The 137,735-nt window shown below is 39.8% G+C and overlaps 1 protein-coding gene and 1 pseudogene across 2 annotated transcripts; one reads left to right on the top strand and one right to left on the bottom strand.

The window, feature by feature from the left end:
* Positions 1-28,591: 28,591 nt before the first annotated feature.
* Positions 28,592-112,838, bottom strand: RSPO3 (R-spondin 3). The gene is made up of 5 exons (XM_079781372.1): positions 112,166-112,838; positions 78,736-78,927; positions 77,028-77,174; positions 71,543-71,740; positions 28,592-29,809 (listed from the first exon to the last, which is right to left on the bottom strand). The coding sequence occupies exons 1-5, from the start codon at positions 112,260-112,262 to the stop codon at positions 29,622-29,624; spliced, it is 822 nt and encodes a 273-aa protein (XP_079637498.1). The 5' UTR covers positions 112,263-112,838; the 3' UTR covers positions 28,592-29,621.
* LOC307105365 (ferritin light chain-like) lies at positions 89,566-92,559 on the top strand (annotated as a pseudogene). Its single transcript has 3 exons — positions 89,566-89,641; positions 90,459-90,612; positions 92,042-92,559. The product of its transcript is annotated as a ferritin light chain-like (transcript).
* Positions 112,839-137,735: the final 24,897 nt, after the last annotated feature.

The raw sequence follows: 137,735 nt of genomic DNA, 5'->3' as shown, positions 1-137,735 counted from the left end.
ATTCAGAAGAGAGGCCTTGTATGTCTTCATTGCCTAATGTTCATACTACATAATCATGTAGTTGGTAGCAATAAAAGTCTTAAATAAAATAACTTTTCATAAAAATAAAAATGACTAGAATCACAAAACAGATACCATGGAATCAATTTAAAAATATAGTCCCAAGACTCAACTATTTTACTGTGGAGACCTTTTAAGCTTTCAATAAATAAAAACTCTCCATGTTATATATAATGTTTCATGGTCCAGAAAATGATGACCAGTTATTTAATTATACATTTAGAAGCCCCACAAGAATAAATTGTAAAATTCTCAGAACTAGAAAAAACTTAAATCAAATATTTAGATACAAAATAAATGTACAAAAATAAAATGTTATTTTTTATCAAACTATTTAAAATATTATTTGATTAATATTTTTAAAAATTTGAGTTAATAACAACTTAATTTAAAATTCAAATGTCAAATAAAAATCTGAAAGGATGTTGTTGGAGATGGACAAATTATTCTTAAATGTACCCAAATATGCAGGACTGCTAGCAAACAACAATACAATGTTTGATGAAGAAAGAATAGGCTCTTAGCAAGAAAGGTTATATTTCAAACAATTTTGGGGAAAAGTTGGTTACCTGGAGAAAAGAATATATTTCATCTGCTTCTTATACTATAAAGCAAAGATTGCAAACTGGCCACCCTGTACCATAATTGGGCCACAAATATATACTGGTATGGGAGTGGGGTGGGGAGTGGGGGGCAATGGGAAGATATGTACACATGTAATACCTTAATTTAAAAAAATGGAAAAAAAGAAATTGTTTTTCACAATTGAAATATTAAATAATTCATCTGCAAAACAAAAATAAAAATCAGAATATTTTTTAATCAAAATATAAATGTTAAAAAAAAGCGTGAGGAAAAAAGTAACTCGGAAGATAGAGCAACACTGGACCCACGTTCCCAGATGGCAGAGTTTGGCATGAGCAGAGGAGTGGTGGCCCCCTGGTGCTCTGCAGTTTGGCACAGTTCTTTCTACCTCCTGCTTTGTGCCAGCTTGCCTCACGCATTTATGTGAACAGCTCTACTCCTGTAGCCATTTGAGATTAAAAACTCCAGATGGATCATGAGTTAGATAGAAAAGATAAAACCATGAAATAAATGAGAAGAGAACATGGTTGGATACTTAACTGGTTCTTATTAATTGGCCGAAAGCAATTGACCTTGAGCACGTCTTAGGTTATTTTTATTAATCAACTAGAGGCTTGGTACATGAAATTCATGCATGGTGGTGGGGGGGAGGGTCCCCTCAGCCCAGCCTACACTCTCTCCAATCTGGGACCCCTCGGGGGATGTCCGACTGCTGGTTTAGGCCTGATCCCAGGGTTCGGGCCTAAACCGGCAGTCGGACATCCCTCTCACAATCCGGAACTGCTGGCTCCTAACTGCTTACCTGCCTGCCTGCCTGATTGCCCCTAACTGCCCCCTGCTGCTGGGCTGGTTTCCCCCACCTGCCCCTCCTGATGGTCTGGTCGCCCCTCACTGCCCCCCTCTACTGGCCTGGTCGTCCCACACAGCCTGCTGTTCAGTCGTTTGGTTGTCCCTCACTAACCCCCCTGCTGGCCTGGTTGCCCCATGCAGCCTGCTATTTGGTCGTTACTGTGAGGATGTCCTGACCAATTTGCATATTACCCTTTTATTAGTATAGATAGTAGCTTCTAATAGCTAGAGGTGGGTGAGGATTAACAAATTCTCACAACCTCTCCATCAGATTATAAAGAAAGCAATACTCAGACCAAATTCTTCTACACATGCAGCCATTTATCAAGTTTTCATTGCAAAGTAGGAAAAATATATCATTAGGGATCAAGTCTTAGTGCCATCCTTAAGCAAACAAGATAACAGGCTCCTTAAATTCTTGTATACTGCATAGCCGGCATGGCTCAGTGGTTGAACATCAACCGATGAACCAGGTCACAGTTCGATTCCCAGTCAGGGTACATGCCCAGGTTGTGGGCTCATGCAGGAGGCAGCCAATCAATGACTCTCTCTAATCATTGATTTTTTTTCTCTCTCTCCCTCTCCCTTTCTCTCTGAAATCAATAAAAATATATTTTAAAAAATTCATGTATTTTTTAAAAACATATTTTATTGATTTTTTACAGAGAGGAAGGGAGAGGGATAGAGAGTTAGAAACATCGATCAGCTGCCTCTTGCACACCCCCCACTGGGGATGTGCCCGCAACCAAGGTACATGCCTTTGACCTGAACCGAACCTGGGACCCTTGAGTCCGCAGGCCGAGGCTCTATCCACCGAGCCAAACCGGTTTCAGCTTCATGTATTGTTTAAGCAAGGATACAAAGGTTCTGAATTTTTTTATTTGATGGACACACCTCAAATGCCATTCATTTTTACCAGTAAGAACCCATCTCACCAACAAAGACCCTTTCTACTATTCATATTTTAATTAGCAGAAGTCCTGGTGGTGATCAGAGATAAATTAGCCAATGTGCTCCTCATCCTTGGAGTGTGGCCTTTCTGATTAATACTAACTGATGCCCTGTGGATGGGAAATCCTCATTAGGACAAATGACCACATAGCATGCACTGCTTAAGCCGAATAGCATATATATATAACAGCACACTGTTTATGCCAAAGTCCTTTAAAGTGAATTAGAGACACCATAATACTGGTCATTTTCAGGGAAGTACTTCCTAGGCATAAAAGAAATGGAAGGAATGACAGAGGAAAGGGACAATGTTTGATGCCATAAAAATAGCAAGCTTCTGTACACAAAAATACCTTAAAGTAAAGGGGAACGAAACACTGTTGAAAGTATTAGTAGCGACTATTTCTTAAGCAAAATATATACCATGTTTATTACATATCTACACAAATACATCAATGTTCACATTTATATGTTGTATATGTGTGTGTTTCTGTTTTCCTCTTTGTCTTCTTTCATGTTACCTCATTATGCAATGATGGCGACATGGATTTTCACCAAAGGTGTAGGGTACATATGCTTGCTCTGGATTAAGCAGTTTCTTTCATCCTAACATCTTCATCTTGCTTCTATCCTATGTTGTTGCAGCTCACTCCCTTGAGTGTTACTCTGCTGGCCACAGACCCTGTCACCACTGAGGAAACTCCATCCTGATCTTAGGCAAAGAAAAGTCTCCTGCAGTCCAAATGACTGGGGATTTTGTTTTGTGGTCGAAGAGGGCAGGCTGGTTTTTGTGTGTTTTGTTTTCCGCTTTTGCCATGCACTTGTTATCCACCACTCACTTAGAGGTATCTTTCTCGACATGGGAGGATTTCGCCACCACTGTCATAGATCCTGGAGGCTCCTGAAAATAGCTCGTCTTTCCTCGTTATTGCTGCTGTTGCATTGCGCAGAGCCAACAGAGATTCAGGACAGCGGCCACAGGCAGGAGTACTTCCAGAATAATGTCTTGGTGTCAGCGTGATGCCTCCATCCGCAGAGACTGCAGAAGACCCTTCCTCTCCCAGACAGAGGCCCACCTCACTTCCTCCGGTGGCACCAACCACTTCCTAGAATGATAAATCTTGAGGTATCCTTTCTCTTATATATTAAAAAAAAAAAAAAAATCATGGTCTTGCACCAAGGTTCAACTGGCAATCACAATGTTGTTCTTCATTGGTACATTTCCCAAAACCTGGGCTATTCAGTCGTGCAGTGGACATCTGTTGTTTGTGCCTGCCAAAAGGCCATTTCCTTTCCTTTTGAAATGCAGCCCTGAACTTATATTGGGAAAACTACTCCTTCACAGCCATGCAACTATCCATCACGATGTCTCCATTTCCCCTGGCCGAGGGATAGGCATGCGGCCCGAGCCACGCCGATCAGATGTTTTCCTCTCCTTGGAATCTGAAGCGCATGTGGAATGCGGAGAAAGGTGGGAAAAGCAGCTGGAGCCGATCCATCCCATCTGGCTGTGCCGATCCGTTTGTTTCCGTTCTCCCCATAGATACTCTGGGTACTCTTCCAAGACTGACTTTGTCTCAGATTCTTCAGTCCTCCAATATAGTCCGCTGTGCTTGTTAGACGGGGTTGACTTTTTGTTTCTTGCGCCTAAAGAATCCTAGGTGATACAAGTCCTACTCCTGACTGCATTTTTAGGTAAATATGCTTTTTCTCCAAATTTCCTGTTGCCCGGTTGTATCTATCTACCATCTACCGGGCTAGAATCCTAAGTTGATTTTACCAACAGCATTTACCCTTTCGGTCTACTTTTCTCTTGAGAGGCTGGATCTATCCACACGATGGGGCTATGATCAGATCACCCCTGGGATGTGGTTATTGAGGTCAAGTGACCGTCGTGACTCATTTTGAAATGATAGTACTTTCATCTTTGCTTTGTATTGCCTCGAATCAAAAGCACTCTGAGTCTCTGAGGCAAAGAGAAGCAAATGAGTGAAAGTGATGCGGAGGTTCTCCTTCCCCCTTTGGTTGCCACCTGGTAGGAATAAATAGGCTGATGCAGATAGAATCAGGGCTGATTATATCTCAGGTTTCTGAGTTCTGGGGTCATAAATTGAATTTATTTTTGGAGAAGATACTCCCTTGTTTTGTGTTAGACTTCTTTAAAATGCCTCTTTTTAAAAATATATTTTTATTGATTGCAGAGAGGAAGAGAGAGGGAGAAAGAGCTAGAAAGATCAATGATGAGAGAGAATCATTTATTGGCTGCCTTCTGTACGCCCCCTACTAGGGATCAAGCCCGCAACCCGGGACCCTTCAGTCCGCAGGCCAAAGCTCTATCCTCTAAGCCAAAGCAGCTAGGGCAAATGCCTCTTTAATCATACAGATATAAGGCAAAACTTTCTAAAATCCTTATAATTTTCTAAGTGGTAAGAACACCAGGGGCATTTTGTATTCTAATAGATGGTGTTTGATGCCTGTTCCCAACACAGAGTTTCTAAATCACTTGGAAGTGTCTGGGTTGTAGCACTGTATTTTATTCTAATGAGGTAACTCTGGGCGGGCTCCTAGATGTTTTGGTTCTGCTTGCCAGACTTTAAGAACTACTGCTTTAAATATTTGGTAAACTCGTTTATAAAATCTGATGTGTCAAGTTGTTTCATTTTTTTTAATTTTTAAAATTGATTTCAGGTAAAGACATTCTAAAACAACAACAAGAACAACAACAAACATAATAACAACTACTGATTCATAGTCCTCCTAAGTATTTATACAAATATTCCAAAATAACTTTAGCAAATTGAACCCCCAAATATGTTAAATGGCTAAAATATCATAACCAAGTGGCATTTTATCCTAAGAATATATGGCTGGTTTACAGAAAATAAATCCATGTGTTCAGTATATTACGAGCGAAGACAGAAAAAAACACATTGAAAACTTACCTAAATAAACACAGAAAAAAAGCACATGACAAAAATCTGACATCTATTTCTGATGAAAATGCTCAGCAAAGAAAGAACACAAGAATACTCCCTCCACCTGGAAAAGGAAATCTATAAAAACCTACAGCTGACATACTTGATGGTGAAAGAGCAAATGAGTGCCCAATGAGGTCAGGAACAAGAACTAGATGTGGCTCTGCCTGAATCCACATTGGGAGGAAGGGCTTCATCATGACAGAGTTGCTGCCTTCTGGAGTGCAGTTGCTGTTTGGCTTGAATGATTTGGCAGATAAATTACAGTTACAAATTCTTTGATACTCCTCCTAGCAGGAGGTGTGGTCTATTTGCCCTCTCTTTGAATCTGGGCTGGCACAAGGCTGTTTTGAGTACTAGGACGTCATGAAAGAGACTATGGCCCTTCTAGACTTTTTTTTTTTTTTTATGAGATTAACATCTTCTGCTCTGGTCTTCTGAAGCTGTAAGCCACAAAGTAGGAAGTCAGACTACACTGCTGGAGAGACCACATGGAAGGATACCTGAGGATACCTGGAGGAGAGACAGAGGGGTCCAGCTGAGCCCAGACTGCCAGTCGACTGTGGCAAAGTGTCATTCACAAGAGTGAAGACACCTTAGATCTTCCAGCCCAGGCCACACACCAGGCAAAAACCAGTGAGTCAGTACCCTGTGGAACAAAACACTAGCCCAGCTGACTATGTCCACATTTCTAGAAGACTCACAAAATGATGACATATAATAACATGGTCATTGTCTTAAGACTTTCTGTTTTGGAGTCGTTCTTACACAGCAGTAAATAATAGAAACAGATATTCTGAATCTTGGACTTGATTTTTTCTTATAGGATAGTTCTTGTCAGTTTCCCTCCTCGCTCTATTCCTGAAGGTGGATAGGTCCCTTCACATCACACCACTCCTGCCACATTTAAAGACCTGACTGCCTGAATTCCAGTTTCTGGTCTCCTTTAGCTGACCCCCTGCACCCCCATGCCTCTTGAGTCTACTTATGTATATGTCCATCCTTTCCTGCCTTGGTTTGTGCATTGGTCAGTCTTTATACAGTTTGCGTGTTTTTTTGTGGTTTTTTTTTTTGTGTATGGATCTCTTTCTGTAATTGTGATACAATATGAGTCTATGTCAGTTTTCCATTACTTCTGTGGGATGTTTCTGCTGATATCTTTCTGCCAATCCTTTATCTTTATATGGTACAGTTTTTGCGTGTTTAATTAACTTCCCATCTTCCCTTTCTTTTTTTTTTAAATAAAATATTTTTATTGATTTTAGAGAGGAAAGGAGAGGGAGAGAGAGATAGAAACATCCATGATGAGAGAGAATCACGGATCGGCTGCCTCCTGCATGCCCCCTACTGGGGATCAAGCCCGCAACCCCGGGCATGTGCCCTTGACCGGGAATCAAACCCAGGACCCTTCAGTCTGCAGGCCAACGCTCTATCATCCACTGAGCCAATCCGGCCAGGGCTCCCATCTTCCCTTTTGACATCTGGTTGTTATGTCCCTTGTGTCGTGACAACAAAATTTATATCTAACTTAGCTTTTTTATTTTTTTATTTATTTTTAGAATAGTAACTATAGCATATTTGTGCCTTAATTTAAACTTATTTTCCTTATATTATGGTTGTACTTACAAGTTAGCACAAGCAATAATGACATAAGAAAGAGAAAAAGAGCCAGGCCAGCATGGCTCAATGGTTGACATTGACCTATGAAATCTGGAGGTCATGGTTTGATTCCTGGTCAGGGCACATGCCCAGGTTGTGGGCTTGATCCTCAGTGTGTGGCGTGCAGAAGGCAGCCTATCAATGATTTTCTCTCATCAGTGATGTTTCTATCTCTGTCTCCCTCTCCATTCCTCTCTGAAATAAATACAAATATATTTTTTTTAAAAAAAAGAAAGAGAAAAGGAGTCATTCCTAGGTTAATCCATATCACAGGTTTATTAATTTTTTTTAGGTCAACAAGACTTCTAATGAGGCAGTAATAACTAATTTCTTCTGTGTTGACATAATCCAGGCCACCATGAAGCAATGGGAGTTAAAAGAGGGGCCATCTCTTACATTCCTTATTTCAGGGGTGCTAAATGGATTCTTAAACCCACTGTGAGGCCCAGCAAACCCTTCCCCTGACTTGTTCCTAAGGCACAGAAAAGATTAAGCAATGAGGTAGTCGAGTTTCTACTTAGGTGCCACAGTCTCTCTTTCTGAGCCTCCTTTTGCCCCCTCAGGGACTCCTGTGAATTTACTGCCTTTTTGGTTATCTCGGCCAAAAGACAAGGAAACCAATACTGAGTTAATTATGTTCATTGTAACCTCTATGATGCTCTGTGTGAAAATTTTAAATTAGATACATCTTCAACTGCTGTAGTCAGTGTTGAATAGAACACGTCATACATGATGTTCATGTGTTAGTCAATATGAAAGTTGTTGTTACCCAAATCAGCGATAACTCTTCCTTGACATTTGTGGAATATAATACCAATGCTCTCTGAGAATCTCCTTCCTTCTTTCCTCCCTCCCTTCCTTCCTTCCTTCCTTCCTTCCTTCCTTCCTTCCTTCCTTCCTTCCTTCCTTCCTTCCTTTCCTTCTAACTTCATAACTCCCTTCCTAAATTTCTTTCCATCCATCCATCCATCCATCCATCCATCCATCCATCCATCCATCCAAGAAAGAAACAGATAGGGAGGGAGGGAGGAAAGGAGAGAGAGAGAAATAGAGAAAGACTGAGTGAGAGAGAAAGAGTCAGAGACAGAGAGAATTTCAAGGTTAAGAAGTAAAGCAGACTGAAAGTATTTTATGGAACAAATTAGAGGCATCAACTCTCTATAGAAATCAACTGATAGTGAAATTTGAGTATGCAGATATGAAAAAAAAAAAGCTCTGAAAATAGTAATGAGGGCTTTTAAATAAGAGAGACACAGATCCCAATGCAGGTGGCCTGATAAAACTATCACAGTCATAAAAGAGAATATAAGAGGATTCCAGACGGCAGCAGTACTGCTACAGCATATCCTCACCTACACTGACTAAAGGGATCTCATAAGCTTCTTAGTGAAAAAAGAACTAATAATTGATTTTATCACCCCACTATATTAGTATATCAGCACCCAATATATGTATGAATTCAGTTGTGATAAGTATATGAGTACGTGAGTGTGCATATATATGTATGGATAAACTGCAAGAGATTTTTATGGAAAGAGGTATGGCTGGCCAGGACAGAGTACCGCAAGGACCTTAATTTTGTTTTTAACAAGTACCCATAGCCACAAAAATAAAAAAATGAAAAATAAATAAAAAAAGCACAACAAAACCCCAAATCAAACAAAGGAACACTTTATTGTTTTCTGGGGCTGGCTCCAAATTCCTATGGAGAACTCCAGCAGGCTGGCCTAGCCTTGACCATACACCAATTCTTTTGACTGAGCTACTTAAGCCTAAGAGGCATAGGACCAAAGTTCAGTGGAAAGCCTACTTGCTTTCTTTGCTTCTACTCCAAAGTTGAAATCTAAATTCTGAATGTCAGCACTCTCTGAGACAAGGAAAGCACAACATCTAGCTACAAACGGTGGGAGAAAGCACAGAAACCGAAGGAAGTGTTTGGCCCCAGGCATAGGGCAGAGCTGGTTGGATTCCCTTCCCCTGTGTTTTTTCGGGTTGGCTGGGAGAGGAGCTCCAGGGAGCTCCCTTGGCTCCCCTCATGCAGCTGGGTGGAAGGACTAGCCAGGGTTATGCAACACACACCAGATAAAAGCCTCGCTCCGTTAGACGAGGCCAGAAATATAAAGTGTCTGAAAATTGTTTTCTCTCTATAAAACTAAACAAAACGAACCTCTTCTCTTAATCAAGAACATCCTTTGTTCCCACAAGAAATGAAAAAGTCCCTTAAATGGAGTTTAGTCTCCTATTAGTTCGGAAGAATTTTTAAGTTTCTAAACTATGTTCGGAAACATTTGTTTTCTCCTTGCCTCTTATTCTGCTGTTGGATCTGGTGTTCAGGACTTCCAGAGCTTTAGTGTGTCCGCTCCAGGTCTAGCAGGCCTCTGTGGAGTGGATTTGCTCAGCAGCTTCCCTCCTTCTTCTTCAGGTTCAGCTCCTATGCATCCCTATTGGTATCCATCTGGTTCAGTTGGGGGCTGACAATGCTTAGTTCATGGATCGAAATATTCTCCAAACTGGGCAAACCAGAGTCCCTTTGCAGAAACTGAATCTCTTTCTATCACCTCTCTGGTCAGAAACCTTCAAGTGAGTAGTAGGGAAGAATTCCACATATTCACTATATTGGGAATCTAAGAAAATAAAGCTGACTCCCACTAACTCCCCGAAATAGAGGTGAAAAGTAGAGAGAATGTGGTGAAAATGTTACCATATTTAGAAGATACCTTCAGTGTCTGGTTTATCCCTTAAGCTAGTTCAATGCCCATTCTTCCAAAGTCTTGGTTATTTGGTAATTTTATAAGTTCTGAGCATTAGACAAACATCTTACCAATAAAACATCTTTTCTCATTGCTTCAGCTAGTTCAAGGGGAGCGCTTCTGTTACATATATCTGATAGTGTTCTGACTAATAAACCAAAACTCACATTTATTCTCTCTCTCTCTCTGCGTGCGTGTGTGTGTGTGTGTGTGTGTGTGTGTGTGTGTGTGTGTGTTTTACATTTAAAATGGGCTATACCAGTTCTAATTGGGGCTTCCACTTCAGATTCTATATTGGTAAGTCTCATTGTTGGGGATGACCCTTTGTCTAGAATAGGATAGCTTGAGAGGCTTAGAACAAAACTGGCCAAAAGTTGTGGATTTGGCCTACTCCATTCAAACTTCCCTCCTGGCTTTCACCACATGGCAGAGACTGCTAGTTGCTTATTTCAGTTTCCATTCTCTTTCTCTTCCCTGTAATGGAAAACTTGGGTTTTAGTTGGAAATATGGCTGCTTGGAAAAAAAGGCTTCATTATCTAATCTTCCTTGCAGGAAGATAGGGCCATGTGACTAAGTTCTGGTAAATGAGATGAATGGCATGCAAGCAGAAGGTTTTGTTTTGTTTTTATAGTTTCCTTACAGACCAGTTGGCATATGCTCTTTGCCCTGGTTCCTTTAAACTTCCTCCTTCTTAGCTGGTTGTAATGTAATCCAGTTGGGACTTGACCAGTTCTCTTGGACTGTGAGGTGGAAGTCATGAGTTGAGGTTGATGGACCCTGGATCTATGACATTGTAGAACTCCCTACAAGCTCTGGAAAACGTATTTTCAGGCTTCCCCCACCCCCACATAAGACAAAAATATTAGACTAGATTTGTTCCTTTTTATTGTGTGTAGAACTTAAGGTAGGTTTATGAAAGAGACTTGGGTTCTAAGGTTAACACATTTATGTTTATGTGTGGTAAAAACTACCAAATTCTCATTTCATGAATGGGTTTAGTTATTCTCAACAAACATTAATCTTTTAATATTATTATTAAGTGTGATTTTCTAAAAATGCCATCTGAATAATGTCACTACCTTGTTAAAAGCCTTTTGATCTCTGAAAACTCTTACCATAATTAGCAAAAATTGTATTTTCTTATTTATTTGGTGATCTCGTTTGTTTATTTCATTTTCTCAGGACTAACAGTAAGTTCTATAAGGCTAAAACCATGCCTATCTTATCATGTCACCAGTGCCTAACATTGTGGATAGCATATAGTAGCCAGTCAAAAAATATTTGTTAAATAAATGGCAGATTTGAGAAATCCTTGAGGTAATACTGTCTATAATGTACTTAGACTAAATTGATTATTATAGTCAAGATTCTGGTGTGTAAAAATGATGAAATCAAGTAAAACTTTCTATAAAATCTTGTTTTATTTATAGGGAGTGGGTATCATGTTATGCTACATGCAACAGGCAGAATTCTAAGATAACCCCCAAGATCCATGACCTTTTATAACCTCCACCCCATGCCTGTGGGTGAAACTACTAATATGGCAGCTATCACTTAGATTAGGTTACTAACCAGTTGGCTAATCTCAAACTGGAGATTATCCTCAATGAGCTTGACCTAATTGGGTGAGCTCTTAAAAGAGATAAGAAGCATCAAAGATACACTCTTTCTGCTTCGCAAAAAACAAACATCGATGTTGAGAACTGACTATGGGAGCCACATGTCAAGAAACAGCAGATGGCTTCTGGTCACGAGTCAAAAGCCAGAAAGAAAACAGGTAACTCAGTCATACAACTGTCAGAGCTGAATTCTTTCAACAATGTGAATAAGCTTAAAAGAGAACCCTGAACTCCAAATGAGAACAACATTATGACCAGCATCTTGATCGTAGGTTTGTGAAACTCTGAGAAGAGGATCCAGTGCAGCCAAGTCCAGACTCTTACCCAGTGAGAATTTGAGATAATAAATTTGTGTTATTTTAAGCCTCCAGCCTCCAGGATGTGACAATATTGTTATACAGCAATAGAAAACTAGTACACATACTTCCACATATATTATTTTAGTCTTTAATAATACATAGATTTATGTTTTCTTCCATTGTTTACAGGTAATAAAACTGATCCCAGAGAGGTTAAACAACTTGCCAATGCTTACCTACCTAGTAAGTTTTGGAAAGGCTATATTGGAGGTGGGTATACTACATCATGTGTAAAAGTGATGGAGTAGACTGAGAACTGAGGCTGCAAAAAAAAAAAAATCTCCATAAAGTGGTGTGATTGCCTCTACCCAGGTGACAGTATTGACTGAATACCTGAATTCTAATCAAAGTATAATAATCTAACCTAAATCTTTTTAACTTATAATGGCTTAAAGATAAACTATTTCAGCTCGGTTGGTGCTTTTTAGGTAACTTATTTGTATTCTTAGCATTCTAGTCCTGTTTTCATTATTTTATTGGACATATTCTTATTGAAATCTCTCTTAAATGCTGTATGTTAAGAGATATAGTAGGAAGAAAGAAAGAAGGGAAGGATAGAAGGAAGGAAGGAAGGAAGATAGAAAGAAAGGAAGGAGGGAAAGAAGAAAAAAAGAAAGAAGGAAGGAAAAGAGGACTAAATAGGAGGGAAGGAGAGGTAGAGCGAGAAAGTGTAAGAAAGTAAAGATGAAAGGAAGAAAAAATAAGATAAAGAAGAAAAGAAAGACAAAAACTACAAAATGATGCTTTGCAACTGAGGAAACTATGACTCAGAGAGATTAAATATCTTGCCCAAAGTCACTCAGTTTACGAGATAGTATGCGTAATTCCCAAGTCTTCTGGCTTTCAAATTTATGTTCTTTTTTTTTTAGTCTCACATAAATATTTAATTCTCTTCATCCTAGGACTTTCTATTTTTATATCCGTGTATATATATTGCTCAGGCAAATCACGAGGCAAATATCTATTCCACCTACTCACAATGAAAAGACTCACCAGTGCTCCTCTGTTACCAATTAAACTTTGTAGCAGAGTTTGCATTGCTAATAAAAGAGGTTGATTAAGATAAGATATGATGGATTTAAATGAGCTTTAATCCACACATGCTCCAGAAATCACACTTTAACTTCAAAATAAAACCAAAGCCTTGAAAATTTAAAGGGCCAAAGAGGCACCAAGGATAAATGTAATTTTAGAAAGGAGAAAAGAATAACAAAGTAGAAGGTAATAGAAGGAGAGAGAGAAAGAGAGAGAGAAGGGGAAGAGGAGGAAGGAAAAAAGGAGGGTTTTAAAACAAAATTAAAGAAAAATAGATTTTAAAAATAAATCTTAAAGTCCACTCTGGTATTTATATCATATTTTGCAATTCTTAAACAGTTCCTGTTTGTGACTCATTTATTATGAAGTTTGGATTGTACTATTTTTTAGACCATATGGAATAGCAGAGTATCTAGAACACACTGATCCATCCAACTTGTCATTATTCTATTTTGACATTTGAAATGTGATTGCTTGGTTCAGATTATTTTTTCCTCCAGAGATCAAGATATTTTTTTCAAAGCCTTGATACACAGGAGTGGGCAAAAGTAGGTTTACATTTGTGAGTACATGAAACAAAATTTATTCTTGTATTATTTATTAATTATTATATTATTTTATATGACAACTGCAAACCTACTTTTGTCCACCCTTGTGTAATAACAGTTATTGTTCATTGAGGAGAAAGGTTATATTTGAAGACAAAGAATAAACACTAAGACCTTACTATAGTCTTACCCATCACAGTTAATGGCCACTCCATCCTTTTAGTTGCTCAGACCAAAAAAATATTAGAGTCATCCTTAACTCCTTTGTCTCTTTTACGCCTTACTTATAACCTATAATCATATCTGGTGACTTCATTTTCATAATAATTCCAGGACCTGACCTTCTCGCACCAGCTCCTCTGCTACCAGCCTATTCTCAGCTTCTTCCTTTGCTCTTTGTCCCCTGAAGTCTACTCTCAACCTAGAAGCTAAAGTGATTTTGTGCAAATATTATCAGATCATGGCACTTAACTGCTCAGACTTTCCAGTTGGATCCCCATTTTTCCCAGAATGAAATCCCAAATTCACTCATGTTACCTCCCTGAAATCTCTGTCCATTCATTTAAAATTTCTGACTGTCATCCCATCTTCCTCTAGAATGAAGAAGCTTCACAAGTATGGGGATCCCGTGTATGTGTGTGTTTCTGTATTATTCATGGATTTCCCCTGACTACCTAGAATAATTCTAGGCACAGAAGAAATACGTGCTAAATATTTGTTGAAGGAATAAATGAATGATTATTGATTTAAGCCTCCTCTGAGGAGTACAGTATTAACAGTTATCTAAACTCTTATTAACGATGGTTGATTTAAAATTTTCTACTGATGTTTGGGTATTATTTAACTATCCCAATAAACAAGTTATCATAGCCCAAAGATGAGCTGGAATAAGGCCATCTGAAGATATATAATTAATTGTGTACTGTTGAAATGTAGCAGGCACAAAGAAAAATATCTGTAAGAAATGAAGCTGGAGGAGCAGACAGAGACCAGACGACGAATTCTTTTATATGCTCTGCTAAGAAGTTTGAGTTTTATCCTGGAAGGAGTATAGTATGGTCATTGAGGTTCAAGGGATTTTGAGCTCATCAAGGGAAAAGATATGGCCACGAGAGGTAGTAACACACAGCAAGCTTTAGTGGGCAGTAGTGGGCAGTGCTTGGAGAGGATAGCATGAGAGAGAAAGTTCCTCAGTATGAGACTGTCCAGAGGCTTGTGGGCAAAGAAGCCCATATGTACTTATTTACATAGTAAGTTTTTTAAATAAATGGTAATTGTTACTATTTTTTTTTTTGAAGCAATAGAGAACACTGGGGACTGGGTTTTAAATTGGGAGGATACCTGGCAGCAGTGCGGATAATAAATATGGCTCCAATGAATTTTGGCAGACACAATGAAGAAATTCTTGTAGAAAACCACAAGGAAAGCCAAGTGTACGGCAGTGAACATGGAATAATAATAACAACAACAAAACAACGAATTTAAGAAATATTAAGGCAAAAAACTATCAGGACTTACTCACTGGATAAATGTGAATGAAGGTTGAATGCAATTTCTGACTTGAAAAAAAAAAAAAAAACATGGATGGGGACCGGTAGTTTGCCAAGATAGGAAAAAACAGGAGACAGGAAATATAAAGGTAGGAGGAAGATGGTGAGTTCAATTTGTAGCATAATAAATTTGAAATGCTATACAACATTCAGGTCAAGAAGTTTTATTTGTTTGTTTTCCTTGAATTATCTATTAGCTACAAGGATCTGGAGTGGGAGATCCAGGGTTGAAGATTTACATGTTGGAATATTAAGGTTAAGTGGTAGTTAAAATCCTATAAGTGAATGATACTTTCTCTCTGGAAGATAAAGGAGGAAAATCAAGAGTTGCTGATATCATAACAATCATAAGGAAAAGAATTTCAAGAGGGAAAATGATAAATCACATCATGAGTAGTAGAGAGGTCCTGTAAGGTAATGACTGAAACAAGTCTGCTGTTTTTAGCAACTAGAAAGACATTTGTAACATTGGCTTTAATGGTGGTAAACAAGCACAGTGGTTCAGAATGTCCTAGGAAATAGGACAGTGAAATTAAGTACTTAATTGCTTTTTGAAGAAACATGGCTCTAAGAGGAAAAGCAAAAATAAAATGATCACTAGGAGATAAAGAGACAAGATGGAAGATGCTGAAAGAGAAAGAGAAGGTAAAGATACAGAAGAGAGCAGATACACTCAATTTAAGTAAGGTTTCCAAAGAAATGGTCATATGTGATTAAAAAACAACAACAACAACACAGATGGATGGATTAACATTTGAAATTCAGAAGGACACCACTTAGCTAAAATAGGAAGAGAAGGAGCAAGGCTGGCTCTAACTATATTTTTATATATAATTGTGTTGTGGGGAGAGACAGGAAATGGAGATCATTCTCCCATAATGGTCTGTGTATTCTCTCTAAAGTAGAATTAATTTTCTGAGAGTGATGGAGAAAATCAGGGTGGTGAAAGTCTGAAAATATTATTGTGGGGAATGAAAGAGGAAGTGGACTAGGCATAGTTAGAAGTTTTACTGTGTAGTGTTAATAGCTCAACTGATGTGGGAGACCATGAATTTGTAGTGGCATCAATCCATGTGGTTGTGGCATTTGTTTTCAGCTGTGCTTGGCAGCCAGATACGAGACTGGAAAAGACTCTCCTGGTTGATCCAGGGCTAGATTTTTGCTGATTAGGTGCAGAAGAAGGATAAAGGGAAAGGGCGCTCATGTTTATGGCAAAATAGTTATTTAAGTAATAAATCATGAAGTGTAGGTGGACTAAGTTCACAATAATTATTTAGTGCATACTCTTAGTAAAGAGAAATGCTATGTGTTTTATGTAATTTATTTATTCCTCACATCACATATGGTCTACATTTCATTTAAAAATGAGGAAAATGGCCCTAACCAGTTTGGCTCAGTGGATAGAGCATCGGCCTGTGGACTGAAGGGTCCCAGGTTCGATTCGGGTCAAGGGCATGTACCTTGGTTGCGGGCACATCCCTAGTAGGGGGTGTGCAGGAGGCAGCTGATTGATGTTTCTAACTTTCCATCTCTCTCCCTTCCTCTCTATAAAAAAATCAATAAAGCGTATTTTTTTAAAATGAGGAAAATGAAGCTCAGCTGAATAATTTAATGAAATCAGGAAGAGGATGAGAGATTAACATAAATCAAAGGCTCAAGAATTAGAGTTCTTAATGAGATTGAAGAACATTGTTTGTATACCTACAGGTAGAAGGAGAAGAAAATTAAGGAGATTTAACAGAAAATTTAGAAAGTCACTATAGAGTGTGGTGATCCAGAAATTATAAGTCCAGACCTGGAAGAATTCTGGATGTTGTATGGTTCAGGGTGTCCATATAGAGATACATAGACAATGAGGTTGGAATATTGGAAATACTGTCTGCACAGACTTGGCAGTTATCCAAGATGTAGTAGAAATAATGGTGAAAATCTGACCTTATGCTTGACCTGCTCAAGTCTCTGAGAAGCATTCAGGGAGTAAGTAGGGAGTCAGAAAGCATTCGGCAGTGGCATGTAAGGATCAAGCATGACGATGCTAGATATCTGAATTTTAAGAAGTTAAGGTTTAAAAACAGTGATAGAGAATCTCATTCTTTTGGGTCTTCTTCCTTTGTGCACCTTCCTCTTATCCTTCATCATCCACCCCAAATTGTATTATTTCCTTGTTTAATCTGTGTCGCTTATAAGTCTGAATTGTCCACTCCTAACTTTCATCTCTCCCTTCCCCATACCTAGAATCCAACATATTACCAAACCCTTTGTAAATTGAGCTCTCCATTTCCTTGCTTTAGCTGAAATTTAAATAATTCTCTCAAAGACAGGGGTGGACTGGAGAGGGTCACCGGTGTTTGATTAGACAAACAGATCTTCCCGCCTCCTGTGCAAATTCCACCTCATGGTCTGGGCCTCACTGGCCTCACATTTCCCCACAGAGCTCAGAGGTGAACTTGAGGGAACTTGAGTAAACTGAAGAAATTCTAGCCCAGGCATCAGACACCCAGATTAGCTTGTTCCCAAGGCCTGACCTTGAGGTGGAAGTGGCAGCTGTCCGGGGAAGACAAGCTGTCCCCAGCACCATTGCTTCATTCACTCCTTTAGGCATCTGATCAGACCCGGCTCCTATTAAGCTCGTGGTTGACTAAAACACCTCTAAGAATTGATTCCCCCACCCCCATGCCAGTGGCTATTAATTCCCTTGTTTTTTGTAGTTTGTTGTACTTTAATGCTTTCTTATCTTATTGATTTTGTCATTTTGGTCCTAGCCTATTGTTCTCATCCAAAGTATCAGTTATTTCTCTCAGCACTGTCTTATTTTTTCAAACTTAGATAAGCATGCTTTCTTTAGCTTCTTCTAAGCTATTGAGATGAAGTAACAGTAAAGAATGAAGGACAAAGGCTTTGGTGCCCTATTCTAGAACCTGCAGTTTGGCATAGATCATTTTATCAACTTTTCTTATCTGGGGTTGCTCAGCTAGATTTGTAGCCTCTTCTGTCAATCTTATTCATGAAAATATCCAGAGAAACTCTGTCAACCCCTTTGTTAAATTCAAGATATAGGCCGTGGTTGAGCGTGGTCCTATGAACCAGGAGATCACGGTTTGATTCCCAGTCAGGGCACATGCCCGGGTTGCAGGCTCAATCCCCACTAGGGGGAGTGCAGGAGGCAGCTGTTCTCATCCCTGATGTTTCTACCTCTTTCTCCCTTCCTCTCTCTGAAATCAATGAAAACATTTAAAAAATTTCAAAATATAGTTCATGAAGTTTTCCTACATTATTACTTAAAAAAAAAAAACAACCTGTAAAAACAAGCTCCCAAACCAAAGAAACATGGCAGGAAAGTGCAATTTGTTAGGTCTAGAGCTGGGGTGATTCCAGGTGCTTGTATAGTCTCCTCGGATGGTCAAGTCTGGGCTTCTTGCTTCTACGTCAATAGTTTCCTATTAGTTTTAGAATTTTGTCAGATAGAAATGCACAACTTTATTGTAGTCTTCAGAATCTGCATTTGCTCCTCAGGGCAGGTTCTGTTATTTAGGCCAAAAAAACCCACCCAAATATTTTGAAAATAAAATAATTCTTAAAAATGAACAGTTTTGAGAAGCAGTAAAACATAATTGATGGCTTTTAGAAAAAGATGTACAATCGATATAAGAAAATTGGTTAATTTTCTGATCCTTTTATATCAGATTTTATGATTTAGAATTTGGCTGGAAAGCAAGTATTTCTCCTTTTTTATTATGAAGAAACTGTGGAAATACATGATTTTTACTGGTTTTCTGAGATTCTATCAGGCAGAAAGCTAGCATTCTAAGTTTATCACTAGATCTATACTGTAGGCATTACATTATGCCTCTGGCTTTATCTTTTTTTAAAAAAAATATATTTTATTGATTTTTACAGAGAGGAAGGGAGAGGGATAGAGAGTTAGAAACATCATTCAGCTGCCTCCTGCACACCCCCCCACCAGGGATGTGCCTGCAACCAAGGTACATGCCCTTGACCGGAATCGAACCTGGGACCCCTCAGTCCGCAGGCCGATGTTCTATCCACTGAGCCAAACCAGCGTCAGTGCCTTTGGCTTTAGATATCAAATAAGGTAATGGAGACTATTTAGCCCTATTTTTACTAAATATGCTAAGCACAAGATGCTTCCTATCAGCAACTGAACACATTAATAAAACATCTGATTTTTAATTGAATAGCTGATCCTGTGCCAATATGTGAAAGGCAGTTACAAATTGCCACATAATATAAAAGGTTTCATCAAACAGGATTGCATATAGTGGACTGTGGCTGCATGTATTTGAAAAAAGGAAAGCAAATATGAAGCCAAAATTTATGCTTCATATAAAATATACTAAGTAATTTTTTAGGTCTAAGCTTTTCTTAGTGAAAATTTTTTACGAAGTTGTGATAAGTTGACTTGAACAGCTTTTCTTCTTGTCAATGATTCAAACACAATTTAATTGAGAAGAGATAACATATCTTTAATTGATAATATTGTTATTCTCTAAATTAAATGTATGCTTTATATATTTTATTATACTTTATATTTTACAGTATTTTACATAGAAAAAACTCTTTTTAATTTCATTTGTAACTCGTTTATCAAGTAGCATACAAAAACATAGAAATAATATACAGGCAATATTTCCTAAAAGTTGAGGAATTGTGATAGATTTTAAGGAGGGCAGTAATATAGATTAATTTTGGATGGAAAAACAGAATAAATTGCATTTGTATAGAAGAAATTACCAAATGCATTTTTATAGAAGAAAAGACAGTCAAATAAAGAAGGCAAAATAATTATCTTGCTGAGAATCATGAAGTGCTATGGAGATTCGAGAGAGAGTGGAAGGTTTTTTTTGTGAGAAACAGGTTATAATGGAAACACGGTTTAAATTGCTATTTGTCTACCATGCTTAACACCAAATATTTAGTTGCCCTTTTAGTTTCATTATATGTTAGCATAATTCCACTCCTTGTGTGTTAAGCTGGAGATTACGGTGCTCTGGTCTAATCTCTTCCTCATAAAGATGACCCAAGCAGAGCATACCTTGACCCTGTGTGGTTCTCTTTCTCATCCACTAAGAGAAGAAGCTTCTCTATGGTGTTACTATGTTTGCATTACCCACATTCTGCATCTGCAACCCCCTACCTCCCCCTCTAGTCTCAACACACTGAGATCCTCCTCGCAATGAGCAATAACAATTAAATGCAATTTATATATATAAAAGCCTAAGCAACAAAATGACCAAATGACCGAATGACTGGTCTACCGGTCACTATGACACACACTGACCACCAGGGGGCAGGCGCTCAATGCAGGAGCTGCCCCCTGGTGGTCAATGCACTCCCACAGCCAACCTCCCACAGCCTGGGCCAGCCAACCTCCCATAGCCCCTCCCCCGGCTGGCCCCTTATCGGCCCCAATTGGGACTGGGTGAGACGGCCCTAAAGGCCCCGATCGTCGGCCAGGCCAAGGGACCCCACCCATGCACGAATTCATGCACCGGGCCTCTAGTAATTACTATAATATTCCCTTACACGGGAAGTGTTGCACAATTCCTAGTACATTGCATTAGAGAGTTTAATTTTCCAAGGCAAAACGAAGGCAATTTATCGTCTACCAGTATTAATAATAATTAGAGCTAAATAAGAACTGTTTTTATATCTAGATGAAGTGGCTTAGTAACAGTGTGTATTCTCCTACTTTCAAATACTTAGAAAACAAGAGCATTAAAACAATAAAAGTAGCCAATTTGTGAAAAGACATTATGTACAGTCTTATATTCTTTGGGATTTTAAAGTAAAAATCAGAACATCTTTGGTTTGTGTTTGGTTAATAACGGAAAGCATTTCCTAAATTTAAAAAAACAAAATGCCTACTTTATTAACGGAACTAAAAAAAGTTAGCACTCTCTCTCATCCCACCCCATCCAAAGCTTTGCCTCCAGATGTTATTTCGTATTTATTTTGCAATGTTTATTATGACAGTCGAGCTGTTTATGTTTTAAAGATACATTGGTCAGTTTATTTATAGAGAGACAGCTTCTTGAAATGAAGACAATTTACTTTGGGCGTGTGGGTTAAAGCGGCACAGCGCTGCAAAGGGTGGGCCTGGTTTCCTCCAGCGAGTTCTCTGTCATTTCTTTCATTATGAGGACCTTGTTTTTCTTTGTTTTCTCTTTCTTTTTCTTCTAATCCTGTAAGGTTTTACAGGATTTACCCTGTGAGGAAGAGCTGAGCTCCTGGAGCTGTTAATCTGATAAGGAATGAAGAAACAAGGCAGAATGGGGGACTGAGCCCGGGTGCATTTGCTTACAAAATCTGGAGCCTGTGGATGGGATGAGATGCTCACAAGGCCCCCAAGATAGAGAGTACTTGGTTTTGTTCTGAGAGAATCGCTGGTACTTCTCAAACCAGGCTTAGTCCTGGCTAGGGGACCAGGGACTGTGGGGCACAGTAGGGCTCGATGAAGGTTCTGGAAGCCATGGGTACTGAAAGATTCTGTGATCCCTTTCCTTCACGTGTTACAAAGTAAAACCGTATTAAACTGTAAAGCCAGGATGAGAAAGTTCACACAGTTCTCAGTCTCCTCACTGTGACTACTTCAATGCCACTTTAGTAACATGGAATAGCATTTTTTGTTTCCAAAATTATTTTGGAATATAATGATCCCCGCCCCTTCCCACCCCCAAATAACTTGTTTGACCTTACCTCTGCTTTCTCGAGTCCCCTCAGAAGGTGCTGTGTCTTTCTAGGGGGACACCCAGCACTGAGTTTGGGGGAGCGCAGGCAGTGGAGGGAGCATTGCACAATAGAAGCAGGGAGTGAGCGAGCAGGGAAGGCTGAGGAAGCCCCGAGGACAGCTTTGCACTAGGCGGTGGGGCGTCCTTAGAAACGTCCTTAGAAACGCACTGCCTTCCTTTGAAGCCTCTTTTTGCAATTTAGAATATCTGAGGGATTCCACTTTTAATTATCTTCTCCTACTTTAGTGTTATTTTTCTCTCCACACTTAAAGAAGCAACCTGGGACTCAATTTGCTTTCTTAAGTATTCTTCTCAATTCACTTTACTAGTAATGATTGAGTGTTGCACAGTGTTTCAAGTAACTAACACAAGAGCAAACAGGACAAAATGTTCCCTTTCTTTGAGGAGCTGAAATCATTAGACCTGGCTACATCTCCAACTGAAATGCTACTCAAAGGTATATATATTTTTTCAGTCCTGTGAAGCACTGCTTGGGTAGTAGGTCAAACCCTTAATTTTCCTACTTAGTTCAGTAGTCCAGTCATGATTGTTTTTAGAAATACAGACTTTTTTCCCCCCCTCAAACTGATAATCAAATCACTGTATGTCTTTACAAAGTTAGACTTCTGTATTTTCTCATTTTCGGTTACTTTTGGTATTAAAACATAAAATTATATAACTACAAAAGCAATAAGTGTTCTTACCATTTTTACAGAGTAGAAAACCTACCATTTTCTACGGGTGCCACAGTTAGCTCAGCAATCATTATAATGAACGCAAAGCCTTTAACCTCTACCTAGAGACGTTATAGACAATTTTAGGGAAAACATTCACATAGCCTATACATACGAAAATACTAAGTCTAATTGGGTAGGTTACTGACACACGGTTGCTAATCAGCGATACAATAAGAATGGCAGAATCTTTGGTTTGATTATTTGTTTACTTAAATGATAGCTCATTAATGGATGATGCTATTGTCTCAATGTATCCCCTCAACATTGGACATGTTGAAAACCTAATGTCCAATCTGGTGGTGGAGGAGGATGGGACCTTTGGGAGGTACTTAGGCCGTGAAGATGGAGTCCTCAGAGTTGGGAGTAGCGCACGCACAAAAGGGGCTCCAGGGAGCTTCCTAGCCCCTTCCACCCGTGTGGACCCAGTGAGCAGGTGCCATCAGTGAAGTAGAAAGTGAGCCCTCACTAGACACCACATGTACCAGCACCTTGATCTTAATCTTCCAGCTTCCAGCGTGCCACCTATGAGCTACCCAGTCTCTGGTATTTTATTCTCACAGCCCCAAATGGACTCAAATAGATAGGAAGTTCTTCTACTGATTGGTTTCATAGACATTTCCCAAAGGGACTACATCAAACCTGAAACAAGTGATGATTTTCTATAGTAATTTACCTTCAAGTTTATTGATTTTTAATTATTCTTTGCTTGTCAATTTAGTCTGTATTCACTTACTATGTAATTGACTATTTGTTGTTCGGGGATAGAAGGGTGGAGAGGCAAGGAAACTGATTTTGGTCCTGAATTTCAAATTGCTTAGGCATGTAGGAATGTCTATGCCCAAACAATCTATTTTGATGATTATGGAAAGGATAATTTTCATAATAAATCTGGAAAATCTGGAGACCCAGAACAGCATATTCAAATGATCTCTTCTTTTCTATAAATAAATAACATTTTGAATTTGATTGGATCATATGGAAATACAAATTAAGCTGTATTCTCTTGACCCTTTCACATGTTGCATATTAAGCCCTGCTTACAGTACTCTACAGTCAACAAGCAGAAATATTGGTTTACCACAATAATTCATACTTTCCCTCCTCTCCCCCTAAAAACTCCCAACGTTTAAAAGGAGACTAGAATGGCAATCAAGAAAGCTAGAATTCATTTGCATGAAAATGACTCACTTTCCTAAACTGACTCTGCTTGTCTATGTCTTTTTGGAATCATAAATTATTCTCACTGCTGGTTTGGATAAACGAAAATCAACTTTCCTGTAGTATTTAATGTGAGTTCCTAAAGTGAGTCATAACCATTTTTTACTATGGGGAAAAAATCAGTAAGGGCAAACTTAGTGATAAATGGGACCTGCTTCTAAATAATTACCACATGAGGAAAATCCCTTTGATGTTAAATTCCAAGTGTTTTTCTTTTTCTAGTTTCCTTTTGTTTTATTACCCTACTACTTTAAGTGTAAATAGCATTTTCCTTTGTTTTACATTAAAAGTAGAGGCACTTACTAAATTATTATTATTATTATTGTTGTTGTTGTTGTTGTTGTATAGCATTGTAGAGGAGAGGCAGTACATGGACATGGTTGTCACTGACTAGCTGTAAAGATGAAAGTAAGATATCACAACTCTTTTAGGGATCATACATTTTTTTCTTCCTTTGCTTTGTTTTGCAAACTTGGAGTTGGCTGAGCTATTGCAGAACTACCTCTCGGGAAGTTGGGACCCACCAGGAGTGTGCACGATCTGGGGAGAGAGAGCATGTTTGTCAGCATCCACTGACTCAAAAATGTGTGTGGTATAGTATCCATATTTAGAGGTAGCTTATGTCACTGTCTTTGGGCACCACACAATTTATCAAGTGAAGTGGTGCTTCCTGCTCCACCATTGACTTAGTTCCAATGGCGGTAGCTACAGAAGAACACGCCGGTGTGAACGGCTGCATGCTGCATTCTCAAATTTGTGCATGCAGGAATTAGGGCCTCTATTTAAACTCCTTCCAGGGAAGGACATGGAGAATTTCCTCTGAGGATAAAGTCTCCAGTGAGTCAACGTGTGAGCAATGGCACAAGGAAAGGAAATCTGTTGCTGTAGTTAGTAAGTGGCTAGCAATAATAGTAGCTTATGTTTATGGTGCTTACGATTTCAAAGCACCTATGAATGTATTATATCATTTCAGATTTTATTATAAACATAGATGACTCTGTACATTTTTAATTAATCATTAAATTGGTTGAAAAGCTATGATTCTTGCTTAAAATCTATTTGTGATGAAAATTCTATAGGGATAATTCAATAATACATCAGTTAAAACTTAATTAGCCAGAAAACATTGGTAATTAAAATGATTACTTAGCTTTGTTTAAAAATATTTCTAATATGCATTTTCTAATTCTCTGTTTTTAAAAGTAATACATAATCTTTGGTAGATGATTCAGTATCTTGGACTATCTAAACATAATTTTGAACAATATTTTCCATTTCACACACCTATAGATATGGAAGTGTAAGATATTTTTCCAACATTTTTGTTATCAGATTGTTTTATGGTCATGTAATTCTGTATTTTTAAATTACAGTATTGCCAATTTTCCAGCTAATGGAATATTCCTACTAGTAGAGATTCTCTTTACAACTGTATTTTTAGGAATAGAATAAAAGTGGTTATTTTCTTTTTGCATGTCTTCTTTTCCTTTCTTTCATTTTTTTCTTTGCCTGTTTTAGATGATGGTTATGTTACTCCTTGAATTACCTGAGCAGCAGAATGGGCAAGAACAGGTATGTGATGATTAAAATACTGATGTAGAATATCTGAAGTAACTGGGAGAAAGTTAGGCACGTTTGAACGAAGTTGTTTTTGGCAGTTCTGATAGAAAAGACTTGTTGATGTTTCTTCCTGCAGCAATACAATTCTGAACAGAGACTCAGGGAAAAGATGATAGTGCTGGAAAATATCCTGCTCACACTGGAAGAGAACTGAATTGAGAGCCAGTCCACAGTTATAAAGGGTAAGAGTAATACAGAACTCTTCCCAGGAGCCATACAGGTTGTCCCTTTCTGTCTGATTTTGGTCTTTTTCTGATGGCACATAATTCTCATTTCTCCTTTTCCCTCCAAGCACACTTGCCTTCTCCCATCCCATTCACTGGCCCACTAGCCAGCCCACAGGCCCTCTAGAGCACGAACACACACACACACACACACACACACACACACACACACACACACAGTCACCCATGGGTTCAGATTCAGAGATGAGTATTATCCTGGGTTGAGAGCTCTGTGATTTGACTTCACAGTCTTCTCCTTCATGAAGTCTGGTTCAGATCATGGGAAAATACTTCCATAATGTGTGTCATGGACATCCTTGGAACTAATCATAAATACGGCTTTAAAGAATATGATATAGGGAAGGAGTGTGGGCTTTGGAGTCATGAAGAGCTGGGAGTGACTTCCAGGCTCACTGAATGCTGGCTGTGTGACTTTGGATATTTTTATGTGCCTCATTTTCCTCATTTTTAAAACAAGAATGTCAATAGCTCTCTCAGTGGACCTTTGTGATAATTACATAATATAACTTAGTCAATGGTAAGTGGCTAGCAGAAAAGAGATATAGACAGTTTTTTGTTACTTTTTCTAATAAATCTAGAAATATAATAAAAACAGTAATACATACTAAGTTAGTGAGATAAAGTATCATTGCTTGGAATGGGACAAATATAATTTGATTTAACCAACAGCTTTATTTAATCTTATTATTTCAGAGGAAGATGGATTTATTTTGGCTTCCAGATTACTCTATTTGTATTATAATTGAGAAAGAGTCTACTGGGTTCCTCTGCTATTAAAGTATAGCCATGGGATCCTTTAAATTATTATAAGGGTACACTTACATGGATATTAAAACATATTACTAATCAAGAAATAAAATTAATTTCTATGTGTTACTTGTGGAAATAGTTATTACTTTCCATTGATATTTATATATTGAATAGTTATTATTATAATGAGTGATTAACCTTTTAGTTCTCATAATAACCTTGCAAGATTGGTATTTTCATTTCTTTTTTGCAATGGGGAATAGAAGAGACAATACAACTGAGAGACCATACAACTCTCCCAAAGTCACACAAGATATAACCAGTCAAATAACAGAAGCAGTATGTTAACACGGGCTGTCTAATTTTAGCTATGGTGACTTTCCTACTTTCTTTTATATCTCCCTTTGTGGGAATCCTTCTCCATTCCTGGCATGAGCCATATTTATGTATTTCTTCTTTCCTTCTCAATGTTATTCATGGCAATATTTGAAAACCATTAGTGTAGATAACGTTTAATTTAATAACATCAGAGTAGTGGAGTTTAATCTGTATACTTTGAGAGCCTACACATTTCTACCTTTGGGAAGAGCAAGTTGGGAAACCCAAAGGACACTGCTGTTAATAAGGGCTAGTTAGGGACATCACCTTGAACTAACAGAAGTGTCACATCCTCCCCTAACTGGGACTATAGAGATCATCTCCAGCCCATCATTTTTATGTTGTGCTTAAGAAATGGGGACCAAGAGCAGTTAAGTGATTTGCCAGTGGTAAGCACCTGGGACTGGAATCTAAATCTGCTGATAGAACAGAGAGACCTTCCCTTAGTTATAAAGCAGAGTTTGGAGACCAGAGCAAGAGTGTGGATCAGACATAGACAGATTTAGGTTGCTTTACTCTCTCAGTTCTCTTTGTGCCAAGAATTTACCAGCCATCTGTTACCATTAACAGCTTACCGGATCTTAGAGACAGAATCAGAGCAGAAAGTTAATGCCTTCTGTGACCAGAAGTTGATCACAAGTTTTTGCTCAAAGTTGAGTTGGCTGCTAGTATAAAGGTCATAACGATTCCATGTGCCTAAGGATCTATTAAAGATGGAATTGAGAATTGTAGTTAAAATTGATGCTACCTTTGTCTGCAGTTATATTTCACTCAATGTATAAATATTAATGTTAGTTTCATTTCACTTTCCTTTGTAATACTTGTGCTTTTAAGTACTGCATCAAGGATTTAGATGGTGTGCCATTGTCTGGAGGACCACAGGGTAAAAGTCTTGTCATAACACATGAGAAGACATGATAGTCATGTGCCACATTTTGGGGTCCTGGCTTATTTAACCCCTTTCCAGCACTGCAAAGGCAGGCATGGACTTTCCCAGGAATTGCTTATTGAAATAATGAAGACAAGGACAAACATAAAAAGATACACAAAAATAATTTGGCCACTTATGCTTGACTAGATAAGATTGAGAACAAAGATGGTGTTTGAGACCAAACAAAAATTCTAGAACATGGGAATATACTTTGGTTATCCTTGGAAGCATAAGTTGTAGTTGAAGATAGAATTATATTTATACATTGGGACTAGATCTACTTAGTTAAAACACTTTTCTCCCGGGGACAAAAAAAATCACCAGAGTAAGAAACAGGAATACATCATTCAAATTGTTTGTATTTTGGAAGAGCAAAAGAGAAGTGGAAATGAAAGTAAGCCAATCAGTCCACATGACAGTGCAGTTAGTGGGGAAAGAATGACCAGCGATAGGCAGCCAGAAGCCCAATTCATTGCAAATTCTTCGGAAAGTAGTGATCTCTGCGGGGCTAGGAAGCATGGTGGACAGAGCAGCTGTGCCTCCTTCCATTACAACAGGAAGGGTAAGGCGGGTCATGAGATTCTGTGCTGCACACTGAGGTGCCTCTTCCGGCCCTAGGCTGGCTGTATCCCCTGTGAGGCCTTCAGCTAAGGTGACTTCAATCCCCGAAAGAGGTCCACAGACTGAGAAAATATGGAGAAGTAAAGGTCAGATGTTCACGATGTAGGAAAAACCAACATACAAGAAAAGATGCTAATTTCTAAGCAATAAAGTAGTGCGATAATTTAGGAAGGCCTTTACATCGATAACCAGAATTTTGTTGATTAAAATAAGAAAATAAATTGAATAAATATCTCCTAATAACCTCTAAATAAATCTCCATTGGCTCATGTCCAAAGATGGATTAAAAAAAAAAAAGCAATAGAAATGTAATATGTTCTTACATAGGATGTAGAATTATCTTTTCTAATCCATGAGACTGTGAGAGAAACAAGTTTCCAATAAAACAAAATGAACCAAACTTTAAAAACTATCAACAAATATATTTATTGTGGTGGCTTTCCCCCCTACTAGATACACCTTGTTAGAAAGTAGTATCCTTTTTAGTTCAGGTGGACCATTAAGCAGGTAATAAACTTGCTTCTCCCTCATTGAGAAAGAAAACACATAACTTTGCAAACATGTTATATTCTCCTTGCTCTAGTTTTTGTGTTCTATGAATCAGAATCTTCTAATAAGTATGACTTTGCTTTTGGAAGTAAGTTACAGGTACATGTTTACAGACTTATATAACCCAAGGGGTAGCAGAGGCTGAACCACACAGTGCTGACATAGACTGGAGGCCTGTTCCGGGGAATCACAACCCTTCACAGTTTTGGAAAGCACAAAAGTCATCTCCAACTCGATGGTTTCTTCCACAGTTCGCTTTTCTCCAGTCCCAGGCAGTATATTTAACTCTAGGTGCACTCTCATGCTTCTTGCAGGACAGGACGCGGGGAATAGAACTGATCTTAAAACAGTTGTTTCCGTGGTGATAGTTCTTAGGATTCCAAATGCCAGGCCCTAGCATTGGAGCACTCTCTAGATCTCCTGGACAAACAATACTGTCCTTTGAAAGGTGTGTCTCTCTCCTGATCTCTTATTTATTTTGAAGGGATACTGTATCTTTGAATTTGTAGAACTATCTTTTGCTTCTTAAAATAAAACGTTGAAAAAATATTTTTTAATAGGGAAAAGATGTTGCTTCTCCAGATGTCTTCGTTAGGTTGTTAGAACTTATAGCCTATTGATAATTATGTACAAACGTCCTTGTCTCTTAAAAATGCACAGAAGCACGTAAGATAACCATTCAAAAGCATCCCTTCTTTGAACTTCGGGCTCTGTTGTTGTTGATTATGCTTGCATGAAGATAAAACAACTATTTGGAATGTTGTTTGGACCGAGCAGTAACTGACACATTGTCCATTTGTGATCCTAATGGCTAGAGCACCTGTCCTGGGCATCTGGTTGAGATAGCAGCATCACGAGTCTACAACAATCTCATGGGACCCTCTAATGCACAGTGCTGACAGATACCGATTTCTGTTGTTTATCTTGGACCTTTCGCTTCTTCTGCTGCTGTTTACTTTCTCGTTGTTCTGGGGTTTCTCTGCTGGGTTCCAGACCTTTGTTATCAGGCACTGCGTCCTTATTTTCTTCTTTATTAAGTTTTTTTCTTTTCCTCTCCCTTCCTTTTTTTCCTGAAATGAAAGGATACGCCTTTAAAAAATACATTCAATCATGTTCTATTTGGTTATTCTAAGTTTTTTAAAATGAGTTAATTTTCTCTTGGGTTGCATACTATACTCATAGATACCAAATATCTACTATTTAAGTCACTCACTCAACTACTCTTTCTTAAGTCCATATTATATTTCAAGCAATATAAACATGAAACACATACAAAATATAATGAAGCAATTAGTAGATAACAGTTCTGAACACTAGAGGGTCTTATTGTTATAAGTTTGGTAATATTTTACTTGATAGTTATTTATGGATATTTAATAGAAAGTTTTGAAGATTTCTTGCCACATAAGAAATTTATCAGTGAGTATATATTATCTGGCTCTTATTAAGGCACTATTTTATATTCAAATTTTTCCAAGTAGCATTTACATATTTGCAATGTGTCAATATATCTGCATGCCATCTACTAGAACTAATTTATATAACAAATATGCAAAAAATAGTTCATGAAGAATATCAAGATAACTTTACATACTTTAACATGAATATTTGTATGTTGATCTTAATTTCCAGGGGCAGTGGTGACTATAACACCAATAACCCTATAGTATAAACTGCAAGGGCAGGGACATTGTGTATCATTCAATCAAATGAGCCGATAATTATTGTATATATATTGGCTTCCAGGGAGGTCTCTGACATTAAGCTGGGTTTGAGGCAAAGATTTAAGTCAGGTTCACACTATGAGGCATTTTACAAAGTGGAATCAACATGACTTTAAAGGTTTTTATGTGGAAAGGCATATAGTGAGGTAGACTGGAGCCTGGGTAAAGAACTGAATTTCTTTCTGTTGGCATTGGAGAATGGCTGGAGATTTTAGAAGAGAATAATATAATTAAAGTGCATGAGCCTGGCATCAAATAGGGTAGATTGTCTTTATTTATTTCCAAATAGTGAATTAACTCGATGTTTTACTACTATGTAGACATTTTACATATTCAGTCAACAATGTAAAATAATTTCTGAGAGCATGATTTTAGGAGCATCCATTAATACATAAATCCCAATGAGAAATTACTAATTCAATATCATCATAAATGAAAATTAGGAACTAACTATTCCTTGTTTAGAACAAATTCTGATAACTCATGTTCCCATCTACTAAGCCATGTAAAATTTGATATTAGTCTCTGTCTACAAAAAGCTGCTTTGGACAAAGGTATTTTGGGGAAATTATTTGCATGAGAGAACCAAAATATTTTCATGTCCTGAAATAGGCTGCAAATATTGAATTCAGTGGTTTGGCTTTCCTTTCCTTGAGCTCTGGTTTCAGAATCCCAGGGAGCAATATTATTAATAGTGCATATGTGTACTTGGCCAATACAGTCTCCTTGGATTAATGATTTTATGCCACAACTAGCTTTGTCTGAGACTATATTTACAAAAGCTTCCAGTTACTTTATGAAAACCTGCCTTGTTAGGCTCAACATAACACACCTCCAAATTCTGGACTGTAAAAGGACAGTTAACGAAAATGGGAATTCAGACCACTGTAAAGCAAATATCAAATTGTTTTGGATATGTAAAGATGAACAAAAATTATTGGAGTTGACTATGAGGCCTGATGTACCAATTCCATTCTTCTTTTCGCTTAAAAGAATACGTCTGGATTTATAAGATTCTGTGGAAGAAATCCATGTTTTGTTTTGTCTTGGTTTTTTTTTCCCCCCCATACTGGCTTTAAATACTACACATTGGAAGTGTTGACTTGCACTTGGTAACTAAACAGAGAAAACTGAAGAGTAAATTTACCTTACTGAATATGTAGCATAGTTTAATTTTCATAAAGCCTCACCAATTGAAAGAATGAAGTGCTTGTTTTCATGGTATGTGCTTGGTTTTCAGAAGGACATGGCCACAGAGTTAAATTATGTAATATTTCCATTTTGAGGAGCATTTTGGAGGTGTTCAAGTTCAACTCTAAAAAAATTGTCAGTGAAAATCATTCCAAAGTTTCATGAAAACTACTGACCCCAAACAAAATGTTACTTTTTATGGAAATCATCCAAAAGTTCAGTGTTTGACATTGTTCTCTTGATGATGATCCAACATCTTACAGCTGTGACCCCAACCATAATGTTTTGAACACATAAGTAATATGTTGTTTTTTTCCTGGTCACAGATTGATTTATATGTTTTTTAGCCACTTGTGACAACATACTCAACTTACAGTGCATTTCTGCTTATTAGCAAACTGATAGGATTATTTCTTAAGACAGGCAGAAACATTTTTGGAAGTAGCTTGTATTATAGTTTTATAATCCAAGGAATAGCTATTTAGTCTGGGCGGTGAGTGAAAGGGGAGGCTCTAGTAAAGCAACAGGAAACTAGCACATTGTACATTGTTGTTGCCCAACAGAGAGCTATTGCACAATAGAAAAATGGGATTATTATTTTTTACAGGCCATGTGTTCGTGGTTGGAAACGCTAACTACCCTTTTGCATAAATAGTATATTTTCCTCTTGTCCAAGAAATAAAATAGAAATGCAGAAGAGTGGCTGTAGTCCATTAAAAATCATGTGCAATTTGGGAAATTTTGCACGGTTTTCATTAGGCCTCCTTTTTCTCTTCTGGTGACTTTTCATTGATGTGGTCAATAGTTATTTTTATATATATTTTTTGGGTAATTTTGCAAACTAAGCATTCCAGTTATTACAATCTTACATGTATGTTTTTGTATTTTCATTCATTGATTATGTGTGTGTGTACATGCACACGTGACCCAGAATTGGGCTGTAGGTCGTTCTTATGATTAAAAGAATGTTCACCTTCCCTTAATGTTCCAGCTAAAAGAGCGGTGTTTGGGTAGAAACCATCCAAAGGGAAACTTCCATTAGTAATCAAGTACAAGTTGAGCTCCAACAGGGAGGCACTGTGGGGTCATGTTGTAGACCACTGTCTTTAGAGTCAGAATAACATGGTGCTCCAATTCTAGGTCTGCCACTACCTGCTGTGTGGCTTTTGGCCCTCACATTGTTGATACCTCTCAGAATTAATTGCCTGATATTTAAAATGTAGATAATCATTAATACTTGTTAAACTTTGTAAGGATTACACAAGATGCCTGGCACACATTAATCGCAGGAGAAGTGAAAGCTAATGTCATTAACTCATTCCACAAACATGAATTACACCTCGACTCCATGCTAAAAATTGTGCTAAAACCTGGAGATACGAGAGAGATATGGAGACAGACACAATGATGAGAAGTCACAAGCTAATACTGAAATAGAGGTATGCGCAAGATCCTTTTGGGAGCACAGAAAGGACAGCATTGGACTCTGCCAATGGAGATGGATAAAGACTCCCCAGATGGGGTGATGTGTGAGCTGAGCCTTACAGAATGAGTGAGAGTTTCCCAGGGTGATGAGGGAAGAAGGTATGTGGGGCAGTGTCAACGGCATGAAGGCATCCAAGGACATGGTGAATCTGGAAAACTGAAAGTAGCCTTCCTTGTTTTGATCATGGTTTATATATAGGATATTACCCAGGAAACTGGAACGATATACAGGACTTGATTGCCATATTGGGAGTTTGTCCTGAGGACCAGTGGTACTGAAAACTGGAGAAGGGAAAGTATCAGAATCTGAGAGCAGGGCAGAGTTTCAGTGTTTCTGTGACTAGTTTAGAAAGGCCAACCAGTTGTTTTGAGATTAAACTTGATTTCCTATTTCGTAAACACTTCTGTAAGTAGTAAGAATCCATACAGGAGTATAGGCAGTGACTGGTATTCAGACCATATAGCCACATATTATTTAAGATTTTGTGGCAAACCAGTACCACATCATTGAATAGGTGATGGAGATTTTGGGGATTCTGAAATTAATGTTTCATTAATACCAAAATAGAGTCATTATGTAAGCACTTCCTCGGGCCTTTTGCAGACCAGGTTTCCAAGCATAGATGACATTTAAAAACACAGAGTGTTAGGCCTCACCCTTGAAGATCATGATTCAGTCGTTCTAATGATGGGCCCAGGAACCTGTAGTTAATGACAAGGTCACCCCCATTCTACTCTGATGTGCAGCACATTTAAGACCCATAGCTGGAGACCAACAGAAGATCCAATGTCCTTAAACATATACTCTCAAAATTTATTTCACATCATATAATTTCTCATTTAATTTCTTATATATTTTCCCAGTGGATAGCAAATATGTTTGGCTTACTGTTGCTACTAATATTTTAAAATATATTTTTATTGATTTCAGAGAGGAAGGGAGAGGGAGATAGAAACATCAATGATGAGAGAGAATCACTGATTGGCTGCCTCCTGCACACCCTACACTGGGAATTGAACCGGGGCCTCCTGGTTCATAGGTCAACACTCAACCACTCAGCCACACCAGCCAGGTATGTTGCTACTCATTTTTAAGGCAGGTTTTCTGATTAGGTACATTTGACATAGATACCTACATACAAAATAAAAATTAGTTGCTAATTGTCTTTAAAAAACCTGTTCAAATAGAAATACAAACTAGAAAGCATAAAGATGTAAAAAGGGAACAAAGAGAGAAGAAAATGATGAGTTATTTTTCCTAAGTTTTATATTACGGTACATATTTAAGTTCCAAATGAAAATGGAAACCATAGAAAATGCTCAACTACCATTTTAAATGTAACAAGGTTATGAATAAAAAGGTTACTTCCATATAATCACAAATAGAATTGATTTATTGAAAATTACTTAAAATATAAATATCAGCGCATGATTTTTCTGGATAGTTAGAAACATCTGTGTTGTGCGTAGGTCTTTAGAAAAGCTACCGCTTAGTGAAATTCTTAAAAGACACCACTAAGGGGAGCCATTGAGCTTTAAGTAGCTCCAGTTCCAAGACAAACCTATTTTTTCTCAAGAAGCTAAAAATGTATCCCACACTCTATTCTGAGAACTAAATATCACTGAACTTACCACTCAACCCAATTAAATAATTATCACATTCAAATTTAAAATTTCTGCTAAGTCTTTTCTCTTTATTGGGTATGGAATAAAATTGTTGAACACCCATAGCTTTATACACTTCAAAAAGGCACACATGGTGTGAAAATGCAGTTAATGTGATGGTTTTTTAATGTAGAGTTGCACCGGATTTTTATGTATAGAGAATGGAAAGTCCAACTTTTGTTCTTTTTAGTTAATTTGCAAAGGCAGGGGAATTGCTACATTATAAGTACTTCAGCAAATACTATCTATTGTGTAGATCGATATATACTTAAAGGAATTTGAATGGTGGTTTATATATAAACAGAAGAGCTTGACAATGGTGAAGAACATAGCTGAAAGCCAGCAAGGCTAATTCCTTCTCAGCTACATTATTACCAAATGGAATTGATTTGAGAAATGCATTCAAACCTTTTGTCTTTCGTTTGCGTGTTTCTTTTAATAAAATAGAAATACTTATTTCCTGGCTATTATTTTAACCTAGAAATTTATAACAGTGTGGTGGAAAATTAAATAATAGATAACTTTAAAATGGGCACTTAATTTCTCTAAATTGAAATGTAAAGCTACCTGATTTATCTACTCCATAATTTTAATACATGAATTAATTCAATGGCATTTCTATTTAACTTCCAAGATGTTTCTGATTAGTTATTTACAGAGAAATAATTTGACACATCATTCCACACTCCACTAGATGTTCTTCATTTGGGAAAATTCCCTTCAACCCATTTTTGCAAAGTTAGTTCTGATCATTGAAACATATTAAGATGGAAATAGTATTTTGCCACCAATCGAAAAGAGCCAGTTTAAGAGATGCGTTCTATTTGTGTCACATCCTTTTGGGAATTCTGAAATAAGAGTGTCCTGATGTAAGACAATGAGAGTAAACTTTAGGAAGTGAAAGGATAAACCCAAGCGTCTTAACAAGCCCTCAGGGTCCTTGCCCGGTGACATCCACTTCTGTAGCCTCACACTTCTCTTCCTCGTGCCCCCTGCACTCCACTCACCACAGCCCACACTATTTATTGGCCCCAGATATTTTACACATCAACCTAAAATGCCTTCTTTATTGCTGGCTCTCACCCTAACCTTTTCCTACACAAGGTTCTATATGATTCTATTTTCTTTGCTCCAAAAACTTCCAGTTACTAACCTGCTGCAATTTAATCAAGCTTCGGTGACTTGGAGATCTGCTTTTAAAAATAGGAAGAGTAATGATAACAAAAATTTAATGAATACTTATGTGCATCAGGCATATTTCTAAGCAAGAGCACTGTGTCTACAATCTCTATTATAAACCCCTTTAACAGATGAGGAAAATGAGGGCTCTTAACCCCCGTACTCTTCTGCTTCCACATTATATCTCCATAGAGCACAGTGTGACATGGCATCCTTGTTTTATTTCACACTTAAGCCACTGGGGAAAAAAAGTGTCCAGGTGTGAACCTATTAAATAGATGTGTTTTATAAAAATTAAGGTTAAGAACATATTTACCCTCTTGAAATTTGAATTTTCTGAGCAGCAGGTCACTCATCAGAGTCTAATGGTGTTTTGTGTCAACACCATTCAGTTACCTCATTCTCTACTCTCTTCTTTTTTTTTATTGCCACAAGTATATTTATTTTTCTGTATTTTCACCCTCCCCCAAGCATGTAGAGATAAGATACAATATACATGTAATTTGAAATTATTTATATGGTATATCTCATTTAGAAACTTTATTTTATATTTAAACTAGCACCATTACATTTTGAAATCCTAATAAAATTATCAGAGATTTTTATATTTTGTTACACTTAAGACAAAAAAGGAGAAAGAAAAACTGTACGAATTTAAAATGTAAGATTCCTCTGAGGTTTGAATGCAGTCCTATCGATTCATTTTATAGTAAACATCCTAAATATCAATAATCACATTAAAAAAATCTATATTTCCATAATCTGGATTAGCATAATGAACTGTTTTTGCCAAATAGAGTATTTCCCTTATAAATCGATTATGTCAATAGGCTTTTATAGATTTTTTTTCCTTCGGTTGTTTCAATAATATCACTCCACACTAAAGACTCAAGTCAGATGTCTTAATAGAAGTTTCCACACACAGCCTTATCATCCCAGGGAACTCAATTGTACCTCATTGCTCCTGTTGCCCAGAAAGCTAGCCTGGACTCCTTGCGTTCAAAATGACTTTAGAGTTTGAAAGAAACTGTTAAAGATATTGAATATTGCATACTAGAATGCCTTCCTTTTGGAAATTCGTAATAAAAGGATACTTAAAAGTGCAAAGAGGAAAAGTACCCAGAAATTTTGTACTATTTGCAATATTTACAATGTACTCATTATAAAAGCAAAGGTTATTCTGTATTTCATTTTATAATATTTTAAAATACTTACGTTACAATTTGTATTACATAACTATTTTAAGTTCAGTATTCTTAGTTACTGCTGTTTAAAAAAATTAGCTGTCAACTCTGCTACAATGTGCTATGAAAAAAAAAAAAAAAAGTTTAGCCTGGCCGGCATGGCTCAGTAGTTGAACGTCAACCTATGAATCAGGAGGTCACGGTTCAATTCCTGGTCAGGGCACATGCCCGGTTGCAAGCTTGATCCCCAGTGTGGGGTGTGCAGGAGGCAGCTGATCAATGATTCTCTCTCATCATGGATGTTTCTATCTCCCTCTTCCTCTCCTTTCCTCTCTGAAATTACTAAAAAGTATTTTTTAAAAAGCTTAGTATTCCTTTATGTAGACTTATTGTACTTCTCTTGAATCAACCACCTTTTGATGAAAAGTCCATTTGCAATTAGCCATTTCAGTGTTTCAGTTTTCAGTGCAAAATCCCTTAACTTGACTATGAAATTCCATCCACCACACTAGGCTAGATTACAAAACTCTCAGAAACCAAATCACACACATGTTGAAAATTTCTGGATCTAAGCATGTTCGTATAATGTGTTTTGAACTAGATCTTTGGTCTTAGGCAATTGTATAAGCATGTAAATATTGGATAAGCATGTAAATATTCTGATTTTTAATTGCTGTCAAAGGGTGTGCTGATGAATTTCATCTCTTGAATTCAATCAAATTTTGTTCATTACTCTTGCCATAATTCATGACTAGTTTGTAAAATAATTATTATTGCTCCCTTAAGAAGAAATGACTATATTTTGATTGTGTCATATACAGTTTATGAACTTCTAATAAGGAAACTTATGTGATACTGCTTATCTTCATTTTGGACGGTTGTGTGGCTGGCTCATCTGTTTGAAAAACCACTGGAGCCTGCCTGTCAAGTGTTCTCCCTGAAATTTTGCGTTTAGCCCAGTCTTCTCAAAGCATTAATGACGATATCAAAACTGAAATGATGTGTTTATCTTTTTTGGAACTTACACTCTACCTTGTCCCTTCCTCACTGCCTACCCCTGACTCATGCTGGCTGCTACCTTATATCTCAAGGTGGAGATATATGTGTGAATAGATGAAGTGTTTATGTCAAATATTTCTTTTATACCATCCTTTAAAAATCTATTTCAGTAATATAAATATTTAAAAACAAAACAGTGAAATAACATCTTTGAAAAATCCTATCATACATATATTGACAAATTTAAAGTATGTAAGTAGCATCACGGATAGGTTTTTCTATGAAATTATTTTAAAGCAGAATACACAATTGTCAGTGATTTCTTTAAGAAGTCTGAAAAAAGTATGTTTAATATTTCATTATAATTATTTAAAAAACTTTTTACATTCTTTGTGATTAATTAGTTTCCCTAATTTTGTGTCAATTTAAAGTTAAATGTAACAACTTTATTTACTCTATCACTAATCATCAAATAAATTGAAAGTATTGCCTAAAGTATAGATTGCTTTGAAAATATGAGTCTTAAAAATATTTGTTTCCAGGTGAATTTTTACTTTCTTACTCTAAATCTGAGTTGACAATCATTACCTCAGCCCCAATAGCACATGTTAAAGTAACACAATAAAGAATGCTTAAATTTGTTAACTTACCAAATTCATTTACCTTAGAAAACCCCAAAACCTCACTTGTATCAATATTTGATTCTGAAAGTTAATAATATTGTTTTTTTTTTCTTCCTTACATTTTCCTTTCACTAGAGAGCACAGTGGTAGCTTTTTTTTTTTTTTTTAATGCAGAGCTTAGAATAACACCAGTATTTACAATTTCCCCCTTTTTTTGTTTAGTTAGATATGTAGGCTCACAGTCAGTCTCTCATATTTGAAATGCATGTTCTGGAATCTGTTTATGGTACACATCCACCAAATGACTCCCCATTCCCCTCCCCCCCTTTTTTTTCCCAAGAGAAAGAGACTCACTAAGCCAAAAGCACTGTCTTCATCTTTGATGAAATATAGCTTTCCAATTAACAGGAAAGTCCTTCATTTCAAAAGGCTGAACAGAATGCTACTTGAAAATTCATTCCAGCTGGTTAACTTGAAGAACTGAAAGAATTCCAAAGAAAGAATATTCTCTTGGCATTTATCATTTGATTTTCATTTGGATAAATTTCCGTTTGCTCCCAGCACTTGTCTCAGAATTTTGTTCTTCTGAGACAGAAAAAGAAGTGTTGATAGCCATGTTTGACGGCGCTATACTTCCTTCCTTACCCAAATTGTCTACTTGGTTATATTGACAAGGGAGGGGTGGCCTCATACTTGCTGACACATGTGCAGTGATTGATTATACAAGAAATGTTGATATTATTCTGATCTCTTTCATCATTTTATACACTAGTTGCCTCTGCTGTCTAATTCTCATTCTGCCATAGCCCACTCTTCTTTGAAGTTTTTTTACTATTCTGTGGAGGGGGGTGGGGAAGGAATGTAACTCTAATCAGGAATTACATCACAGGGAAAAAAACAAATTCTAAGTCTCTTACTTAGTGTGCATGACACCATGATATTTTTAGTAAAGATGCCACACACTTTTAAATAGCTATAATTTAATATTTTCAGCTATTTATTGGTTGCCTATGTAAAGCTAATATTTTTTATGCACCTTTATTACATTCTCAAATGTTTTCAATTTGTTTCAGTGTTATCTTTTTTTTCTTGTTACAAACTCTATCTCAAACTATTGATTTTTTAACTAGTTTGGAAAAAATAGGAAAACCTCACTTAACCTCTACTATATTATAATTTGTAAAAAATAAGTTTCATTCATAATATAAATAAGATCATATGGAAGATAATGCAAACTTTAAAATACTTTTTCTCCCTATTTGTTGCTGCAAATATCTGTTCTTAGAAATACTTTCCACATGCATTTTCATAACCAGCAAGATAGCTCCTTGTAATTATAGTGCTTCATCAATAGTGGTTACAAATACTTGAATGGAACACAACTAATTACTTAAAAAATTTTTTAAATAGTATTTTCTCTTTCTTTAATATATTTTATTGATTTTTACAGAGTGGAAGGGAGAGGGATAGAGAGTTAGAAACATTGATGAGAGAGAAACATCAATCAGCGGCCTCCTGCACACCCCTTACTGGGGATGTGCCTTCAACCAAGGCACATGCCCTTGACCGGAATCGAACCTGGGACCATTCAGTCCGCAGGCCAATGCTCTATCCACTGAGCCAAACCAGTCAGGGCTAGTTACTTTAAATTTTTTTGGCAGTTGAAAGTTTAATAATCTAGAAATATCAACCCTATAATTAAGCAAGATTAGTAATATTTCAGTTTCTCATTTTATAGCTTCTTACTGTGCTTCCTTTATTATTGTATTGGTGTGGGTTATTGTGGAGGAGAGTTGGGAGAATAGACACATGTGCAACAAATGTGTATGTATGTTTGTGTATGTCTATATAAATATTTATGAATGTATTTATTTATAGGTCCCTTCCCACCACAGATGGAAATGTTCTATTTTCCTGATGGATTGAAAAACGTAAATTCAAAGACCAAAAGCCTGTTTTCCAATTGAATTTTCAATATGTATGAAAGGATATTCAATGTATTTACCAGTCCTTCAGAAATTTGAGCCCTTAAAGAGATTTTGCTAGATTATATGATGTTTAACTTTTTCTTATCAAACATTTTTTCCATATGTTAAGACATGCAGCTTCTCTATTTTTGTTCCTTGAAAACTTTCAAAATGTTGTGGGGTAAATAGAACATGATCCTCTAATAAGCATCTGATTAATGGAGAAGAAATAAAAGAATTACTTTTATTCTTTGGTCACTCAACCTTTTATAGGTGGATTTTCCCAACTGACGTTCTCATTAGAACCCCAATTTGCCTCCTCTTTCTTTGCTAACTAGTTAATTTCCTTCCATAGTTTTGATCGGGTCCTTAAGTATATCGTAATATATTATCTACTGAATTTTCATTTATATCCAGGCCCTTTTGCAAATTGTCAGATGATATTAAACTATGTTCTTATTTTTTTATAATATTAGGAAGAGCAATGTAGTAATAACTTCATATATGATAAACTTGTCTTTATAGAATCTCAAAATTAATTTTCATTTCCTTTAAAAATATTAAAAGAGAAAATACGATCCATAGGACAGGTTATTTTTGGGTGGAGAGGGTAGATAAGATTGGGGCTTCTATTAGTAGGTTACTGATTCATTTTGTGCACAGAGAACCTCAGAATCTTATGAAATCCACATACCTGATCAGCGCTGATGTCATTGCTATGGCTCAGCCCATGTGACTCAGTGGTTGAGCATTGACCTATGAACCAGGAGGTCATGATTTGATTTCTGGTCAGGGCATATGCCCAGGTTTTGGGTTCGATCCCCAGTGTGGGGTGTGTAGAAGGCAGCCGATCAATGATTCTCTCTCATTATCGATGTTTCTCTCTCTCTCTCTCTCTCTCTCTCCCTTCCTCTCTGAAATAAATAAATTCAATAAAAATACATTTAAAAAAAAAAGAAAGAAAAACCCCCACAAAGAGGTAGTTTTGCCTTTCTCTTTGGCAAGACCCTGTATATACTAGCTACCCAATAAATATTTGTTGAAGAAATTAAATGAAACAATAAATAATGCTCTCTTTTTGTTATTTCATACCTGTCATTCTATTTGAGGAAGAGTTGGGGAAGGTCAGGCATAGAGAGAGATGCTTTGGTTGTTATTCTCACATATGCAAGCATGCTGTGATTATACAGTATTTCAAACAACTTGTCTTAATGACTCCCATTATTATAATGGAGTCCTCAGCCAAATAGCCACTTCTGTTCCAATATCAGCTTCACGTGGCTACAGCCCACTCCACAGGACTTCATCATGGTCTCAGGGAAATAATTTTGACCTGCCATGTTGTAGAAGGTCATCTTTGGGACCAAATCAAAGATGAATGAAAAGATTGTTCTAAGATTGCTTCAAGAAGAGAGCTTAGAAAGTCCAGGTTGCAAGAGAGAGGTAATTCTGCTCTTTTCTCTTATTTTTAGAAGAAATTGTAATTCTAGAGCAGTTTGGAGGATTTGAAGGCTCTAAAAGTTTCACTGAGGTGAAAACAGTGGCCTAACAAAATGTTCCTGAGACTGGAAAATAAGAGGTGGTCAGGGAGAGGGACAGAAAGCAGGAATGGAAGAGGAGAGGAAGGGATTTTTGGATGACTGTAAAAAGTTTAATGCTGTCAAATAACCTTTTCTTCCTTAAACTCCCTTTTATAGCAGGAGTAAATGATGCTTTACCTGGTGGAGTTCTTTTAAAATGATGAAATATGACCCTGGCTTCCCTTGGCCCAACTTGGGGCTTTTGAAGTGGCACTGTAGTCTCAGAAGCCCGATTTCCCAGGTCTGAATGGCTGTGGCTTTTGTTGTAAGCTGTTGAATTCTGCTTTCAGTGGAATTCCAGCAAAATGAAGGGCCACTGGTTACTATGATGAAACTTCTAATTTAAGAGGGTGTGGCAAGGGCAGAGATGGCATGTGTAATATAATTAATGGGGAGAGAAAGTCCTAGAAAAGACTGAAGTAAAGGAGCTGAAGTTTAAAGAAATTGTGGTAATTCCTAAAGGAATGAACCCTGGCTTGATCAATCTCCACGGAAATGAATAATTATTGCTCAATTGAGTATTTAAGAATCAAATAAGCCGAGGCCGGTTTGGCTCAGTGGATAGAGCGTCGGCCTGCGGACTCAAGGGTCCCAGGTTCGATTCCGGTCAGGGGCATGTGCCTTGGTTGCGGGCACATCCCCAGTGGGGGGTGTGCAAGGGGCAGCTGATCGATTTTTCTCTCTCATCGATGTTTCTGACTCTCTATCCCTCTCTCTTCCTCTCTGTGAAAAATCAATAAAATATATTAAAAAAAAAAAAGAATCAAATAAGATGATCTTGAAAATTAAAAAACTAAATACATTTAAAAAAAAAAGTTTTAAAGGGGTCGTTTTTGATAACCCATGTTTTTGGATTTTATTTTCTGGGCAAAGTGGGTAATCTTCCCGTGTGCCTGAAGACCACACATTAAGGTAGAAGTAGGAATATGCGTGATCCATGATTTTACATAAGCTCTTCCCTTATCTCTAGGGAATTTTTAGGAAAGGGGGAAGTGGTCAGGAGGTGATTAAAAATACTGGGAATTAAAAATATTTAGGGAAATCACGAGAATTTTTACATTGGCAGATCCGTCTCTGCTGTGCTGGGGGTTGGGGCGAACAGGAAGGAGAATCCTTGGTCTCCATTACGTCTTGGCCATTTTTAATCAAGCACATTTCTGGGCCCTGCAAACTGTTGGTACCTTTTAGCTGCAGAGGCCTTGAGGACTTAAGCACAAATGTCCCCTGGGCAGACTTCCCTGGGTATGAACAGGTCTGGGTGTGGGTGTATTCATCTGCCCCAACAGAAAATAATACCAGTGATTTCTAAAAAACAATGACTATTTCAGAAATCACTGAATGATCTAATAGATGATTTTCACTGCCACTTACCACACATGGTAAGCAGTTGTATTCTTTACGTGCGCTAATATATTTAACAATTTTATGTGTCTATGAACGCTTAACATATTTTACTGTACTAGTTAAGTCTTTTGAAAAAAGTACTCTTTGCTTATATAGACGTTCTTTAAGCTCCCTTTCGAAGGTGGTATCTCCATGAAGGCTTCCCCTGCCATTCTCTAACAGATTCTGGAGTTAGAAAGATCTGAGTCTTGGCTAAACCACTGGTTATTGTCTCTCCTTGGGGGTGGTTACATAAACTCTTAAGAACTCATGAAAAAAAAAATGTGTGCTTAAAAAATATGTGTGACATTAAATTAAATGTCAACAGTCTGAAATGGGTAACAGAAAATGTGCGTTTTAGACGTGGTTGTATTACTTAACAGCAACGTGACCTTAAGCGGAGCCCTTTGCGTGCTTTATTAACTGGAATGGGCAATTCCTATTATTCCCACCATGTGGGGTAGGGTGAGGAACAGATGATATATAAGTACTTAGAAAATGCAAAGAATTGGTGATGACGATGGTCCCAATGAAAATATAAAATAGTTGAGTGAAAAATGTCACTTTTGAAAATAGAACAGCTTTAATCTGACTGGGGTAAAACCTCAGGGGTACTTGCTTCCTTTAAGGCTTTTGGTGAAAGAACTTAACGCACTCAAATCCACCTACTTTAGTAAAATTTTGAAAATTCCACCTCTTACATATCTCCCAATTGTATTATTCCCTCCTCTACCTTATTTAATCCAAATGCCAATCATCTCTAGAACGTATTTTTGCAAAAAACCAGATCACGTTTTTTGTTTGCTTCCTGTGGTTTTTCACCTTCCTGGTGGGTTACCTTCGAATAGTGCAGAGGGCTGGTCTACTGTTCCTTTTGGTCTCTCTCTCTCTCTTTTTAAAAATATGTTTTTATTGATTTTTAGAGAGAAAAGAAGGGGGATAGAGAGACAGAAACATCAATGAGAAAGAAACGTCATTGATCAGCAGCTTCCTGCACGCCCCCTAGCAGAGATGGAGTTCACAACCCCAGCACATGCCCTGACTGGGAATAGGACCAAGACTCTCTTGGTTCCTGGGTCGACGCTCAACCACTGAACCACGCCAGCTGGGCTGGTGTCTTCTTTTTAAATCTCTCCAGTGCCATTTCTCCCACAATTTGGATAACATAGTTTAGAAGACCCCTCGGAATCTGACGCCAGCCTATTTTATAAAGCATTATCTCTCCCTAATTTGCCTTGTTTCTGCACATGACATGTCTCTCTATTATTTGATCACATCATGCTCTTCTTGCTTTTGTGCCTTAGATGCTGCTGCTCAACGGAAAAATTCTACGTGGACTACAACAGGCAATAACAATTCACCTCCTCTGTTTCAGAACACCTTACATGCCCATTATTTGTTTCCCGCCATAAGTATTTGTGTATCTTCCTTGTCATTTTCACTTCTAGCATTTAGCACGGTTCGGTTCCTGATATATAGTTGTTATTCAATACACAAAATTGAATGAGAGGATGAACAGGCAGGATGTTGAACACCAGAATCATGCAAAGCACCATGAGTGGTGATACCACAAGGCTTAAACAACAAAACAGTTCAATGACAATAAAAACAATTACACGTAAAAACACATCTCCTCCTCCTCCTCCTCCGCCTCCTTCTCCTCCTCCTCCTCCTTCTCCTTCTTTTGAAGTCCTCACCTGAGGATATTCTTCCATTGATTTTTAGACAGAGTGGAAGAGAGAGGGAAAGACAGAGAGAAATATTGATGTGAGGGAAATACATCGATTGGTTGCCTCCTCCATGCACCCCAACCAGGGCCAGGGTGGGGATGAGCCTGCCACTGAGGTACATGCCCTTGACCAGAATCAAAGTCGGGGCCCTTGGGTCTGCAGGCCGATGCTCTATCAAATCGGCCAGGGCTAAAAACTCATTTTTTAGTTGGACATCAATTCTCTGAGATTACTTTTACTTTGTCACAATTATAGTGCTTTGTTTCTTTATGCTGTTCTCAGTAAAGGAATCTCTGCTTTTGGTGGTGATGTGATCCATTAAATAAACTGCTCTATATGAGGCATGGTGTCATTACATCACCCCAGCTGGGAGCAGTGAGGATACAAGACTTACTCACAGTATCATCGCATCCAACTTCCAATTTCTAGGCCTCAGTTTGTCCTCTGATTAATATACACAACACACGCATTAGGAATGATAAATTTATTCATATTTTTCTACAGTTTGTTTATAAGAAAAATTAACTTTCCTTTTTAAATCTGTAAATGATAGGGGGAAACAGAAAGAGTAATGAAAGAACTGGGCAGACTTAGCTGAATCTGTCAACAATTTCTCATAGAGGAGATCATCAGCGTGAGCATCCAGTTCATAAAAATGAGCAATGCCAGTGAATGTTTGTCCTTGGCTTGGTGACCATTCGCCTAGGGTCCATTAAGAGAATAATATTATGTAAATTGGGGACTCTTCAAATTTCTAAGAAGCATGAGCCATTTTTTTTGGAAGAGTTCCATGGTAGGCAAACTAATAGCTTCTCAAAAATGACAATGTCCTAATCCTGTGATTATGTTACTTTACATGACAAAGAGAATTAAGATTGCAGATGAAATTAAAGTTGCTCATCAGCTGACTCTGAGATAGATTACCTGCGATTATCCAGGCAGGCTCAGTCTCCTATGAATCCGTAAAAGTGGAAGGCGAGGCAGAAGGGTCAGAGAAATGTTATGTGAAAGGATTCCACCTGCCATTTGTGGCTTTGAAGACAGAGGAAGGGACCATGAGCCAAGGAATGTTGGCAGACTCTACAAGCTGGAAAAGGCAAGGAACTGGATTCTCCCCTAGAGCCTCCGGAAAGCAACGGCCCTGTGAACACCTTGATTTTAGCTTGATTAGGCCTGTATTGGACTTCTGAACTATGGAACTCTAAGATGAAAATTTTGTTTTAAGGCACTAAATTTTTTTTTATAATTTATAACAGCAATAGAGCACTAATACAAGCTCAAACCTTGTAATGGTTTTCTTATATTTCAGTTCATAAACACATGACAAAAACAGTTTTGAAGACCAGTGTGTCAATGTTTAAATGCTCTATATAACCTGAAGAGGTCATCCTGGTTATGAAAAACACCTCACTTGTCTACACAGAGTTTTGGAATATAAACACCTTAATTTCCTTTCTAGAAACTTTACTCCAGGAAATTTGGAGAAATTAAATTTATTGGTGAAAAATAATAGATCAAAAGCAGCCAAAGTGTCATAAAGAACCACATCTTAATTTTTTTAAAGTTCATACCTCTACTATTTATTCAGTTCCTATGAGAACCAAATTTTTGCTTTGTTTAAAAAAAAAAGATCTGATTATTAGCCAAATTTTAAAACAAGGTGAATGCACCCCCTCTTACTTTTAGATAATATGGTGGAGACACACTCAGTGTCAATTTGTGGACAAGAATTCCTATTAAGCAGATATTCATCTGGACTATATCATCTGCAAGATCAGCTTTGAGAGAAAGGAGAGAATGTGAAAACAGGGAGATTCTTTGAGAATGAACTTATGCCTTTCTCCATGCGCCCACATCAGTGTGGTTACAGAACTTTGGGGAATTTATTCCAATGTTTTCTCTACTCTTGGTGTTCATTGCTTCAGTTCTTCCTATCAGAACCTCCCGAGGTCAGAAAGTTTTGCCCTTTTCAGAGACTTTTTTTTCAGCTGGTGAAGGCTTCTGGGCTAACCAGAAATCAAAATGGGATGCTGCATTATGTCAGAACTGCATGTTTAGTCTGCCTTCTTAGAAATAATCAAGAAAAGTTATATGTGAAAAGACACAGATGCTCCTTTCTCAGAAATAGTTTCATTCTTTTGAAGTATAAAATGAAAAAGTCGAGTTGAAGTCTAGAACAATATGTATTTTGTATACCTATATAGGTTTTATTGACTTCATTTATAAAAGTTCACCAAATATAAACATCTTTTGGAAAATGCCTACGATTATATACACATAGCATATGTATTTACATATATTATTACTATATTATATAGTATATGTAATACAAGGCAGTAAATGTTTATCATGTTGCTGCTGACTCTTAGCTCAGATTGTGCTTTTTGAAAATTCATAGGAGCTTGATATTTTACTGTTTATCCTGACTTATAACTGAGCATAGTTGTAGCAGAGACTATATAGATGAGACTCCCAATCATTTTAGAAAAATCTTTGACAAGATACCTGACACTAAGTTGTCCCAAATGTAATCATTTTATTTTTTGATTTCTATGATTATGTGAAAAAAGGGATTAAATGAAACCTGCTTTAAGAAATATATTCCATATAATGAACAACATAAACTGATGAGCAAAAATAGAACCAGCGTTACTGAAGCATTGAACAGACTGTCCAACCTATGAGGGAAGGTGGAGGGTGAGGGGGTAAGACATCAACCAAAGGACTTGTATGCATGCATATGAGCATAACAAATGGACACAGACTGGGGGTGGGGGGCATGTGTTAGGGAGTGGGGTGGCTGGGGAGAGGTCAATGGGGGGAAAAGGAGACTTATGTAATACTTTAAACAATAAAGAATTAAAAAAATAAAAAATAAAATCATAAAGTAAAAAATATATATATTCCATTGTGAATTTTATAATTAAGCTTATGTGTATATCTGAGAGAATCTTGAGTTGTCTGTGACATTTATAGTTGTTGTGTAGCCCAAATTATACAAAATATCTCTTTTGTCAACTACAATATAATCTGTTTAAAAATATATACAGTGAAATATAATTAGTTAACATTTTGATAACTATAAAGACTCTCATAGGATGCATAGCTCTAGAAAAGCGGCTAAATAAATATCTATTTAAATATTCAGTGAATGCCAGTTTCATTTCATACTTCATTTCTATTTCAGAAATGAGTCCAAGAAGGACTATATCCCACAGATTATGAGACTAATAGTAGCATACTAAAATTTATTTCACCATTCTGTTTTTTAGGGGAAAAGGTAACAACAAAACCCCACTAACAAAAACAAAACTTTAAGATCATCATTTGGCTCTCTCTGACTTCTTCCCCTGGACAGCACTTACAGTTGATTTTTGAGGAAAAACAAACACATTTAAAAAAAATTGACTTCTTATGACTTTTTCTCAGTTCACATTAAAGTTTTCTTTTTTCACTTAAAAAAATATATTTTATTGATTTTTTACAGAGAGGAAGGGAGAGGGATAGAGAGCCAGAAACATCGACCAGCTGCCTCCTGCACACCCCCTACCGGGGATGTGCCCGCAACCAATGTACATGCCCTTAACCGGAATCAAACCTGGGACCTTTCAGTCCGCAGACGGATGCTCTATCCACTGAGCCAAACTGGTTTCAGCTTTCACTTCTTGTTTCACCACTTTAGTTGCTCACCCAGCTTTGTTTATTTGTTCCTATAGCTTGTGACATATTAAGTTCAGTTCACACCCGATCACCAATTCTGATAGAATATAGAATTAAGTTCTTATGACTGTACTAAATTCCACATACTACTGACACGGAACATTTGGTGCCAACCTCAAATCGATTTCAGGTTACATTTGCATCCATGTCGTCTTTCTGACAGGGCACTCTCTACCTTCTGCTATCTCAGGGGAAAACACGCAGCTGGGTTTAAGGAGGCAGAGCCTCACAGTTGGCAGCTACCAGATGGATGTCTCTTCTGTGCAGCAGAGATAAGAGTTCTCATTGGTGAGCATTTGAAACAAAATGGTAGCTTGAAAGGCTGGGGATTCACATTTATGACACTTAAGCAGATTTTAGGCTCATTGGCTTATTCCCAAGAATTGGGTAACATGTTATAGTTTTTAATGATTTGTTGGTTATTTGTTATTCTTTTAAATTCCCAAAGAATGAGAAAAATATCCAGTGGGAACATTGATGTGAGCAATAGACTTAACAGTCACTTGCATAAGCCATCAGCCGTGGCACATCACATTAAAAACCCCAAAGGCAGGCCAATCTTGTGTCAAAGTTCTCCGCAGTTAGAGAAAGGCTCTCCCATTAAGGAAGGACCAAGTTCAAAAGAAGTCTTGCCTAGCCCTAGCAGGGTTGGTTCAGTGGATAGAGCGTTGGCCTGAGGACCAAAGGGTCCCGGGTTCAATTCTGGTCAAGGGCACATACCTTGGTTACAGGCTCCTCCCCAGCCCGGGCCCTGGTCGGACTTGTGCAGGAGGCAACCTATCTATGTGTTTCTCTCACATTGATGTTTCTTTTTGTCTTTCCCTCTCTCTCCCACTCTCCCTGAAAATCAATGGAAAAAATATCCTTGGGCGAGGATTAACAACAACAACAAGAAAGAAGTCTTGCTTAAAATGTAAGGTTTGAGAATCTTAGTAAGTGGAGGAGATGGGGGAGAAAAGGCAGTGTTTATTAGAAATAAAACTGTGCTGCCACAAGGACTCATAGGGATTAACCAGAGTATACTAATTCAGCCATAAGAAATTCATTGTTTTCAACAGGTGTCACCTGAGTTAAATGAAGATGAGTTTTAACTTTTATTGTTTGAAATTAAATAAATATATTCACCCTGGAGTAGAATATTTCTTCTTTAAAGTGCATCTTGAGTTTTTTCATTGTCCAAATTCTGGATTATCATAAATTCATTTAAAATTACTTTCTGGTGACTCCTAACATAAAGTGCCTGCCCCTCCCCCTGCACCCCCCCTCCCCCCGAACTTAAAATACACTGTGCTCTTTTAAAAATGTATTCTTTTTTATCTGTTTGACCCGATCAGTAATAGTCATCAAAGGTAACTGACCAAACAAGTGGGGTTTTAGGACCCAAAGAAAATCATGGGTGATATTTTAGGTCTATTCACAAAAAAAGGAAATTAAGTTCCTTGACATTGGAGCTCCAACCTCCTTTGTAACAGGCTTGTACTTCAGCTTCCTTTTCTGCTTAGTCATTGCTTTAACTCCCACTCTGAGATTGATTGCATGACCCTTGGAGATGAGTGATCTTCCACTTGCTCTCAGCCAATGCAATCTGGACAACCTCAGGGTTGGTGAGGCTCCTCCTGGGTGGTTTTCATTTGTTTGAAGAACATTAAAGTATCTCATAAATCTATATTTATTATATTGGTGAGTAATCTACTGTAATTAAATATGAAATGCTGAAGACAATGTTAAGGTAACGGTGGGGTCACAAACCTCTTTTTATGGTGGTTTCATGGCTACAAAAATACTCCGGAATTTGCTTTTGCATTTATCTCTGCATCTGCTTAACATTACAAAACATCCAGCAGCATATCATTTTCAGATGGGCACTTCATAAGTGTTTTAAAATAATAGTGATTTTTTTTAATGATAGATACATAATGCTCATAGTAAAACAATTTAAGATGAATCTTAGAATGTGGTTAACAATATCCTTATTCAACATAATGTGTTCTCACTTACCAGTATTAGAAAATTTGGTGAACTAGTCTTAAAGAATACAGTCTTTAAGGATATCCAGGTTTTTATACTAGCTCTATTCCTACTAGTTTTTAGACAGACCAGTAAAGAGATGAAGAAGTTGGGCTGAGTAATAAAAACAAATCGGCTATAAATCCACAAATTTGGAATGTATGGTTGAGAAGGCACTATGATAAGTATGCTAAAATTGACCTTCGCAATATCATCAGGGATAAGGATTTTTAAGTAGATTTAAAATTGAAACAAAGTTGTTTTTAGAGGTATTTTAAACTATCCAAAAGTATAAAGTTTTCCAGCAATTTATATCATTTATGGAAAAAAATGTTACCAGGCAATATTGTTTGAAAACTGAAACAGTCACCTAACCAATATGTAATTAGCACCTTAACCAAATGCAATTGAAGAAAGTAACATATTTCTAATATATTCTATATTCTGTAATTCAGACTCTTACTTCTTTGAATTATCTGGGTTTTCAATATTTAAAAAAGATGCATTCTCCCACCCCCAACACAACAAAATCTAAACCCTGTGCTTTCAGACTTTATCTTCAGAGAGGAACTGTATTTTCTAAGTTAGATAAACAAACAAAACAAAACAAGTGGCCATACCGGAAGCTAAGAGACATTAAGGGTAAAATATAGGAATAAAACTACACATCAATAAATATATACTGCGCCAAAACCGGTTTGGCTCAGTGGATAGAGCATCGGCCTGCGGACTGAAAGGTCCCAGGTTCGATTCTGGTCAAGGGCATGTACCTTGGTTGCAGGCATGTCCCCAGTGGGGGGGTGTGCAGGAGGCAGCTGATCAATGTTTCTCTCTCATCGATGTTTCTAGCTCTCTATCCCTCTACCTTCCTCTCTGTAAAAAAATCAATAAAATATATTTAAAATAAATAAATATATACTGGGAAAATGTATAAGTTAGAGAACAAATGGATTCTAGAACATAAAGAGGATGATGAAGAGAGCATTGAGTGACTTCAGTAAAGCTGGAAAATTACCTTTTTTTTCATATAAAATTAGAGGCCTGGTGCACGAATTCATGCACATTGAAAGAAAATTAATTAGAAGAAATATTTTAATATCGCTATTTGCCCTTCCTCTATAATAGAAGTGTCAACCAAACTTACGATCGACAATGACAGATGGAAACACATGCATGTAATTGGCGCCAGCGAGAACTGTATATGTATCGTGCATGTGCAAGTCAACTTAGTTTTTTATGGATATAAAATAAACTTGCTTAATTAGACCCGCTTTCTGATGCAGCTAAACTTTTTCCAGCCCAGTGAAGCACCCCAACTTCTCTTTCAGGTAATTGTCAGCAACACAGCAGTAAATATCAACACAAAGCCATTTTCAAGGTCCAGCATTTCTTACTTCTTTTCAGTCGGGTCAAGTTTCTAAGCTTTCAAAATCTCTGTTTTCCAGCTAATGAAAAGAAAATAGGATTCCACCGAGTCTCCTATCTACCTACTCTAGGGCTTCTTTGAGGATCAAATGAGATGAGGCATGGGAAAATGCTTCACAGACATTTGGTTAAAGTGTGAAATGTTTGCACCTGGCTATAAAGCAAGTCATGTTCCTGGGCTGAAGAAACTGGAAGGAGGCTAGTCGCTAGGAAGAGGAAGCCGGGCATTGCTATGTGACATCATTATCCAGTGCCCACAGTGACCATTTCTGGGCTGGGCTGTGGGCCACATTTTGTGGCATGGGGTCTCGGCAGCATTGGCTGTGATTTGGTGGGCTGTCGCTCCAGGGTGGTGGCAGGGCCTGTGTCCCACTTGAGGGAAGCCAAGTGTTGCTTTGTGGGTGCCAGGTCCACGGTGCCATTTCTCCGTGCGCGTCACAGTAGCTCCTGTGTTGAGCATTTGCCACCTGGTGGTCAGTGCACGTCATAGCGACTGGTCGGACACTTAGCATATTAGCCTTTTATATATATAGATGTGCTATAAAATCTATTCACTACAAAGCTTTAAAATTGAATACATTTTCATGCATTTAAGTCAGAGATACAAATGTAAGAAGTCTAAGTGTTCCTCACGCACATGATTTTATGGCTGGTTCAGAAAGCTAAGGTAAAGCTGCCCAAAGATAGAAAGCTTCTCCATAAATCTAAACACTACTCCTGCCAGACATCCCGCAAAACTGGCTTAGGAAAATTTTACTGTGCACTTCAAATGGAAACCTATTGTATAACTGAGGATGAATGCAAATGGATCATGAAACAGGCTTTGTTTTTTTTAAAAAAAAAAAGTGCTGGTGACTATATTCCCAGTTTGCTGACTCCATATGTATTATTTTTAATTGCTGTGTGGTACAGCATATTTAATCTTTGAGGAAGATGTTCCATTCTATCAGTCCTAGAGAATATGGTGGCAGTGAGGATAACCTGAAAAGTGATTTCTTAACGTCCCATATTTCATTTGCTCTCTTCACACCTTTCGGTTTGTCCCTGATGGGAGCATATCCCCTATTCCAAAATGAGGCTAAATTTAGTGTTTGTAAAATTCACAGGCAATGCCAAAATGACAGCCACCAATTTCCTATTTCCAATAGAACATCCTTGAATTTGGAAAAAAAAAAATTAATTATGTTTCAAGTGGCGTTAGAAGGCTTAATAGACCGCTAGTAGGTTTTACCACATCTTAATTCTAAAAATCTGTATATAATTTAAAGGAAACATATCCATGTGTTTCTGACTAACTTGCCATAAAGCTTATTTTGTGAGCTCAATTTCATGCCTAAAAAATATTTAAAAGCCTCTTTAAATTTTGAAGCCTTTGCCAAGAGCAAGGTATTGCGAACACACTGTTAGACACAGGCTGGCCTCTGACACCCCACACTAAAGGCGGTCAGTAGGCATCTAATAATATCACTGCAGGAAACAGATGCTCCCATCTGCTTGAAAACCAATAGCCTCTGATTGCCACCTCGGAGGAGCATGCTGTACATTGATCATGTGAGAATGAAACTCTTGTTCTGCGAGCAGTTTCCCTTGTTTCTAAGTTAGGATATTCGAGGAGGGATTCTGCACCGTTGCCTTAGCTTCGCTCTCACGTGCCTTCAGCAGATGTCCACGGCAACCGAGAGCAGCATGTGGTTTTCCCCCTATAGCCGTGAGCTCCCCGGGAACAACCCGAACGTCACGCTGCATCTGCTTCGTTCGCACGTGCACATTGTGCGCTCTCTTGGAACGCCATCCACGTGCAGCTTGCTTCAGGCTTGGAAGCCTCCCGGGGCCGCAGCTTCGCTCCACGTCTGGCGTAGCCACTGGTGCACGTGACACTTAGGAGACCCTCTATACAGAACTCCATACATCGAGTCGAAAATCTGAGCCTTTGAAATACATTTTTTTTTTTTTTTTTAGTGAATTTCATCTTTATGTTTCCAGTGTTATTGTATGGTAGTTGGAAGGGGTATTAATTTTCGCGACCTCTTAAAAAGCCAAACAAGGCTCTTTACTAGGGTCCGTATCTAAACACAACCCTGTGAAAATTGCACAAAGCACTTAGAGCCTAAAGGTCACTGACTCCATTGACTGACAGTGTCTTTGTTTGGACAGGATGAGGCCGGCTAGCATAGCCATTTACCACATTCGAATATGATGTTGACAATTTGTGGAAAACCATTTGGCTTTAAAACAGCCTTGAGGCAAAAGGAGGAGTCATTGGCCAGTTTGCTCACTGAGTTCAAGTCTGCTCTTCGAAGGTCAGAATGGTTATTAAAATACAAAGAAAGACTTAGCAGATTCGGTGGTAGGAAGAGAACATTCTCAACTTTATCAGCAGCAACAATGACAATAACAAGAAATAATGGCTAATGCCAACCACGCGTGTAGTGGGTGTAATTAGAAAAGGTCAGACAAATAGAAATGAATGGTCATGTGGCAAAGTGTTGGAAGAGCCAGCATGGGAAGAAGGTTGGACCAATAGACAAAAAGACCCAGGTTCTAGTCCTGATTACTCACACTCAGTGCCTCAGTTTCCTCATTTTTAAAATGGAGTTGATAACAGCAATGCCCAGATGCCCAGAATATTCAAAGGGCTACATGAGATAAACGTGCAACTTGCCACGCTTTAGGCAAGCCACATTTGGAAAGAATTGATGTCAATGGATACAGTTATTGACGTTGAGTAAGGACATACAACTCAAGCAAATTATTTTCCTGTCTTTTGGCTTTTTGTAAGATAATTTTGGGTCCATTGTAATTCCCTTAGAAAATCATTTTTACTTCTTCAATAACTAGAAGTTACCTTAATCTTCAATTTAATCATCTTATCAGGTTCCAAAAATAATACATCTACGCAACTAAACTACCGTGTCCTAACTCCTTAGTGTCCAGAGGTGAATAAATCCCCTTCCAGTTGCATACTATTTAGTGGGAATCCATGGAATGTTAAAATTTAAACCAACTCAGGATTTGGGTGCTATGTTTTAAAAATTTCTGGTTATAACAGCCATACATGCTAAACAGTTTAGTTTTAGACTGTGAGATCAATCGTTAAGGGCATATTAGTGATTCAGAAGCCTCCTTTCTAGAGAAATCTAGGCTTGCAAAAGAGGCATTCTAATTTAAAGGGATATATTTTTCTGGCAATCCCATGTTTAATATGATGAATTGAAAATACTTTTACGTTTCCTATGAAACTGTGGTGTTTGCAGTTCGAGGATTCTGGATCACATGTTGGTGGTTTTATTATTTTCATTACTCCAAATACATATATTTAAAGCCCTTTGGGTCTTAAACTCACTTATTTTTTTTTTAATTTAGTATTGCACACACATTTTTAGTTAAGCAATAAACATCTGTCATCTGCCATTTATTAATATTAATTATAAATGGTCAGTGACTCACGGGATCCAAGTATAGCAGCTGAGATTTTTCTAAATCTGACCTCCTTAGAGTTTATATAAAAAGTGCTCAGAGTACTTCTCCTAAGCTCCTAGCCAAGTTAAGGCTGGTTTGCAGCATAGTCTTTTAGATTATGCATTTAGCCATCAAAAAAAAGGAGACATAAACGACAGGAATCCTGAAAAAAAGTGTTGCGTCAGGTATTAGGTGGGACAAAATAACAATGAGCGATGTTCTTCAAAATTACACGGTGTCATACATTAAACGTAACTACAAGTTAAAGGTTACGTGTACAGTGTATGTATTAGAAATGTTACAAAATTTCGTGTCTCTTTTCCATAGAGTTGCTGCTACAGATGACAAGTGTTGAAGCGACATTTCCATAAATTAGTGTAAGTAAATACAAATTTGAGGAGAAAACCAAGAAAGGAACAAAGGCCAGCACGTGAATGTGTCCCTAGAGCAGGGGTCCTCAAACTACGGTCCGCGGGCCACACGCGGCCCGCCGAGGACATTTATCCGGCCCGCCGGGTGTTTTTGCCACCGCTGCCTGTCCTGCTTAGCAGCCGACTTAGCAGTGTGCATAGGAATTTGTTCATAGTTTTGTTTTTTTTTAAACTATAGTCCGGCCCTCCAACGGTCTGAGGGACAGTGAACTGGCCCCCTGTTTAAAAAGTTTGAGGACCCCTGCCCTAGAGAGCTAGTGTTCACAGCTCCTTATTTCTTGTCACCCTGAACGTCCCTCAGCGACAGCGTAATATACACTGTGACATCTGACAAAACCTCTGGATGATGCCTTAGGGCCACACGGATACGTCTCTCTTTCGAGATTCAAGCAATGTTCTTAAGAAAAACATATTGTACTTCTCTGTAGTACAGGGTTTATAGGAATATTAAGTTCAGGTTTTATCTGAATCTAATTGGGAAACATAAAAGAGATCTTATAAACCATCTTCTTTTTAAAAGATATGTCTTTATCGATTTTTTTGTTTTGTTTTTGTTTTTAGGGAGAGAGAGGAAGGACGATGGAGAAAGAGAGAGAAACATTTATCACGCACTCTCTACTGGGGATTGAGCCCTGAACGGGAATCAAACCCGGGGGCCTCTTGGTGCATGGGTCGACATTCAACCCCTGGGCCACACCGGCTGGGCTAAACCATCTTCTTTAATGTTTTCATATACAGAGCTCTAGCTCAGAGCTATTGGTGAGTTAGGCCTTACTTTAATACAAGCACTTACATTTCTTAAATTATTTTGAAGTGCGGTAAAATGCACATAACATGAAACTTACCACTTTATTCACATTTAAGTGCACAGATCATCAGAATTAGGTACATTCACACTGTTGTGCAACCATTAGCACTATCCGTCTCCTCAAATATTTTTGTCTTGCAAAACTGAAACTCTGTACCTATTAAATAAGTCCCAATTACCTCCTCCCCTTAGCTTCCGGCAACCACTATTATATTGTCTATCTCTAATGAATCTGACTACTCTATGTATCTCATATAACTGTAGTTATACAGTATTTGTCTTTTGGTGGCTGGCTTATCTCATTTAGCATCACATTTTTAGGGTTTACCCATGCTATAACATGTGACACACTTTCCCCCCCCCCTTTTTAAAGCTGAATAATATTCCATAGTACATATACCACATTTTGTTTCTTCATTTACCTGGATAAACAAATGTTATCAATGGACATTTGGGTTGCTTCCTCCTTTTGGCTATTGTTAATAATGCGGCTATGAATGTGGGTATACAAATATCTTTTTGAGACCATTTTGCTTTCAATCATTTTGGGTATATTACTAGATGTGGAATTGGTGGATTATATGATAATTCTATTTTTAATTCTTTGCAGAAACACCCCGCTGTTCTCCACAGCGGCTCCACCATTGTACATTCCCAACCATCATGCACAAAGGTTACAATTTCTCCCCAACAACTTCTATTTTTATCTATTTTATATATTAGGCCCTGCATAGGATTTCAATAAAGAAAAGGGTTCTGTTACTAAAACTCATTTAAAAACGACTTTTCTGATCCAATCTTCTCATCTTGTAAGCATCTGTAGATAGCCCAGTAATGCATTACCAGGAGCAAAGCAAGACTCAATAAATGCCCATTAAAAAGGTTGCTCTTCTCTCCATAAGAAATCTCTTGCCTGTCTTCTTTTCTGGTCTCTTTTTTTGGTGCCCTTACCAGATCACCTTTTCAGGTAGAACTCTCTTCGCTTAATGCTCAATCTGCTTTCCAGAATACCTGGCCCTACGCCACAAGAGCAAACTCACTGAGAAAGCCCTTTTTCATCGAAGGGAGACAGTCTCTCTTCCATTGCAGCATCAAAGGATAGCTTAAGCAGGTAGCTCCCTTTGCTGTTTGAAAACAGGGGTGAAAAGAAGGGATTCAAAAGAGGAGAAAGCCACTAAAGTTAGCATGGTGATGCATTATTAAATATCTGTATAGTCCCACAAATGGAATTAGCAATGTAAACATAGTTGTTAATGGAAAGCGATTAAACAATAGTACAGGAAATATTGTGTCCATAAAGCAGCATGATATAGTGGAAACTGCAATGCACCAGGATTGGGACAAGGTCCCTTGGGCAAGTCATTTAATCTCTTTAGGTATTGGTGTCATTTATTGGCAAAAAAAGAAAAAAAAAGGGGGGGGAGGGGAATGGGTGAACTATGCATCTCTAAGATCCCTTTTGACTCTCTCATTTTGCTGTTTCATATCTTGCTATTGCTATACAGGAAATGTTAAGATTATTCCTAACACACATCTTCTCTTAATTACATTGGCAGAGGCAAAAAGATACAAGGCAAGATATCTTCTATGTATGGATCATCATATTTACACACATATTTGCTTAATAGAAACATTGGAAAAGTATATAAATAGCTATCTTATAGAAATCCAAATAACTAATGAACACATTATTAGCCTTCCTGGTAGGCAGGAAAATGCCAATAACAAAACAATAGGATAATATTGCTAATTCATCAGATTGGCAAGAGTTTAAAAAAACTGGTAACATCCAGTTCTGGCAAATATATAAGCAAACAGGCAATTCTGATACACCACAAATGTGAACTGTTAAAACTTTTTTTGGAAAGTAATCTGACAGAATACATTAATATTTAAAATGTGCACACCCTCTTACTTATCCACCCAGTGTTTGGGACTCCATTTTATATTAAACCTCACAATTATTGGATGCTTACCATGTGCCAGACACAAGTCTAAGCGTTTTATACACACTCAGCAACTCCTCGCTACATAGCTCCTCGCAGTCACTGCTGTCATCCCCAGGAAAACAGGGCATACACAGGGCAGTCACTTGCTTAAATTCATAGAACTAGTTAAAAGCACAAGTGAGATTTAAAAACAGGTATGCGGTTCCAGAGCCTGTATTCTAAACACTATGAAATATCCACTCTTTTACCTCTGATAGAAAGTGAATGCGCCAGCTTATGAACATTATGGAGACTTTTTATTATAGCAATAAGAACAAAGCCAGGAGAAAAGTTACTATCCAGGTTTGCCACTATTGATACTAAAAATAATGCTCTCGTAAAAACGAAACAAAGAAACGAACAGCTAGCCGGGAGTTGAACTGAGGTGGTTCTGCCTTTCAAACGATTTCAGTGCGTTTTTACTTCACCAAACTGACCCTGCAGGGATTAAACATGAAAAAAACACAAGAAGAAACAAGGAGGCTAGGAGCAGATAGTTCTTTGAGAACTGAGGAAACCTGCAGGCATGGCAGGAAAAGATGACAAGGCAAGATCCACAGTGGGAAGAGGGACACTCGGGCACATAGCAGGAAACCAAAGGGCTGAGAGAAATGACACATAAAAACTCCCTCCTCCTGAACATTTCAAAGCAAAATTTGACACACTGTGTAAGTGTGAATCCACCATCGTTCCTATGAAATACTTTAGTAAACTGTGTTTCAGCTATTGGAACAAACAAATTTAAAATAAAACCAAATTATTTTTATGACTTTGGTGCTGCATGGAAAGCAGGTATGTGTTATATTAGATGTTTACAATGAGTACGTACTATTTCTGAGGGATATTTCACTATCACATGTCCATATTTCATAAAAATAACTAGCAAATTAGCATTCTACTAATTACATTATGGAAAACTAGGTTATTATTTCTGTAAATAGAGTAATAAGATTAAAATAAATTAGATGGTAATTGCTGATCCTTTGCAATTAATTAGATGCTCACTGCCAATTCTAAGTGTGCATACATTTTTTTATGTCTGTCTTATTTTTGGAATCAGCAATTATTCATATTTCCCAAGTGTGAATTTGGTATGTTGACATTTTCTTGACAAAAAATGTGACATTTTATAAAACGTCAGTAAAAAATAAGTGGCACTGTGCTTCTAAACTTCTAGATTTCAAGTGATGCAAAAGTAAAAGGAATATCTCATTTAAAATGCACGTGTTTTGCATTGAGATAGAAAATGTAATTGGACTCTGTTCAGAACCTCTTTCCTAAATCTGATTCTTTGCAAAAATAGGAAAAGCAGGCTTTTCCAGCAGAAACAACAAATAAACAAAACAACCCTTTACAAGGCAAATTTCTCAATTACGGCAGCCTGGGCTCACAGAGGCTAGAGTTATGACCGGGTGGTGTATACACAGTATAAACATAAGAGTTCAGTAATTAGGTTTGAGTTAATTTTAACGTTCCAGTGGCCTGGTTCATAATCAAGCAAAAGGTCATTACCCACACTGGTACATTTCACACAGGACACTCAGCAGCTAGAAATGGACATGGACATGCCTTTACTTAAGCTTGCACAAATCAATCCCAGAAACCACTCACATGAGCAGTGGGTTATTTTCCTATTCATTTCAGAGCCAGTTTATTCACATAAAAAAGTTTCTAGCAAACCACAGAAATCAGGGAAAAACACACAGATTAAAACATCATTAGCATTAAGCTATACGTGCCTCTCTGGTCTAATATAGATGGAGAAAACGTTGGTTATTCCTCCTCACTTAAGTGTTTTTCCATATATAATATTGGGTAGGATGACCTCATAAAAAAGTATAAGCTTCTATATTTTGTAAAATTTGAATATTTTTTTTTAGAAGGGCATCTTTTGCAACTGTTGTTTGTTAGCCTAGCCCCTTTGTTTTTACGAAGACCTGCCACTCAAAGTGGCCCGTATGTGCCTTGGCTTTGATAATGGGCATGCAACACAGGCAGACCAGTCACACTAGCGCAGTCCTCCTGCCTCAGTGGTTCCTTCAGGGGTGGACATGTGATTCACGCAGAGTCAATGTGAGTCCCTTCATGAGATTGGGTGAGTGAACACTGGAAGAGAGAGGGAACCATTCTTTTGGATTGAGAGTAACGTGGATGTAGACTTAGGGCTGCCCAGAGCCGGCTTTCCCCGGAGTAGAGAAAAAGCTCTCTGCAGCAGGAAGAAGGCGGCCAATAAACAATGAGAAACAGAGGCAGGATGAGCTGAAACGGTGAGAAAGAGCCAAGTGATATTGTTAAAGCACTTAGAGCAAGCTGTGCCTACAGCCAATAGTTTTCTTTTGGTTTAAGGCCATTTGAAATCTGTCATTATCAACTAAAATGTCTGATGAATACAAAGGGGGATTAACGGTGAGCTTCGTGAGAAGGGGTTATCAACGGGGGATCACTACTGATATATTGTTTTTCTGTTCAAGCAATAATTACATATTTTTGAAAATAATGTATTTGAAGAAACTAAAATAAAAATTATAAAACAAGCACCTGGCCGGTGTGGCTAAAGAGTTGATTGTCGACCTATGATGAACCAAGGAGGTCACGGTTCAATTCCCAGTCAGAGCAAATGCCAGGTTGTTGGCTAGATCACCAGGGTGGGGGGGGGGGGGGTGCAGAAAGAAGGCAGCTGATCAATGATTCATTCTCATTATTGATGTTTCTCTCTCTCTCTCCTTCTCCCTTCCTCTCTGAAATCAATAAAAATATATTTTAAAAAATTATTAAAAAAAGCATTTCCATTTAGGACATGAAAAGTTAAAACTTGTAGACAATAGTTAAAAGGAGTAGGACTCTCTTACTTCTAAAGTACTGTTTCTTCCTTTGTAAAAACACACTCTATGGTTGATGAAGATGTTGTGTAAGAGATTATTTCTATTGTACTTTCCAATTTGTAAGGGGCAGAAGAGGAATCTATAATAATAAAAGCATAATATGGTAATTAGACCAGACGTCCTTCTGGACGAAGCTGGGGCTGCGAGGGAAGTCCGGGTCCCGGGTGCCGGAGGAAAGCCGGTGCCGGCAGCGGGAGAAGGAAGGTCTACTCTTGCACGAATTTCGTGCACCGGGCCTCTAGTAATAAATAAAAGCCAGGCCAAGATACCTTCATACACTGAACAAATAGTTATTAAAGCACCAGTCCTGTGCAAGACACTCTTAGGTGTCTGGGATAGAAAATGAACAAAAGAAACAAACAAAAACAAAGTCCCTGCCACTGTGAATCTTATACTTCAGATGTTGGCATCGTGGTTCGTGTCAGTCCACAAGGTAGTGAGCATCGATGACTGGCACACTTGTAACATATACCTGTGTGGATAATTTTTATCTTCGCAGTTTGCTTCACGAGTAGCTGAGGTCTTCATTAGAGTTTGCTAAGACATGTACAAAAACATTTGTTTATGCTGGCAAAAATGAAATATCTCTGTATGCTTTCTGTTTTGGTCTCGAGGTGAACATATGTGTTTTTTTTTTTTGTGTGTGTGTGTGTGACCACCGTGTTGATGTGCTGATGTATGTTTTCAAGATGGTTAAGGAGGGTTAAAGATACAGCTTGTGGCTGTGGAACAGAGCTGAGCTAACGGGCTCTTTGGAGAAATGACCCCAAGACCTTGGCTTCCTTTGCAGCCTGTTCTAGCCAGCTGAGATCCCTGCCAATTAGGAGGGTTCCCTAGAGAGAGACTGGGAGAGCATCAGCATAAATTTAAATTTTGGACCCCCAAGTATAGTTTCCAAAAGGGCCTTCTTGTCCTTTGCTAATTACAAAGTAAACATTTCTCCGGCAAAAAGACACTTCCTCCTTTCATGCTCCTGTCCTCTCTCCTACCTCCCTAATACAGTCACTCCTTGAAACTGCTGCTGCTGCTGAAACCTCTTTGGCAGAGAAGACATCCCACATTTGAAGGCACAAAAGAATTATTCTTTCCATAGATCATTATCTTGTTCCCCTTTTATCTACTCCAGCAACTTCTTCATAGGAGCGTTACAGACCAACTTTATAGATTGTTACAGCCTGGCACAAAGGACTGGATACCTTGTCCTCAGGCCTCCCGAGAGGTGTGACCAAACAAATACGACCAGGTTCTAATTAAATTCTGTGATATCATTGAAGCAAAAACATTCTCAAACTCGTTTACATTAAAACGTATCATATTGAGCACCACGAGCGGAAATGAACCACTCAAATGGTTTAATCCTTATACACTGCTGCCAAAGCAGACCCCAAATAGAACGAGGTATATTTTTTACTGATGGACTAATCCAAACATAAAATTTCTATCTAGCACAGTGCCTGGCACCAATAGGCTATTATTATTAACAGGGACAGAATGGGTATAAAGGGTAAATTCTTCAAAACCTCTTAGTCCACCATGTTTCTGTTCTTTTCCTTTCTGTCTAATCTTCAATTCGGTCCCTTCTACCGTTTGTTTATTTTCACACACACACACACACACACACACACACACACACACCTTGCCTTCTCATTATGGGTTCATTGTTTTATTTTTTTTATTATTATTTTTTACCTTTTTAATGAATTTATTGGGGTGATGTTGGCTAATAAAATTACATGGGTTTCAGGTGTACAACTCTACAGTACATCATCTGTATATTGTATTGTGTGTTCACCACCCCAAGTCAAGTCTCCTCTCATTGCATTTACCCCCCATCCCCTCTTCAAGAGAAACTGTTTTTCCTCTCCCTTTTCAAACCTTGTAGAACCCCTAGCCACTTTGAGAATGATAGAAACATAGCCCACTTTCCTTAGTCCTCAGCCAGCCAACCACACGAGGGAGCCCAGAGGGAACTGCACAGGGGACCTCAGCTTAAATTGCTCATTCACATTTATTGTTATTGTGGTTTTTTTGAGCCTCTAGAGGTTTTGGGATCATTTGTTATGCAGCAAAGGCTGACTGAACAACTTCACTTCATGCACAGAAGCTAAACAGTGGCAAAATCATTGTTTGCTCAGGGGCTGGAGAATGCCTTGTGTACTACAGCTACTACTCTATTTAATAAACTGGCCCACGTGTGTTACATCAAAAAACATTAGAAATTTATTAACATCACAAAAAATCTGAGAAAAGAAAGGCATTTGTCTGGATGATTTATGATAAAGATGGTTTTAGAATAGGGATGCTGAGGTACATATCAACACAACAGAGAAAACTAAAAATGATTATTCTGTCACCATAGCAAGGAACGGACCACATGGATAATGGTAACACAAGTATTTCCCACGATAAATTTTGAAAACCATGAATGATGTCCACCAAATCTTAGGTAGCATACAAAAAATGGGATAATATGAATTTGGTATCCTATCTAATAAAAGAGTAATATGCAGATTGACCATCACTCCAACACACAAGATGGCTGCCCTCATATGGTCAAAGATCCTGCCCCCATTTGGACACAAGATGGCCACCACAAGATGGCCAGCAGGGGAGGGCAGTTGGGAGTGACCAGGCCTGCAAGGGAGGGCAGTTGTGGGTAATCAGGCCAGCAGGGGAGGGCAGTTGGGAGGGACCAGGCCTGCAAGGGAGGGTAGCTGGGGGCGATCAAGCCTGCAGGGGAGGGCAGTTAGGGGTGACCAGGCCGGCAGCGGAGGGAAGTTGGGGGCAAACAGGCTGGCAGGGGAGCAGTTAGACATCAATCAGGCTGGCAGGGGAGTGGTTAGGGGGTGATCAGGCTGGCAGGCAGAAGCGGTTAGGGGCTATCAGGAAGGCAAGCAGGTGAGCAGTTGGGAGCCAGCAGTCCTGGATTGTGAGAGGGATCCCAGATTATAGAGGGTGCAGGCTGGGCTGAGGGTCACCCCCCCACCCCTGTGCATGAATTTCGTGCACCAGGCCTCTAGTTAATTATAAAGAGATAACTGATGGTTGAATTTTTAAAAATGGTACAGTACCTAGGGTTGCAAGGCATGAAACAAAAAGTTTCTTATTTTTAGCTGAGCTTTTTCTTTAAGATCAACACACTTAAGAACATACAACTGGATTGCAAAGTAGTCTTTAAAGGGGGTACATACATTTATATTAGGGCACATCTCTCTGAGAGCAAAAGGTGTTATTTATTGCAATGGACTACCTGTCTTGGAGGCGTTAGCATAGCTGAACATTTTCATGTGACACTGAAATATTTTAAATTAAAAGGACATTAATTTTTAAAATAAAATTGGTTTCTTATTTTTATATTAACTTGGGGAGGGGCGGGATTTCCCTTCTGTTCTACCATCTCGTCCTTATTACCAAAGCTTCGGATCATGTGCAGGTTTTCGTTGGTGGCAACGGGCCCTGCCCAAAATCTGAACAAACCCATTGGGGTAGGAACTGACTAGAACCCAAGGAGGGATAACAAAGACAGCTTGTTGAGTTTCTCCTCCTTGTCACCAGCAGATAATTTTTGGTGTGTAGGGCTGTTCTGTGCATGTAGGGTATTTAGCAGCATCCCAGTCTTTACCATTACATGCTGATAGCATTCCCTTCCTCCAGGTTGTGATCATCAGAAATGTCCCCTGGGGAGCAAAATCATGTAGGTTGAGAAGCACAGTCTCTAATGCCATTATCATCTCAGCTCTGCACTTTTTCACATGTTCTCTGACCCATGGCAAAGAGCTAGTCCATCGATTGGGTGTAGGTTAGAGTAGACAGCTCCCACCCTCCAGTGCTTAAACAGGATGAGCTGCCGGCCAGCTGGTCTTCCTCCATGGATCACAGGTGGGGAGAGGACAGCATGCACATACTCGAAGCCAGTTGGCATCCTGCAATTTTGAGCTAACCAATCCATCGATTTGGATTTTGCAAACTGTTCAGAAAATATTGGCTAAATATATTGTTTCGAATTTGAACAAATATTTAATCTAAATACTTCTTGTAGAAAACGTAACCATTCATCACTGGAATCTTGTTATAAAGCTTTCAGGAAGTAAACTAACAAACAGAGGAGGATACCTAGGAACCAAGCAGACTCACTTTTTATTTGCTTGATTTTTTAATGCTGTTTCTGCTGTAATTTTAAATATAGTGCTCATGATAAACATAATCTACCTAATAAAAGAGTAACATGCTAATTGACTGTACCTTCACGATGCCCACCAGCCAATCAGGAGTGAGTATGCAAATTAACCCAACAAAGATGGCGGGTTAATTTGCATATGTGGCGCCAAGCGGCTGGGGGTGGGGCGGGACGCTTGCATTGTCGCCATGGTGATGATGCAGGCATTCCACCCCACCCCTGGCTGCTCCGGGCCTCTGAGCAGTGTAGGAAGGCAGAAAGGTGGCTCCAGCCAGAGCGAAGGCGGTGCCGGCAGCCAGGAAAAAGAAGGCCCATTCTGGCACAAATCTTTGTGCATCGGGCTTCTAGTGCATATATAATAGTGGTATTTGAAGTTGTGATTAATAGCAATTTATAAGTTAACATATAACACGTTTCTTTTGTGTAAAACCTACTAGATTTTGCTACGTTACTTTTAATTTGGGGAAGGCACATAAGGCAACCTGCAATATGTTCAAATAATGCAATAATCCCCACACTGTTTCTTCCCTGGAAATGTCTCTGGATATTTTATTTATTTATGTTTTAATGGATTCCTGTTCTCTTTCTCTGGTGGGAAGGATGGTATTTCTTTTGACACCAAGAAAGTAGAGGCAACCCTATTTCTTCTGTGACTTACTTTTCTCCTCCATTTCTATCCCAGGATCATGCATTGCATGTAATAAATTAGTATGCTCTCCATGCAATTAGGCAAGGAACAAAATTTCTTTCATTCTTTGCAAATTGCCTGAAAACCCCATATCTATAGGAAATTTTCTTCAATCAATTAAAGATGTGCAAATTAATAAGAAACATGTTTGGTCTTCCTATGCCTGCCCCCCACATACACACAAAAATGATCCCTTTGCATCAAATGCAGGCACACGTATATCACATGGTTCTGTTTCACTTCCCTTTATCTAAGATGGTTACACGAAGTAAAGCAAAAGAGTCAATAAATATAAGTTGACAACTATTGAAAGTACATTTTCTCCTTGTTTACTTCTATTTCAATATATTGTTTTAATGCATATATGATAGTCTATATATGTTAGACTTTATAATCTCTTAAAATATGTGATATATCTTTGACATTTTAGATATATAATTTAATTAAGATGGCTCACGCTAGAAACTATTGCAATGGTTATAACTTATTAAAGCTGGTAATTGATGGAAAAGTTAAGGTTGATTAAAAGGTAGCATGTCAGGTAAAGGGAAATGATATTAAAGGGTACAAACAAAAAGTACATCAGATAAAAATTCAGATTTGGGGCTACAGATATTACATTTTTCTTTACAGATTCATTTACTATTACCATTCTAAGCATGAGAATAATATTAGTAGAGAAAAATGTGTATGTGTGTATTACTAGCAAACAGTTTTTTAAATATATATGTATATGCATCTCACAACTAGAATAATCCATTCTGTTACTGAAACCTAGTTTCTTCTATTCAGTCTCTTTGTGTCCATTTTGAAAAGTCGTTTCTGGATCTTATTATTCTTCCCCAGAGACCTTGCCTTTGGCAATTACGGCCCAACAGAAAAATCCTGAACACATGCTCCACACCTTTTCCAAATATGGCTTATCTACCTCTGTCTATTGTTAACCCATTAGGCGGGGATGATAGATGTAAGTTTAAATTCAAGATTTTCAGGCTAAATTTATTTTAAAGAGTCTTATCTTTTAGCTTACTCCCCAGAAATGCTCCAGCCATGAATCGAAAAGATCTTCTTTTATTAATCTATAAGCATTTAAGACTGGTAAGAGAAATCATGTCTTTATCACTTTATTGTGTTTATTAAATATATATATAATCTCAGAGCCTAAGTGAGAGTACTCTGGGTAATATTATTTTGATATGGTATAGTGGTCTATCTAGAGGTCATAAATACTTTTCTATTTGGTTTCTCCATGTTCAATAGGATATTTGATAAGTTACCATTAAAACAATGTAAGATACATGTTAAATTAGAGAAGTAATGAATTAAGGAAGAAGCGGCTTCCTTTCTATCTTAAATTTTTAGGCTACTTGAGAAAAATATTTGACAGACATAAAAAGATGTATGAAGATTAATAAAACTGGAACTGAATCTGGTATTTAATTGCAAATGCAGTCTATATTCCCTACTTGGTTGTCTGTGTATTATGAAATTTGAAAAGTAATAAACACATACATTTTTATGGTTGTATAAAGTTCCTCTGTAATATGAAATGTTACCATATCCTATCAGAGGAAAGGAAAAAAGACCAGAAAAGAAACTTTTAAGCCAAGTTTATGTCACAGATTACTATTTTTAAACTTCTTGTGACATTATTTGTCTTATCCATTCTTAGTTTTAAAGACTGACATTTTTTTTCTTTTTTTTATTGATTAAGGTATTACAAATGTGTGGTTATCCCTCCATTGCCCCTCCCTTCCCAATCCTGCCCTCACTCTCACCCTCTGTTGAAAGACTGACATTTTTAATGTTAATGTTTAAGTCAAGTGCCAGAAAAACATATTAGAAGACCACATTCTCTCAAGTAAAGAAATAAAATGCAATTAGTACCATAATTTACTTTTTCTATTGGATAAGTTTTTTTCACTTATATTTGAAAAGACAAGTATACGGAATACTTAGTAGTAGTGTAGAATCTTTGTGGAAAGGCTAGTATGAGTGAAGACCACCTGTAAGTCATTACATTTCAAGAAAATTTAGTAAACATAAGTAAATGTACAGCTATGGGAGCTTACCAACAAGTAGAGTGATGAAATATTTGATTTCCAAATTCAACTTTCAAAATCTAAGATGTTTTAAATTAATTGGTAACTAATGCCAGAAAGACCTTTTTCACTAGCCAACTTTCATTCCTTAAACCTAATTTTAATCAAAACCTAATTTTAATTTTACAAATTTGCAAAAGCTTGAAGATCCCTTTAAAATAACCCATGTCTTCAATAATTTTATCATATTAACTACTTGATTACTAATGACAACAATAGCTTTATACATTCTGATGATTGCTGGTGCATTTGGGATAGTGAAAGACATTGCAAAGTACAGGTGACCCAAGTTCTGTCTTAGATGAGCAATATTCAGGTTTGCACAGCACCCTCCTCTGTGTTCCCATTGAACTTGTTCACACACATATAATCTTCCCTAATATAAAATATTGCGATTTTCTGTTTAAACATTTTATCCTCCATAGGATTCTGAGTGAACCTTCAGGATAGAAACTGTACCCTATTCAGTTGTAAATCTCCAGGGCTTAAAATTGTGTATGGCCATAAAGTAAAAATGAAATAAAATGATCTTGAATGAATGAATGAATGAATGAAATAAGCAAAGGAAGTTCAATTACAGAGGCAACTAAACTATTTTCAATTGACAGTTAATTGAGGGGATGATTTATCGACTTACCAGATAACTACCAATCTATATATATAAAAGACTAGGCGACCATTAGGACCAAATGACCAACGACTGGTCCACCAGTCACTAGGATGTGCACTGACCACCAGGGGGCAGATGCTCAATGCAGGAGCTGCCTCCTGGTGGTCAGTGAGCTCCCACAGCGGGAGTGCCGCTCAGCTGACAGACCTGTCCCTGTGGCCCACCAGCCCAGCAGCAGCCACTCACTCCCTCAGTAGTCCTGCAGGTCCAATCTCCAGAGAATGGGCCAGGCACTGAAGGACCGGTGCTGCTGGCACGATCCAAACAACCATGGCCACTTCCCCTCCCTAGACGCTCCGCAAGGAAGAAACGATATAAAAGCGGCCGCCAGGTGGCTCCTTACAACCAGCTCAAATGTCAAGGGGAGGGATCTGGATCCCCGGTTATGCAAAGGCATCCCACTGCCCGCCTGGAGGGCTGATCAGGTCCTGGCTACTCCCCATCCTCCTTGGGATGGCACCAGATGCAGGGCTCAAGGCTGGAGAGCATGAGCCTCTCCTGATCAGGACTGACTGGGCACGAGCCTGTGGCAGGCGCAGTGGGGCCAGGATGAGCGGGAGAAGCAGGCAGGAGTGGCAGGTGGCGTTGAACTGCCAGTTTCAGCCCAATCCCTGCAGGCCATGCTGAGGACCCCACCCGTACATGAATTCGTGCATCAGGCCTCTAGTAGTTATATAAAGCTATGTAACATATTTGTAGACACTGGTGCTGAAGACATTAGTGAGGAAGATGAAAAAAATTAAATTTTAAAGACCAATATGTATTTAATCACCTTAAAACATCTTAAGAAATGGTATATTTCTCCTTGGTAATCGTAAGACTTCAGAACAAGCTCTGACACAGAGTTATTGAACACTGATCATTAAGATTCTGTAATCTGTTATATAAAGTTAGTGTACTATGAATAAAAACTGGAGGATAACATGCCATTAATGTTGGTATTATATTTATAAAATATGGCTTGGTTCTTTCCTTCAAATGTAAAGTCAATATTAAAAACATATATACATTTAGCCCGGTCGGGGTGGCTCAGTGGTTGAGCGGTAGCCCATGAACCAGGAGGTCAGGGTTCCATTCCCTGTCAAAGGCACATGCCTGGGTTTCAGGCTCAATCCCCAATAGGGGGTGTGCAGAAGGCGGCCAATCGATGTTTCTCTCTCATAGATGTTTCTAGCTCTCTATCCCTCTCCCTTCCTCTCTCTAAAATCAATAAAGATATATATTTTAAAAACATATATATTTAAACATTTTAAAAATCCTAAGTAACCTTTAAAACATGTTAGCTACAAAAGCTTACATCCTAACTGTACTTCTTTGGTTTGTAGGCAATGAACAAAGGAATACGTTTATTTTCTGTTGTCTCTTCATCATGATCTTATAACGCATGGTATTATACCTTGTGGTTATGAGGCTCCCCAAAATTTTCTAGGCACTAGGAAGGTGGAGTAGAAAAAGGGAATCCACCCCTCCTCTCAAATAGGCCTAAATTCCCATGATGCAGCCTCCTTCATCAGACTCAGTGCGCACACTTCTATCGCAGTTTAAAGTTCTGCTATCAGCTCCATGTAAAAAAGAAAAATTACACATCTATATTCTGTAATTTACAGCCAACATATTCTTTGGCTAGTACACACTTTAGGGCTTTAGAGATGTATGATAATACTAAATATGTCCTAAGAAATAAAGTGAAATTTCCATCAAATTATGAAGATTGAAACAAGCGTATCTTTTAGTACCTCGTTCTCCCTTCTGACACTTCTTTCTTTGCACTGTACACTTCCTTGTCTCACTGGTCGGGGGACACAGGTTACCCTTTGCGGACGGATGCTGTGTTATTTCTCGGACCCTGGTTTCAGTCCCTCTTTTGAAGCCGCATGTTTTCCCCTTCTTCGTGCATGGGCTCCAAGCACTCCATTCACTGGCCTCACAGTGCACTGCAACAGAACAGCAGACACAGCCTCAGCTGGCGCACAGATATTCCCACGATTGTGAAATAAACAAAAAGGTTTGCTCCCATCAATACTTGCCCAAATTTTGAGCAGAAATCCTGCAGAACAGAGTTGGGCAAGATGACAAAGATAGAACAAAGAGAAAGAGGGGTGGGCAGGAATAGAATGTTTTCAGTGTTTTAGTACACATATTATCAGGTAAACTCATTCTTGCATTAGGTTTTCTTTTCACTTTAGATTTGATTAACCAGCAACTAATACAATTACTCACAATTAGCCAGTGTTTTACAAGTTCCCAGCACTGGACAATTATTGATTGATCCTGGTCATAACTTGATAGAATAGTCATTATTGTGCATTAGAGGATTCTTAAACTGTAGTGAATAACAAAATCCCCAGGAGGGCTAACACACAGAATTCTGGGCCCCACCCCGTGTCTCTGATTCAGCTGTCTGGGATAGGGCCTGAGAATTTGCATTTCTAACAATACATGCAATACTGATTTGCAAGTACTGAGAACACACTTTGAGAACTTCTGTGCTACATACAGAATGGTAAAGCGAAAAATGAATCTGGGTCCTTAGCCTGCAATCTACTACCTGTTCTACTCCATTGCTCTTGAGTATTTAAGTATTGTTATTTATTAATGGACTAGAGGCCCAGTGCATGAATTTGTGCATGGGTGGGGTCCAGCCGGCCCAGCCTCAATCTGCGGATTGGGGCCAGGCCTGTCCAGAGGAGGAGACAGAGGGAGGTTGGCCAGCTGGCCCATTCCGATCGGGGCCTGATCAGGGCTGGGCCAGCTGGGGGGAGGGGCCATGGGCCCTGCCCCTGATTGGGGTGGGGGGACCAATTGGGAGTGTGGCCAGCAGTGGGGAGGAACTGTGGGTGGTGGGCTGGCCAGCCCCACCCACAAATGGGGCTGGGGGAGGGGCTGCAGGAGGTAGGCTGGCTAGCCCCACCTCCGATTGGTGTGTGTGGGGCTGATCAGGGGTGGAGTTGGCTGGGGGGAGGGGCGTGGGCCAATCAGGGTGGTGGGGGCTGATTGGGGGTGGGGCCGGCCATGGGGAGGGGCTGTGGGTAGTGGGCTGGCTGGCCCCGCCCCCAAATGGGGGCACCTAATCAGGGGCCAGCAGCCTGGGGGAGGGACCATGGGTGGTTGGCTGGCCAGCCCTGCCCCTGCTCGCAGTGGGAGGGCCGATTAGGGGTGGAGCTGGCTGGGGGGAGGCGCCGCGGGCCAATCAGCATGGTGGGTGCCCATCAGGGGTGGGGCCAGCCAGGGGGAGGGGCCGCAGGCAGTTGGCCGGCCAGCCCTGCCCCTGATCAGGGTGATGGGGGCTCATCTGGGGTGGGGACAGCTGCGGGGAGGGGCTGCAGGAGGAAGTTTCGCTGGCCGCACTGGGCGTCATAGCAACCAGTCATTCCGGTTGTTCTGGCATTCTAGTAGCTGGCTTTTTTATATATATAGATATGGTTCAGGCATGGAAACATCTATTTTAACTGAATTCTGGGTCAATTTCAGCTGATAGACTGCTTCTAAAATTAACTTGATAAGTGATTCCTAAGATCAGCTGATGTACCTTCTCTAAAGCTTTTTTTTTTTTTTTTTGTAGAGGTGTTCCTTTTTCTTTATGTATTAATCTCTTTCTTTCAATCATGGCTTTTCAAGGTCATACTTTTGCAATTCTAATGAAAATAAATATCTGCAAGGTGCTATTCTTATATTTATGTCTATAAAACTTCCTCTAACTTAGAACAACTGTAACAGCTTGCAATAGTAACTCTTTCAGATGATATGACTCCTTCTCCACAAAAACAAGTTTCCAAAAAATGTTCTTGCTGCCTTCAGATTTAAAGAATCTTTACTTTAGGATAGAATGTTGTATTTCATACACTCTCAAGAAATAGAACCTAAGTGTTTTAGAAATTTAAATCCATTTGCCATACATTTATCCACATGCTTTTTTGGTCACTTTCAGATATCTGAATGTAACACAGGGTTAAATGGAAATGATTAGATAAGTGAATTTAAGATTCTATGAACTCAAATGAACTTTATTGCACCACTTTCAAAATAGTCTTCATGCTCAGTTATACCATTATTAGAGCAACCAAGTCACTTAATGATACCATAACTCTTGCCAGTTAAGGAAATGTCTTCCATCCCCATATTAATCACTAAAAAGCAGCGGATCTTGAACACAACAAATAAAAAGACCTCCAAGATAGCCCATGGAAAAATAAAAATCTAAGTTTATGAGCTATCACTTTGTCTACTGTTCACTTAATACCAGAACTAAGAGGACGAACTGAGAAAAACATTATATGATGTGCAAGTGAACAGAACTTTGGTGCTTTGTCACAAAGGTGATCTAGGCAAATGAATACTCAGACTTCAGAAAAACGTTTTAAAAATTACAGCATAGCTAGCTGTGAGTCCTCAGTCAGATGATGAATGATTCTAACAATGAAATTTTAATAATGATACTGCTCTCATTCTTGTTGGCTAACTATGTGGTTCCACAGAGAACATAGCAAGGGTATGTGTCTTGCTACTCATTCTTTGGAGTGGAATATCTTCCCCCTTTCACTACTTGAACAACTTTCTAAGAGAAGCAATAAGGATGACAGAATGGAATAACAGTTCAGAAAGGAAGCAAATATCCAAAGTAGAAGGAATACATTCCCCTATAAAATTGGGGTCAGTGGATATTTGTGCTTAATTTGACCTGCCAACCATGATAACGGGTATGTCTGTAAGTCTTTCGCCCCAGCTCTACACCAGGGTGGTGTTTTCTGTTTATGACCTTTCCTGCCAATTGAAAATCTGGGTAAGGAACAAGTCATACCATATAGATTTTAGCAAAGAGAGGAAACATTCTTTAACCTGTTGGGTGAACACTAGGAGGCTACATTACAGCACCGACAATAACTCACTTGTGTCCTTGGGATCACCATTTCAGCTCTCCGAGTCCTAGTTTTCATATTTGTTAAAGGAACAGGCTTTAATGGCCCATTGTGATAATCAAGCAGGTCATCATTTTTCATGAAATTCTCAGGAAGCCCATGGGCCTGGCCTGCGTAGTGCTGGTAGGCTAGATACCACGTGATGGGGGACACCCCATAGGGAGCAAGCAACAGGAGCCAGCCCTGAACCAAAGTTGCTGATTTGCACTACTAGTGTGTTCCAAGTCGTGTCTACCTGTTCAGCGAGCCAGATTCACTAAATGCCTTTTAGACTGTTGACCCATATTCTAAATTATGTAATTTCTTTAATTTTATTGTGTTAAGAAATAGTCTTGTCTTAATGGTAGTATAAATTGCCAGTCAGCTTTAAAGGCTAATCCAATAGTTTCAGGTGTTCAATGCTCTCTCTGATAAGAAAGCATTGATATATTTAAAATAACTAGCCTTTCAAGGACTGAATGCTATACTTTCAGCAACTAAGAAAATCCAAACAGGTGCCCCTTTCCCTGGGTAGAGAAATACCACAAACTCTTTGCAGCTCATCCTGTTTGAATATTCTACAGAATTGTTTCCTTTTTTTTTCCCACAGTTTGGAATTTATTACCTCTAATCCTCAACCCTTGGTACCTACAAATAGATAAAACACGTTCTTTCTAAAGGTGTTTGTGTGTGTGTGTGTGCGTGTGCGTGTGCGTGTGCGTGTGTGTGTGTGTGTGTGTGTGTGTGTATGTGTGTTTATGTTTTATTGACTAAAGGGGGAAAAAGGGCAAACCAAAATGAGCCATGAACTGTTTCAGGACTGTTGTTTTCCAGATGCTTCTGAAATTATCTTAAAAATATCATCTATCTATTTCACTCTGCCAAAAACTGTGTTTAGAAATAAGCGTTCCGAGTGGACCTGAAATGGTTAAACCAGCACTTTAGGGTTATTACCCCAGCACTTCAGATTCTAATGGATCAGTCTGTGGGGACCCCGGGGGAGTCCTGGAGATGACTATCTTGTACTGAATCAGGAGGACATTTGTGTGCATGTGCCAACACCCGCGCAGCATCAAAGGTTCCTGAAGCTCTTGCCCAGGGGACTTGGAGATTCAGTATGCTGTTTTCCCATTTGGTTTCGCATCTGCTCCCCAAGTGTTCATCAAACTTGTAGCTGTAGTAGCTACACAGTATTTAAAAGAAGGAAAATATAGCCTGACAGTGATCTGTTATTTAGAGAAACAACTTGTCTGAGGAACCTCCCCTCCAGGAAACTCGGCCTGCAATTAATCAGACCCCGGGACTGTCTCCTCTGTCAGTTTTGAGTAAGTCCAAAAATCTCTCCTTGTTTCTGAATACCTGCGTAGCAGGACCTTTCAGCAAAGCGGTGTGAAAGGGAAGAGTAAGAATTCTAACGGTATCAGCTTCAGTTCTCTAGGTATTTGATCTACCCACTGAGCATGTTTTTCTCCCCTTGGAGAGTAGCTTAGGTCACTGACTGAGCTTAGACCTAGGTGTTTTGCGACATTTTTGCCCTAAGGTGGGAATTTAGTTCAAGACCAATCCTATCTAATAAAAGAGTAATATGCAGATTGACCATCACTCCAACACATAAGATAAAGATAGCTGCCCTCATGTGGTCAAAGATCCTGCCCCCATGTGGACACAAGATGGCCAGCAGGGGAGCGCAGTTGGGAGGGACCAGGCCTACAAGGGAGGGCAGTTGGGGGTGATCAAGCCTGCAGGGGAGAGCAGTTAGGGGTGACCAGGATGGCAGAGGAGGGAAGTAGGGGACAAACAGGCTGGCAGGGGAGGAGTTAGACATCAATCAGGCTGGCAGGGGAGTGGATAGGGGATGATCAGGCTGGCAGGCAGAAGTGGTTAGGGGCAATATGGAAGGCAGGCAGGTGAGCAGTTGGGAGCCAGCAGTCCTGGATTGTGAGAGGGATCCCAGATTGGAGAGGGTGCAGGCTGGGCTGAGGGACACCCCCGCTCCCCATGCACGAATTTCGTGCACTGGGCCTCTAGTATATATATAAAAAGAAATCACTATAAGCACAACCTCATTAAAGAATGATAAGAATAGTTGAAACAATTATTAACAATCCCTAAGATATAATGGAGCTCCCACAGGATGTTAAACTGTACTAGAATACGGCTGGGAAAAGCTATGGAAACACCATTAAGATGGAAAGATGGAGAGAGCCTTGTAGAGACAGTCCCCTCAGGTTCTTGTGAAATAGGACGACGAGAAGCCATGTCCATGGAGACTGAATTACGATCTAAGATGTTTCTCATCTTTCTAAATCATAGAGTTCCTCCTCACCAATACTGACGCACTCCATGGTGTGGTTGTTGGCTTCCAATCCTTCTGGGCAATTGCCAAGGCACTTCCCAAGGTGTAAGTAAAACCCACTTTTACACTTGGTGCAGAAATTTTTGTTGAAACAAGTATCACAGTCAGCTTTGCATTCTGAAAGAGAAAGAAAAAGAGAAGCAATTTTTATTATTATCTTGACTTAATTATTATTGGTCCAGTTCTGTATGCTTACAACATAGGCACATGTGACTTTTATGTCAAACAAACATTTAGGGCTCAAAATTATTTTGCCAAACTAAATTAAGGACTCTCCCACAGTCATTTTGTTGATGTATGTCAGTCACTGGTTTTAGAATTGATGTACTGATTGCCTTATAAAAAAGTTTTTGGCCCTAAGTCCACTGCCAAGAATGTTTCTAAGAGCAAATATCTATTTATAATAAATAACAGTGAAATGTTTCATCAGAACTGTTATAAAATATACTAGGATAATGCCTTTGTGCTATTCTTGAAGTCCATTCATTCAAACAAGTACTTGATTGCCCAATATGTGCCAATCACTATTCTAGGTATTCATTGACAGCAGTGCACAAAAACGAAACAAGACCCAGACTTCACAAAGCTTACATTCAAGGAGAGGAGACACAATAAAAAATAACAATAATTGCCTCTTCTGTGGTGATACTATAAGTCAGACACTGCTACCAGAATTTTGCAATATTAAGTCATTTAAGTCTTATAATACCTAATGGGGTGGCTCCTATTATGATTCCCATTTTACAGATAAGAAAACTGAGACATACAAGGTTATGTAACTAGCCTAGGACCACAGAGCAGATTTGTTTGTAAAACCAGGCAGTCTGGTTTCAGAGTAATAAATGCCCTGGGAAAAATTAACAACAAAAGTAGGAAAAAGATATGAAAAACTAATGATAAAAGGAAGAGGTTGGTTATTTCGATATGATGGTCATGAAATGCCTCTCTGAGAAGGGGACATATGAGTAGAATCTTGGCTATAAAGAGAGAACCAGCCAAACAAAGTGTGGACAAAAAAGCTTTCCAAACTGCCAGTATAGTGATTGTAGAACAGTAATTGCAAAAGCTTTGAGGAGGGAAGATTTTTGAGGTTAGTGAAAGTGTTTGAGAGGTAGTTATAGATGAGGTTGGAGAGATAGGCAGGGCTACATGTGGTGTAGGACAGAGGAGTGATATTCCCTAATTTACATATCAAACAGTTACTTGGTCTACAGTGTGGAGAGTAGGTTTTTCAGGTGCAGATGAGAGGTGATGTGATATTTTTGACATTTATTTCCAACTGACAAATGTTTCAGTATCTATACTGGAATCTTTCCTGAAGTGAAAAATAGCTGAATTGATCCTGTAAGTCATTAAATATTTAGATTTTGTAAATATAATGGGAACGCAAATGGCATTGATGCTTGCACTATTTTTCCATTGGTTCAATGATTTATACCTTAGGAATGAAACAATGAAAAAGAGAAAAAAAAACAACAACACACAACCTGAGTGTTTTTTTATAAGTGTTGAAAATTGTCCTGCCCTGAGGGTGAAGTCCAAGTAGGGTTTAGCCTAATTAATCAGGTAAATATTACTATTTACTTAACACTGAATATCACAAATATTCTAGAGGCCATTTCATATCTGGAAAGTCCTCATGGATGAGATAAAACCATAATTTTGTGTAGGCACTTACTTGTACACTTATTTATATCTGGATATCGAGTTCCATAATATCCACTTGGACATGAAGAGAGACACACTCCGATCTGCTTCATGCCAATTCTTTCCAGAACAAAAAATAGTCTGGGCTTACATGACAAACATCCATTGTAATCTGAACACGTTGCACAGCCTCCTTGGCAGCCTTGACTGACGTTAGGATGCACTGGAGGACAAATGGAGAAAGACAAAAACAAAGGTTAAATTGTAAATATAGACGTTCAATGACATTCTCTGGGTAGCATATACATTTTCTTTCATTAGTTTTCAATTTGGTGGTAAGGGGTGAATGAGTTGGGATTTTTGTCCCCTCTCTTTTTTCCTGCTCTACGATTTCCTTTTAATACATACATTGTTTCTGATTTAAAAGTTCTTAAAATTTGAGCATTTGAAATATAAGAATATATTGCCTCATTTATGTATATACAAATATCCAATTGAACCAGCACCCTGGCAGATTGGAGACGGTAATTTTGTGCGCATTCATTGAAATCAATACACATTAGTTTTTGCTTTTCGTTTCTGTGGTGGATGAGAAGCACATCTCTAATTTCTTCAAGCAAGGATGACAACATAGACTGGGGCTTAACTTGAGCAAGGACACTGTGTTCTAGGGTATCTTTTTTCAACTACGGTCTGTCCGAGTACACAATTTTACTCTTTGATCCAATGCCAATTGATTCTAAAACTATGCAGCTATTTGGGCACCCCACCTCCGAATGCTTTCCCAAAATATTTCTTCTCACATGAATTTAATGTTTATCAGTTCACATTGATAGAATGGTGAAATCATGATGTTTAGCTTATCAGTATTTCCATGCGAATCATGTGTGAGTACTTGTCATAATTTATGTTCAACATTTTATCCATTGGGAGAGAAGTCTTATAGTTTTTGCACCCTCATCTTTCATTTACTCAAGGGAATTATTTATTTTGGCGAGAACATAACCAGTCCATACTAAGGACTACTTCTACACATATCCCTGAGAATTCCAAGGTTTCCAAGAGTCACTTATTTGTGTGGTGAGACTATTCATTAGCAAATCTGAACAAATATAAACCAACATTTGGAAGAGTCATGTCTACTTGAAATCCTCACAACTTTAAACCTTATGACTAACCAGTCATCAACACCTATGTGCAAGTTGATGGAAAATTGCTAACTAAGTTGAATCTCTCATGTAGCTGGTGTTTGGGATGATTTCTTCTCCTAATGCATTCTTTATTTAAATGCACTATTAATAGCCTTATTGTCCTTTCAGGAGTCCAGAAGGGAAAAATCCTGACCATTATGAGAAGCAAAGGTTGGTACATAAGTGTGTAAAGCAAGCATGTCAAACTCGCGGCCCGTGGGCCACATGTGGCCCACAAGGAATATTTTTGCGGCCCAACCAATATAAATAAGAAATGTTTTAATAAAAATCTCGTAACTTAATTTTTTCAATATCCTGTTATACATAATCCTCTATAACAGTGTTCGGCAAACTCATTAGTCAACAGAGCCAAATATCAACAGTACAACGATTAAAATTTCTTTTGAGAGCCAAATTTTTAAAACTTAAACTATATAGGTAGGTACATTGTTATTGACTTAATTAGGGTACTCCTAAGCTGGCCTTTGCTAAAAACTCAAGGGGCCAAAGAGCCGCATGTGGCTCGCGAGCTGCAGTTTGCCAACCACGGCTTTATAATAAAGAGCTAATATGCTAATTAGACCAGATGGTGGAACAACCTTCCGGACGACCTTCCAGAACGACCAGTGGGTGGGGTCGCAGGGCTGAGAGGCAGCCAGGGCTGCAAGGGCCAAGCCCCTTGAACGAATTTTATGCATTGGGCCTCTATTTATCAATAACCAACAACAACATTCGCTAATGACTGATTACTATAATTGTGTGGCATTCATTTCCCTTACGCGCCTTATGTGCGGGCGCACCATTTCTCTCCACTAATACCAGCAGCGAATATTTTAGCAGCCGATGGCCACGTCATTAGTCTTGGACTGACTTGTTTGGTATACGCAACAGGAAATATTTCGCTTTCAGAGAACAAGAAAAATAGGTTTATTTGCATTACGCTTATTAATTTGTGCAGTTATTCAGTGTCTGGTAAGTTAATGTTCAAGAAAAAATATTAATTTTTGTTAAAATGTTGTATTATTTTATTAACGATTACTCATTTATTTCAGCCCTTTGTATTCAGCATGTCTCTATCAAAATAAACCTATGTTTCTATGAAAATCGAAGCTTTTGTTTTTTTGTGGCCCACATAAACTTAAACCTTGTTTACTTGGCCCATGTTAGCCTTTGAGTTTGACACACTTGGGGGGCAAAGGCATCCCCGTGTATTTCTGACTATTTTGTTGGTGGTGGGAGGGATAGGCTCTGATGGACCATGCCATTCTTTAGTCTGTTTCACAGTGATGTTTGATTATTGCTAAGTTCTTGACCACAAAAGCAAATCCCACCAGGCTTACTGAGAAGGGGCACCCATAAGCCCGCTCAGCCTTCCCACAGGGTGCACGGGTTAGCTGCGGAGAGGTCACTCAGTTGACCAGCATCCTCTGCCTGGAGGAAACCATCCCTGAATCAGCCACAGGAACCACAAGCAGCTCATTCTCATTCCAAGACGTTTTGTAAATAAACTGAGGAAATGTGTGGGGGAAGGGAAGTCTGCTTTTCCTGTACATGCTCCTCTGTGGGGTGGGGTGGACATAGAAAGTGGCACAGGAGGTTTAGACATTATAGGACCTGGGGGACTTGTAAGTGAAGACTGCTTTCCAAGTAACAGGGTAATTTTTCATGCCAGTAACTCAGCATTGGAGACTTACAGAAAATGTGTACACATTTTACGCGGGAAAAGACCCTGAAGTGAACACACACTCCATGTGTTCTGAGTCTACTGACTCAGGTTAAGAAACAAGGGTGTAGATAAAAAACAAAAATAAAACCCGTGAGACCTTTTCCTAAAAACTCTATGGAAAAACGGATCTCAGGAACTCGGTTGGAAAGAAAATCATTCCAACCCAAGACACTGAGTGACTCTGAGCTTAAATGAAGATGGATTGGATTGGTCCTCACCAATCTGTCCCTATCTCTGAAATGCAGCTGCTCAGAGGAGGCACAATGGACTTTTGAGCACCTTGAAATGTCGACCTATTATAGTGTAACTTTAAAGGAATCAACTATGAAAACAAACATGACTCGCATGTTCAGAGCCTCAAAAAACGTTAAAATAAATTTCATTGAAAAAAATTGAGTTTTGGATGTTTGGAAACTTCTCCAGGAGAGAGCTGTATGGGTCCCACGATTTGGCAACAATTTGCACCCAAATTATGAGGGTGCACAATTCCCTCGTTAAAACTTTTACTGATTAATACAGCACAGATGACTCACACATTGTACTACTATCACTCTCTTTGCTTTTTAAAAAAATGTATTTCGTTTGTAGCCAACAATTTTTAACAAAATCCTTTTTTGAAAAAGTAAAGACGTGACTGTCTTAACTGGCAAAGGAAATTCTTGTTTGTTTGTTCTTAATCAGGGCATTTTGAATATGGGCAGGTACAAATTTGAAAGCCAACATTGCTTCAGGAAGGTTTAAGCATTATGTTGTGGGAAGTGAGAAGAATTGAGACTATGAAGTTCATATTCTAAGATTCTAGATTTTTTTTTTTTTACAGTTGAGTAGCATAGTGATTGCTTTCTTGAAAGCTGGACAAAGATCACTCAAATTATACAGCCAGTCTTACACAACTAGACACACATTTCTCAAACTTCATCTTAAGGCAAGAGTTTTACTTTTTATATGGAAACCACAGAAAACTTTGGTCTGGATTGACTGTAACAAGCCTTTCAGCCTTAAAATCTTATGATCCTAAGACAGAAAATAGAATTCCGCTTTGTCATGCTTCTTCTTTGTTCTATTCTAATAATAACTCCATTTTGTATTTCCAAATCACTTTTTCAAACAATGTTTTTGTACTGTTATTTTATATGACCAATGGAGGTGTTGTTGGTGGGTAGGCTTCATAGACTATCCAAGGTTTGTACTTAATGTTAGAAAAGGAGCTGAAGGTATCAATATGGAAGTGGCCATGGTGGGGCTGGAGGAGGGAACACCATAATTACCACATCAAGCAGGAGACTGGCATGAGTTCAATGCAACTGATGCTTAAGCAGTGGTTAATGGAAGCATGAGGAATATCAAGGAGACTGGAAGCACAGGGTAGATCTAGATTATGAAACCCTTTGTGGGCCAAGGTACTTGTTCTGTGGATAAGGAGAATTTCAATCTGGTGAATGATACAATCACATTTATATGAGAGAGGTGATTTTCCCTGACAGCATGGCAGGCATGGAAACTAGGAGACTAAATGTAGTGATCAAGGTAAAAGACTGATGATAGCTTAAAATATAGCAGGGGCAATGGGATGTGGTGAGAGAGGGATGCATATTTCCAAGGACATTTTGGAGGTAAAGTCAATTAAATACGGTGACCAACAGAATGTGGACTGAATAAGAAAGAGGATTTGAGAAGGTGCGTTTTGAGTTCCAGCCGGTGACGAGAAAGGAGAGGACAGCTGGAGGAGTAAAAAGCCTTCAGTTGGAGCTTTGGAGCAAGGTACATGGAACAAAAAGGTCTACAAATATAAACATGGCTTGGGATCATTGATTTTGCAGGTTTTATAAGATATCCAGAAAGCAATGCTCAATAGATGAAGTTTTATTGTGTGATAATTGCTTGGGATATACCTGTGAGTCTCTGGTGGTAGCTACTTAATTAGAGAAGACATCTTGAAAGGGGAAGTGCTGAAGGATGGCAAAGGAAGCAAGTAGAGCCCCAGAGAAGGGATATTTTGTAAAAGAAAAGGGATATATCAGCTCATTTAAATAATACTTTGTATTTCCGTACCACTTTGCTTTCAAAGAAAGCCTAAATAACTGTGGTAACTGCTGTTTGTAATGGCAGGAGCTACAACAATTATTTGTTTTGAAACCCAAAACTAGAATTCAAAGAAATGTTGTAAACTACTGAATAAATGGTGAGTTTAGATCAAAAGTTAGAACCTAGATCTTTGATATCTGCCTATATAAGTAAACTTTAGATGTGGGTAATTATAAGTGGGAAACTGGGCAGAATTCATGGGAACTTTAAAAATGGGACCTTCTGACTACAGATGTGTCCAATACATGGTAAAATGAGTGTCTGTCCCCAAAACTGGGAAAGAGGAATGTATTTTCCTTAACTTGTATATGAAGGTTAAGTATGGAAAGAGTATATATTAATGCATAACAAACACATTTTCAGTGTCTGATACTCTGAGTAACTTCAGTTTTTTTTTCCAGTTGATAAGATTTCCTACTATTTCTTTATTTAATAATCTTGTGATGCATGACTAATGCAACACTTCCTAAAGGCTATTGGCATGTGTGGTAATTCAACTTTTTTGATAAAAGATCCATAACACAGAGTTTTAAACTGTATTAGAGCATTTGGTAAAGACACAATGTTTAGGTAATTTCAATGTTTATGATATACCAAACTAATTGCAGCATTGGAATCAATGTTCTATTTCTGTAACAGTTGAAGTGCAAGCCTCAAGGATTTGCTTTATTGTAATCCCCTTCTAAAGCCCAACTGCAAATGTACTAACATCTATTGCAAATTGCTATGTGGAAGAGATCCATTGTTGCATGCTGCCAATGACCTCTGATGGTCATTTATTTGTGGCTAGAACATTTCCAGAAGTACAAAATTTAATAAACTCTAGGCTTATAAACGCATGTTTGATTAAGTTTAAAAGAAAAGCTAAAAACATGAAATTAACTTGTTGATTTTATAATTCAGATAAGGAAAAATTAGTAAATTAGTGAATTTGATAAAATTTACTTTTAAGGAAGGAGGAGGAGGAGGAGGAGGAGGAGGAGGAGGAGGAGGAGGAGGACGACGACCACTAGGGTCACTTTAAAGTATTCTCGCCTTGACAATAGTTACTGCCTACTCTCCTGTATGCAGTGGCCTCAACAGACAGGGTAGGAAGAGGAGACCAGTGAAATTCTATAATCAAAGTTATTTTTACATCTGTCCTTTTCTCCATGTCTTCTCCCTTTACAAGGACATTCACAATGACTGAAGGCTTTTTGAAGGCAGGGGTCTGGTTTTGGCCTTGATAATTTCTTCATAGTTTTCTTTGTAAGTCCCAACTTCTACCCAGGGTAGCTGCTTATTGAATAGATCTCAACAAAAAATTTTTTTATTATTAAATGGCTGAAGGTAATACATTTTAAAAATAAGGTATTTGTGTTTTCTGTTTATTTTCTTAAAATATATTTCTATTTATTTCAGAGAGGAAGGGAGAGGGAGAGAGAGATAGAAACATCAATGATGAGAGAGAATCACTGATCGGCTGCCTGCTGCATACCCCACACTGGAGACCGAGCCTGCAACTTGGGCATGTGCCTTGAGCGGGAATCCAACCTCGACCTCCTGGTTCATAGGTTGATGCTCAACCACCGAACCACGCTAGCAGGGCTATTTGTGTTTTTTAAATAATGAAGATGTCAAAACAGTAAATATTTAACCAATTTTTGTTAAATGGCTAAATAAGTACCTAAATAAGAATTTGTAAGTGAGTTATGCCTATGAACATTTGGTAAAAAAAAATCAAGTTTCAAATCACATACACTTTAAGGATGCTAAAATATGAAATACATTTTTCAAAATAAAACAATGAAAGCTTTTCTAAGTTCTGTGTACTTCAATTAGAGATTCACCTGGAGAAAATGTAGACTCTTTTTCTTGCTTAAGTTAGGATAGCACATTTCTATCATACTTTGGGGCTTGATTGTTACAGAATCATTTTTAGGTTTAATGTAATGTTATGGTTACAGAAAGAGATGTTTCATGATTCCTATGGAATTTTTGGCAATATTCACTTTAAGAAAAACATAATGTTAAAAATTTGAATTACTTGGCAGTCTCTTTCAAATTCTGTTGAATCAACCCCAGAAGACATTGAGAGCCAATGTTTCTTATTTGCTCATAAGTTAAAACATTCAAGCGGTACTGACAATGGCTATATCTCCACAGCCATTTGGGCAATTTGGGAGTATTAAGTATAGACAATATAATATCAAAAGCTGTTTGAATAAATATAATTGCTTATTGGCATATGATACTTCTTTACATTGTCAAACAATAATATCTGAATCTATCATAGTTCTTTATTATAATTTGTGGCTAATAATTTGTTGAAACTGCCACATGTTTATATATACAAACATATAAATTTTGTTACTTTTGAAATACTATGTGTCATCTAATGGCTTAAATGTATTAATATACCAATGTTTTAACCATTAATTTAATTAAAATTCACTTATGCTACTTAAATATAGATATGTATGCCTGTGTACATATGTACATATATACATATTTAGACATATATATGTATTCAGACACAGGACACATACACGTTCTCTTTGGTCTTTTATCAAAATCAAGAGTGAAGACATTAATTGACCTGAAGCAGTTAGGATGATAGAATCTGTCACATCTTTTGTCCCAGTAAATCAACCTTGAATACTCAAAAGTTTGTGCCACACCAATGGTTTCACAAAATTCCTAACCGTCTCAGAGAGGAATGTGTCCACCAGTTCTGAATACAGCCCATTTAGGGCTCCACCGTTATTATGTGGGGAAACATACTGTTTTTAATGGAAACTATTTCTTTCAGAACTTGGAAAATCTTTCTCTTTCTCTTACTGAATAATAATTTCCTGAAGGGAGTCTAATATTTATATCCTATAAATACTTTAAATAAAACCACAGCAATGAAACAGACCTAACATTAGGTAGCACTTAGCTAGACTTTCCACTAAAATCAAGCCAGCTCACCATATTAAGAAAATGGCTAGCAAATGATGGCAGATATAGAATTCCTAAAATCTAAAATAGGATGACTATTTGGTAGCTAGATGCCAACTTGGTGGCTGATGGCTGTGCTTTGTGTATCCACAGGCTAAGGAATCAGGACTAGAAACAAAAGACAGACTAAAGTGGGCATTGCATAGACAATGTGGAGACTATGATTAAGGTTTTCAACAAAAATTTCTGATAACTCACTATGTGCCCAACCTACTCAGGATGCAGAAAACGCTGGACTGAAGAAGACATCTGGTTCCTTTCCTCATGACATTAATCAGCTAATAAGCAAGTAAATAAATAATTGATTAAATATGGTGGAGTGGTGAAGAAAATAAACAGGTGGATAAGGCAGAGAGTACCTCTGGGGAGCTATTTTAAATATGGAGGTCAGGGAAGGCCCCTTTGAGAAGATTACCCTTTAGCTGAGACCAAGAGAATAAGAAGAAATCAGCCATGAACACTTGAGAAAGAGTATTACAGGTGAGCATCACGGAGTACAAACTTGTTAAGGCTTTGGGAAAGAACTGGCCTGAGGAGCAGCCCCAGGGGAACCAATGAGCCCACAGCGCTGTGAGTGGAATGAGAGGAGGTTAGAAAAGAAGGTTAGAGCCTCATGGACCAAAGTCAATAGCTGCGATTCTATACCAAGTGCATTTAGATTCTGTATTGCTAATGCCAGCAGGAAAGGCAGGAACACATTTTGTCTGATATGTTTATTCATTTTAATTTTTGTGAGATTTATGATGCTAGTACATGGAACAGAACCAGCATCTTATATTCCATGAAAGTATGTTCTCTTATTAATTTTTATATTAGAGGAGAATGTTCTAACTAGCCACAACTTGGGAATTTATGTTCAGATTATAATCTTTGAAGAGACTGTGCATTGGTCTACATGTTCTTTGCTCTTGGGAACACTTCATTTCTCCTTTGTTCCTCCCATCTCCTTCTAGCAGTAATTTTAGTTTGTCCTGGGGTTTTAAATTCCCATTCCCTGTGTGTGTGTGTGTGTGGGGGGGTGTTCGGAGGTAGGGGGGACGAGGGGGTGGTGGTGGTGAGGAGGAACAGGAAAGTTATGAAATATATAAGAGGTCATAAGAATGAATAAAGAGAATAAGAAGTAAAAATCCTTTGCAATCATGTACACAATCTTTTTCTTTTCTGAATCCATGCCATTAGAAACACATGTTAACACTGTCTAAATAATTTAGAACAACACTATAGTTTCTCTTCTGATATAACCTTCCTTTTAGACTCTCAATATCATGTTCTTTTTCCCATTAAACGAGTTAATAACCTAAGGGCTAATTCCAAAGTTGATTCTTCAAAAGTATTGGAAACCATTTTCGTTTTCCTATGACCTACCAGATAGCTAGTGTTGATTCTGTTGCTGAAACTGCAACAAAAAGCATTTGTAGAACCAAACATAGTGGGTGTTGTTTTTTTTTTTCCCTAACCACAAGTAGAAATTCTATCATAAAGTTAATGCACTCTGCTACGGGTGTAAAATGTAAGGTACTGAATCAGCATCCCAGCTGTTGCTAAGGGAGGGAAAGCTTCCCCTTCTCCAAGTGGCCATGTTCCCAAATGGAGGTGAATAGAGGACAAGAGGGTGTGGATAGGGGTGATGGAGACCCAGATTCTGTAGAGAGCCAGGACCTGTTGATGAGTTAGTGGGTGGTAATAACAGCATTTTTCATGAGACAGATCCAACAGTGTTCATCCAACAGTGGGAATCATTATGTGCTCTGGTCTGGCTGAGAGCGCCATTCCATTTATTTTTATTTTTTTTGAGGAGAGAATTAATTAGAAATCAACATAAACAGAAAATGTGATAGTTGAATGGTAATGAATCTGCATGGGTGTGATTCCGTAACTACTAAGTTCACATTCTTGAATGAAACAAACTTCAGTTTGTGCTAAAAACAAACTCCACTTTGTTATATTATGAATAAACTTGGATCTTCTTGCCACATAGCATGCGAAAGTAGAATATCTGATGGCTGAAGTCTTAGCATAAGCAAATAGCAGGCAAGGGACTTGTGGTATTTTAACAGGCACAAGAAGATGTGCAAATAGTGGGTATACCATTAAATAAGTCCAGCTTTATGTGTCACATCTAAACTCCTGAGCCGAAAAAATAAATGGGTTTTTCTACCGGACTCACCAAACTGCTGAGAGAATAGGAGGTGCTGACATGCACCTTCGTGGGTGTGATGCATTTTTGCCCTATGTGCACACTCACTGGATTGCCACCTTATTTGGAAATGGGCCCTGCACACTTCCCAGAGGAGCACAGGGACTGGGGGGTGGAGGACTGACTTTGGGCTTATACAGTTCTCACATTTACTAGCCGCAAAACCAAAATTTATCTCTTCACCCAGCTTTTCATTTAAACAATTAAATTATGCAACATCCCGACACTGTGCTTATTAGTGAGCATCCAAAGATGAATAAAACCAATAATCTGTGTCTAAGAGTTCAGGGCCCGATTATTTACTTAGACAAAAGTTGCTTACCTCTCTGAGCCTAGGCCTCCTCATCTGTAACACGGGAATTATCGGCTTGATAGATACTGGGATGGGAAGGGAAATTAAGTGAGATCATATGTAAGTGCCTAGCCTTCTTGCAGGCACTTAATACAATCACTAGGCATAAGAGACTTTGTTTTACCCAAGAAGTACTTTAAGCCATTTCTACTCATTAGAGGTAGCTGGAAGCTTTAGTCAATAATAACTCTTGTCAGAAACCTCCAAGCAAGGAGGCTGGAGAGAGGACAGATGCTGGTGCTTCTTCTGACACAGGCAATCGGGGGAACTTCAGGGAACCAGGGACACTCTAATAGTCATAGGGAGGGGCTACATTTTAAGGACTGCAGATGCAGATTTTAATGGATATCCATGGTAGTCTCACACAAGAAGTCCTTTGGGACTCTACACTGAAGACTGGAAGTGGTAAGGCAAGCTGTAGAAATAATACCAGAATGCATATAGCACCCGAAGGTCTATGCCAGTGATTCTAAAACTTTACTGTGTGTAAAAATGACCTGTAGTAATTTTAATAATGCCAGCTGCATTTATAAGAAGAAATCCCAAGTGAATGTGAGGCAGGTGATACAAGTACCACATTGTGAGTACCACATCCCTGCCATATTCACAAATAAGTATTTATTCAGCAATTACTGGAAATACTCTTCCAGAGACTGAAAGACAAAATATGGTCTCTGACCAAGAAGCCTACAATACAGTTAGTAAAGTAATCTTTTTATGTCCCAACGGCCACATTTAGTGCAACAGAAATTAACAGGCAGGGGCAATTACTGATGGTTGAAGTATCTGAAGAGCATAGAGGGCATTTAGGAACAGTTATGAGACTTGAAATTAAAGAATAACTTAGACAAATGGAAAGGGGGAAAGAGAGCGAATGTTATGACCAAGAGCAATTATGTAAAAACATAAAGATGATTTAGGAGAATGGTGAATACGCCTGTGGAGTTTAAAAGGATCTTAGAGCTCTTCCTTCTCTCTTAAATTTCAGATGAGAACACTGAGGTCCATGTAGTTAATTAGCTTGCAGCTGATAGAGTCATAAGCCTTTGGAACTTTAGAGGGATTTAGTTCAAACATATGCCCCGGAACAGCCTATTTCATAATGTCTAGTAAAACAAACCTGATGACATTTTGGGGTAGCCAATATAATTATTTTACAGCACCTCCTTCTATTGAACATTTTGAAATATCTCCCCATATTGAACATAAATCTGTCTTTCAGGAAGTTCTACTACCAGAGAGACACCAATACATTTTCTCTCTTTTCCTGAAGACAGTTTGTCAAATGACACTTGGTGCTTAGGAAAGGTGGAGAAGACCGAGGAGGTCAAGCATGGCGAGATACTATGGGCAAAGGAAAGCCAGTGTGGTCAATAGTACGTACAAGACTTTGGCAGGAAGGACACCACTAACCACCGGGGCGCAGGTACTTGGAAGACCTGAGATTTGAACTGAATTTTGAAAAATAAGGAGAAACTGGTTGGGGGTTTGAATTTAACCTTCAATGCAATTTGGAGGAACTGTTTATGGACAAACTAGTGACATGATCTAATTTGGTTTTAAGAGCTGATGGTGGAGAGAAGAATCAATGAAGGAGAGACTAAACATTGAGAGAGACACTGGGATGTGATGCTCTATATCAGACATTGTTGTTAGCTGAATGAGGAGAGCATTGCTGGGATGAAAAAAGAAGGAATGGATTTTAAAGCTTTTCAAAAAGGAGAATAAACAGGATTTGAAAATCAATTTTAACTGGGCAAACAAAGGAGTAGTAAATGTTGATGTGGTGGTTTCTAACTTGGGAAGCCAGGCACAAAATAATGTAATTAACTGAGAAAAGGAGATTTGGATATCAAATAGAAGGATAGTTGATATCTAAAGAAAGGGAGAAAAGCAGGTAAAAATTAAGAGAGGGAAGAAAGCAGATAAAAATGATTATTTTGAGATCCCGGGGATTTGGACTTCTCCTATTTCCACTTTGTATCAAAAATTCATACCTCAGGACTAGGCACATTAACAGTTCATAATAAATCATAAAGAACAAATAACCCCCCTTTGTTTCATATAAAAAACACATATCAAAACTCCTCAAAACAAAAATGAGGTTTATGAAGTTTGGGTGCCTTGACTGGGATCAGCTAGCATTAGTGGCACTCTTCAGGGTTGTTGTTTTTTTGTTTGTTTGACCGAAATGTAAAATTGATGGAGAGAAACAGGGGAGAAAAGATTAAGATAAAACATATGAAGCAGCTTAAGAAGTTCACTGTGAAGATCACAAGGAAACATCACTGCTTTGAAAGGTGATGAAATTTTAGGAAAAGTTGTTCATGTGTTACAGGAGTTCAGAAAACAAAGTCGGGGCCTGGGGGGTGAAGGGGGGCGATACTTTCAACCATCCCACCTGAGCATGCACGAATTAAGATATGGAATCTAAGGGTTTTACCAAAGCCAAAGAGAGCTAGAACGGAGGAGCTAAGCTTCATTCCTTAAAGCAGCAACATTCCCTCATGTTTTCCAGTGGCTTGAGCTCATTCCCCAGTGTTGAGTTCTGGCTAAGTGGTCATTGTGGAGACAGGACCTGGAAAGTTAGTCGTGAAAATTGCCCAGAGTAAGAGTAGACACACCTGACAGTAATTCCTCTTGCTTCAACAGTGTTTGGACGGAACAGACCCAGGGACGCCCCTTCTTCCAGCCTCCTGCCACTCTCCTGCGTCTTATCCAGAACCACCTTCAGAACCACCTCTGAGACCAGCCAACACACCAGTTTTTTTCTACCTCAACTCCTTATTGCTGAACAATTGTGAGCTCCCTAATTCATCAGAATTATTCCACCGAGGGGGAGGCTGCAGTCAACCGCCTGCGAACCTGCATCTGCGGCCTCCCACACCTACCTCTCTCTGGGCTTCTATTTCCACCAACGATGTGGCTCTGGAGGGTGTGGGCCACTTCTTCTGGGAGTTGGCAGAGAAGAAGCCGAGGGTGCTGAGCATTTCTTAAAGATGCAAAACCAGCCCAGAGGCCGCATTCTCTTCCAGGACGAGCTGAAGCCTCCCCAAGAGGAGTGGGCAAAACTCAGGGCACCGTGGAAGCTGCCCTGGCCTTGGAGAGAACCCTGAACCAGGCCCTTGTGGAGCTGCAGGCCCTGGTTCTGCCCGCGCAGACCCTCAGCTCTGGGACTTCCTGGAGAACCACTTCCGGGGTGAGGAGGTGAAACTCATCAAGAAGATGGGCGACACCTGACTCACCTCCACAGGCTGCCGGCCCCCAGGCTGGGCTGGGCGAGTATCTATCTCTTCGAAAGGCTCACCTTCAAGCATCACTAGGAGCCTGTGGAGCCCAGAAGCCTTTAAGGGGCCCCTCTGCATCCCCCTGGGGTCTGGCTTTTGCCTGAGCCTCTTCCTGAAACTACTAGCCGTTCTTTTAACCACCCTGAAGCCCTCTCCCATGCATTGAACCAAATGAAACAATAAAGCTTTTTGCAGCAAAAAAGCAAGAAAACAAAATAAAACAAAAAGCAAATATTCCCCTATAAGAAACTTGAGGCTGAATCCTGCCACTTACTAGTTCTGTGATACTATACTTGTCACTTAACATCTTTGAGCTTTATCTGTAAAATGAGAAGGGTAAAACTTGTTCTACACATTTCACAAGGGTATTAAAAAAATAAAATGTATAAAATCATAATGATATATTATTTTTAATAATGAGCATAATGATACCTCACCAACTCAGGGACAGATTTGAACCTAATCATTTGTTTTTGGTGAGAGTATGTGTAACTGTTTTTTTTTTGTTTTTTTTTTTTTTATTGTGCTCTAACATGAGTCATGTTCTCTTGGAAAATAGGTTATAGTAACTTTTTAAGATTTGGATCTCATGGAGTAAGGAAATAAAGAGACTGTGAAATAAATCTTCATCAATGGACAGATAATTCTCTTTGAAATGAGCATTGATTAAATAAGAGGTCAGATTGCCAGAAGACCCACAGATCACTTCTCTGGAATGCCGGTCCTGACCCATCCATCTGTTCTGTGGTGCCCAGTGTTGCAGAATGGCCACAGGAGTTGTTTCTACTCTTTGCTCCACTACGAAGTGGTGACTTCTGTCAAGTAACTTCTCTGGCCTCTCTTTTACCCTCTAACGTAACATGAGGGGATCATGCTGTATGCGTTATCCCCAACATCTTACTATGAAAACCCACTGAACAGCTAATCCACATGCGTTCTTTCTCTAATACTTTCTACTCACTATGTGGCACCATCCAGTTATTAAAGCCAGAAATTTAGGAGCCTCCTCATCCCCCATCTCCAATCACCCTTTCCTATGGACTCTCCCTCCTTAATTAACGGCGCTAACCTTCCATTTCCTACCAGGACTACTGCTACCAGAGTGACCTTTAAAAAACAATAGTTATGATCTAATCAGGCTCCTGCTTTAAAAACAGTTTAAAGGCTTCTCATTGCACTTCCCAAGTAACCACTTCTGTCAACGGGCCTGGTTTACTCTCTCACCCTCACTTTTTGTCTAAGGAACCACTAGCAGTTCACTCTGAGCTGCAGACAGAGAACTCTCCATGTTTAACCCGCCTCTCGCAGTCTCCTTCAGGAGTCTTACTGAAAAGCAGAGTGTAACGGGGAAAGCTGTGCTTTAGGTCAGAAGATCTGGATATACACTTAGTTCCACCAAGTGGTTCCTTAGTCATTTTGATCTGTTCCTTGGGTGTTCTGAGCCTCAGTTTCTTCATTTACAAAATAGTGATCAATGTTTCATGAGATTGTTGTCAGGGTTACCTGAGCTGGCACATAAAAATACCTGATGCTGACCTTTCTTTACTCAAAACCCTTCACAAGTTAGCAACAATGTATAGAAAAGAACAGGATTATGTTATTTTCAAAACTCTGACGTCTGGCAACTGACATCTTGAAAGCTATCAATTGATGTTAGGAAAGGCCATCAACAGACTTCCATAAGAAATTCAAATAACTTGTTGATATGTGTTTGCCAAACTGGTGCTTTAAGTAGATGGGAGTGTATGGCCCATGTAGTGGTCAAGGGTTTAGCATAAAAGAAAGAACTCATGGACACAGACAACAGTGTGGTGATTGTGGGTGGAGGTGGAAGAGGATATAGGGGGGATAAATGGTGATGGGAAAAAAATAAAGAAAAAAAAAAGATTTGAAAAATGCTTGGGAGAGATGGACAAAAATGCACTATTTTTAAACTTAAAACATCTTAATGTTTGTTTGGTGAAAGTAATTCCACTTAATGAACTAGTGTAAAAGTTCAACTATAGAAATTAGTCAATGTGCTAAAAATGGAAATTAGCTCAGCCAAACTATGCCACTCCATTACAAGCTTTACCTAACAATGCCAACTACGTTTACAGTGTGCATAGCGTACTTCCTATGATTGTCATGAACGTCATGCTAACTGATGACTCCGGTTCACTGGTCATAAATTTCCAGACAAGAAAATACTGGGAGGTCTAATAAATTCCAGTGTTTCCAGTTGATCTTCCTTCCACCTTCCTGCTTCATCCCCAGGCTGTCTAGCATCTTTGTTTTCCAGAGAATAATCTGAGTGTGCATTAGGCTCATTTGTAAAACAATTAATTTTTGAATTCTATTTAAACAAGTCTTGAAAAAATTTTATGCAGCTTATAAAGAGTGCCTAAAGAGTATACTTTTTCTTGAGCCAAATATTTAATTCTGGCTCCATATTTTCTTTCCTGAACCACTGTGACACGTTACAAGGATAGGTTTAATGAGTGTTTTGCTCAATTTTGTAATCCCAGCACATACTACATGTTCAATAAACAGCTGTTGAATGAATGCATTTATGCTCTTTTAATTAGGGCTACATTTAGTTTCAATTTTTCCTAGGACTTTTCCCCTCAGTGGAACTTACTATTCACTTATAAGCTTCCTGAAGACTTCCATGGAACAACAAAGAGAAACTTATGCTTTTTAATTCAACTCCAGCTTCTTGAACTGTTGACAACTACCTAAGGTTAGAGCATGCTACAAGAAGGAAAAGGAAAAGCTCTTTGATCTTACTGTTGAGGGGGCCTTCAAGATCAGTCTCCTTCTTTTAAGTAAATAAAATATTTTAGTCCCGTTTTATAGTGGATGCAACTGAACCACAGACTAAATGATTGGTCTAAATTATATAGCAGAGTATTAATTAGAAATCAATCCACCTGCTCCCTACAGGGAGATTTCTTTATAGTCCAAATTCCAGAAGATCTAGATTCTAAAAAGGCAATTAGAAAGGTGTTATTCTCCTGCGATGACGTTTATAAAGTTTCCCTTTCATTCCCCTTAAATCTTTTTTTATTTTCTTTGCTGAATCATGAACAAATACATGATTCAGGTGGGATTCAACTGGAGACTCGGCGGTGAATGATTGTCATTGTATACTTGAAGCAAAAGTAAAATCCCATTATAGATATTTTAACCTCTTTAGTGTTACAATGATAACTAAAGGATGCACACCTGTCCTAGTTAAGTATCACACTAATCATTAATTAGCTGTATGATCCCTTAGTATATAATAAGCAGCATAAAAATGCCACGCACACTGAAAAACACACACGTGGAACACGGTGAGCTTCCAGCCCTTGACACTGGGAAAGCACCCTATTTTAACAAATGACATTTGATATTAGCATTAGAGCCCGGCCATAATCTCTTTTAATGGCTCTTGAATAAGGAGATAAAAACCAGACCTTACATCACATAGGATCTCAGATGTATTACCTCATTTGGTGGGAATATGGAGAAATAGCTAAGAACTGCATTTGAAATGGCATGGTAATAAAAAGATCTGTAATTGCTTCTCACCATTTTTTGTTGTTTTGTTTTGCTTTGCTTGCTTTTTATTGATTTCAGAGAGGAAAAGAGAGGGAGAGATAGAAACATCAATGATGAGAGAGCATCATTGATCAGCTGCCTCTTGCATGCCCCCTTCTGGGGCCCGCAACCCAAGCAGGTGCCCTGACCAGGAATCGAGCTGTGACCTCCTGGTTCATAGGTTGACACTCAACCACTGAGCCACACTGGCCAGACTATTCTCCCCATTTTTAAACCACTACACTGCCAGAAGCAAACTTTTGCTATTTGCAATTTAAAGAAACTCATTCACCCTGCATCCTGTGCACATTAAAACATGTCACCTCTGTAGTGGTAACCTAAAATGCTATCTTGCAGTTCAAATTTCATGAAGTTCAATGTAATTCCTGTCTTGATTCTTTTTCCCTTAGTCTTTTCTTCAGTGTCCAGCATTGGAATCTGTGCATCAGAGAGCATAAGGCCTGCTGTTGCAAACATTAGTAAGATCTATCATTTATGAACCGTTACTTACACGTTGTTTAATCTCTAATGGAAGGATTTCTCTAAATATTTATACCAGAACAGTTGTCAGAATGAATTCTGCAAAATTGCTGGCATACTCCCAGGAGCAGGGGGCTGGTGTGTGTGTGTGTGTGGGGGGCGGGGGGGGGGATGCCTGGTTCCTGGTCATATCATATTAAGCAGCAACAGAATTTTAGGGAGCAGCTTGCTGGAATATCAAGGATTTGCATGAACAAAAAGGTACTTCAGTGTGAGGACCAGTTCAAGGAAAGTACCTGAACAGCCACTTTCGTTTATTGCTCTTATAAAAATGACTCTCCAATTTCCTCAGGTTTAAAGGCATCATTTAGGCTTCAGAGACCTAGTAAATAAATTGTCTCTGAGGAAAGAAGCCTGTTGAAGAAGTGTGAATGAGCACCAAACACATTCTGTGCAATGGTCCTCAAGGTGCTCAGGATACAGAAATAACTTGTTCCTTGCATGAGCTGTGGAGGGAGAGTCAGCCTGCAAGAGTGGGAAAGGAGAGGGCTGAAATCTGCCAAGATAAAGGCAGCAGTGTTTTAGAAATTAACTGGGCTATCTGTGTGTTTGTTTTTTCTTTGGAAGATTCTAAAATTACCACTGTTCAATTCGTCTGCGTAGTGGTTTAGAATTTGGGGAGTGGATGAGGAAGTGAGTTTGGGCTAGGAAGGGTGGAGAAAATATCCTGCACTGGAAAATCTTGGCAATTTTCATTTGAAATGTGTTATTTGATGAATGATAGCACTTCTGCCCCACAGCCAGTGATTTAAGTAGTTTGGTTAAAAAGTATTACATAAAGTTTCCTGGGATTGTAAACTCTCCACGAATAGTGTGGGCAATATATTAAGTTCAGGGGCAAATCGTTTACAATGAATTCCTGCAATGTGAGATGTCCACATGGGTGCTGAAAATGATAGCAGTCACCTAAAATGGTTTGGAGCGCCTGAAACTCCCCTTGTTCTCTCAGACATTAAATATTGAGGTATGGGCATGTAATGCCCACAGGTATGAAAACACACATGAATCAGGACTGGGTCCTGGGCTCAGAGCTGAATGGACGGCACATGCTTTTGACTGTGCTCAGGCCCAGGATGCATCAACATGGTCCTGTTGCAAGCCTACCCGGCTTCCAAGGGAATCCCACTGATCTGCGTTAAAAGGTTGGATCTAGCCAGGCCGCTGTATCTCAGTGGTTGAGCATTGACCCAGGAACCAAGAGGCCACCGGTTCGATTCCAGGTCAGGGCACATACCAAGATTGTGGGCTCGATGCCCTGGGAGGGGTGTGCAGGAGGCAGCCGATTGACAATGCTTCTGTCTCATCGATGTTTCTATCTCTCTATCCCTCTCCCTTCTTCTCTCTCTAAAAAATCAATAAAAACATTTTTTTAAAAAAGGTTGGATCTATGCCCTAACTGGTTTGGCTCAGTGGATAGAGCATCAGCCTGTGGACTGAAGGGTTCCAGGTTTGATTCCGGTCAAGGCCATGCACCTTGGTTGCAGGCACATCCCCAGTGGGGTTGTGTAGGAGGCAGCTGATCGATGTTTCTAGCTCTCTATCCCTCTCCCTTCCTCTCTGTAAAAAAATCAATAAAATATATTTTAAAAATACATTTAAAAAAGGTTGAATCTACATCAAGTTCTGGACAAACTGGAAAGTTGGATGGATGTCTTGGAAAGAGAGACTGTCCCTTTTAAATTATGTTAGTCTTTGTGGAGGGGGCTGAGTTACCATTTTGAAGATGGCATGAAATGAGTGGGTGAACTCAGGGCAGAGGGGCTGATGATACCACCTTTGGGCTTTATTTCTTGTTACCAAAAAGTAGTAAGGTCCTTTTAGACTTTGATCAACAAACTGGTCATAACTTGGAAAGCAAGACTGAATTCTGTAAGAAACAAATATTCAGCTGCTCACTTATGTGCTCATTTAGTTTGTGGCCAAGCAGCATTTGCCTATATCTTTTGTATTTCAAGGCAGAAACTACAGGCCATCAAAAGGTAGTGAAATAAGTAAACACAGGTAACATTTGCTGCTACATTTCCAAAAATTAGGATTCTTCTATTTTTAGATTATCTCATGGTCAAATTCAAGACCAAAGAAAATCAAACATTTCCATTAGATTGGTAATATATTGACAGCAGGTCATTATAATTCCTTGGTGTGCACAAGGTCAGGGTTTATTTGCCAATATTACCTGGAGATTGCATTGCTGGAGAAAGCTGGCCAGAAAGTGAATCTGACTGCCTGCCTGTCAGTGGATTTAAACTAAGCAGTATCACCTATCCACATGCTTAAAAAGAGCTAGTAGTCTAAGGCAGTGGTTTTCAACCTTTTCACCTCATGGCACACATAAACTAATTATTAAAATTCTGTAGCACACCAAAAATATATACATATATTTTTGTCAGTGTGATAAAAAAACAACTAGGTGTCATTTTTATTCACTTACATCAGATGGCTATTGTTGTGTTGGCTGCTGTAATTTTTTAAATTTGACAATGCAAGGGAAAAGAGGTCAATGTCCCTGACTAAATAGTGAGGTATTGCAGGTTTTAAAAATCCCTGTGGCACACCAGCGTGCCTCTTGCAGCACACTGGTTGAAAAATCGCTGGGCTAAGGTCAGAGGAGTACTGAAATATGCCGAAGTCATCCTGAGTCATAAAGGAATGGGGAACTTACCACATTAACAATATGATCAGTGGGAGATCTGTGTCTTTGCTCCATTAAAAATCCATCACATGAAGTGACAGAGTCTCTATTTTGGGTATTTGAGGCAATGGCAATAGTTTTAAAGGCAACCTTTCACTGAGGTCAGTGGTCGGCAAACTCATGAGTCAACAGAGCCAAATATCAACAGTACAACGAGTGAAATTTCTTCTGAGAGCCGAATTTTTTAAACTTAAACTTCTTCTAACGCCACTTCTTCAAAATAGACCCGCCCAGGCCGTGGTATTTTGTGGAAGAGCCACACTCAAGGGGCCAAAGAGCCGCATGTGGCTCGCGAGCCGCAGTTTGCCGACCATGGACTTAGGTTATTAAATGTATTTATGCTAACTTAATATTTGCCTGTAGAAAGGTTTAAAATTAGAGCATTGCTTAGTTATTGATCATTTCTACTTAGATACTTATGGTACCATGTTTCAGCATGGTATTCTTTTCAGTACAAGAAATCGTAAGTTTGTTGTTGGCCTTTTCCTAGCTCTAGAGGTTTTAGAACTCCAGTCCTGGTGTATTATACTATTATTTTCTTATTTCCAAGGGTTAATTCAGTAGTACTATATGTACATTGACCTTAGGATGTTTATAAGAGTCCCTTCCCTTCCCTTTCCATCCTAATCAGACACCTCTTTTACAAAGACAACTAAATTCCTTAGGTTCTTTTTATCTACTCAGGAAGGGAGGGGGAGAACTTGGAATGAGGACAGCAGGAGTCCTGTAAGTGTATGTTTGTATTCATGCAGGCAGACAAGGTGGTTTATATGATGATGGTGACATGAACTGTGTACAAATACCAGTGGCGTATTTCCATCTCTTGCGTGCTTAGGGTGAATAACCTATTGAGGGGGGAAAAATTGGTGGAAAGCATTGTTTTCTGGTGGATTTTCTGCTCCTTATAACTCATGATTGTTCCCAATCCTCAGGGACAAGTAACTAGGTCTGACCACGTAGCAATGGCTCAAGTGTGCTATGATGACCCTCCTCCCAAGGAGCCTGGCTTTCCTCAATCTAATTACTTTTGGCAAGTGTGGTTATTGGGATTTGGCCTAGTGACTCACTAGAACCCAAATTCTCCCAACAAGCCCCCTTAACAAGCAAAATTAAGTTTGACAGGAAGCCTAGACTTCCACCTCACTATCCATGGAGCTTTCTCTGGTTTGTGACAAGGTTTGAAAATCCTTCCTGGACTAGAAAAAATAATAAACAAGATTTAATGAAGATAACCACCCAACGAAGAGCACATTAGGAGAGAAAGAAAATCAGTAAGTTCATGAATAAACAACCTACTACAAAACTTAACCCATTAAGATAGAGTTAAAACTATGTTATTTATAGTAGTTTTACAATCACTAGTAGTCAATTTAAAGTTGGTCAGGGATTGTAGGAACTATTAAAAAATGGGATGTTTATTTATTATTAGAGGCCCGATGCACGGAATCCGTGCAAGGGGCTAGGCCCTTGCAGCCCCAGCTTCATCCGGAAGGTCATCCGGACAGTTGTTCTGCTGTTAGGCCGTCTGGATTAATTAGCATATTATGCTTTTATTATTATAGATTAGGCAGTTCTCTAACCATTACGTTTTCCTAAAAACAAAGAGGACTCTAGGGTACATTACCAGTCAGCAGGTAAGACATAAAAACATTGGCTTATTAAGTGGCTTTGAAAAACCTTTTTGGTATGGCTGATACCCCATCTTTTATCCTACTTACTGCCTCACTCTCCCATGGTACGTAGAGTTCAGCAGCAAGCACACTCAGCCCAGACTGCACCTCCCCCAGCAGCTGATTCTTACTCAATGAGTCCATATCTGTCCAACTCACTATCGTGCCCTGCTGTGTGCCTTGCCTCTCCTTTCTTAGACTCTTTGGCTGAGACAATTCTCTATCAGCTGGTCTTGTCTGCACTAGTCAGTGTCACAACTTCAACATTACTCTATTGATAAACAATATGGGACTATCTAACTGCTTTATACTTTAAACTATTACCTGTTCAAATGGCATATATGTCATTTCTTATCACACTACACACAGGCTTTTTCATCTACTGAACCCTGATGAACGGGCACTGTTTTCAACAGTTGCTCAGCAGTGATAGCTATATTCAAATTAAGGATCCAACAGACCTATTTTTTGAAATATATATGTCCAGCCCCCAGCCCCAGAGCTTGCTCCATTTGGTTGAGGGTGTAGTCTGGCATTGATTTGCCCCCCCCCTTTTTTTTTTTTTAAAGATCCCCAGGTGATTTTCATTTGAAATCAGGATTGAAAATTACTGTACAAAGGCCTATAAAACAAAAATTCAGAGTGGAGGTTACTGTTAATGCTCATGGTAAAAGTAATATAAATAACAGATTTTATGAAGGACCATAAAGATAACTTTTCTGGATAACAAAAACTAGCCAGTGAAATATCTACTGTGGTTGTAAATTACATAGACAGATTTTGATATTTAACTGCAAAATTATAGACTGTACCCACATCCTCATGCCTAAGTTAATCTTATCTTGGACATCCACACCATAGATGGGAAGAATAATCTTAGAGCATTTCATATAAACTGTGCTAGCCTATTGTCCTAATGAAAAAAAAAATCAGCAACATTTTATGTTTAAAATCATTAATAGGGCAGGTTTCAAGAAAGAGAAGAAAGGGTAAAGAAAGGAAAGAGCTATGGGAGAGAATATCAGAATACCAGAAGCAAACTCTATAGTAAATGTTTGAATAAGTTTGTGGTTTGTTAAATGAGGAGGAAGAAATAATCAGCAAAGGGTGAGTAAGGAAAAGAAAAAGGTGAGGTTTGAGAAAATGCTTCCATACCAATCCCAAGAGTTGAGGTGATGAGAAGAAATCTGGGGAGAACATGGGCTTTAGAGTCAGCTGGGCTGGAATCCCAGGTCCACTACATCTTCAGTGACTTATCTGGAGCAACTAACATGGGACTATTGGCACCTTCCTTACAGGGTGAGTGTGAAGACTAAATGAGATAATATTTGCAAAAAACATCAAGTTCAGGGTCTGGCACTCACAGATAGTTCGAACACAGCAGCTATTTAAGTAATAGCCATTATCACAGCACTCACTTCATAAAGTAAATATAAATGTATTATATGCAGATAAAATGTATCCTATATAATAAAGAGGTAATATGAAAATTGACCATCATACCCTCACAAGATGGCTGCCTACAACTAGTCCAGCGGTGCGGGGGGGGGGGGGGGTTAGTGAGGGACGACCAAACGACTGAACAAGCAGCTGCGTGGGGTGACCAGGCTGGCAGGGGGGTTAGTGAGGGGCAACCAGGTCGGCAGGGGGGGAGCAGTTAGGGGTGATCAGGCCGGCACGCAGAGGCAGTGAGGGGCGATCAGGCCAGCAGTGGAGGCCAGTTAGGGGCAGGCAGGCAGGCAGGCAGGTGAGCGATTAGGAGCCAGTGGTCCAGGATTGTGAGAGGGATGTCCGACTGCTGGTTGAGGCCCAATCCCAGATTGGAGAGGGTGCAGTCTGGGCTGAGGGGATCTGCCCCCCCCCTCCAATGCACAAATTTTGTGCACCGGCCCTCTATTACAGTGGCTCTGAGAACTAGGAAGTTATAGTTTGCCATGCAGCATTTACACGCACTTTGGCACAACATTTTGCTTCTTTCTTCTCAGAAAATGTGACTGATACTGCCTCTCCTTACATGAAAGCCTTTGTGGAGATGACTGTGTTCATATCTGTGAGGTCCTTTTGCATGAGTGGAGAACATAATAATAAGAAACTAGCTGTTCTTTTTCTTACTAGCTTATCAAGCATATGTTAAGAAAACAGTGTTCTAAAACAAGCAGCTCACAAATTCTGTTATTTTATATTGTGTAGTGGTGGTTTGTATTATGTGGTTATAAAATGGGGGCTGCTTTACCACTTACTCTCAGGAATGTGCTTTGTATCGGGGTATAATTATAAATATGCTTACCAGCTAGTTTTCTGAGGACAATTTTTGGGAGTGAATATGGTGCATTGCTTTATGGTGTATTCATTTGAGAAATAGGTTTTAAGGTAACTGAATCCAATCCCATGCTCACACCAAGGTCTCAGAAGAGAACTGTGAGAATAGACACACTAGGAAATATAACCTTCTTCTGATACAGAAGGTTCAAAGTGAATAGGGGAAGAAAGAGAGGGTGTGGAGTGGAGTGGTTACTAGGGCTGGACAATTACTCGGTGGGGATGTTGCAGCGGTAATCCACACACTGTGTGTATGGACTGGATTCTTTCCAGTTTCATCCCATCCTGAGATTCTCTTATTTTAAGAGAGCGCACTTTGTAGAGAAATGTACTTGAACATAGAATTCCACTGTTTTGAGTAGATGCTAGATCTAAATGGAATATTCTTTAAAAACCATGTTTACATCTTAAGAAAACTCGTCTTTCTTTACCATAAATTTTTTCAAGTTTCCTATGATCTGTGTCAAAGCCATATAGTCTCACATTCAATGAGGCTTCCACGTATGATCTTCAGTTCAAAGATTTGGCAAGTTCCAATTGCAGCTCACGATACCAGGGACCATTCTCATATAATACAGAGAGTCCCATAGGTGAAAGCGAGAAACCATAGTTGAGAATAATATATTAGACTCTTTAAAACAAATACATTAATGTAATAAATCCTATTTTGAAGTTACCAATAAGGGTGAGTCTCAATGTCAGCACTGCAAACGCTTTTCATAAACAAGGCACCATTTGATTTTGTCTCAAGCATTCAACTATACCCTTTACGTGAGTGACTCCAAAATATTTATCTTCAGCCCCTGACACTCTCTGAAACTTTAATTTGGAGTTACTAAATTTCAACTGGCCCTCAAGAAAGGTAAGTCAAAAGAAAAATAGGTTTCTTACCAACTATGCTTTTCCTACCTTCCCATCGATTGTTTTTCCATTCACACAGAACTGAGTCTTTATACTCCAAAGTTTAGTGCCAAATATGGTCCACTTCCTCTTTTCCCTTAATACCCAATTTGTTTCTAAGACCTATGGATTTGTTCATAATATAACTTATGTGCTGTATATGCATTTTTGCTCAATCAGTAACTGTCATAGCACAGGGCCTTACTACCCTAAATCTGGGCCATTTAATTGCCACTTTCATCCCAGCACAGGCCACTTCTGAAAGTCTGCCATTATAGGGGACTTCTAAAGCTTCTCTTCAGTTACGTTCCAAACCAGATCCCTACGACTGTGAGCCAAAGGACAAGATGGACCTGCTGAAGACGGAGTACACTGACTGGTGCTATGGCTAATGTTTTCAGGCACTAGAAATTGTGAAGGATGGGAAATATCATAATTCATTAATTATGTACTTTAATAAATTACTTATTAACTAATGTTTATATGATTAATATACTGATAATAAATGAATATTTCTATTTGCTTTCGTTCTTAATCTTTATCTACTAAACTTAGTTGAATAAGACCGCTAAGTTTAGAAGGACTGTTTAACTCCCTAGTCTTGACTTATGCTTCTCATACCCAAAGACGAAAAGTTGAAGAGACTATAGGAATCACTTAGATCTAAATTTTTTAAAATATAATTTTTATTGATTTCAGAGAGGAAGGGAGAGGGAGAGAGAGACAGAAACATCAATGATGAGAAAGAGTCACTGATTGGCTGCCTCCTGCACGCCCCACACTGGGGATCTAGCCTGCAATCCAGGCATGTGCCCTGACCGGGAATTAAACCTTGACCTCCTGACCTCCTGGTTCATAAGTCAATGCTCAACCACTGAGCCACGCCAGCCGGGCCAGATATAAATTTTTAACCAGCCATCTCATTTCACAGACGAGGAACTACAACTTAGTGTGGTAACCTTGACTAGGTTATCCAGATGTTAGGAGCAGTGCTGGATCTAGAATCTGGTCTTCTACTTCTCAGTCTAATTTTCCTAACATACACTGGGGACTCTCCTCAATGGCTTCTTAGGTCTCAGTCTCTATCATGAATTTGTGATGCTTGCTATTTATCAAATGCTTAAAGGTCAGATGGAACCTTAATAAGGTAGAGTTTTGAATACTTGGTTAGATTCTTGCATGAGGTATAAAGGCAGTTAAAAGCTCTAAAAGATATATTTAATTGGGTAATCATATCCTTTAGTACCAGTTTTCTTTGAGAAAATTCCAGAAGAATGTTAGTGACAGCAGATGGTAACTTGGTTCCTTGTCAAGATTACAAATAAGGCAGAAATACTCTCATCAGAGAAGAGACACCTGTAACCATATTTTTAAAAATAAAATTTTGAAATTATTCAAATGTTTCACATGTAAAAAGAATTCAGGTAATTTGCTTAAAAGTTTCATGTTGTTGAAACACCTTTGGAGCATAAAATGAGATTACTTAGCACTCAATGGAACTGAGACAGTAAGTATTTTCAGCACTGCCACAATTCTTGAGAGTAGAACATCCTATATTTTTCAGTATTGCTGGATGAGTACTTTAATCAGAATGCTAGCAGTATTCCTTAATGGGAAGGTCTGATGGGTAGAATTAAATAAATAGAAAAAATGGAAAGTATCTTCTACAGATGTATATTTTATACTAGAGGCCTGGTGCATGAAATTTGTTTGTGTGTGGGGGGGGGCAGGGCGGGGTCCCTCAGCCTAGCCTCCACCCTCGCAATCTGGGACCGCTGGCTCCTAACCACTCACCTTCCTGCCTGCCTGATCACCCCAACCACTTGCCTGCCTGATCTCCCCTAACCACTCTGCCTGCCTGCCTTATCACCCCTAACCACTTGCCTACCTGCCTGATTTCCCCAACCACGCCTGCCTGCCTGATCACCCCTAACCTCTCTGCCTGCCTGCCTCATCACCCCTAAATGCCTCTGCCTGCCTGCCTGATTGCCCCTAACCACTCTGCCTGCCTGGCTGATCACCCCTAACTGCTTGCCTGCCTGCCTGATCGCCCCTAACTGCCTCTGCCTTAGCCCCTCCCCCCTGCTCCCCGTGTGCACGGCTTTGTCTGGAAGGACATCCGGAATGACGTCTGAAAGGTTGTTCAGCTGTCCGGCCTAATTAGCATATTATGCTTTTATTATTATAGATTCTATATAATTTTGTTAAGGTATAATTGCAAAGTGTTTCAAATTTACTAGGTTGTCCATCAGATGGTAAATTTTAAGATAAGCCAATAATTTTCAACCCTAAGAAAAAATTTTACAATTCCACATTATTTCTCAAAATCAAAAGCAAGGCAAAAGAAAACAAAACAAAAAAACACACACACACACAAAAAAAAACTATGTAATTTATGATTCGACACTTTTTCAAATGGTCATTCTCAAAAGAATGTCAGTGTACAAGGCACTGTTCAGAGAAGAAATAGTCCTAACCAAGTAAAACATATAATTTCAACACACTGTCTTGCATGATCCTTACCATGCTCTCAAACTGAATGATGTTTTTCTAACGGTAACCAAAGTTGATTCTTACATTTCATGAAACATAATACCCTCTCTGATGGCATTTCAAGAATTCACTACTTGGAAAAGGATTTTGGGGTGGGGGAGAGGGGAGTGAATAGTAAGGAAGTGGGGAGAAAGGTTAGCACAATGTCCAAAATGAAGCATTTGAATAGAGATAAAGAGGGAAAAGATGACTGAGTAAATCACTAGGTAGTATAGTTTTATTTTTGATAGTTCATTCTAATAACTGCAGAAGGATAATTTGATTTTAACTCTACATGGGGTCTGGCAACTTCACATAGTATCCTATCAACATTACATAGAATTAGAGCACTATTACATTAAAAAAGATTTAACCATTTATATTTTAGACTTTTAGTAGCAATTTAAAGATATCTGTTCAGATTCAAATAGTCTAAAATGAGCCCAGCCAGCATTGCTCAGTGGTTGAGCGTCAACCTCTGAACCAGGAGGTCAAGGTTCAATTCCTGGTCAGGGCATATGCCCGGTTGCGGGCTTGATCCTAGTGCAGGGCATGCAGGAGGCAGCAGATTAGTGATTTGCTCTCATCATTGATGTTTCCATGTCTCTCCGCCTCTCCCTTCCTCTCTGAAATCAATAAAAATATATTTTAAAAATAGTCTAAAATGATCAGATGACTAATAAATTTGTTTTGTAGTAGTGCGGCAAGGGCCTCTCCATAATAACTTGAAAATCAATTTTAACTACATGTTGTAATTTCCATTCATAGCTTTCTGGGGACCTAATTTGTAGAATATTAAATGCCAGGGAAATATTTAATGTAAATGAGTTAGCAAAACTTACCTACTTACACATTGAAATACTGTTCATATTTAATGCTTAAAGTAATATAGACATGATGACATTAAATCAATTTCACACTCATTCTTATATTCTCAATTATTTTATGTAGAATAACTTGGGACTAAAAAGACAATGTTTAAAAATTATCACCCTTAATGTTCTTGGTAAAAATCCTTTTGTTAAACTATAAAATAATTAAAATAGTATAACAAAGGGATATTTTAAGAAACAATTCTGATAGTCTAATGATGATTAAATTAGAATTCACAAAAATAAGTCTTTTACATATATTCAGATGTCATAACTAAGAGTCTGAATTTGTGATTCACACAGATATCACATGATATGTTGCAAAATATACCTTCTCCAGCAAATGTTACTCATGTCTCCATCTATTAAATTCCTCTGAACAACAAGGTAGACTGTTAACAAGAGTAGACAGGTGAGAAAATGTATTGTAGCCAATATCCAAACCATACTTTCATTTAAAAGTAATATTACAAAATTCAGAACAAAATAAAAGATTTTCCCACCTTATTGTTAACTTGTTATTTTCCAAGACTAGAGTGTAATCACCAAGAGTGCATTGGAACTCAAAGAATAGCTCAACATCTGAAGCAATGTCATGAGCAATAACCAGTATATTCCAATGAACCGGTTTTTACTTTATTACCATTAAAAATATTCCCTTTGTATTCTTACTCCTTTATTTAAAACACCTTTATGAAAGATTCAAAAGTTTTATAGATGTGCAATGGATACTTTGCAATTATTACGCATACAATGGCTTTTCAAATCTTGCATTTATCTGAAATCTAAAAAATTAAAATCCAATTAGTACATGGCATAAAAAAATAATACTACAATGGCAACTGATGTTTCTAACAATAGTCTTCTGGCATAATATGATCCTACAATTACTTCTGAATAACCAAATAATATTATATTATATTTAACAAGCTTCACTATTATTATTCATTATTTAATTCTTTGACATTGGTCATTTATGTATAATACATACAAATATCATTTCAAAAATTTCCAGTCAAGCAGAACAGCGTATTCTCCAAACACATTGGATAAATGATGGCCTAGAGACCATAAGATTACGTAGCATGCCTGACATCTTCTCTCACCCATGAATCAGCATATCATATAAATAGCAGGAGACAAGTTTCACTTACTAACTGTATAATTTTGTATAGGTTATTTAGTCTCTATTTCTTGGGTCCATTCTCTGTAAAATGGGAATACGAATGCCCGCCTCTTTAAATCAAGTGGCTATTTAGAAGCTCAAATGAATAATTCAAGTGAAAATGTGGAGCAATAGTAAGCTATTGTGGTTATTATCATGGCAAATTTGACTATTAATTTTACTAGCAGATAACCGGGAATTCAGAGGCTGATTGTACTAAGTTGCAAAGGCTGAGTTGGAGAGAAATTAAAAGTTGAGTTTCAGGTTCTTGATTTAGCATCCTAATGCTTACCTCTGAAGACAATGCTACCTGGGAATTTTTAAGTAACAATTGCATTTCATTTTTACCATGAATAAATTCAGTCATCTCTGGGAACTGGATATGAATCCAAATAGGTAAAAAAGTTATTGTGCATTTATCAACCCATAATTCAATATATATATTTAAAAGTATAAAAGTTCTGTGTGAAATGTTTCTTTTATAAGAGGAAACAATATCATTAGTTTGCAACAACACAGAGAAAATGGTCTAGCAGTTGTTTTAGGGAAATACCTGATAGGGCTTCTTTGCTATATCTGAGGATTAACCATGGCTCCTTAAACTTGACATTTAACACTACAAATGAATATCTTTTCGTGCAAGACACTTTCTACTAAAATATTCAAAAGACCGTAAGTTCTTAGTTCAATGTTCTATCTCCCATATCTTAAAGTTAAGAGTTTAAGGAAGTGAAGCGATTCAACTACAGGCTAGAAGGGACACTCTTAAACATTCACTGAAGTTGTCTCCTTGAAAAACTGGGGAGACCACTTTCTAAAATCCCTTTGACTATTACCTTATTTTTCATTAAAGAAAACCTTTCCTCGTCCTGGAGAAACAGTCTCAATGTGTTTCTTTCAGAGAGTTTTAAAGAAGTGAATATGTGCACATGCAATCTGGCCTTGAGTTTCTGGACATTTAACAAAGATCTCTCCTTCCCCTCCACCCCTTCCCCATTCTCAAAAAAAAACCCAACAAAACAAAACAAAAAAACACACCATACTGCACCTGCCAAGAGAGCCTGGCGTGTCTCCTCGGAGGACGCAAGGGGTCGCCCCTCTCCCAGGATTGCACCAGCAAACCCAGCCGCAAAAGCAGACTCCAGTGCGAAGGAGCGGGATATCCCCTGCAAATGGGAGCTCGCTCCCGGCCCCACTCCCACAGAATAATTGGAATTTCGTCCCAGTTCCACCCACTCCCTCTCTCATCCCCGCTACACAACCAGAGGGCGCCTTTGACTTGGCCTTGAGATGGTCACGGCAGAGAAGCAGTTTGCCTTTTGAATCCCTGACTCCTCCAGGGTCCTCTCCCAGAGGGGCGCTATCCAGCAGCTCCCTGCAGCCTCGGGGGAGCCTCCCTGGGCAGCTGCCCGCGCGGCTGTCCTCGCTTAGGGAGGTGGGAACGCATGGGTGGCCAACTTCCTTCCCCGTCTCTTCTTTCAGAATCAGGGGCCCCCACACTGCGATCGGAGACACTGGACACGCGGACATTCAGGTCCCTGTCCCCACCCAGCAGGTGTGCGGCTTCTCGCCCTGTGGGTCCTCCGTGGGGTGGAGGGAGTGGACTTGCAGCCCCAGGTGGGCGCCGGCTGCAAGAGTGGTAGCAAATAGGAGGCTGTGTTTGTGCCCGGCATCGGCGGCATCCTTCTTCCCAGGGATCTGTGACTCAGATCCCCAGCTGGACACCGCAAGAAGAGGAGGCGGGGAGGGGGCGTGCGGGGGCAGGAGGGGGGGGGGCAGGCGTGAGCGCAATGCTTGAGTGAAAGGATGGCTGGAGGAGTTAGGAAGAATATAAACCATTCAGGAGCCAAGAATAATAAATCGGATGCCCTGACATGTTTAGCTTAGGTCCTCCTGCCCCCCGGCTACGCGATCCTAGAGGCAGTGAGGCCGGGCCCGAGCCCCTGGAGCGCTGGCGCAGCCGCGTTTCCAAAAGGCAGTTTTCAGGTGAATCAGACCTTGTCTGCTGGAGGCCAGCGGCACAAAGGCAGCTTTCAGGGGACCCTCCCGTCCAGGGGTAGGGCAGAGGCGAACAGCGGCGGGGAAGCGATGACCCAATCTCCCTCTCACACAAGCCTGCGCTGTGTCCTGTGCGTGGGCACCCGCGCCCGTCCCGAGGAGCTAGGGGGCTTTCCACGCGGGATCAGGAGCCGCCCCACGTCTTTGCCTCCCACGCCCAGGAGGTCTGAGGGGCCAAGGCCAAAGCATCCCCCTCTGTGCCCCCAAGGGCTCCGGGCGGTTTCTCCCTCCCTCTCCCCAGCAGCGCCCCCGACACTAAAGTAGGCTAGACCCCCCACCCCCGCTCTGCTGTTCTCCAAGGGACTGCCACCCCAGGCACAGACCTTAGAGCGGCGGCGCGCCGGGCTACCCAGGAGCAGGGAGAGGCGACATTCTCGGGTGTGTCCCCTCATCTCAGGAGGGCACCACTTTCATTCAGGGTGCTCCGGGGTGCCCGTTTAACCCTAGCTAGGACACTGTGTAAAGAAGCTTTCACAAGCCAACCCTCCAAGTCACAGGAGGCAGGGTAAGAGACGGCGAGGAGGCGAGCTTGAATCTTTAGGGGGGCACCCCACCCTCCGTACGTGTCTGCCCGCTGGAAAGGGGACCCGCTCGAAAGAGCCTGCGATGGTAAACGCGTTCACGTGTGACAGGCAAAGGCTGGAACTGGAAACCGGCTCCGAACGGCGGTTCTGAGGTCCCCACGGCCCTGGGACTGGGGCTGCGAGCGGCTCCGAAGCGCGCGGACACGCGGACCCTGCGCGCCTCTCCAGCCTCCCGCTCCACGCGCGGGTGGCGAGGGCATGTGGCCGCGCAGGCGTCCGCCCCCTCGCTCCCCGGCTGCTCCGCGGGCTCTTCGCGGCCCCGCGGGCTCTTAGCAGCCGATCGCCACGGGAGAGCCCAGCCAGGTCTCCCCACGTCGCGAGGCGGCGACGCGAGGTGACCGGGCGCCGGGGTGAGCGCACCTCCCCTCGCGTCTCCTACGTGGTCAGGGGCATCCCTGGGATCCGAGGTCCCCGTCCGAGTCTCGAAAGGAAAGCGGGAATCCCTAGAGCTAGTCAAACGGAAGACCCAACTTTCCCGCGAACCTGAAGTTCAAGGGGGCGGGAGACACCTGAGCGCCCGGGATGCCCGACTCTGGCGCGCGCGCGTCTGCCGGGTCCCAGAGGGACGTGGAGAGGAAGGAGGGAGAGACGCCGTCCATCCCGGAGCCTCACCGGTGACCTCCCCCGGAGGCGTGGGGCGCGGGGCGGGAGGACCGCTGCGCAGGGTGCCGTCTCCGCACCGGCAAAGCGACCCGACAGGTGAACGCGGCGGGAGGGGGCAAACGCGTAAAATACCCTGCACTTACTTCTTCGCTGGCGCCTTCCCCGGGAGGCGTTTTGGCTGCCGATGTATTCCATAAAGTTCAAAATGATAAAAAACCAAGAAATCAGTCGCAAGTGCATAGTAACCCAGTAATGTTTCCCTTCTTTTCCTCCGTTTTCTTTTGATGGGTGATTATGCCGAATGTTTTAGAAATATAGGTAGGTGTTAGGCGCACAGAGAGAGAGCGCGAGCGACAGCCCCAGCAGCGGACAACTTCTGCACTCAGATCCGATGGGCGTGCTGGGTTGGCAAACGGAGCGGGTCGGGTGGAGAGGGAAACCAACTATTGTACTTTCAAATTGTCCGAGCCCTGAGCCGCCGCGGCTCCGCGAGGGTGGCTGTCAACGCCGCGAGCGAGGAGGGTTCCGGGAGCAGCGAGCGGCCTCGCCGGGGCTGCCGCAGGTAGCATGGTGCGCGGCGGCGGCGGCCGCGGTCGGGATCCGAGCGGGCGAGCGGGCGGGCGGGCGGGCGGCGGCGGCGGCCCCTGGGGCTCAGAGGCGGCGGAGGCAGAGGCGGAGGCCCCGGGAGCGTCGGGGAGCGAGCGCCGTCGGCGCCGCGGCCATGGCCAAGGGGCGGTGGAGAGACCCCGAGCTGCTGCTGCCTTTCGCGAGCAGGAGCCGCTCCAGTGGGGCTGGGCTGCCAGGAGAACCCCAGAGGGGAGGAGGGAGGGAGGGAGGGAGGGAAAGACGGGGCGAGGGAAGGGGAGGGGGCATGGCTGCGGGGGGCGGGGGGAGCTCGGGGGCGGGGAAGGAAGCTGCTGGAGCAACAACCCTGAGCGACCTCAATAACTTTCAATTTCAAGAGGGAAAGAGGGAGCTGGAAAAGTACCGGCGCTGCGCTTTGGCAGAGGCACGGGAAGAGGCGCCTAAGGGGTCCCGGGTCTGCGGCGGAGCATCTCTGGGCGCCGCAAAGAAGGCGGGAGAGCGGGAGCCGGGGAGTTGGGGCGGCACTGCGTGCGTTGCAGGGCCCTCCAAAGGGCGGCTTTCGCGGGGAGAGGTGGACGCGCGGCCCGGGAGTGCGGAGGCCGAAGGTCCAGAAGCCGAGAGACCCCCGCGCCCTGCTCCCGAGTCCCGCCGACCTCCGCGGCCAAGGCTGGGCGCACCCAGCTCTCGCGGGCCGGGCCGAGCGCTCTGCAGCGGCGCCCGCACCCCCAGCGCGGCGCGCAGGGACCGGGCTCTGGGCAGCTCGCCCCTGGACCGCTTGGCACTTTGCTGGAGGGTTTCTGGCTGCGGACAACTTCCCAGTTTTTTTGTTTGTTTGTTTTTTTGTTGTTTAAGTTGTTTTTAAAGCCTCTCCTCGGTTGCTTTCCTCCCTTTCTCTCAATAAAAGTAGCTGCAGTTAGGCGCCGGGCGGGTGGTCTGGAGGGAGCTCAGTGGCTGCGGGAGGTCACCGCTGCCGGGGGTTACCTGACCCGAGTGGGTAGGACCCAGAGGTGTGCGCGCTCAGGATGGCCCCTTTGGAAATTCAATTATGCTGCGGTTTTCCTCCAAACTGAGCCCGGCCGCGCGGCCCTGGACGATCCCTCCTCCCCTCAAGCAGTTCCCTCGTGGTCACTTGCCCGGGCTGGGCGCTCTCTCACCCTCAGTCCCCCAATCTCCGGGAGAAGATCTGCTGTGCCATTCGGTGTCTCATCTGGGGGACTGGGTAGGACATTTGGAAAGATTTCTCCTGGTATTGGGGGAGGAGAGGAGGGTCTACTACCTCCTTCTGTTCCCAGCGGAGGTAGGGACCCCAAGACAGCAGAAAATGAGGTTCCTGGGTGGCCAGGGGCGGGTGAGCCGAGGGCTAGCACTTAAGAGTGGAATACACCCTGGCTGTCAGTAGTCAGCGGCAAGCTTCCCACACCTCCTTTCTGCGGTAGCACAAGTTGATGAGCTTCCAGTAGTTACGGAGGAAGAAGCATTTAGTTGGAAGTCACACGCCCCAAAGGGATTTTAATACAGACCTGTCCTATGTGTTGTAATGGAAGAGCTGCAGGACCACACTGGGTAGCATTACAGGTTTACACAGCCCCAAACGTCTGAGAGGTCACTGTAGAAAGGTCCTTGATTCCTAGACACCTTGTTAATTTTTATGCCCAATAATTTAGGTTTAGAAAATAGCTGAAGCCTTGGAGGAAAGCAAGTAAGATTTGTATTCCTTTTTCTTTCCTCCACTTGTGACCCCTCGTCCTAGATTGCCTTCAATTTACATGTTGATAAATGAGAGGAGAAAAAAAGATTATTGCCCCTATCCACCCCATTTTGCAAGCTTGCAATGCTTCACATTGTTGTATGTCTCTGAGGTCTTTAGTGGTGTAGCTGTTAAACATCCCGAAAGTGAGGGTTGGGGAGATGAAATGGCCTGGATACAAAAGGAGAGAATCATAAAATATGAATTCCTGCCAAGTTGCTAAAAATTAGAACCTGAGAGCCTGGCCTTTCCATGCTAATTAATTAAATATAATTTCTTACTTGGCGCACTTGTATTGGAATTTCAAAGGTAGGAATAGTTTTCTTTAGGCTGTATTTTATGAGGAAGACAACCACCACAACAATCCTATCAAGCTTATGATTTTTGGCTTGTTTTTTAAGACTTCCCATTTGAATATTTCTCCTGGGGTGGAACTGCATTTTCTGTGCAACACACACACACACACACACACACACACACACACACAGACACACACAGACACACACATTCTCCTCCTTTTTCTGTTGCATAATATCCACTTGCAAATGACCGAGTGTATCACTGAGAACCAGAAAAGTTACAAATAACAGGACAATTCCAATAATGATCATCCATAAAAATAAGCTGTGCCGGTCACACTCAGCTTTGCCTTCCTTCTCACTTCATACTGCAGATCCTGAATATCTGTACCATAAAATGTGGGGGATTTAAAGGCTGTGGGAGGCTCCCTTTGAAAAGGACTCCAGAGAAGGCCATTCTAATCCAGGATACTTGAACCGGATGGGATGAGATTGCAAAAGGGATGTAAAAAAGCAATTTGGTGAACAACTTCAGGGAAATAAACATGAAGAAAGACATTTACTTTTCACTGTGTGTTGTGCAGACATATGTTAGTTTGGAAGGGAATGGGAATGGCAGTCTAAATAAATAAACAAGCGAAGTGAGAAGCTGTAGCTCTTGAGCCATCCCAGAAAAGAAGCACTAGATGCAGTGGGCAGGAAAAGCTTGTCAAGGAATAGTGCTGTTCTGAGGAAACATAAGGAAAACATTAAATAAACGGCGAGCGTATTCTTTCTCTCTTGACGCTATGCTTTAGAACTTTTTCCTGATCCATGTTAGCGTACTATTAAATGTGTGTTTACTTGCCTGGCTGAGTCTCACATTCCCTTAACTGTCCTAGCAGCTTATGGAAAGCATGCCCTGGCTTATTTTGTACAACATAGTACCCCCTCCCATTTTTTTTTTTTTTTAAATCAAGAAAGCAGCACTCACAGAAGCCTGCGGCTGCCAATGATTTCCAGGGCCCAAGCCTAAAAAGCAAGTTAAGCACCATAGGCTCAGCCTAGAAGTCAACACTTGCTTGTTATTTTTCTCCAGAAAACTCTCAAGTTCCAAGGGGTTTGGATAACCAGGAGTTTAAGAGATTCGAGCTAGAAGAATAGAATCGTTTTGGACAATGATTGTGGATCAAACACATCCAGCGGAGTCCGTGAAACTTCTCATCTCTCCTTTACCACCTCCCCCACCAGGCAGTGACGAGCAGTAACAAGTTATTTTTGTCCTTTGCTGCAGTGGCACTCGAAGAAGAGAAAATGATTGTCATATTGTTGCATCCATACTGCAAGTATGTGTCAGGGGGTGTGCTCCAGAAAGGGAGAGCAAGCCCCGCAGTTTGGAATGGGATATAACTAGTCGTGATGAGAGATGTTTGGCAAAGTTTGGGCTGACATCAGTCATTATACCACAGAACTGACATGCAGATCCTGAAAAGGCTCAACTCGCCAGTTACTCAGATCTGGAGGCATCTGAGTCAGTCAAACAGGGTGCTGCTGGCGGGGTCTGTGTAACTGAAGCAGTTAGAAGTCATCCCTGAAAGACAGAGCAGGCAGCAGTATTTGAAAGCCATTGAAACTAGTAGAGGAAGGACAACTGCTATTTGTAGAGAGAGAAATCAAGGAGACAGAGTTATTACAGCAATTTAAAAAACGATTAAATGGTTGCATATCATTAAGAAAACGAGAAAATGAGGACTCGTGATAGATTACTTTCTGTCAACAAGGAAGTATGTTCTTTCTCCCAGATGAAGTTATGGGACGCTTATAAAGTTGTGGCGAGCACTGTCTGGTGTGCCTATTTTAAATAACTTCTCTCACAAAGCAATTCATTGCTGGGTTCATTTAAAGAGTGAATAAATATCCTATAATGTTTACTATCAAAAATTAATATCTCAGAAACTTTTGTTTGATTATAGATCTTCAATATAAAGTTCTGTGCTGCATTAAGAAGGGGTCTAGTCTAGCAATCTAGGGATCAAGTTGAATCCTTATTCTGTATTTGTTGTTGTATTTCAGGTTTCTTCATCTGAAAAATGAAGGAATTCAACTAAGTGATCTCCAAATACCCGTTTAGCTCTGAAAATACTGGCAGTATCTCCAAAAAAGAAAGACAGACTTGTAATTGCAAATGTCAAAGCTATTTCTAGCTGTGTGACATCACAGCTTTCACTTACGGAATTGTGTTCAATTGAATAGGTTCAGGCTTAGAAATCTGCTTGCAAAGTCGTTGATTCTCTAGAAATGTCTAACCCAGTGGTCGGCAAACTGCGGCTCGCAAGCCACATGCGGCTCTTTGGCCCCTTGAGTGTGGCTCTTCCACAAAGTACCACGTGCGGGTGCGCACGTACAGTGCGATTGAAACTTCGTGGCCCATGCGCAGAAGTCGGTTTTCGGCTCTCAAAAGAAATTTCAATCATTGTACTGTTGATATTTGGCTCTGTTGACTAATGAGTTTGCCGACCACTGGTCTAACCCATGAAAGGAATCCTAGATGATTCTGTCTCAACAAAGTAGGTCTAAAACTACTTTAATCTTTTTAGATGTCTTTAGGCTTTGGGACAAGGAAGAACAAATTTTAAATCTCAGATTCTGGGCAGACACCAGGAGAGAGTAGGGAAAAAGACGTTTGCACCCCCGAGAGGTACCAGTCAATCTCCATTTGTTATCAGGAATCATAGGTGAGTAAGGAACATGGATTTCATTGAGTGAGGACTTTTTTCATTCTGTGTTATTCATTTCTTTTTCTGATCTATATCTTTGGATGAGGATTTATATCCATCTTTCTTTTGTTCCAGGAAGCTCTTCAGAAAATCAACCGTGAAGCTCCAGTGGCTGTGGTCACAGCTTTGGGTTGAAGGATTACTAACAAAGACATAAAAACACTCTAAGATGCAGAGTGCCAAGCTAGGGGAGGGATAATTCTAATGAGCAATTCTTTTGCAGTTGCTTTTGTATGGGTTATTTCAAAACAACCTGGAAACACATTGTTTCACAACTGAAGCCAGAAAGATAAAGTCACTTGCCTGAGCTTATGTAGTAACTATTACCTAGCTCTCAACCAGGTTTCAACAACACTGCTCTCCTGCCTCTTTAGACTTCAGAGCTAGATTGTGGGCTAACCCAAAGTGAGTAACTAAAATCAGAATGGCAAGGAGCAGAGCAAAGTTCGTGTTCAAAATTGTAATCAGGCACCAGAAACAAGGTGATCAGCGGGAAGGGAAGGGACCGTGCAGTAAGGATACAGCAGCAGCAAAAGATGCCAGTGACTTTAAGGCTGTTTTGACTAAGTCACTTTTTGTTTATTTGTTTATTCCTGCTACATCTCAAACCAGTCATGCACAATGGGTAGGTGAGTAAGGGCTCCTTATTGGATAGTGAAAGGTGGCCGGTCAGGTCAATCGGTCACCATCTATTCATCCCACAAGTGTTTGTTGATGGTGCCTACTATGGGTGATTCCAGGCTAGACAAAGAAGCCGGGCTTAATGCATGGCCTCTATCTAAGAGACGAATATTAAAGAAAGGACATTATATGTTGTATTGGTGCTGTGGTTAAAAGCAATGTTATACCCCTAGCTAGTTTTGCTCAGTGGATAGAGAGACGGCCTGCAGACTGAAGGGTCCTGGGTTCGATTTCCATCAAGGGCACATGCCTGGATTGTGGGCTCAATCCCCAGTAGGGGGCGTGCAGGAAGCAGCCTATCAATGATTCTCTCTCAGCAGTGATGTTTCTATCTCTCTCTCCCTCTCCCTTCCTTTCTGAAATTTTACACACACACACACACACATATGGCAATGTTATATTTTGTGACAGAAAACAAATGGCATGAAGAGGCATATAAGATCATGCTCAATGATAAACTTAGGAAAAATCCTCTTCAGAGCAGCTGTATTTTAAAAACACACACACCTCTCTTCAATTCTATACTTACCTATCATTTATGGTTTACGTTTGTTACTACCGATGCATTTGAGTAGCTACCTTTGGTCAGCTAGTTACTCTTATTTCAACAATAAGTGCACATGTGGCACCTACTATGCTAGGCTCTAGAGAGAGCAAACTATGGAGACTAGGGCCTTGCCCTCAGTGAGGGAGGAAGGCAGGCACATAAACCATTAAAGCTTCCACAGATAAATGCTACGTGACAGGGACCGTGTGGTGTGTTCTCGGAAGAGGAAAGAGGAACAATGTGTGGCTGGGTGGGGTGGAGATAAACTCTGTGTCTAAGATGCACAGCTTTTAAAGAACTGATGGTGAGTTTCAATGCAGATAAGGAAGGATTTCTTCCTTTGCCTTAGACTGGTCCTGATTCAGAGGTGGAAGGATAAGCTCTTGTATCTTGTTTTGTGGAGGTCAGTGGTCACGGTTGTCTGACGGCTTGCTACAGGGAGGCAGCCATACTCCAGGAGTGGTATCAGGCCACCTCCTCCTCCAGCAATTCAATGTGGCTCAGTATTGACCATGTGGGAGTGTGGTTAATGGCTGATACGTGTGGGGCTGTCTATGTAGGTTAATGATTTGAGCAATGTACTATAGCTACATGGTGGGTAGATTCCTCTCATGTGAGAAAAATGATGTTTTACTTCTCCTCTTTTCTACAAGTATTTAGAGTAACCAAGGAAATGAGGGTTGGACTCTCTAGGTGTCTGGCTGCTCTCACGCTCCTAGCCCACGTTCATCCTCCATCATTCCCCACACATTCTAGTATTCCTTACAACATATTCTCCCCAGACAGTGTTTTGTGCCCCCAGCCTTACCTAAAAGTACCCTGCTGTGTCTCAGCCATCTGGCTGCGTAGCCCTCCCCATATTAGACGCTCCCTACTCTGGAACCTAACCTTTATTAGTGATAAAGAGTTAGCTTCGTTCTGCCCTTCTCTCCTTCTTCTTTCCCTCCATATAGTCATTTCTTTCTTAGAAATATATTTTGATTTTACATTGTCCTAGGGGCATGGCCCAGATGTAGGGAATTTTAAGCCATAATGAGGAATAGGAAAGGTTCCAGTTGCCTGGTGGTCCTGACATCTGGATTCTAGCCTGTTTGCCACTTTTTCCAAATTGGCAGGTGGTATTCTATATTTGTAGGCAAAATTGCAAAGGACTTTCTTCCCAGGGAGCTTCTATCTATTACATAGTGCTAAAAAACAACCTCCCCCCCCCGCCAAACTTAAGGCTTAAAATGGCACCTATTTATGGCAGCTCACCGTTTTTGTTTTGTTTTGTTTTGTTTTGTTTTTTGACTGGTGGTTCTCTTGGTCTTCCCTCCTATGTTCATGTGGGTGGGCCGCTCATATGCTACATTCAGCTATCAGGTCACTGGGTCTGGACTCAACTGAGATGGCAGAGAAGGCAGGCCTCTCTCCACAGGTGTTTATTCATGCCCTAAGAATGGAGCTTTCTGCGTCCTAGATGCATGGAAGTGGATGCTGAAAGATCCTTTTGGAAGTCCTACAGTGTTATTCCTAGTACATTCTGTTGGCCGAGCAAGTTACAGGGCCATACCAGTTTCCAGGTTTTACTCAATAGATTCTATCTTTTGCTATGAGGAACTGCAGAGAATTGTTGGGAATTTTTAATCCACTGCATAAAGTCAAGCTTTTGAACCCCGTGGCCACTCAGCAGACTAACATTGAATTGAAACAAGAAAGCAATAGAAGCATGAAACAGACTGTTAAACCTCAGAGGGGAGGATGGGTGGGTGGGAAGAGATCAACCAAAGAACTTGTATGCGTATCTGCATAACCCATAGACACAGACAATAGGGTGGTGAAGGCCTAGGGTCGGGGGCGGTAAACTGGTGGATTTGGACCTCAGTGTTAATTGAGTCTCTGATTTATGTAAAAATGATACATTAATTTTGCATGATTTTATGGTGAATTTCTATTATTTGTGATCATAAGAATCAATACTTAGTAACATTGTTCAGTTATATAAAATTTGGTATCTTTCATGTTTTATTAAAAATATATGATATAATAAGTTAGAAATTCAAGTCCAGCCTGACTACTAATAAATAAGTAATAAGTAATAAATAATTAATAACTTCTAATAGATAAGTAATACTTTTAATCATCACAATTAGAAATTTATTTGAAATGAAATTACTCCCAAGAAAGTGAATAATGAACAAATTACTTTAATTAGATTGTTTCCTTCTTAAAAGACCCCTGATATTTGGTAAGGGGAGAAGGTCTGACCTGTACCGGACATTTTGAAATGTGAGAGACTTGTGTACAATGAGGATGCTGAGTAACTATGGGAAGTGGAGAAGTGAGGGCAGAAATAGAAGCTGCAAGAAAAAGCAGCAGCAGAAGAGGAGATGTCAGTGTTTCAATGATGAACTTAATTTTCTAGGGATGGCCCTGTGAAGCACAAATAAAAATGTAAGTTAGACACCCCATTGCAATCCCTACAATATTGGAGTAGGTTGTGTAAGAAATTACATAATGGGTTGTTATAAAAAGTAATTGAAAATTCCCTGACATAGATTCACCTGAGATTTGGCATGTCTTATGAGAAAAGAAGAAAAATTACCCAGAAAACGCATTTGAAGGCTGACAGTAGATGAGTACATACTCTCAAACACAAAAAGGTGAGGCAAAATATACTGTTCCCATTTTCTCTTCACCCACTTTCTTTTTAAAATTGAAATTGCTGCTATTATTGATACTTGTTACTGAGAATTGTATGAAAGGATTTTTTTTCTGGCATGACAGACTTCTAAATACTTTGTTGGGGAAACCCTCAGTGACAACATAAATATTTTTTATTAATACTAGTACTTATGCTACATTTTAATTTAAAGACTGCCCCAGTAATGAAAAACATTTTGTTTCATTTATAGCCCTGATGTTTAATATTCTACATTGCTTAATTTGAAGATAACAGTTTTGAAAATGCTAAGCAGATGCATTTTTCATTCCGTGAATATTATGTTGCCCTACAGCTGCTCTATACATTGAATCAAGGCCATTTATTATTTGAGGGTAAAGGACAGATATCACGTAGTCGTAGACCATAATTTTATTGTTTTTCTTTGAGCCTCAAAACTGCCTTTTTTGAATTCCTCGTTAGTAATAGTCTTGCCATGGATTTGTTGAGAGACAAGAAATTTCTCAACTCCAAAATTTTCCTTTACACACACAAGCAAAGTTGGCAGTCCAAATATAGAGTTCCACTGAAAGTTACAGTGTAATGAGGAATCAGGACGTAAAAGATAGCCTTGTCAGAGGAAGAAGATGCAGAGAACCCTTCTGGAACTGAAGGGAAGATAGTGGGAGAGTAGGACAAATAAGTCATGGTCTAGTTTCCTCTGCACAGTTCATCATCCATGTCCCTTTTCATATCGTAGGGGTAGAGCTATGGTGGATATCTAGGGTCTTGTGTAAAATGTCTATAAGGAAATTACAGTATATTAAAAGGTCAAGGATGAACTAAAATTTCTCCTTGTATTGGAGGAACCTAATATAATAGTTTATAGGCAGATTTGCTGGGGGGCCAGCGACATTTGTGCAGAATTCAAATATGGGTGAAAGTGACTATAAGGATTTTTCCTGCCATGCTGGCCCTGGCATGGCCTTATGCGGTAGCCACGGGGTGGTTTAGCAAATAGTCTCTCTCTTCACTATGCTTTCTGGACACCTGTAGAAATTCCATTCCCATGCCCCTCCCTCTCTTTAAATTTAGCATAGAATATATAAAACAAAAGAAACAAGAAGCAGAAGTGACACCAAGTCACTGCAAGGTAACAGCTTTAAGGGCCAGGGACAGGTTTACACTCTTCTCTTTCTGGGGTTGTGATGTTATGGAAGCACATGAGAAAAGAAATCCTTTGTCAGCCTAGATCCCTGTGGGACTCTGGTGAACAGCCCCCTCGCTGCTCATCCACTGCTGACTGTGCTGGACATACAGTCTGAGTGAGAAACACAACTTGGCAGTTAATGGGCTACTGAGACTTCCCCTAAGTCAGACTCTGATTGCATCAGTCAGCATAGTCCTAGCCTCTAAATATATAAAACCCTAATATGAAAATAGACCAAACAGCAGAACAACTGAACATCCGAACAACCAACCGAACAACTGGTCACTACGACGTGTGCTGACCACTGGGGGCGCGCACAGAACATGGCAGGCGTCAGCAGCAGGCGGCAGAGCATGGAACATGGTGGACATGGGCCGCAGTGGGATGGTGGAGCAGGTGAGCGGGGGTGCCAGACTGAGGCAGGGCGCTGGTCGCTGTCATCGGGGCAAGCCTCTGGTGGTTACTGAAAATTCTTTGTTCCCATGCCCTGTGGTCCTGCCTGGCGCTCGCACCCGCTGCCAGCGCCCAGCACTGGCCCCAATCGCTCAGTGCCATTAGCAGATTGCAAGCGGCAGCTGCCAGCCCCAATCACCCCTCAGGGCTTCTCCACCTCCCCCTGCTCCTGAAGGGCGATTGAGGCATAGGCCGCCTCTCACACCTGCTGATGGTGCTGGCTCTGCTTGCACCTGCTGCTGGTGCCGGCCCCAATGGCTCTGCGCCATCAGCAGGTGCGAGCAGGGCCAGCACTGTCAGCACGTGGAAGCGGCAGTGGCAGGAGTGGGTCTGCTGGCCGACAGGGGTCTGGGGGCCATGGCGGGAGGCACCAGGCGGGGGGCACAGAGGATGGGCCAAGACCCGTCCCTGTGCCCACCGTAGCCTCGTGGCCCACAGTTCCTTTCAAGGTGCATGAATTTGTGCACTGGGCTCCTAGTCCTATATAATAAAAGCCTAATATGCTAAGTGTCCTACCAGTCGCTATGATGTACACTGACCACCAGGGGGCAGATGCTTCGACCTGTAGGTCAGCTTGCTGCGGGGGTCTGTTCATCGGGACTGGGTGAGATGGGCCAGATATGCCCTGGAGCCCTCCTGCAGTTCCTCCCCAGCTGGCCAACCTCCCGCGGTCCCTGCCTGGCCCTGATAGTGCACTGGTGGGGTCCCTCGGCCTGGCCTGCACCCTCTCACAATCCGAGACCCCTTGGGGGATGTCGGAGAGCCGGTTTTGGCCCAATATCTGCAGGCCAGGTTGAGGGACCCCACCGGTGCTCGAATCCGTGCACCGGGCCTCTAGTATATGTATATTAAGATATGTGTTCAGAAGGGGAACACACTAGGGAATAAGAATAGATAATTTCCATCAAAATTATAAAGAGGGAAGTAATAGATAATTTACAGGGTCAGATTCAATAAATCCTTATTGATAATGAGCAAGATTGATTGAAAAAAATGGAGCCGCAGAATCCTTTGGAATAAGATAGATTTGCTGTTGTTAAATTAATAAGTATTTAAAAGTTAAGCACAAGAATGGATTCTTTTATTTTATGTCTATTGTTAAAGAATGATGGCTTTTAATACCAAGTTGAAGCACATATATTTTAGAGAACTAGAAAGGTTTTGTATTTAATCTCATCTCTCATGCCCGGCAAATATTTCCATCAGCGTGCCACAAGTCCCTCCCTCTGAAATCCATGTTATCAATGTGACTGTGGCACTCAGAATCACCAGGTCCAGGATCCTCCACACGCAGGGCCCTATGCTGTCACTGCCAGGTGATGGGAACAGGAGGACAATAGGGAAACCTGTTTGCCACTTGGACTTGAGATAGAACATTTAAAGCACCCTTGAGAGACAAAAGTGTATACTGTTTGTAAAGACCTTTGGGTGGTGGTGGTGGCAGGCGGTGAGGGAGTTCCAATCTTCTTTGCAACTTTTAAAAATACAGAACTGTTTTTTGATTGGATTGTTTACCTTCCTTTTGTTAAGTTGTATGAGTTCACTGAAAATGTTGGAGATTAAACCCTTATCAGAGATAACATTGGCAAATATCTTCTCCCATTCAGTGGGCTTTCTTGTTGTTTTGTTGATGGTTTCTTTTGCTGTGCAGAAGCTTTTTATTTTGATGTAGTCCCATTTGTTTATTTTCTCCTTAGTTTCCATTGCCCTAGGAGCTGTATCGGTGAAGATGTTGCTACGACAGACAAATGTCTGCTATTTTGCTGCCTATGGCTTCTTCTAATATTTTTATGGTTTCCCATCAAATAGACATTTTTTGAAAGAGGACATTCAGAAAGCCAAGAGACATATGAAAACATGCTCAAAGTCACTAATCATCCGAGAGATGCAAATCAAAACAACAATGAGGTACCACCTCACACCTCTCAGAATGGCTATCATCAACAAATCAACAAACGACAAGTGCTAGCGAGAATGCGGAGAAAAAGGAACCCTCGTGTACTGTGGGTGGGAATGCAGACTGGTGCAGCCACTGTGGAAAGCAGTATGGCATTTCCTCAAAAAATAAAAAATGGAACTTCCATTTGACCTAGTGATCCCACTTCCAGGAATATATCCCAAGAAAACAGAAACACCAATCAGAAAAAATATATGCACCCCTATGTTCATAGCAGTACAATTTACAATAGCTAAGATTTGGAAACAGCCTAAGTTACTCAGCGGATGAGTTGATTAGAAAACTGTGGTACATCTACACAATGGAATACTACGCTGCTATAAAAAAGAAGGAATTCTTACCATTTGCAACAGCATGGATGGAACTGGAGAGCATTATTTCATTAAGTGAAATAAGCCAGTCAGTGAAAGAAAAATACCACATGATCTCACTCACTTATAGATAATAAAGAACATTATAACCTGATGAACAAAAATAGGTACAGAGGCAGAGAAGCATCGAACAGACTGTCAAACTACAGCAGGAAGGCTGGAGAGGGTTGTGGGGGGGGAGGTTAAGAGATCAACCGAAGGACTTGTACTAGTATGCATGCATATAAGCATAACCAATGGACACAAGACACTGGGGGGGGGGGAGGCGTTTGAGGGCATGTGCGGGGGTGGAGGGGGATAGGGGAGGCCGAGGGAAGGTCAATGGGGAAAAAAGGAGACATATGTACTACTATTTGTAATACTTTAAACAATAAAATAAAATTTTAAAAAGTACAGAACAAAAACCATTTTCCTAGAATAGCAAGATACGCCAGCCTAAGGATTCTGTACTGAATGAACTTTTCAACAGCAAATTGGAATCTTTGTCTGAAAACTGGTAAAGCTTCTGATTCTTAATGAAAGTTCTAGCTTAATTTAAATTACACAATTCATAGAATTCTAGAACTGGAAGGACTCTTAGAAGTCATTTAATAAATATATTATTTTATTTTGTATTTGAGTAAGCTGTGACCTGAAAGATTAAATGGTTTGCTGGAGCCCATACTGGCAAGCTGAAACTAAAACTCAATCCCTCTCATTTCTAGGATACTTGTGACTACACCAGGATTCTGAATGCTGTTTCATCAGACATGCTACTTTAGCAATCCATATGTTTTGTTTCATAGCAATGGAGTCTGAGAACAGCTCATTCATTCAGCAGTTTAATTAATTCATTCACTCACTTCTATTTAACATTCCTTTACTACTTTCTCTGGGTATTGTCTTTGATCCTCATTACCATTTTCAAATGAAGAAACCTTTATATAGTTTAAAATAATTATTAATTTATTAATTTCTTTGTGTTAGACACTTTAATTGTGTTTTTTCCCCCATAATTTTTCATTGACTTTCATATACTTGTGTTTGCAAAGTCTAGGGTCAGGTGAATTCTGAGTATACTAGAAATATACTAATGTTTCTGCATTTATTTTCTTAACTGAAGCCCATATTTGTTTTTATAATAGAGAATTCGAATATGAATTTGCCATACTATGTGGGCAATAGGCATATGCTTATTAAATGTTGTGAGAGTAGCCAAAACCGGTTTGGCTCAATGGATAGAGCGTCGGTCTGCGGACTGAAAGGTCCCAGGTTCGATTCCGGTCAAGGGCATGTACATTGGCTGCAGGCACATCCCTGGTAGGGGGTGTGCAGGAGGCAGCTGGTCGATGATTCTCTCTCATCGATGTTTCTAGCTCTCTATCCCTCTCCCTTCCTCTCTGTAAAAAATCAATAAAATATATTAAAAAAATGTTGTGAGAGTAATGCTAAATGAAGGACACAGTTCTCCAGAAGCTCATAATTTAGTCATGAAAAAGATATAAAGAGATGTATCAACAATGGAAATGTTATGCTACATATACTTTCATATCCCTAGAAGAAGGTTACTCTTTAGACTACAGAGAAATAAGCAGAACTAAGTCAGTTCAACTAAGGTACCAGTCTTTGAAGACTTCAATGTTAAGCCAGATTTTGAAGCAAATTTGATGGAGACATAGGGAAAGGGCAGGACAGGTGTTGAAGTGATTACTGTTCAAAAGAAACACCTCAAATTTTCCCCTCTCTCCTTTGAGACCAACTGAATGACTCATTCTGTGCATATGCCCATTCAGAATGTTCAGATCTGCATTCAAAAGCAATTCCTGAGAGCTCACAACCCAGGCTCCATGCAAGGCACAATGGCATGTTGTCAGTTCGGTCACCTAATAGTTCATTCATCTAGGTAAGTTAGCAGTTTATTTTCAACCTTCTCTTCCATACTATTTATCCTACTCAACACTGGAATCTGATATTCTATATAATAAAGAGGTAATATGCAAATTAACCATCATATCCTCACAAGATGGCTGCCTATCACCAGGCCAGCAGGGGGGTTAGTGAGGAATGACCAAATGACTGAACAAGCAGGCTGTGTGGGGCGACCAAGCCAGCAGGGGTGGGGTGGGGGGTTAGTAAGGAATGAACAAACAACTGAACAAGCAGGCTGCATGGGGTGACCAGGCCGGCAAGAGGGGTTAGTGCGGGATGACCAAATGACTGAACAGCAGGCTGCATGGGGTGACCAGGCCAGCAGGGGGGTTAGTGAGGGATGACCAAACAACTGAACAAGTAGGCTGCATGGGGTGACCTGGCTGGCGGGGGGGTTGTGAGGGGTAACCAGGCCAGCAGTGGGGGCAGTTGGGGGTGACCAGGTCAGCAGGGGAGGCAGTTGGGGGTGACCAGGCTGACAGAGGGGGACAGTTGGGGGCAACCAGGCTGGCGGGGGCGGCAGTAAGGGGTGACCAGGCCGGCGGGGGGGGAGGGCAGTTAGGAGCTACCAGGCTAGCAGGGGCAGTAGGGGGTGACCTGGCTGGCAGCGGGGGTTGGGGGAGCAGTTAGGGGCAACCAGGCAGGCAGGCAGGTGAGCAATTAGGAGCCAGTGGTCCAGGATTGTGAGAGGGATATCCAACTGCTGGATATCCGATGGTCTTAGGCGACCCTGCTATCGGTTCTCAAGACCCACAGGTTGAGAACCGCTAGCAGGGTCGCCTAAGACCATCGGAAAACACAGATATTTATATTTCGATTCATAACAGTAGCAAAATTACAGTTATGAAGTAGCAACGAAAATAATTTTATGGTTGGGGGTCACCACAACATGAGGAACTATATTAAAGGGCCGCGGCATTAGAAAGGTTGAGAACCACTGTAGGTGATTTGTATGCACAGAAAAGTTTGAGAGGCTGCTTCGATGATATACTAATCATCTGAAGGCGCTTTGAAAAGGACTCGTGAATAGCCCCTATTTGAACACAATTAAATCAGAATCTCTGGTGTTCGGGCATCTGTGACTTAAACAGTTCTCAGGAGGTTCTAGTGTGAACACAGTGCTCTACTCTTTCCCAAACGTACCTAAAGATAAGAGTCACTTACAGCCTGGTTAACAAAATGGATTCCAGTCTAGGTTTAGAACCTTCCAAATCAGAAATTAATTTCCAGGGGAGACACCTATTCATCTGTATATTAAACAAGCATCTCAGATGCCATTTGTTACCTAGGAAACGTAGGAAACACTGCTAATCCTCAGATGTCCCAGTCCTTTCATCTGGTGACCTTGGGGGAGCTAATTTTTGACTCAGTGTCCCTTTATCCTTTTACCAGGAAACACTGCCCCTGTATCCTTTTACCCTCCTGGTGTGGAAACAGAGCAGGGAGGGAAACGTGGAAAGGAGAAAATACGGGATGGGAGATAGGTTTAAAATGCCTGGTAAGGTGAGAGCTGAGGTGGGGCTCAAATCAACCTGCATTCCTTTATCATTATCAACACCCAGTGCTGCACCTGGGTCCGTGAATGATTCTTAACAATTCTAAACCTTTGTTTGGGAAAGGTTGTTCCTGAAAGGGAACATTTGAGAGAAGATAACCAAAGATTTTAGAAGAAGAGAGATAACAAATCAGATTAGCTAAAGAACCAGTCGTAGGATTCAATATGGAAGGAATGAGTGGGTATGAAAGGAATGAGTGGGTATTCTTCAGGGTTCGGGGAAGCTATCCTTTGGATACTTTTACTCTTATTAAAACCCAGATTGAGGAATACTGGTTTCAAAAATGTGTAATCTCTTTATTGATAAATGTGATACAAATGTCAGCAACACATTTTCAATACTGGTGTGGATTACACTTATTGCATCTGTTCAATATATCTGCCGTCTTGACATAGAACAATTTAATAGATTAATTCTTTGTAAAATTATGTTAGGTGTTATTCTCAGACCTTGCATTGACTTATAGAATTGCTTGTACTTTTATTTGTTAAATTTCACAGTAGGAAATTACCATGCATTCTAAACATCTACATATGGAAAAAATATGGAGCACACTGCTGGGTGCTAAGGATAAAAAAATAAAATTAAAGGATGCAGCCCTGACTCTGGAAGGCTTAAAATTCATTGTGGGGGTGGGTCAGAACTTGTACACACACAAAATAAACAACAGTGGAGCCAAGCACGCATTGAGAGTGAAATGGGAGGTTCAGACAGTAACACTGAAGAGGTTGAGTGCTGTTTGCCTTTGGGAATTGTGTTTTGGGCTGTCCCTCTGAAAGGTGCCTGTGTGAACTTAGGGGAGCATTTTCTATTTCATCACCTATTCTCACTTACATCTGTAACGATGATTTGACTTCTCTGAACATTTGTTAGCTGAATGCAAATGCTTCCTGGATTTCCCCTGGTACTTTATAGACACAATCAATTATCTTATCAACTGTGAGTAACTAGGAAAATTACAAGACCCTCAGATAATTAGTCTTAGTAAAATGCACCCAGACTGGACATTTGGCAGAACACTATTGTCCTGCCTTCTCATTCTAGCAAGGAGATGTGATTTCCCAACAAAGGCAAAGAAGTTGCGAAACAGCGGGACTTTGCCACAGTTAGTAATTAATGAGGTGCTAAAAGTGCCAGAGCAGAGGTTCCCAGATGCAGTGTGTGACTCAAAGGGATAAGAAGCACCCAGAATTTCAAACAAAAGTGTCAGTTAAATAAACCGAAAGTCAAGTGAGTCTAGTCTGGGGAATGGGAAGTGGGCTATTGACATCAGGAGCCATCCCACAGCTGTGTAATACAATATAATAAGGATTACTCACTACTTTTTTTTGCAACTTGTGATAAATTGGAACTTTCCTTCTCAATCCTGCAGTAAGTGAGCAATTATCTACTTTACATTCAAGGAAGTCAAAATGAACTCTTAATGCACCATAGTGTTCAAATAAATAACCAATCTGTTACAGGTTCCCACCAGCATGACTTACTTCTGGCTCTTTAATTTATATTAATCAATCAAGTTAATTATTAATATTAGCAGGAAAGCAGAAGTACTTTACTAATCAGCTAATAGCTGGGACCTATAGCCTAATGAGAGCTTTTTTTTACTGGGGGGGGCGGCATTATTGAAAGAGAATGACATAAGGGGCCATTTTGGACCATGAGCACTGTGTAAAATGGAATGTGTTTTTCTGCAGAATAGGATTCCTGCATAAATTCAGATGAGTGTTAAGATATTGTCAAATAAGATTTATGGTTTCTTCTTCCATATTATTTCCAAGTTTCTATATATACAGTATTTAAATTTTGAGGTGGTAGGTATAATAGTGTCTACCTAACATGGACTAGCAAAAGCTCACTAACAGAGCTCACTAAAATATATATCTACATCCATAACTACATTTATGTATATATACATTTATAATATATATATATATGCACAGCATATATATACACACATATACTTTATATATAAACTATACACACACACACACACACACACACACAAACTTTATATAGGTTCCCTGGTAGAATGGGAAAGAACAAAAAGAGATCTGATGTGATTTGATTATCTTAGCATGTGTATTATTCCTATGAAGGATCACAAATACTCCTATTATTATTGATGTATGGTACTTAATGCTCCAGTGACCTTGAAAAAAATTTTATGTTGAATAAGTCTACCTGAGATTGAGAATGCAAAACATGTGGAAGAAATCTCTTTAATATATTCAAATGTTAAGATTTTAGGAGAATGAAGCAAGTCCCTAATTTTCCTTTTTGCAATATGGAACAAATACATGTATATCCTGCCATAAAGGAGCATATCACATGAATGCATGTTCATATACGTGGAAAGCTGAAACTGATTTGGTTAGTGAACTTGAAGTTATAGGAATAAAGGCTTCGTGATGGGTTTATTTTATTTGATAGCACTTACCAAACGCTAACTCATTAAAAAAACAACATCTATGAATTTGGAATTTTAGTACTCTAATTCACAAAGCCAATTTTTAAGGACTTGACTTTAGAGATCTCTGGTCCTAATATCCATAGGTGAATGAGTTAGAGATGTAACTTTGTAGTTTACTCAACAGAAACATTTCAGCTATGTTCGCTAAGGAAGTTAAGACAGACTGAATTGATTTTGCTTCTTCTTCTTTTTTTAAAGAAAACTTGTAGATTTTGTGGGGGATGGGGAGTATTGTAGCAAGTACTTTCCATGTTTCAAAATGTGTATTAAAAAAGAATTCACTGACTCAAGTTTTTTCCTCCAACAAACTCTAGAGGGAGTCAAATCTAAGAAAGTTATGTTTAATGCATTTCAACTGCTATTGGTTCTTTTTTAGAAATTCCGTTCCTTGGTGACAACGTTGTTTTGACCCTCTCAATAAGGGCCCAGTGCAGGATTTGGTTAGAACCTGCAGCTAATGAGGCCAAGGTAGAGTCTGATTCTCTGTGTGAACCAATTAAGATCTTTCAGAGAAAATATCCCTCCCTCTTGGTAACCGATTACTCAGGTTTGCCTGTGAACCAATGCATATTTTGGCATGACTGGGGAGAGAGTGAGCAGTAATATGTGGAGTAATAGAGTATTTATGGGCCAGGGGAAATCCCTCCTCTGATACTGAAATAATAAACTTTGATACAGGTCTCAATGCTGCCATTAATTAGCTTTATGAAGTTGGAAATGTCATTTGTCCTCTTTAAAATTCAGTTTTTGAATTCTGCTAAAATAGAGGGTTGAGCTAGAAGGTCCCAGAACTATATTTCATGATATTAGTTCAATAGAAGATAGCTTATGGTTTGTATAAAAGTGTGTCTTGAAAATCTGAATATGAGCCACTAGCTCCTAGAAAATCATGGAAATGTAGCATTTTAGTTTCTCATATACTTGTACCATCTCTAAACATACATAACTGGACTACATATCTTCCCCCATAAACTGAGCTTTCCCACATTTGCTCCTCTTATTAAACTATTTCTTTCACTTGGAATTTCTTCTGTTTCTATCAACAATTACAGAAATCCTAAGTTTTTTCAAGGCCTGACTCAGCGGGTGTGAGCTCCATGGAAAACTACCTCTTCTCTCCCAACACTATGGAAATGATTTCTTCTGCCTCTGAACTTTCCTGGCATTTTGCTTTAGTTTTTTGTTTTTTTTTTAGGGGGGGGGGCATTATTTTCTGCCTTGCATTAGAGTTCTTTTCTGGTCATGTCTTACCTCTTCAACAACCTTCAAGCTCCTTGAGCATAGGGATCAAGTGATCTAAACTTTACATTCTTTATTTTAAGCAAACTGGTTTCCTCATAGGCGATATGCTCCACAAAAAATTGCTGACAGATGAATAAAAGAAAATGATTGAAAAATAACCTAGTTTTTTAAAAACGTATTTAAGGAGACATAGAGTCTATTTTAGTATCCCCCATTGCAGATCTTCAGGCTTCATGTTTGAATGCTGAGACAGCTTCTGTGTTTGTGAAGATGTAGTTTCAGGAAGTTTTTACACTTTAAGAATCAAGGGAGGAAAAAATATTTTATATTCCTTTCCCTTTTGTACTTTGCACATTTAATTCTAAGAAACCATACAACTTTGGTTGTGTTCTCTGGCAAATATAAATTGGTATCTACTCAAAACAGATTTTGAGTGGATGTTTTTCAAGATTTGTATAACATTTTCAACACAGTTAGTCTCTTGAAAATGTAGCCGTTGGAGGCAAGGATTAGCCAGAATTTTTCTCATCAGATACCAATTTACTTCCATATCACAACAAGATCAAATCTCCAGAGAGGGCTGAACCTGGAATTAAAAATTCTCACATTTTGTACAGGTGTGTCTGAGGAATTTGCTTCACAGTTTCTTAGTTTTTGTTGTAACTTTGATTTCTGTTATTATGCCTTCTTCTAATCTTCCTACCTTCATTTCTACATTTTATTCCTTATAGCCCACAGTAAAAACAGGCTAGGTGCCCACTATATATATATATATATATTTTAATTTATTTTTTTTACACTTTTCAGTATCATCTTTTTTTTTTAATCTCTTTATTGATTAAGGTGTCACATATTTGTCCTCATCCCCCCATTCCCATCCCACACCCCTCCCCATGGATGCCCCACCCCCCTGTTGAACTTAACCATTGGTTAGGCTCATATGCATGCACACAAGACCTTTGGTTGATCTCTCCCCCCTCCCCCCACCCTCCCCTATCCTCCCTCTGAGGCCCGATAGTCCGATCGATGCCTCCTTGTTTCTGGTTCTGTTCTTGTTCATCAGTCTATGTTGTTCATCATTTCCCCTAGATGAGCAAAATCATGTGTCACTAGAGATATACTTATAAGAATTGAATGTGAGACGAGCAATAATAGTTATGCTGACAGGCAAATGAATCAGTCTGTAGTGAGTTTCTTTCTGGACCAACAGTTCTTTTGAGACCCAATATCAATGTCCACCAGTTCCTTATGAGTACATGTCGGCACTGACCCCTCAGCTCTGGATGGTGGACAAATGGTGGTAATGCAGGTCCGATTCCCTCTGGTTTGGTCTCGGCCGGACCCAGGGGCACGGCTTCACCCGGATCCAGGGGCCCACGGCCTCACCCGGACCCGGGACCCAGCCTCACCCGGATCCAGGGGCACACGGCCTCGCCCAGACCCAGGATTCAGCTTCACCCGGACCCAGGGGCGCATGGCCTCACCCGGACCCAGGGGCGCGTGGCCTCTCCCGGGCCCGGGACCCAGCCTCACCCGTATCCAGGGGCACACGGCCTCGCCCGGACCCAGGATCTAGCTTCCCCCGGACCCAGGGGCACGTGGCCTCACCCGGACCCAGGGGCGCGTGGCCTCTCCCAGACCCAGGGTCGCGTGGCCTCACCCGGATCCAGGGGCCCACGGCCTCACCCGGACCCGGGACCCAGCCTCACCCGGATCCAGGATTATTTGCTTTGATTTTTACTGCTCCCTTTCCTTAACCAGGGCATGGAATTTTATCTAGGGAAAAGAATGCCATACATGGAATTTATTTATTTCATTGTTTTATTTATAGTTACCTACCCTTTCGGTAGCCCTTTTTTATCACAAACTTTTCATCCTGTATTTTAACTTTGCTGTATTCCTTTCTTTAAGTGGATGCCATTTCATTCCTTTTTGGGTATCTGCTTACACTCCATTGGTAATTGCAAAGGCATAAATCCCTAATATTACAATCTCAAGTCGTGGGGTTGAGATTATTTGGACTGGAGGACTTTGTGCATCATCATGTCCTTCACTTGATCATGCCACAAAAATATGCAGCTCTACCAGTGGATATGGGCAGTTTCAGCCAATGTTGAATCTCTCTTCCACTTTAGTGTAGCCTCTTCACCTCTCAGCTCAGTTCAGAGTGAAGGCAGAGCTTTAGATAGACTGTTTAATTTTTTGTCCCCCTACTCTTTTGTGCCTCCTCTGGACTGCTGTGATGACTAGAGGGAGAAGACTTTATTCCCACCTAAAAATATACCTGAAATTTTAATCTTTAAAAAAAAACATTTTATTGCAGAGAGGAAGGGAAAGCGGTTGGGGGGACGGGGGGGAGGAAGAGAGAGAAACATCAATGATGAGAAAGAATCATTGATTGGTCGCCTCCTGCACACCCCAAACAGGCCTGACTGGGAATCAAACCATAACCTCCTGGTTCATAAGTTGAGCCACACCAGCCGGGCCTGCAATTTTAATCTTAATGGCGATAGAGTAGGGTCATAGACCTATCACAGAGTCAGAAAGTGTCAAAAGGCTGATGTTAAAAGCCAGATAGAAATATGGTGTTAGAGGGAGATAAATGTCATTGGCAAGGATAAGCTCCGGTAGGAGTTCATGGTGGCCTGGTAATTTAGTTCTATTGGGTTTGTGTTCTGTTCAAGAGCTGTTTTTGGAGTTCCATTAATCTGAGCAATGTGGAGTGTGCAATATCTAACAGAAACAAAGACTGCAAAGGCTTTGTAATAATTTATCTTCCGGGTTACTGTCTCAGGCCTTCATAGTAGAATGAAGATGTTTTCATATAGAATCAAACTACTGATGTGACAGAAAACAAAATACATTTTTATCCTTTACAATAAAACTCTGGACAGAATTTCATAGTAGAGATAATGAGCATTATCTATTATTTTGAGCCTTTGTTTCTGTATCTTCTTTGGTAATTTTCTTCACAGTTTGAGATGTGTCTTTAAATTATAGAGGGATCTTTTGAGCATTAAAGCCATTGTGACTCTACAAAGAAGCAGCTGGTTTATAATGCGCCCTTATAATATGGTTGGTGTCATTCTTTTCTCTTGGCCTCAGAGCCAACTTCAGTTTCAGGCTGGCTCTTTATGCTATTGATAATGACACAAGTGGTGGTAAAGTATAACATACGGCAATATCAATAAAGTGGACATACATTTTATGAGGTTATCATAGAATTGACCAACTTTCAGTATTTCAGGGCCTTCCTTCCTTCCTTCCTTCCTTCCTTCCTTCCTTCCTTCCTTCCTTCCTTCCTTCCTTCCTTCCTTCCTTCTTTATTTTTGCTTCTTTGTTTGTTTCGTGTACTTTTAATGGCTGGGAAGTGTGAATTAACTGATAAATTGATGTGATTATGTTTACAGAGCTCAAATCTTTTTTTGAAATTCCTAAAATAATAACTGATAATGCCAATGCTTAAATATCTTGGAATAAAGACACTAATGCCATAAATTTTCAGAATCTATGGCTGAACACATCATAGCTATTGTGTTTCTTTACCAAGACATATAAGGCTAGTGACAAGATCATTCCTTGGGAGCCTGGCTAGTGATTGAGCATTAACCCATGAACCATGAGGTCATAGTTCGATTCCCAGTCAGGGCACATGCCCGGGTTGCAGGTTGATCACCAGTAGGGGGCATGCAGGAGGCAGCCAATCAATGATTCTCTCTTCCTTCTTCTTGGAACTCAATTATATATATATATAAAATCATTTTTTTTGGGGGGGGGGGGAAATGTTAGTGCCAGAAGAGTAGTTTCCATAGTAACCTGTGGGCTACTTACAGCCATGAGGAGGTTTCTGGTAGGTGTTCTTTTGTTTGTTCATTAATTCTCACCCGAGGATATTTTTCCATTGGTTTTTAGGGAGAGTGGAAGAGAGAGGGAAAGACAGAGAGAAACATTGATATGAGAGAAACACATTGATTGCTTGCCTCCTGCATGAGCCCCAACCAGGGCCTGGGCTGGGGAGTAGCCTGCAATAAAGGTACATGCCTTTGACTGGAATTAAACACGGGATCCTTTGGTCCACAGGCCGACGCTCTAGCCACTGAGCCAAACCAACTAGGGCTCTGGTAGGCTTTGCTGCTTCTGTCTTTTATTCTTTATATTTTGTATGTTCCTGTGTGCAGTTCATATCAAGGATATAAATAAAGGAAGAGAAAAATTTATGCAAACATCTTTCCTCTTAACTGCACGATTTCCTAACGATTAATGGTAGACTTTGAAGGCATATGCACATTTCTATAGTGCAATAATTATCTTAAACATTTAGATATGACTTTGGAAAACCCACCAAAGGTCCTTGAACTAGAGAGAACAAAAAGATTAGGTTTTATTTACAACAATGCAGAAAAATATAAAAAAAGATTTGGAGAGAAAATAGCTATGTTGGGGCAGAAGCACAGAAATGAAGAACTTATCTTAATCATAACTCTCTTAAAAGTCTTATCTGAATCATTACTAGTGATTTCTCTTGTTGCCTTTATACCTCTGTTTAGTTTTGTGCCAAGATTTTTAAAAATATTAAAAAAAAGGAAAAGTAAATCTCTAAACAAAGCTTAAGGATTCACATTCTTCTTCCACTTTTCATCTGCCCAACCCACTAAAAAAATCTCAATGCCACTGTGATTTCCATGCTTTAGAAAAATGATACTTTTTTATCCATTCTAGAAAACAAGGAAATAGAGTCATAGTTTTATTACTATGGCTAACTCAGATGCCATTAAAAATAATTTAATGAAGCATTTAGATTCAAACTTCCAAATTGCTAAACTCTGACCATCAGATTTCATGCACAAACTCTAACATTTATATATTCATATATGCATTTTTGGGATCTTTTTTTCTATTTATAGCTGCAGATGTGTTGCATTAGATGAAGGTAACATCTTAGTTTGTGCACTGTGAGGTCTCAGCATTGTTGAGTAGTATTTTGCCCATAAATATTTGGATATTAATCTGTTTGATTGCTTTAATACTATGTATCCTTTTCTCCTAACAGAGTAGTTAACCATTTAACATCACTTAAATGTTTGATATTTCTTTTTTAGTATTTTGTTGTATGCTTTCTGATTGTTGTGCTTCTTTGGAGTCTCTTTTTATTTCTGTTATGAACAATATTTTTATTTTTACTTGTTGAGGAGTTTGGAAAGTAAGCATTTCGTTTTTAATTCTACTAGTAGTTTACTAGTAGAATTAAAATAATTTAAAAAATAATTTCATTATTTACCTTATTATTGAA

The sequence above is a fragment of the Cnephaeus nilssonii genome, assembly GCF_951640355.1.
Source record: "Cnephaeus nilssonii genome assembly, chromosome: 9".
Lineage (NCBI taxonomy): Eukaryota > Metazoa > Chordata > Mammalia > Chiroptera > Vespertilionidae > Cnephaeus > Cnephaeus nilssonii.
This window is presented reverse-complemented; position numbering and strand designations above follow the sequence as displayed.

Bases quoted from the DNA above. Each gene is read 5' to 3' on its own strand.
- RSPO3 (XM_079781372.1), bottom strand. From the start codon at position 112,262: ATGCACTTGCGACTGATTTCTTGGTTTTTTATCATTTTGAACTTTATG. The intron at 71,741-77,027 runs GTGAGGAGGAAC...GTTCTGTTGCAG, and splicing joins CATGGAGTGCGTCAGTATTG to TGCACTGTGAGGCCAGTGAA. The intron at 29,810-71,542 runs GTACTAAAAGAT...CTTTCATTTCAG, and splicing joins GTGTCAGAAGGGAGAACGAG to GAAAAAAAGGAAGGGAGAGG.